General features: G+C 47.8%; 4 protein-coding genes and 4 non-coding genes across 20 annotated transcripts; all 8 read left to right on the forward strand.

The window, feature by feature from the left end:
• The first annotated feature begins 1,090 nt into the window (after window positions 1-1,090).
• Window positions 1,091-34,744, forward strand: ZNF398 (zinc finger protein 398). The gene is made up of 6 exons (XM_036328389.1): window positions 1,091-1,343; window positions 4,758-5,153; window positions 16,371-16,497; window positions 17,245-17,358; window positions 29,035-29,148; window positions 30,678-34,744. The coding sequence occupies exons 1-6, from the start codon at window positions 1,320-1,322 to the stop codon at window positions 31,832-31,834; spliced, it is 1,932 nt and encodes a 643-aa protein (XP_036184282.1). The 5' UTR covers window positions 1,091-1,319; the 3' UTR covers window positions 31,835-34,744.
• A 12,150-nt stretch (window positions 34,745-46,894) lies between these two features.
• ZNF282 (zinc finger protein 282) lies at window positions 46,895-72,544 on the forward strand. The gene is made up of 8 exons (XM_036328405.1): window positions 46,895-47,175; window positions 49,740-50,159; window positions 56,402-56,528; window positions 56,993-57,112; window positions 63,970-64,086; window positions 65,744-65,857; window positions 67,686-67,799; window positions 70,162-72,544. Exons 1-8 carry the CDS (start codon window positions 47,011-47,013, stop codon window positions 70,923-70,925), a joined length of 1,941 nt encoding a protein of 646 aa, XP_036184298.1. The 5' UTR covers window positions 46,895-47,010; the 3' UTR covers window positions 70,926-72,544.
• Window positions 72,545-73,653: 1,109 nt separating this feature from the next.
• On the forward strand, window positions 73,654-87,439 carry ZNF212 (zinc finger protein 212). Of its 9 annotated transcripts, none has more exons than XM_036328398.1 (6): window positions 76,653-76,788; window positions 79,404-79,495; window positions 82,868-83,239; window positions 83,329-83,455; window positions 84,571-84,660; window positions 85,405-86,264. In XM_036328398.1, the coding sequence occupies exons 2-6, from the start codon at window positions 79,466-79,468 to the stop codon at window positions 86,262-86,264; spliced, it is 1,479 nt and encodes a 492-aa protein (XP_036184291.1). In that variant the 5' UTR covers window positions 76,653-76,788; window positions 79,404-79,465. The 9 variants fall into 9 exon arrangements, with proteins under 9 accessions (XP_036184283.1, XP_036184285.1, XP_036184286.1 ...); XM_036328399.1 differs by lacking the exon at window positions 76,653-76,788 and adding an exon at window positions 78,729-78,918; XM_036328390.1 differs by lacking the exon at window positions 79,404-79,495 and having other exon boundaries at window positions 73,654-76,788; window positions 82,741-83,239; window positions 85,405-87,439.
• Window positions 87,440-88,971: 1,532 nt separating this feature from the next.
• ZNF783 (zinc finger family member 783) lies at window positions 88,972-109,051 on the forward strand. Of its 5 annotated transcripts, XR_004970926.1 has the most exons (8): window positions 89,031-91,965; window positions 95,635-96,036; window positions 96,120-96,246; window positions 96,386-96,514; window positions 102,042-102,158; window positions 103,135-103,245; window positions 105,114-107,546; window positions 108,796-109,051. XR_004970926.1 is itself a non-coding variant. In XM_036328401.1 (7 exons), exons 1-7 carry the CDS (start codon window positions 91,942-91,944, stop codon window positions 105,923-105,925), a joined length of 1,722 nt encoding a protein of 573 aa, XP_036184294.1. In that variant the 5' UTR covers window positions 89,031-91,941; the 3' UTR covers window positions 105,926-109,051. The 5 variants fall into 5 exon arrangements, 4 of the variants coding, with proteins under 4 accessions (XP_036184297.1, XP_036184296.1, XP_036184294.1 ...); XM_036328401.1 differs by having other exon boundaries at window positions 105,114-109,051; XM_036328403.1 differs by lacking the exon at window positions 96,386-96,514 and having other exon boundaries at window positions 88,974-91,965; window positions 105,114-109,051.
• Window positions 109,052-111,993: 2,942 nt separating this feature from the next.
• On the forward strand, window positions 111,994-112,065 carry TRNAC-GCA. Its single transcript has one exon. It is a non-coding gene; the product is annotated as a tRNA-Cys (tRNA).
• A 1,019-nt stretch (window positions 112,066-113,084) lies between these two features.
• TRNAC-GCA lies at window positions 113,085-113,156 on the forward strand. The gene has a single exon. It is a non-coding gene; the product is annotated as a tRNA-Cys (tRNA).
• A 3,266-nt stretch (window positions 113,157-116,422) lies between these two features.
• On the forward strand, window positions 116,423-116,494 carry TRNAC-GCA. Its single transcript has one exon. It is a non-coding gene; the product is annotated as a tRNA-Cys (tRNA).
• Window positions 116,495-121,142: 4,648 nt separating this feature from the next.
• TRNAC-GCA lies at window positions 121,143-121,214 on the forward strand. Its single transcript has one exon. It is a non-coding gene; the product is annotated as a tRNA-Cys (tRNA).
• The last annotated feature ends 1,717 nt before the right edge of the window (window positions 121,215-122,931 follow it).

Below are 122,931 nucleotides of genomic sequence, written 5' to 3' on the forward strand. Positions count from 1 at the left end.
ATACCTCTTTTAGTAATGTCCCTGTTTAATGGCCATGGAGGTATCCAGCAGTTGACAGGGCTGTGAAATTCCTGTTCTTGCATGAAGGTCAACTTTAAAATTTTTAATCATTTTTAATAGTAAAAGTTATAAAAATTAATTTCCTTTCCAAGAAAATTCAGGGTTTTTTTTTTCCTAGAAGTTCATTCTGTCATGGTGATATTTTGATTCATAGAATTGCAATTTTTAATTGCCAAACATTACATTTGACCAAAATGTATATTCAGGTATATTCGACTTACATGCTGCAAGTGTAGCTACTGTCTAAAAAGAGCTTAGTATACAGGTGCCCCAACAGGATGGTTCTCAAACTTCAGTGATTTATGCATTTTGTTATGGACATCGGCTTGATTCGGTTGTTGAAATACAGGTTTGGGTGGACTCTGATTCGTGTTCACCGTGTGTGAAAGGAGGGCTATCCTGGAAACTCCTGGTCACGTGGTTGTCAACCGGAAACACACAACCCCCATAGAGAACACGTGCTTCCTTCCAGTCCGTTTGCACGGACCTAGCAAACCAGAACGCCAATGATCCGGATGTAAGGACAACTGTACACTAGCTTTTGGTCCTAACACGGGCCACGTGAGATGTGAGCCGCTTCATCTTGGCTGCCACATATGCAATTTATGCAACTTAAGGAACGTCCTCTTCCTCACCGCCGTGTGCCCCTGCGCCACTCATTCCAGCCCGCAGGCTCACGGGCACCTGGCTCCCGCACTGCGCCCTTTTCCACCTTTCGGAATTGGGCTGCCTCCCGCCCCAGCGCCTCCCTTCAGGCGGTGCCTGCTCCTTGGACCTCCAGGAAGAACACACTCCCCTGACGAGCACTGGTTTGCGGCTGAGCCCTAAGCTGCAACCTGTAGAGAGCTCTCGGGTACGAGAAAACGCTACACTTGATTCCTAGAGCAACCACCGCGCACGAGCCCAGACGACCTCGCCGCGGGGCGAGAGTGTCCGCCGGGCCGGCAGGGGGCGCGCTGCGCGGCGGGTGGGAGGGCGGGCGGCGCGTCTAGGCCGCAGCCGTGCCCGGCGTGCGCTCGGTGCCCACAAAGCGCCAGCTGAGGGGCCGCTGGGGGCCGAGCGCAGCTGAGCTTCCCCGTCACCGCGCTCCTCAGGCCGGTCCTGCCCCTGCCGCGTCCCCGCGCCCCCGCGCCCCGAGCAGCCGGGCCCCACGGCCGCGCGAGCCTGGGCGCGGAAGGCAGGCCGAGCGGTTGCCGTCTCTGTGGGTCTGTGCGGCGGCGACAGCAGCGACTGCGGCCCGGGCCGGACAGCGCAGAGCCATGGCCGAGGCGGCCCCAGCTCCGGTAAGGGCGGCCCGCGCACGGAGTGCTGCACGCCCGGCGGGGTCTGGGCGCCCCGGGCTCCGGGGCCGGCCCCGCGGGAGGGGAGGAGGGCGGGAACCCGGGCCTGTCAGGGACGCAGCCCGAGCGGCGGAGCCGGGGTTTCGGGTGGAACCCCGACGCCCAGCGCGGGTCTGGGAGGGCTCGTCCCCTCCGGCCTCCCGAGGCCGCCCTGGGTGTGAGGCCCGGAGCTCCCCAGCCCGGCGGAGGTTTCCGGCGAGCGCAGGTGCAGCCCCGGCAGCCGGCCGGACGCAGGGCGGCGGGCTCGGTGCGGCGATGCCGTGGGCCACTCAGCCGCCCCGGGCGCATCCTCATCCTCATCCTCGCAGAATCAACCCGGGGCGGCCCACCGGAGCCTCGCACGGCCACATCTGCGGGGAGACGGGGACACCGGCCGCGGGGCGCAGGGAGCCCGGGCCCCGCACGCGACGGCGCGCCTCCCCGTCGGTGCCAGCGGGGGGCTTGTCAGTGTTTGTTCTGGGCGTGTGGACTGCGGGCCCGCGGCGCCCAGCTGTCCGCCTGCTGCCGGGGCTGCGGGACCAACTCACACCAGACCCGGTGGAATGAGCAGGAACTAGTCAGGTTACAAGCATACGCCTTGCATTTGCGAACTCGGGTTTTCATCCCCCCGCCCCCGAGGAGCGCCGTCTCGGTGGGTCAGGAGCCAGGCCGGGCTATGGAGGAGTGACTGGGGAATGAGAAAAGCAGAGGAAAAAGAGGGAGCAGTACCACTGGGGTGGGGAACGGGGCACAGGGGAATGCCAGCTCTGCTTCTGGGTCTTCTCTTCCTTCTCCAGTCGTTCAAAAACATATGGTAGAGGTGAGCACGTGTGTGCCAGCCCCGGCCAATAGAAATACAACGGAAGCCGCATGTGTCACCTGATGCTTTCTAGGAGTCACATTTACAAAGTAAAGACAAATAGATGAAGTGGATCTTAATGATCTACTTTATTTAACCCGGTGCATACAAAATGTTTCAAAGTGTGGTCAAAAGTAAGGAATTAATGCTTTGCATCCCTCCTCCCCCATACCAAGTCTTTAAAATCTGGTGTGTATTTTATACTCACAGCACATAGTAATCAGAAGAAGCACATTTCAAGTGCTCGGTAGCCACGGATGGCTACCATATTGAACAATGCGGGTCTATCTTATGGAGAAGAAATGTTGACCATAAAAATTAAAAAACAGCCCTAACCGGTTTGGCTCAGTGGATAGAGCGACGGCCTGAGGACTGAAGGGTCCCAGGTTCGATTCTAGTCAAGGGCATGTATCTTGGTTGCGGGCACATCCCCAGTAGGGAGTGTGCAGGAGGCAGCTGATCGATGTTTCTCTCTCATCGATGTTTCTAACTCTCTGTCCCTCTCCCTTCCTCGCTGTAAAAAAATCAATAAAATATATTTTTTTAAAAATTAAAAAACAAACAAAAAAACAACGTACCCAAAAATGTGGAAGGAGTTGGTGTTCGGAGCATGAAGTGGAGAGATTAGTTTTAAATATGATGAACCTTTTTCCTTTGGGAAGGAAAAAAGAAAGCGTGGGTTAAGTTATTGAGTCTGAGGTGGGAAGGGGTGAGAAGAAAAAGGAAAACGTTCAGAGAGTTTTTATCTAATTTTTTTCCATGCCATCTGAGCGTGAGGGGCGGGCCCTGCGGCAGCAGCAGTATCTGGGAGCTGGTTAAAATGCAGAATCTCAACCTTCCTCCCAGACCTACTAACTCAAAGTCTGCATTTCAATGAAATCTCCAGATGATTCTTACGCACATTAGTTTGAGGAGCGCTGTAGCAAAAAGCGTAAGGAGAGGGGCTGCGGTTTGTAGTGGCCACACATGGGATGGGAAAAGCAATATGGGGATTGCCAGGCAGTGTTGAGTCCCTGCTGAGCTTAGAGACGGCCGGTTGGTGCGTGGTGACACCAGTTTACCTGGTTCTGTGACTTACCAGCCTGCCTGCAGAAACAGAACGAGAAGGATCAGACTGATTCCAGCCTGGAGGTTAGCCCAGCAGTGAGGCAGAAAGACAGGGTTGAAAGTGGCTGAAGTGATCAGCTGAGGAGGAAAGCGAAGCTGGGAGCAGTCTGATAAGCCAGCAGCAAATGGAATGGCCAGGGGTTTGGTGGGTTGCAGAGCAGGTGACATGAAAATAAGCTCGGGGGTGAGCTGAAGAAGTGGGAGGTTGTGGCGGTAGAGCGGGTTACCATAGCATCAGAAGTCTTTGTAGGGCCATGCTCATCCAACCTCCTGTTAGAGCAATTTCCTTTTTTTGAATACACTGTTTCAATGTACATGCAGTGATGGGATAACCTGTTACTTTCTTAGAAGACCTAGTTCAAAAGTTAACTTATATAGACCAAAGTTTGCCTGCCTAAAAATTCCATGTTGGTTCTAGTTCTGCCGTGTGGAGTAATACAGTATATTATGTTCTGTTTTATAACTCTCCAGACTCAACTTTCAAAGCTTGTTCAGCTATTACTGAATAGTATGGTTGTGTTGTTGTTTTTTTAAAAAAAAACTTACGTTTTTATTAATTTCAGATAGAGAGGGAGAGAGAGAGAGAAACATCAATGATGAGAGAGAACCATGGATCAACGCCTCCCACACCCCCACCCCGCCCTCCCTGCACTGGGGATCCAGCCGGAAACCCAGGCATGTGCCCTGAGTGGAATCTAACCGAAACCTCCTGGTTCAACCACTGAGCCACACCGGCCGGACATATGGTTGTGGTTTGTAAGAAGGGTGGTAGACAGGGTCAGAGCCCAAGTCAGTACGCACACTGAGCCGGGTGAAATCTGGAAAGTTCCTGGGGCATGTAGGACTTTCCATGTAGGCCTTTCCCACTGACAGAGAATGCAGCAGCAATCTTGAGCCTGTGAACAGTTGGCTAAAGTTCCTTGCGTCTAGGGCAGTGGTTCTCAACCTTGGCTGCACATTAGAATCACCTGGGAATCTTTTTAAAATCCTGATTTATGGGCCTCATCCACGGGAAATTCTGTTTCTTTGTTATGGGGTGAGGCCACAACATTAGTAACAAAGAAACAGAATTTCTGGCGAATGAGGCCCAGAAATCAGGATTTTAAAAAGATTCCCAGGTGATTCTAATGTGCAGCCAAGGTTGAGAACCACTGAATTCTAGGGAATATGCCAGGCTAGTTCTTGATCCAGTTTCAGTCACTGTCTTGACCTAATCCATCCCTGACCCATCAAAGCAGTTCTCTTGACTTGATGCTGATGAGCTCCATGAAGATGAGGCATATGCAAGCAGTAATCAAACTATATTTAGATGAATCTCAGATAGCCAGGTAAGCAGTTCTTATCTCGTTTAAGTTTGGATTAGGGCTTCTTCTAACACTCAGTGCCTTGTCTCATCTCTCCACTGCACACAGACTTCTGAATGGGACTCCGAATGCCTTACGTCCCTACAGCCCCTTCCCCTCCCCACACCCCCAGGAGCAAACGAGGCACACCTGCAGACTGCAGCCATCTCCCTGTGGACAGTGGTGGCAGCTGTGCAGGCTATAGAGAGAAAGGTGGAGGTGCACAGCCGGCGTCTCCTACATCTAGAAGGACGGACAGGGACAACAGAGAAGAAGCTGGCCAGCTGTGAAAAGACAGTGGCTGATCTCGGGAACCAGCTGGATGGCAAGTGGGCCGTGCTGGGGACCCTGCTGCAGGAGTACGGGCTGCTGCAGAGGCGGCTGGAGAACTTGGAGAACCTGCTGAGGAACAGGAACTTCTGGATCCTGCGGCTGCCCCCGGGTATTAAAGGAGATATCCCAAAGGTAGTGCTTCACTTCTAGTTGGAAAGTGATACCACTAGTCCTTAGTAAGGGATAGTCTTGGGAACCTTGACCTTGTTTTATGTTTATCTATTTGGGAAGCATTTCTGCTCAATTTAGCAGTTCATCTGAAGTGTCAAACTTCAGATTGTAAAACTCTTTCCAATACAAAATTGGCAGTCTGACAGGTGGATTTTTTTTCTCTTGCTTTCTCTTACTCATTACACCCAAGTCCCTTTTTTCTTTGTTAACCTGTCTGCCACAGTCTTGGTGTGGAAACTAAATTAAATATCATTAAATCAGTCAATTTTAATTTGTTGGCAATTCTGGTGAAAAAGTTAGAGGGAGGACAAGGGAAGGGATGTAGAGTAAATGGTCAATGTAAGGGTTTGGGGTGATTTGTAGGTCTAGGGTTGATGTAGACTCTGTCCTTCAGCTCCTTTACAGAATTGTGCTGCAATGCTGGGGCCCAGCCTTTCTGAATGGAATAGCCTTTAAAACAAAAGGAAATAAACATTATTCTTAAGCTATAGAAGACAGCCTTGAGGCAGCTGGTTCCCAACCATGCCTGTTTGTTTATTCATTCATTCAACAGATATTTCCTGAACACTTACTCTTTTGCTTGATATCTGCTCTCTGAAGGCATAGCAATGAACAATTCCTGTAAACTCCTCTGGAGCTTAAATTTTAGTAGAGAAAGAAAGATAATATAAACAAACAAGAAAATGAATATATTTAAGTGCTTTGACAAAAATGAAGGTGCTATCCGGTGATTTATTTTAGATTGGCTGTCAGAGACGGTCTCATAAAGGAGCTAATATTTAGGCTGAGACTGATTAGCAGGAAGGACTCATCTGTGAGAAGTTCTGAGGAAGAGCTTTCTGGCAGGAAGAATACCTAGTGCAAAGTCCCGAGGGGAAGTAAGAAGGCCAGTTAGCAGGTATGCAGTGAGTAAACGGGAGCGTGACTAGAAGAACGAGGAGGGCAGTGCTTTTCAACATAACCATCACTTACATGGTTTTAAATTGTAGATGGACATCTCACCTTGAGATTCTGATTTAATAGGTCCAGGATGGGGCCCAAGCATGAATAATTCTTAGAGCTCTATCATGATTCTAATATGTACTAGGTTTGTGAACCACGGGTGTAGGGCATTGGAGACCAAGGTAAGGAATGTGGATTTTACCTTAATACTCTAGGGCAGGGGTGGGCAAACTTTTTGACTCGAGGGCCACAATGGGTTCTTAAACTGGACCGGAGGGCCGGAACAAAAGCATGGATGGAGTGTTTGTGTGAACTAATATAAATTCAAAGTAAACATCATTACATAAAAGGGTACGGTCTTTTTTTTTTTTTTTTTTTAGTTTTATTCATTTCAAACGGGCGCGGGCCGTAGTTTGCCCACAGCTGCTCTAGGGAATAAATTGGAGGGTTTTAAGCAGAGGAGATACATCTCGTATATATTTTGAAAGTATCACTTTGGCTGCTATGTGGAGAATGGATCATGAAGGTAAGAACAGAAATGGAGAAAATTAATAAGGCGACTGTAATATTTGGGGGGATGAGAGTGGCTTGGATGAGCGTAGCAGTAATGGAGCTGGAGACAAGTGGACAGATTGAGGATATTTTGATGGTAGAATTGATGATAGGACTTACTGGTGGGAATTAGAGAATGAGGAGTTAAGAATAATAATTTACTGTTCTAAATGTTTTCATCATTTTCATAAGAACCCTAACTTGTCCAAGATCATGTAGTTACAAGGTATAAATAATGGAGTTGTATTTAGCCCAGAGCATATTCTCTTAGAGACCTTAGGTTCACTGACACTTAGGCTTTTGGCTTGAAGAACTGGACGGATGATGTTGACATTTCCTGAGATGGGGACTACCTTGCGGGTAGAGGGGAGTTAGGAGTTTTCCTTTGGCAGGTTTGGGATGCCTGTGACACATTCAGGAGAGGTGTTAATTGGTCTCTGAAGCTCAAAGGTAAGAAATATTTGGGAATTGTTGATGTACAGATTGCAGTATAAATCATGAGCCTGGAGTGGTTACCGCAGGAGAGAAAGTGGAGAAGCAAGAGAAAGAGTCCAAGGACAAAACTCCAGGAGTGGGAGGAGTGGCCATGAGGTAAGAAAAGAAACAAAATGGAAGTATGTGGAGTCCCAGGGACGAGGAGAAAAAGCATTTCAAGGAGAAAATTGCCATTTGAGTTGAGTGTGTTACTGAGAGGTCTAGAAAGATGAGGATATGATTGGCAACATCGGCTGGTGACCTTGATAAAAGTTGTTTCAGTGCAGTGGTAGAGATAGAAGACTGAATGGACCAGGTTGAAGAGTGAACGGCAAAGGGGGAAATGGAGAAAATGACGTTAACTGACTCTTTCAAAGAAGAGGTACCTGGAAGGATCTCAGAGGCAGTGTCTGATGGAAAACCTTCCCCACAGTGTGTTTTATTTTTGTTTTGTTTGTTTTTTGTGTTTGTTTGTTTGTTTGTTTTGTGGGTAATCCTCATTCAAGGATATTTTTCCATTGATTTTTAGCGAGAGTGGAAGAGAGAGGGAAAGTCAGAGAGAAATATCCATGTGAGAGAAACACACCGATCAGTTGCCTCCTGCACAAGCCCTGACTAGAGCTTGGGTTGGGGAGGAGCCTGCAACCAAGGTATGTACCCCTGACTGGAATGGAACCCAGGACCCTTCGTTCCACAGGCCGATGCTCTATCACTGAGTCAAATCGGCTAGGGCCCCACAGTATTTTTTATTTTTATTCGGAGCCCCTCCAAAAATTCTTTAGGATAGTTTAAACTTAGCATTTGCCATAATAATAGCAGAAAAGGTAAGCTAAAGTTACTTATTGTCTTCCCTGGGTAAATGGGTAACATTTAAACTGTCCATCTTAAATTCTAATATCATATCCTATCTACTAAAAGAGAAACATGGTAATTAGCCATACATCCGCTACCCTTCCCATTGATATGGAAATTAACTGCCAGCCAAGATGGCGGCCAACAGCCAGGCAGCTTGAAGCGAACATGAGGCTTGCTTGCTTCAGTGACGGAGGACTCCAACGTGCCCCGCCTGCCGCTGCCGGCCTCTGAGCTTGCAGTTTGAAACACTGTTACAAATATAGAAGCTAAACAAAACCCCAGAAACCTGCTTTCAGCCAGCCGGGATCTCAGAGCTGGAGTTGAAACAGTGTTTCGATTGTAGAACCCAAACAAACCAGATACCTGCTTTCAGCAGCGGAGGCCTAAGAGCTGGAGCCAAGCCTCAGAGCTAAAGCTGGCCCAGAATAAAAAAGAAAAAAAGGAGCGGTTGGGAGCTTCAGTCACCCGCCAGCCTGAAAACAGCCCTCAGCCCCTCACCCAGACTGGCCGGGCACCCCAGTGGGGACCCCCACCCTGAAGGGTCTGTGACCAGCTGCAAACAACCATCATCCCCTCATCCAGGCTGCCAGGCACCCCAGTGGGGACCCCCACCCTGATCCAGGACACCCTTCAGGGCAAACCAGCCGGCCCCCACCCATGCACCACGCCTCTATCCTATATAGTAAAAGGGTAATATGCCTCCCAGCACCGGGATCAGCGGAGCCACGAGGCCTCCCAGCAGTGGGATCGGCGTGACAGGGAGCAGCGCCCAAACCCCCTGATCGCCCTGCAGCTCTGTGTGTGACAGGGGGCGGGGCCACAACCTCCCTATCTGCCCTGCTCTGTTCATGACAGGGGAAGGCGCCCCAACCCCCTGATCAGCCCTGCTCTGTGCCTGATGGGGGGAGCTCTCCAACCCCCTGATTGCCCTGTGGCTCTGTGTGCGACAGGGTACGGCGCCCCAACCCCCTGATCGGCCATGCTCTGTGTGTGACAGGGTGCGGCGCCCCAACCCCCTGATCAGCCCTGCTCTGTGGGTGATAGAGGGCGACGCCCCAACCGCCCCCCACGGGCCCTGCTCTGTGTGTGACGGGATAGAGCCATAACCTCCCCATCGGCCCTGCCCTGAGTGTGACAGGGTGCGGCGCCCCAACCCCCTGATCCGTCCTGCTCTGTGTGTGACAGGGGGCAGTGCCCCAACTCTCCTATCGGCCCTACTCTGTGAGTGACAGGGGGGAGCTCCCCAGCCCCCTGATCGACCCTGCTCTGTGCGTGACAGGGTACGGAGCCCCAACCCCCCTGATGGGCCCTGCTCTGTGTGTGACGGGGTGGCACCGCAACCTCCCCATTGACCCTGCCTTGAGTGTGATAGGGGGCGGTGCCCCAACCCCCCAATCGGCCCTACCCTGAGCGTGACTGAGTGTGGCATTGCAACCTCCCGATCCGCCCTGCTCTGTGCATGACAGGGAGCGGCCCCCCAACTCCCCAATCAGCCCTGCTCTGAGTCCGACCAGGGGCTGCACCTAGGGATTGGGCCTGCCCTCTGCCACCCAGGAGCAGGCCTAAGCCAGCAGGTCGTTATCTCCCAAGGGGTCCCAGACTACGAGAGGGTACAGGCCAGGCTGAGGGACCCCCCTCTCCCCCACTCCGAGTGCACAAATTTTTGTGCACCGGGCCTCTAGTATAAAATAATGTTATTTATCTTAAAGATTTCTTTTATATATATATATATATATTTTATTGATTTTTTACAGAGAGGAAGGGAGAGGGATAGAGAGTTAGAGACATCAATCAGCTGCCTCCTGCAAACCCCCCACCGGGGATGTGCCCGCAACCAAGGCATATGCCCTTGACCGGAATCGAACTCGGGCCCCTTCAGTCCGCAGGCCAACACTCTATCCACTGAGCCAAACCAGCCAGGGCTATCTTAAAGATTTCTTAATGAAATTACATATATTGAAGATTTGCTAGATTGGTATATGGGAACTAAACTATTATGTCCTTGCTTTGTTGAAAATGTTCTTATTCTGTTCTTTTGAATTCCAAGTTCAAAATAATTTTCCCTCGGAAAACTCTTTATTTTAATTTTTTTTTTTATTAAATCTTTATTGTTCAGATTATTACATTTGTTCCTCTTTTTTCCCCCCATAACTCCCCTCCTCCCAGTTCCCACCTCACCCTCCGCCCTCACTCCCCACCCTCTGTCCTCATCCATAGGTGCACGATTTTTGTCCAGTCTCTTCCCGCATCTCCCACACCCCTTTGCCCCCCAAGAATAGTCAGTCCATTCCCTTTCTATGTCCCTGATTCTATTATAATCACCAGTTCATTCTGTTCATCAGATTATTTATTCACTTGATTTTTAGATTCACTTGTTGATAGATGTGTATTTGTTGTTCATAATTTGTATCTTTACCTTTTTCTTCTTCTTCCTCTTCTTAAAGGATACCTTTCAGCATTTCATATAATACTGGTTTGGTGGTGATGAACTCCTTTAGCTTTTCCTTATCTGTGAAGCTCTTTATCTGACCTTCAATTCTGAATGATAGCTTTGCTGGATAAAGTAATGTTGGTTGTAGGTTCTTGGTATTCATCACTTTGAATATTTTTTGCCACTCCCTTCTGGCCTGCAAAGTTTCTGTTGAGAAATCAGCTGACAGTCGTATGGGTTTCCCCTTGTAGGTAACTGTGTTTCTTTCTCTTGCTGCTTTTAAGATTCTCTCTTTATCTTTTGCTCTTGGCATTTTAATTATGATGTGTCTTGGTGTGGTCCTCTTTGGATTCCTTTTGTTTGGGGTTCTCTTTGCTTCCTGGACTTGTAAGTCCATTTCTTTCACCAGGTAGGGGAAGTTTTCCATCATTATTTCTTCAAATAGGTTTTCAATATCTTGGTCTCTCTCATCTTCTGGCACCCCTATAATTCTGATGTTGGTACGTTTGAAGCTGTCCCAGAGGCTCCTTACACTATCTTCATATTTTCGGATTCTTTTTTCATTTTGCTTTTCTGGTTGGGTGTTTTTTGCTTCTTCGTATTTCAAATCTTTGACTTGATTCTTGCGCTCTTCTAGTCTGCTGTTGGGAGTCTGTATAATATTCTTTATTTCAGTCAGTGTATGCTTAATTTCTAGTTGGTTCTTTATCACAACATCGAAGGTCTCATTAGATTTCTTGAGGATCTCATTAAGTTTATCAGTGGCTTCTAGACAGTTCTTGAGAGACCTTAAAAGTGTGGTTTTGAGCTCTATATCCTCCATTTCTGTCATTTCTGTCCTGTTTCTTTGTCTTGGCATTTTTTATGCTTTCTTGGTGCACCCCCTAGTGGTCTTTGTGCGCAGTCTTGTTGTAGGTAAGCCTTGATTGTTGTGGGTAATACCAGGGGTGATTTGACCTCCAGGCCAACTGGCTGTGAGAATCAGCTGTGTCTGCAGTGAGAGAACTTCTGTCCTCTGGGGAGGTGCTAATCGAGCCTTTGCCTGAGGCTATCTGGCAAATGCCTCTGTGCAGGGCTTGGGCGGGGCGGGTCGAACGGGATCAACAGGGCGGGCAGAGCGAGCAGTTATGGCTGCTCTCAGTCCCATCCCCAGAGGCTCTGCCCCTCAGAGTCCCAGCAACTGCTGCAAACCTCGGAGAGAAAGCTGCCTTCAAGTTCCAACCGAAGCCAGACAGTCCCGCTTCTCCCGTTTGAGTCTGGATCCTTAGAGACTCGCCCAGAACTGGAGCTCAGAGCCTGAAACTCCCTCCCGATTGAAACAGACAACTGCGCCCTCAGCTGCCAGCCCGCTCCGCGCGCTCCTCCGCACCTTTGTATTTTCCGCACTGTGCCTCCTCTGAGTCTCGGTGTGCTGTTCTCTTTCCTTCTAGTTGAAGAATTTCCCCTCAGCCAGCCTTCCTGTGGTTCTGGGTGATGTCCGTTCCGCCTTTTAGTTGTATTTTTGAAGTGGTTGTGCAAGGCAGCAATCTCCAGTGTTTACCTATGCCGCCATCTTGGTTCCTTAATTTTTAAAATTGTGGTAAACCATACATAAAAGTTATCATTTTAACCACGTTTAAGTGTACGGTTCAGTGGCAGTAAGTACATTTACATTGTTTGCAACCATCACTGCCATTCATCTCCAGAACTTCCCAAACTAAAAAAAACTCTATTCCCATTAAACACTATCTCCCCTTTCCCCCATTCCCTGCCCCTGGCACCTACCATTCTACTTTATTTCTCTGTGAGTTTGATCACTCTCATACAACTGAAATCATACAATATTTGTCCTTTTGTGACGGGTTTATTTCACTAATATAATATCTCCTGGTTCATCCATGTTATAGCATATCAGGATTTCCTTCTTAAGGTTGAATAATATTCAGTTTTTCTCAGAATTTTAAAGGCATTGGTCCTTTGTCTCACAACATCAAATGCAATTGATGAAAAGTTTACTACTCAATTCTCATTTGTTTGTAAGAAATCTGGTTTTTGTTTTTTTTCTCTCCAGAAACTTTTTTATATTCTATTCATACTGGTTTTTCTAAAATTTATTGAGGATATGTCTGCATGTAGGTTTTGTTAAATTCGTATTGGGCAGTTGTCATGACCTTTCAATCAGAAGTCTGGGAAATTTTCTTCTGTGAATCTATATACTATTTCATCCCCTCCCCATTTTTTTCTATTTTCATCCTGGAACTACTTTGACAGGTGATGGATTATTGTATTTTGACTTTTCCTTCATGTTTTTCTTTTTCTTTGTTTTTCTTTTAAAACATTTTTATTGACTTTTAGAGAAAGGGGAAGGGAGAGTGAGAGAGAGATAGAAACAACAATAAGAAAGAAATATTGATCGGCTGCCTCCTGCATGCCCTCCCACTGGGGATGGAACCTGCAGCCAGGACATGTGCCCTAACTGGGAATCAAACTGGTGACTTCTTGATTCTTGGGTTGGTGCTCAACCACTGAACCATGGTCTGGCTTCATTCAAGGTGGGGTTTTTTTCCTCTTTGTTTTTTGTTTTATATATATACTAGAGGCCTTCCTTCCCCCAGCTGCCGGTACCAGCTTCTCTCTGGCACCTGGGATCCAGGCTTCCCTCTCAGCCCCGGCTTTGTCCTTCCACACGTCAGATCTAATTAGCATATTACACTTTTATTATTATAGACTAGAGGCCCGGTGCACAAAAATTTGTGCACTCGGCGGGGGGAGGGTCCCTCAGTCTGGCCTGTGCCCTCTCACAGTCTGGGACCCCTCGAGGGATGACCATCTGCTGGCTGAGGCCTGCTCCCCAGGGGATTGGGCCTAAGCTGGCAATCAGACATCCCTCTGGCAGCCCGGCAGCCCTCGGGGGAGGTCCACTTGCCAGTGGAGAGCAGACCTAAGCTGCAGTCAGACATCCTTAGCACTGCTGAGGAGGGAGGAGAGGCTCCCACCACCACTGCTGTACTGGCAGCCATCAGCCTGGCTTGTGGCTGAGCAGAGCTCCTCCATGTGGGAGCTCACTGACCACCAGAGGGCAGCTCCTGCATTGAGCGTCTGCCCCCTTGTGGTCAGTGTGTGTCATAGTGACCAGTCATTCCCAGTCTTTCTGCTGTTAGGGTCAGTTTGCATATTACCCTTTCACTATATAGGATAGAGGCCTGGTGCACAAGTGGGGGCCGGCTGGTTTACCCTGAAGGGTGTCCCGGATCAGGGTGGGGGTCCCGCTTGGGTGCCTGGCCAGCCTGGGTGAGGGGCTGATGGCTGTTTTCAGGCTGCCTGCACCCCCCTTAGGGTGGGGGACCCCACTGGGGTGCCTGGCCAGCCTGGATGAGGGGCTGAGGGCTGTTTTCAGGCTGCCTGCACCCCCCTTAGGGTGGGGGACCCCACTGGGGTGCCTGGACAGCCTGGATGAGGGGCTGAGGGCTGTTTTCAGGCTGCCTGTACCCCCTTCAGGGTGGGGGTCCCCACTGGGGTGCCTGGCCAGCCTGGATGAGGGGCTGAGGGCTGTTTTCAGGCTGCCCGCACCCCCTTCAGGGTGGGCGTCCCCACTGGGGTGCCTGGCCAGCCTGGATGAGGGGCTGAGGGCTGTTTTCAGGCAGGCCAAGCCTGCAACTGAAGCGTCCAGTCTCTCCTTTTTTTCTTTTTTTCTTTTTTTTATTCTGGGATTTATTTACCTTCTGTAGCTGAAACTTCATTGCGGCTCCAGCTCTGAGGCCGGCTGGCTGAAAGTAGGTATCTGGGGTTTGTTTAGCTTCTATAATTGAAACATAGTTGCATTTTAGAGCTGTTGCTTTCAGGCTCAGAGCCGGGCCTGCGGCAGGCGGGAACCTTAGCTTCCTCCATTGCCAGGGCAACCAAGCCTCATGTTCGCTTCAGCTGCGTGGCTGCTGGCCGCCATCTTGGTTGGCAGTTAATTTGCATATCACCCTGATTAGCCAATGGGAAGCATAGCAGAGGTATGGTTAATTACCATGTTTGTCTATTATTAGATAGGATATATTTTTTTTTTCTTCCTTCATGCTTTTCACCTTTTTAATTAAAGTTCTGTGACCTTCCCTTCTAGCCTTTCTAATTTTTATTTGAACAATTTTATATTTATTTTTCAAGAATATTTATTTTCTGGTTCTTTTTAAAAACAGCCTGAATTTTTTAAATGGATGCAATATGTGTTTGAATTTCTCTGGGACATTGTGTTAGAGGTTTGTTTGATTTTCAGTTTATTGGGTGTTGGTTTTTTTTCCCTCTAGGATTATTTGTAGTATTTGTTCATCTTGGTGCTGTTTTTATATTGTGTAATCCTTGATTATATATATTTATAAGTAGAGGATTCCATTGATTAATAGGTTAACTATAGGAAGCTGGCATGTCTTCTCAGCCACTGCATAAGTCTGTTTACCAAAGGATCTTCCCTTTGCAGGACAGGGTTAGGTCTGTAGGTGCCTCATACAGATGGGCTTCACTGTAAGGTTCTGTGGCAAGGTTCTAGGCAGTGCAGGGACCCCCCAGAGGCCAGGCGGAAGATGGTACCTAGTGGTCAGCCCATAGGAATCCCATGCTGTCTCCAGGCAGGCGAGACAATTTCTTTACAGGTGAGGTTTGTGGTTTCAGTTTTGTGGTAAAGGCTTCTGCTACTCCACTCTGCCAGGGCTGATGAGGATGACAATGGGGGGCCCACTATTATAAAGATGGACCTTCATACTGCAGTTTATAATCACTTGCATTCCTACTCAGTGTATCTGCCAGCTTTCAGCTTGGAATTCTCTGGGTTCCTCACCTGCAGTCCTTTCCCATGTACAGGGAGGTGCCGCTTCCTCATGCACCTTAGACCCCAGCAGGAGCCCATCCTCTGGGTCTCAGTGAGAAACTCATTAAGAATTCTGGTCTAGTGATGGCCTTTCCTCTCATTCTTGGTGCTGTTGTAGATACAGTTCCTATTGATCTTACATACTGTCATTTCAATGGAACTCTGACAAGGAAGGAAAGTACATGTGTGCTTAATTCAAAACCTGGAACCAGAAGCCCATCCTGATCCTTTATTTTTGTCATTATTTTATCATCTGTATTTTTGTTGTAAGATATCACAAATCTTTTGTGCAGTGAGGTTAGATTAAAATAAACTATTGAGTATCTACATTTGCCCTAAGAACAATTTTAGGTACTGAGCAAGATGTAAACATGAGCTTGGCCAGGGTGTCTTAGTGGTTGAGCATCGACCTATGAACCAGGAGGTTGCGGTTTGATTCCCAGTCAGGGTACATGCCCGGGTTGTGGGCTTGATCCCCAGTGTGGGGTGTGTAGTAGGCAGCTGATCAATGATTCTTTCTCATCATTGATGTTTCTCTCTCTCTCTCTCTCTCTCTCTCCTTCTCTCCTCCCCTATGAAATCAATAAAAAAATATTTTTTAAAAAGATGTAAAAATGAGCAATTGGTGGCTCTAGCCTGTTTATAATCTACCTGTCCTTTAAGACTAGCTAGAGCCCTATCTCTTCTAGACTCACCACAGCCCCAGTATAGCTATTTCCAAAATTTTTTGTCCATGTCATTAATTCGAATACAGCCAAGCGCTCCTTTTGAGCAGACAGCTTATTTTTATAACCCTGGTGCTTTGGATAGGCTTAGTACTTAGTGAGTATTCAGAATATGTTATGTTGTGTGAATTAAATACTGTTTCTCATTTGTACCTATCTCTGAGTGACTGTAGCCCTGAAGCTAATCACCTTTCTCCTTGAAAACATTGTAAACTCCTGGAGGTTGGATCTATGTCTTAATTTTTTTCCCTGTAACCTTTCAGCAGCTCACATAGTTTTTTATAACTAGCAGGCACTTAGTATACTAGTAGGTTTATTGAATGATTGAATTGCAGTGGGAGGGACTAACCCCACTGTCATTGTAATTTCAGGTGCCTGTGACATTTGATGATATCTCCATCTACTTTTCCACTCCAGAGTGGGAAAAGTTAGAAGAATGGCAAAAGGAACTTTACAAGAATATCATGAAGGGCAACTACGAGTCTCTCATCTCTATGGGTGAGGCTGAGTTGACACCTTGTGAGTAGGTGATAGCAGTCCCAGGAGGGCTCAGAACAGGCCCTTTTCCTCCAGTGGTCCTCATTTTCATGCTGTCCTTACACACTTCAGATTCTGCTTCCAAGCCACAGATATCTAGTTCACACTTGCTAAATAGGAAATATAATTTCTCCTTGTGCCAAACATAGGACAGAGAATGAAGTTCAGAGCTATGCAGTGGTTTCCATGGGTAGCCTTCACTTTGGGAGGGCCTTGATTCCTCCTCTTGAGACACACTGTCACTCTTCCTCAATCAAAGTAGCAGGTGGGCTGTGCCAAAGTAGCCCGTGTGCTTTTCCCACACGTTACCTCTCCTCTCACCTATTTTCCTAAAAGATATAGTTGGAGGTGAGTGGATGGGGAGAAGTGATCTATAATTTAAAAGAAATCTGCTTGGACTGTGGACCCCAAAGCCTTCAGCTCTCCCTGGCCAGTTGCTCAATGGTTAGCGTGGGTTCGATCCCCCAGCTCCAGTCTGGGAGGCAACCAGTTGATGTATCTCTCTCACATCGATGTTTCTCTCTCCCTTTCCCTCCACAAACCCTCTCTTCTTTCCACTCTCTCTTAAAAAAAAAAAAAAAAAAGTCAATGGAAAAAATATCCTGGGGTAAAGATTTGTAAAAAAAGCCTTCAGTTCAACCTTGATGGCAATTAGTTGTCATTCTGATTTATCTCTTTGTTATACCTCCTTTCTCTTCTTACTCCTAGATTATGCAATGAATCAGCCTGATGTCTTATCTCAGATTCAGCCAGAAGGAGAACATAATACGGAGGATCATGCGGGGCCAGGGGAAAGTGAGATTCCCACCGACCCCAGTGAAGGTAAGCGAGAGGAAAGATTCGCCACTCCGTGACTCCTGTATACCTGTCACCTAGATTTTACTTGGTCAGAGATGATGGCTCAGGACTGAAGAAGCAGGCCTGGTGGCTTCTAGAGCTTCTCAGTGCCACAACAACTAGACTGATTGGGTCAGTTAGAGAATGAGCTGAGAGACCACCTTGTCCCATGTTTTCACCCATCAGTACCACACATGTGAGCACTGCTAATTGCATCCCATGACAAAGGTTGTGAACCCTAGTTATTTAGTAAAATAAACATGTCCTTAGGTGGCAGAGCAAGCAGTTGTGCTCATTTGGAAGGAAAGTGACTTCCGGGGAATATACACCTGGTCACTGAGAAGTGCTGGAGATCCTCAGGGTTCCTCAGAGAGATGCACTCAACCAAATGTTGCCCAGTGTGGGAACCAGCTATCATTAAGTAACCATCCCTAACATGTTTTTTGTTAAGCTGCTTGGTTTTGTGTGGGAAAGACTGCTAGCCAATGTCCACCTCTGCTAGCAGAAAAATGTCATTCCATTTTTGTTCTTTTTTTTTTTTTTTTTTTTACATATTTTATTGATTTTATACAGTGAGGAAGGGAAAGGGACAGAGAGTTAGAAACATCGATGAGAGAGGCTGCCTCCCGCACACTCCCCACTCAGTATGTACCCTCAACCAAGGTACATGCGCTTGACCAGAATCGAACCCGGGACCCTTGAGTTCACAGGCCAACGCCCTATCCACTGAGCCAAACCAGTCAGGCCATTTTTGTTCTTTGCTGGATAGAAAGCTCACAGAAACCTCATCCTCCAGATGTCTCTACTAGATGAATGTACAACCCCCCCACCCCCCCCCCCCCCGTCTCATCTACTGTTATTTTATTCTAACATTTTATTACAAAAAATTTAAAGCAATCAGAAAAGTAAAAATAATTTTACATTGAACCTCTAGGTACCTGTCACCTAGGTTTTACCACTAACATTTTATACTTTATCACATATATACCCTTCTCTACACCCCTCTATCCATCATCAATTCATCCATTCTATTTTCATTATATTTCAAAATCAGTAGAGACATCAACACATGTCCCCCTGCGTAGTTTAGCATGAATAGCATTAATCTAGAGTTCAGTTTTGTTTTTTCTTTTGAGGTAAATTTTACATGTAATGAAGTGTTCAAATCTTAAGTGAACATTCTCTCTGTGGTAAGGATATATCTGCCACACATTATTTTTAAGAATGTATGAGTGATAGTATTTAGGCAATATAATAGGTTGAATTTGATTAATATCTATGTCATGAATATATGTAATGAGTCTTATCACAAATAGAGATGAGTGACTTGATCAGAAACATGCATTATTCTTATTCTACTTTATTAGTTACCTGACATAGCCCTCAGCAAGGATAAAATCAGTGTGTCATTTTATTTTGAGGGATGAATGGAAAAGATGTAAGTAATTTGGTTTTGTAATGATGTCTGAAAGTTTTATTTAGCTGCCATCTTGTCAACTTGTGGATAGTCAACCTATATATGTTTATACATTTTTAGTTAAAATTAAATAGAATAAGCTATGATTTTACTTAATACTGTGGTTTGATTCTTTACAGTTTAGTTTTCATTGGTGATTAACAACCTAGACATTTACCAGAACTTGAAGATAGGAGTCTTAAGACTTGGACCAATCAATATATAGCACTTTTTTGAAAAGCCCCTCAAGTTTGTCTATCTTTAGAACGCTTTATATTTCCCCCCTTTTATGTTTATATCAGTGGTTCTCAACCTTCTGGCCCTTTAAATACAGTTCCTCATGTTGTGACCCAACCATAAAATTATTTTCGTTGCTACTTCATAACTGTAATGTTGCTACTGTTATGAATCGTAATGTAAATATCTGATATGCAGAATGGTCTTAGGCAACCCCTGTGAAAGGGTCGTTCGACCGCCAAAGCGGTCGCGACCCACAGGTTGAGAACCGCTGAACTATATATTCAAGAGTTTATTAAGCCAATTATTTTCTTTGTGTTGTTCCAACTGTCAACTTGGCTAGTGAGAGGACGTTACATTGTCTCCTGTGTCCTTTCAGTACTGCCTCAGTACTTGTTTTCTTCAAACATGATTTTTTTTCTTATGGAAATTTAAGCAATAAGTTATTACTTTTATTTATTTACTAGAGGCCCGGTGCACCAAAATTTGTGCACTTGGGGGGAGAGGGGGTCCCTCAGCCCAGCCTGTGCCCTCTCGCAGTCTGGGACCCCTCGGGAGATAACGACCTGCTGGCTTAGGCCTGCTCCCGGGTGGCAGAGGGCAGGCCCAATCCCTAGGTGCAGCCCCTGGTTGGACTCAGAGCAGGGCCGATTGGGGGAGTTGGGGCGCTGCCCTGTCATGCACAGAACAGGGCGGATCTGGAGGTTGCGATGCCACACTCAGTCACGCTCAGGGTACGGCCGATTGGGGGGTTGGGGCACCGTCCCCTGTCACACTCAAGGCAGGGTCGATAGGGAAGTTGCGGCGCCACCCCCTGTCACGCACAGAGCAGGGCCAATCAGGGGGTTGGGGCGCTGCCCCCTGTCATGCACAGAGCAGGGCCCATCAGGGGGGTTGGGGCTCCGTACCCTGTCACACAGAGAGCAGGGTTGATCAGGGGGTTGGGGAGCTCCCCGTCACGCACAGAGTAGGGCCAATAGGGGAGTTGGGGCACCGCCCCCTGTCACACACAGAGCAGGGCGGATCAGGGGGTTGGGGCACTGCCCCCTGTCATGCACAGAGCAGGGCCCATCAAGGGGGTTGGGGCACCACCCCCTGTCACACACAGAGCAGGGCGGATCAGGGGGTTGGGGCGCCGCCCTCTATCACCCACAGAGCAGGGCCGATCAGGGGGTTGGGGCGCCACCACTGTCACACTCAGGGCAGGGCCGATGGGGAGGTTATGGCTCTACCCCGTCACACACAGAGCAGGGCCCGTGGGGGGGGGGGGCGGGTTGGGGTGCCGCCCTCTATCACCCACAGAGCAGGGCCGATCAGGGGGTTGGGGCGCTGCACCCTGTAACACACAGAGCAGGGCCGATCAGGGGGTTAGGGCGCTGCACCCTGTCACACACAGGGCTGCAGGGCGATCAGGCGGTTTGGGCGCTGCCCCCTGTCACGCTGATCACGGTGCCGGGAGGCCTCGCAGCTCCGCTGATCCTGGTGCTGGGAGGCATATTACCCTTTTACTATATAGGGTAGAGGCCTGGTGCACGGGTGGGTGCCGGCTGGTTTGCCCTGAAGGGTGTCCTGGATCAGGGTGGGGGTCCCCACTGGGGTGCCTGGACAGCCTGGGTGAGAGGATGATGGCTGTTTGCAGCTGGTCACACACCCTTCAGAGTGGGGATCCCCACTGGGGTGCCTGGCCAGTCTGGGTGAGGGGCTGAGGGCCGTTTTCAGGCTGACGGGTGACTGAAGCTCCCAACCGCTCCTTTTGTTATTTTTTATTCTGGGCCAGCTTTAGCTCTGAGGCCTCGGCTGCTGAAAACAGGTTTCTGGCCTTTGTTTACCGTCTGTATTTGATACAATGTTGCGGTCCTGCTGGCTGAAGCCCAGCTGAGTAAAGCAGGTTTCTGGGGTTTTTTAGCTTCTATATTTGCAACATAGTTGCTTAGAGTTGCGGCTGAGAGGCCGGCAAGTCAGGCGGGGAACGTTGGAGTCCTCCGTCACTGAAGCAAGCAAGCCTCCCTGTTCGCATCAGCTGCCTGGCTGCCGGCCGCCATCTTGGCTGACAGTTAATTTGCATATCTCGCTGATTAGCCAATGGGAAGGGTAGCGGTCGTACGCCAATTACCATGTTTCTCTTTTATTAGATAGGATTTACTTACTTATTTTTAGTTAATCCTCACCTGAGGACATTTTTCCCATTGATTTTTTGAGAGAATTGAAGTGAGGGGGAGAGAGAGAGAGAGAGAAACATTGGTGTGAGAGAAACACATTGATTGATTGCCTCCTGCATGAGCCCCAACCAGGGCCAGAAATCGAGCCTTTAACCAAGGTATGTGCCCTTTACCGGAATCAAACCTGAGACCCTTCAGTCAGTGGGCCGACTCTCGAACTACTGAGCCAAACCACTCAAGACAGTACTTGTTTGTTTGTTTATTTGTTTGTTTGTTTGTTTGTTTTTAAAAATAGATCCTGGCTGGCATGGCTCAATGGTTGAGCATTGACCTATGCACCAGGAGGTCACGGTTTGATTCCCAGTCAGGGCACATGCCTGGGTTACAGGCTTGATCCCCAGTGTGGGTTGTGCAGGAGGCAGCCTATCAATGATTTTCTCTCATCATTGATGTTACTATCTCTCTCTCCCTCTCTCTTACTCTCTGAAATCAATAAATATATATATTTTTTAAAAGTTCCAGGCTGTGTTTGGGGTCCCAAGACCACCTTCAGGTTCGGTAACTCACTAGGAGGACATACAGGACTCAGCATATAGTCATGCTCAGGGCTAAGATTTATTGCAGCAAAAGGACAGAAAAGAAACCAGCAAAAATAAAAGGCACAAGGCAAAGTCTGGAGGAAACTGGAGCTTCCAGAGGCCTCTGCTCTATAGAGGACTCACTCGATTTCTCCAGCATGGGGTTGTGACACTTGCAGAGTGTTGTCTCCCAGAGAAACCGATTAGAGACTCAGCACCCAATGTTTTCATGGGAGCTGGGCATGTAAGCACCCTCTGCCGAACACATACCAAAATTCCAGACTTCCAGGAGGAAAGCAGGTGTTCAGCATAAACCACATATACATTGTAGGCCACCTGAGGCACTCTTAACATTTAGGGAAAGTTTTACATCAGTATAGGCAACTGTTTTCCAGCCAGGGGCCAACCTTGCAAGCAGGCCTTTCTAACAGAGGCCTATGTAGATTTCTGCTCTCCTTACACATTAAAAACACCCTGGTTGCTTTCAGTGGAGAATAGAATTAAACCGTCTGGTCCTTAATGTGCATAACAGATCATTTCACATGAATATTAGGTGGAGGATATGCCGAAACGGTTTGGCTCAGTGAATAGAGCGTCGGCCTGTGGACTGAAAGGTCCCGGGTTCGATTCCGGTCAAGGGCATGTACCTAGGTTGCGGGCACATCCCCAGTAGGAGATGTGCAAGAGGCAGCTGATCGATGTTTCTCTCTCATCGATGTTTCTGACTCTCTATCTCTCTCCTTTCCTCTCTGTAAAAAATCAATAAAAAAATATATTAAAAAAAATATTAGGTGGAGGATACTAATTCTAGACCACTTCAGTGACAGAACTAGTAAAATATCTTTTTGATAGATTATTCTCCACTTAACTTTAACTACTTAAATCCTTTTTCATCTTGTTCTACACCTGATCTTGGCCAAAAGGCCAAGAAGCAATCATCTTGTTCCCATAATTCTTATAAAATTAAACCCATAATTTATTATTGTATTCCATGGAGCTTTCAGAAGTACATTGTGATTAAATAAAAATACATGTGTAGAATGGAATTAATTTTATACTCTCCATCACCGTTGTCTAAATCCGATGAAGGGAAAGATAAATTATTGTATCCTTACATGGAATAGTCTTTGATACCTAGTATCTTAGATAAAATTGCATGCAAGTAAAGAATGGGAGAATACAAAAAAATGAAAAGTTGAAATTTTCTGAAATTCTTCTTTAATTCTATTACTAGGATTAAACTGCAGACCAGCTGTGTGTATGTGGCCATTATTTGGTCACTGTTAGGTTTTGTTTTGTTTTAATCCTCACCTGCACATATGTACTCTTTACTTATTTTTTTAGAGAGAGAAACATTGATGTGAGAGAGAAACATCGATCACGTTGCCTCCTGTACACGCCCTGACTGGGGATCAAACCCACAATCTAGGCATGTGCCCCAACTGGGAATTGAACCTGCAACCTTTTGGTGCATGCTCCAATCAACTGAGCCATTCGGCCAGGGTGGTTACTGATCATTTTAAAACTGAACTCCAGGTTTTTAAAATTCTTTTGGAAAAACAAGAGGATCAGATGGGATAATTACTAAAAGTCATTATCCAGCCAAGAATGACCCAAAAGTAAAATATATTTATTTCTAAATCTTGTGGTTCTGAGGAGACTTCTTTTTTTTTTCTTTTTTTTAAAATATATTTTATTGGTTTTTTACAGAGAGGAAGGGAGAGGGATAGAGAGTTAGAAACATCGATGAGAGAGAAGCATCGATCAGGTGCCTCCTGCACATCCCCTACTGGGAATGTGCCCGCAACCAAGGTACATGCCCTTGACCGGAATCGAACCCGGGACTCTTCAGTCCCCAGGCCGACGCTCTATCCAGTGAGCCAAACTGGCTAGGGCTTCTTTTTTTTTTTTAAGAAATGGCCCGTTTTGGGTGGGTTTATTTTACTTTAAATTATTTTTAATTTTCAATTATAGTTGACATACAATATTAGTTTCAGGTGTACAAGCCAGTGATTAGACATTATATAACTTACGAAGTGATCACCCTGATAAATCTAGTAAGCATCTGATACATAATTATTATAGTACTAGAGGCCTGATGCACGAAATTCGTGCAAGGGTAGGCCTTCCTTCCCCTGACTGCCGGGACCAACTTCCCTCTGGCACCGGGGACCTGGGCTTGCTTCCCTCCAGCTGCTGGCAGGCACCCGGGACCCGGGCTGGCTTTCCTCTGGCTGCCCGCAGGCACCGGCTTCCCCCAGAAGGATGTCCAGTCTAATTAGCATATCACCCTTTTATTATTATAGATTATTGACTATATACCTTGTGTTGTACTGTACATCCCTATAACTATTCTGTAACTACCAATTTCCACTTCTTAATCCCTTCACTTTTTCCACCATCCCTCCAACCCCCCTCCCATCTGGCAACCATCAAAATATTCTCTATCTATGGGTCAGTTTCTGTTGTGCTTGTTTGTTCATTTTGTTCTTTATGTTCCACATATAAGTGAAGTCATCTGGCAGTTGTCTTCCTCTGTCTGACTCATTTCACTCAGCATAATACCGTCTGGTTCATCCAGGGTGTTGCAGGTGGCAGCATTTCATCTTCTTTATGGCTGGGTAGTATCCCATTGTGTACATGCACCACCTCTCCATCCACTCATCTGTCGACGGACACTTAGGTTGCTTCCATATCTTGCCTATTGTAAGTAATATGTGTTTCGATTTAGGATTTTAGGTTTCTTTGGATAAATACCCCGAAGTGGATCCTTCTTTGTCTCTTGTTATATAGCCTTTGTTTTAAAGTCTATTTTATCTGTTGTAAGTATTGCTACCTCAGCTTTTTTTGTGTATCCATTTTCATGAAATGTCTTTTTCTATCCCTTTACTTTCAGTTTGTATGTGTCTTTCCATCTGAAGTGAGCTGGGAGACTTTGATCATCTTTGTTTTAGGTGTATCACCATTATCCCATGTTTCTCCCTCTTCACTCTGGTCCAGCAAGACCATCTTTTCATAAGTAAAATCAGTGATTACGGCACATCCCAATATAATCCTTTTATTTTAGTTTATCCTATTTGAGAACAAGAATCATCCTGGAAATGATAAAACTTAAAGATTTTGAATTATTACACAAATACTTAACACATTCACCTATTACAGCTCCACACCTGTTTCACAGAAAGTTTCAAAATATTAATTTTTATATTTACCCATGGTATTTGCATATATCAAATATTTTTTGTCTGCTTAAGCTTTAAGCCTTAAGGAGTCAGATCTCAGTACCAGTTTTAACTCAGTTTATATCTTAGTATACATCCCAGAACCTCAAGGTTTCAGCTCCATTCAGACAGCATGGCCCTTACCTGTTTAAAACATACACACAACACAAAATCAGATTTCCTCATAGTTAAAATAATAGTCAACAAGTGTAGACATTACAGTCTTATATTTTCTTGTGATCAGACTTTCTATTATTGACTACCTCTCAAACCTTAAAACCTCAGCATTTATCACCTTCCTCTTACCTGGTCAGTATTCAGTTTTTCTGGATTCTCTTGCTTTCTCCAGAGCCTGTTGTTGGCATAAACTAATGATTTCGCGTTCATTTTGTATGTCTTTAAGTGTCCACTGTTGGGATTCCTGAGGCCTGTGAGGAATGTGCTTTGAGTGCCATTGTGGTGACCTGGCCAGCAGTTGCCATACTGTCACCACACAGGTATCTGTATCAGGCCTGTATCTTAGTATCTAAGTTCTCCTGATCTTTTATTTATAAAAGGTCCTCAGGTTATATACTCCCACCACTCTCACCACACTGTAGTTGATATAACCGTATTCTATGCACTGTAGGGTTAAAACCTAATTATTTAATCCAGTAAATATTAACTTACTTATACTGATCTAGTTAAGTGACCAGAGAAACTTTTAGCATCATTATTCAAAAAGAATGGTTAGCTTTCTGGGATTTCCCAAGTTTAATGAAGACATACACAGCCACTGAACTGTATTAACAACTTATACTTCTAGAGAACTGGCTTAGTTTTTTTCAGTTCTGCATAGCTTTTATGGTCGGCCGCTGACTAATATTGTACCCAAAGGTTGGAGAGAATCCAAATGCCCATCAATAGGAAATTCTTGAATAAATAGTGATACAGCTACACAGAACAGCTATGAGAAGGAATGAGAAAGATCTCTGTAAGCTGCTGTGGACATGTCCAGAATATACTGTCAAGTAAAAAAATCAAGGTACAGCACAGTTTGTCTAGTATGCCACATAAAGGGGGGAAAATATCAAGATGTATACATACTTGCTTATATTTTCACAAAGAAACAATGGAAGATTAGAACAAAAACCAGTAAGAACAGCTATCTATTCAGGGAGAGAGAGACTAGAAGTGGAAACTAGACCTCTCTGAATGTACTGTTTTATAGGGTTTTGTTATTATTATTGTTGTTGTTTTTAATCCTCACTCGAGAATATGTTTTGTTGATTTGAGAGAGAGAGAGAAACATCAATGTGAGAGAGAAACATCGATCAGTTGCCTCCCATATGCACCCCGACCAGGGACTGAACCTGCAACCTAGGTATATGCCCTGACTGGGAATCAAACCCATAACCTTTTTGGTGTACAAAACAGTTCTCCAACCAACTGAGCCACCTGGCCAGGGCTACAGTTTTGATTTTGTAAATATTTTACTTAAATTTTTTAAGATCATGTTAATGTCATTAGGAACCAAAACTTTCAGGGTGAGAGAGAAAAGATACAAGTATTAAATCAAAGGGTTTAATTAAAATCTTATAATCTTAAATATGAATATAAACTCATGACACTTTCCTTTTTCTAAAAGGTATGTCTTTTATAGCTCCATCCATTGAAAAGACCTAGAAGCAGTGACAACCTATTAGCAGTTAGCAACCTTACCATCCAGAGTGTGGTCTCTAAATTCCATTGATTGTGTGCTTGGAATGTCCAAGGTGAACCTGAGATAGTTTGTCATATCAGAAATGGAAAAAACCCCACAGATGTTTGATGATGTGAAATGACAGAGCAGATCTGAGGGGGCTCCTGCTGGCCAAAGTAAGGACCATTTGAGCATTAAAAAGAATAATGACTACAGTGGATTGGAGCTCATCAAATATATAATGTTCTATGAGTTTGTAATGATAAAAACAAATGTCAGAGCCACTTGAATTACTTTGAGGTTTTGAGAGCACTAACTTGTTACTCAGAAAATTGATGCAGAGAAGCAATTAAGCATTTTTTTAAAGGCTTTTTATTGATTTTTGGAGAGAGAAAGAAACATCACTGTGAGAGCAAAACATCAACATTGATCGGCTGCCTCCTGTACACCCCCTGCCAGGGATTGAGCCTACAACTCAGGCATGTGCCCTGACTGAGAATCAAATTGGACACCCAACCAACTGAGCCACACTGGTCAGGGCAGCAATTAAACATTCTAAAAGTCTCGTATCATTGATGAAGAGAAAGTTCATCCTATGGATGTCTGTTAAAACATCCTTTTCCTTATGCTTAGCCTTTCCCCTTCTGCTTCTTTCTTTATATGTGTGTATGTAAAACCTGAAAGAAAAAGAAAAGTTAAGGTCAGAGCATGTTTAATACATTTCAACCTTGTAGCTCAAAATGGGATGTTGGAAAGGCAAACTGCCACATGTGCTAAAACCTGTGTCCAGTCTCTGTGTAACCTGACTATCTTTGGGGCCTTAGTTTTGTTCAAGCTCTTATTTCTGCTTGGGGTATACCTTTAGATTTCAGTGGTCTCTGACTCAAAGGCATTGGGAAAACCAGTGCGTTCTCATTTTCTAAGGATAAAGCCATAACCTGCCTATAAGGCTTTTCTGAGAAATACTAGTAATATAGAGAGCATGAATTTACTCTCTGGACCTTGTCAGCTTGCCAGCTTGTTGTTTTAGTCCAAAAAAGGTTATATAGGCCTCGCCTGGAATAGCAAGCATAGCTGTTTCTTGCTGACCAGATGAGGCATGTTATAAGCTTCTGGAGGCTTTTCTTTCTGAAAGAACCTCCAAGGTCTGAGGGACTTATAAACACTATTTTCCCCCATCCCAGCATTCAGAAAACAAAGACCTGTGTAATTTAATAGGCAAAGGTAATATGATGTCTTAGAGAGAGTCTAGAATTGGGAACCTGAAAAATATGTTTCTGAGGAGTCAGGTCTGTATTTAAACTTAACCTAACTTTGTAATTCTGGAAGTATATTTGTTTTTTAATTAACATTTAAGAAAAAAATTGTTGGTCATTCTTGTTTCTTTGTGTTTTTTTCTGCTGTATTTTAAAGTAAATCATTGAACATAAGGTACTTGCCATAAATACTTATTATCTATTTAACTTCTGTGGGCCCTCTACTTAAATGGAGAGAATATTCCTTATTTCATAAAAAAGCTATGAAACAAAAAATGGAAATATTTTTTTAAAATATATTTTATTGATTTTTTGCAGAGAGGAAGGGAAAGGGATAGAGAGTTAGAAACATCGATGAGAAAAAAACATCAACCAGCTGCCTCCTGCACACCCCCTACTGGGGATGTGCCTGCAACCAAGGTACATGCCCTTGACTGGAATTGAACCTGGGACCTTTCAGTCTGCAGGCCGACGCTCTATCCACTGAGCCAAACCGGTTAAGGCAAAAATGGAAATACTTTTAAAGTAATTGTGCTAATGAAATGTATGGTACTATTGATTTTAGATTATTTCTTTTCTTTTTTTTTTTTTTGGAAAATGTATTTTTATTGATTTCAGAGAGGAAGGGAGAGAGAGAAACATCAATGATGAGAGAGAATCATTGATCAGCTGCCTCCTCCATGCCCCCTATTGGGGATTGAGCCTGCAAACCAGGCATATGCTCTTGACCGAAATCGAACCTCAGTCTGCAGGCCGACACTCTATCCTTTGAGCCATACTGGCTTGGGCGATTTTAGATTATTTATGGGTGTTATCTACAAAATAAAAATGTACTTGTTTTGAAATGGTCTCACTGAAAATAGTGAATCAAGCTGGGTACATCATGTAAAAATAAATTTGGCTTCATTTTGAACTAGTTCTCTAAGTATTGTAAGCATTTTTTAAAGGCTGACTCCATTTTGTTGTTATAGTTAAATTTGGGCAAAATGTGTAGTAGTCAACAAACCAACATGATTATTTTCACTTTCTGATTCAAGTCCCTGAAGGCCATTCTCTTTTCCCCCCACAAATAGAGCCTGTCATTTCAACATCAGATATTCTGTCTTGGATTAAACAAGAGGAAGAGCCCCAGGTTGGGCCCCCACAGGAGTCCAAGCAGAGTGACATATACAAGGGTACCTATGCTGGTGAGTAATGCATCGAAGAGACCTTCATGCCCAAGTCCAGCTTTGCCAGGACTGACTGAAGACAAAGTAGTGAAATGGGTTGTGGAGGCAAGGAGGTGAGAGAAGAATGGGAAAAGGGGGAAAAAAAGACATACTCAAGTAAGTTAGAAATGAAACAAATCAAATTAAGATACATTTAAAGCGAGAAAACACACTCTTTTTTTAAAAAAAAATATTTTTATTGATTTCAGAGAGGAAGGGAGAGGTAGAGAGTGATAGAAACATCAGTGATAAGAGAGAATCATTGATTGGCTGCCTTCTGCACACCCTACACTGGGGATTGAGCTCACTTCCCCGGGCCCCAACCAGGACTCAAACCATGGCCTCCTGTTTGATAGGTCAATGCTCAACCACTGAGCCACGCCAGCCGGGCAAGAAAACACACTCTTAAGTGTAAAGACAAATTAGAATTGTCAGAGGAAGAAAATCAGTGCATACAGATGGACCAAAAATATGAGGATGGAGAAAAACAGAAGAACATTTAAAGATCATGGAGAAAGAATAGAACAAAAAGGGGGGAGGGGAGCAGGACAAGCAGTGGAGACAAAAATATTGGGGAAGCACAAATGGGACTATGGATAAAGAGCTGGCCCTCAGGAGAAATGATGAAGGGAAACAAAACAAATCATCTTCCTTTTAAGGTAGGTAGCACCATCTTTATTTTGCTATCTGAATTACAGAAGAGAATCTCAAGATCAGAAGGTACCTGATTGTTTACATAACTTAATGCAACCTGATTTTTAATAGCCTCTATGCTCTATGTTCTTTCAGAATCTAGGAAATAAGACAGTTTCTGTTCTTCAAGATATTTATATTGGGGACACACATCAATACTAGGCCTGCCTGTTGTTAAGTGTCAGGGGTGAGTGGGATGGGTGACTTGTATACAAGAAATGAGGAGTTTGAAGAATATGCATTGGTTTTAGTTTACATTTTTAGAGAAGGCCTAAAGAAGGAGGTGAAGCCAGAACTGGGCCCTGGATGGTTGGTGTGAAGTGCTGGGTATAATTGGAAGAGGATGGATGCATTCTACAAAAGGAAGGACAGAGTAAGCAGAGATGTGAAGCAGAAATGTGTACTTCATTTTCAGGGACAGTAAAGAGAGAGCTAGCAATCGTGAAGGATTTATCTGGCAGAATACAGAGGAATGGGAGTAAATTAATACTCCTAATATGAGTTTAGGCCTGTCACAATAGGCAACAGAGACTCTTGCAAAGTTTGTGAGCAGAGGAGGAACATAATGAAAGTAATGCTGGGAAGATTGATGCCAAGGTTGTTCCTTTCCAAACGGGGAGCATTGAAGATGTTCAGTAGTAAATTCTCTGATGATTTGCCACCGACATCATGGATGGCTTGATGATTATCTCAGCCCTACACTGAGCTTCTTATCGGAGCCAGCTGAGAACTCAGAGCAGCCTGTGAGAGCGGGGGAGGAACACTCAGTTGCTGTGAGACTTTTGATGGGTATGACTCTGAGTCCTTTCTTTCAGACGAACAGCTTGTCATCAAAGCCGAAGGCCTTGCCAGAGCCTCCTTGTGCCCCGAGGTTCCAGTCACCTTCTCTTCTCCACCACCACCAGCAGCAAAGGACACTTTTTCAGATGTGGCTTTCAAAGGCCAGCAACCTGCATCCATGACACCTTTTGTACATCCAGCCACTGACCTGGCAGAAGCCTCTGAGGGACAAGTGACGTTCACACAGTTGGGTAGCTATCCCCTGCCGCCCCCTGCTGGAGAGCAGATGTTCTCATGCCACCACTGTGGCAAGAGCCTCAGCCAAGACATGTTGCTGACCCACCAGTGTAGCCACACTGGTGAGCACCCCTTATCCTGTGCCCAGTGTCCCAAGCACTTTTCTCAGCAAGCCGAGCTTGGCAGCAACCCCCAGACCCATGCCAGTGAGACGCCCCCCACCTGCCCGCACTGCGCCAGGACTTTCACTCACCCGTCAAGACTCACCTATCACCTCCGGGTCCATAGCAGCACTGAGCGCCCTTTCCCCTGTCCTGATTGCCCCAAGCGCTTTGCAGACCAGGCCCGCCTCACCAACCACCGGCGAGCTCACGCCAGCGAGAGGCCCTTCCGCTGCACGCAGTGTGGCCGGAGCTTTAGCCTGAAAATCAGCCTCCTGCTCCACCAGCGCGGGCATGCGCAGGAGCGGCCTTTCTCCTGCCCCCAGTGTGGCATTGACTTCAATGGCCACTCGGCCCTGATCCGCCACCAGATGATCCACACAGGCGAGCGTCCTTACCCGTGCACTGACTGCAGTAAGAGCTTTATGCGCAAGGAGCACCTGCTGAACCACCGGCGGCTGCACACGGGCGAGCGGCCCTTCAGCTGCACGCAATGCGGCAAGAGCTTCATCCGCAAGCACCACCTCATGAAGCACCAGCGCATCCACACGGGCGAGCGGCCCTACCCCTGTGCCTATTGCGGCAGGAGCTTCCGCTACAAACAGACGCTTAAGGACCACTTACGTTCAGGTCACAACGGAGGCTGTGGGGCTGAGAGTGACCCATCTGGACAGCCGCCTGACCCCCCAGGTCCTCTCCTAACGGGGCTCGAAACCTCTGGCCTAGGCGTTAACACTGAAGGTCTAGAGGCCAATCAGTGGTATGGGGAGGGTAGTGGAGGGGGAGTTTTGTGAACCTCCCTCCCGGTTATCCATGCTCACCCAGGACAAGAGAAAGGGGCACGAGCCCCTCCACTCCTGAAGTAATCACTATTGATTGGTATGTTGATGCATTTGGGGTCCTATACACTTGACTAGAGACATGCTTGAGTTTGGGAACTTCACAGCATTACAAGTATACCACTTTTTTTTAACATATTTTTTTATTTCAGAGAGGAAGGGAGAGAGATAGAAACTTCAGTGATGAGAGAGAATCATTGATTGGCTGCCTCCTGCATGGCTCTCACTGGGGATGGAACCCGCAACCCAGGCATGTGCCCTGACCAGGAATTGAACCATGAGCTCCTGGTTCATAGGTCGATACTCAGCCATTGAGCCACCCTGGCTTGGCCAAGAATAACACATTTTGAAACACAGAAGAGCCCAGCATCCCCGTCTTTTCAAAAAATGAGACCTAAGCAGAAATTGCAGAGAGATAGGAAAACATGATTTGGCCTTTGGTAATTCATCACAGGGTAATAGATTGAGGATGATTGCAGCTCTGGGTAGAGACAGTTACATGGGAAGAAGCTCCAGAGCTTGAAGCCCATCTGAGGCAGAGCCTTTCATTAGTCCCCTGATGATAAGACAGTTGTTAGAAGAAAGTACTCCAGCCTCAGTCCATATTCCTGCTCCTTCCAATGCTAGCTAAAGTCCACTCGTGCTGATGGACTGTCTCTTCCCAAATGATAGTTCAATACGGCCTTCCTAGACTAATTCTTTTTAAGTACATTTTGTTAAATATTGGGAGAGCAAGAAATCTGACTTTAAAAGCTTCTTGAGAACAGTGCTTAACTTTCACCCACTTGATTTGCAGCATTAAGCCTCTCACTGGCATTTAAACTGCCAGAAACCTCTACCGAGGTCCTGGTTTAAAAAGTTTGGAACAATGTTCTCAGCCCCAGCTGTGAAAGCTAGAAATCTCAGAGAAATGATGACAGCCTAACCTTTATGCCTGAACCATGTTTCTTAGAGGTACTTACTTCCAGTTCTTGTTATCTATAAGCCAATAAGATGGCTTTTCAATTTCTAGTGTCTGATATTCTTGACAGTCCTCAGCAAAAAAAAATCACAGCACTTCCAGAAGCATTATGGAGTTTCAGAAAAGCTGGGTGCACTGGCACACCCAGCTTTTGTCTCAGCAGTGAGGTGCTGGTGTGATAATGCAACTTTCTTGAGCCGTTAGAAAATATTCACCCATCTGGCCATTCCCAAGTTGGCAGTGGACAGATTGAGGGACTTCATAGATTACTGAGAGCTAAGCACCAGATGCAGACAGCCTCTTCCTGCTGGTTTTGCTTTTAGGGACCTTGGCTACCATGGGTCCTTTTGTCGGGATCATTCATTCCCCTGGGAGCATCTGAGCCTTGTGCTGCTCCTAAGTGGCTTTGCAATTGTGCGTAAGTCCCTTCTTTTCCTTTACAGATCTCATATTTTCATCTGTGAAGTGAGGCTGGTGAAAAAGAAAAAGTGAGCTTCTAAGAAAAATTTTTTTTTAGATCTTGTGATACATTGCTCCCTCTGCCAAAATCCTCTCTCTGTCTCTGGCTTCTATCCAGGCAAAGCCAAATAAGAAGCAAAATCAAAGCAGAGACATTCCTGCTGAAACTTGACTGAAATCAATTTGATTTGTTATTTTACTCCTGCTTGGAGCCTGAGGTGGAAGGCAGAGAATACAGAAACCCTTAAGTCTTAGGCAGAAAAGCTGTTTATATCCGCACTCTTTTGTTTCCCCTGATCTTCCTGAGCTGCCTGGAAACAAGGTCTGCGAGTAATTAGGACACTTTATTGATGAAATAGTAAGGGAAGGACTCATTTTTTCCTTATCACCTAGCACAGCCTTTACCCTGCCTGGTTGTGCATAACCACACCAGGAAAAAGCGTCTTTACCCCAGCCAGCTTTGCCTCTAGGAAGGCTCTGTCTGAACATGCTGCTCTTCAGATAATCACAGTGATAGCATCTACTCTGTGATAGTCACAGTACCAGGAATCATATGAAGTGATGAAGAAACCCAGGGGTATAGAACAAACCAGGACATGAGGAACAGAATGCTGGCATAGTGGGAGCTTTCTAACTAGGATCTAGACTCGTACTCTGAGAAAATTGGGGGGTTCTGGGAATTCTAGTTTCACAGGTGACCCACTAGGAACATGAGTGTGAGGTCCAGCTCTGGTTTCCACCTGATCTCAAAGATAAGGGAGAAGAATTAAAAGTATTACCTTTAGGTGGTATGTTCCCTTTTCTGAACAGATTTAAGCATTTAACCACAGGATGCTGGAGAAGGAATTCTAGGTATGATGTTGGACTAGGTAATATGGAAAATTCTTTTTTACTCAATGATTTACTGATGACATGGAGCTTACTAACAAAAGAGACCTGTGGGTTAAAATGCTGCAGAAAGATGGAGGTAGGGGTTTTCCTAATCTTTGGCCCTGGTACACACTAGATGTTCAACTATGGTGCATTCTGGTCTCCTCTCCCTCCACCATGTAGAACTCCAGGCCATCTCCAAATTGGAGAATTTGCGTAAAATTCAAGAATGGGTAAGTAAAATGGATCAGTGGAAAAGATTTCAGTGTATGGAGAAGCTTGGTCCAGCCAGGGCTCCTGAGTGAAACCAGGCATTTAACTCAGCAGTTAAAGAAGTATCTGCGGATTGGGTGTCATGAGCAGATTTGATAGGAAAGCCAGAAACATGCTCGTTAGGCTGCCCTCTGGACTAAGAGATCTGCACTATCACATAAATGGGCACCATCTCACCGGAGTGGATCCAGGTGTTGACTGTAACCAGATTCACTCTGCTTACTAGGTTTTTTCATTGTCACCATAAGACGAACCTATGGTTCAGCCACAGATGTGGAAATAAAGGGAAGTTTATCTAGAAAGTGAAAGCTGATGACTGCTCCTTTCTCCTGGATATTCGATGCTGGCACCATAGCGGGGCTCTTGCTAGAGCAGTGTTTTATATAACTTCCCTCATCAGGAACAGTCCACAGAGTTCCCACTGAAGGGCTGCTGGGCTGCTCTTTGGAGCATTTTTGAGAGATTGAGTATCCCTGCCTATCTCAACCAGGACCAGACCCTATGCCCTACTGGGGCATAACATATGCTCACTGTCTGTCTGCAGAAGCCTTGTTGGTATAAAGGACCCACGTTCCTTTATCTGTTCATTCTAAATGATATGGAGAACCCAAATTTTTTTTTTCTAATGATGCCCCTGACCAGAATCGAACCCACAACCTTTCAGTTCACGGGCCAACATTCTAACCACTGAGAAAACTGGCTAAGGCAGAACCTAAATTTCTGCTCGGATTTCTCTTGAGGAAGGGCAGGAAAGCACCCCATCCCTTCCTCAACAGCTAGCGCCCAAGGGCTGCTCAGTAGCAATGAATAAAAGCACGTCTTTCCACAAGGCTCTCATAGACCAGGGACTCTTATCTTCAGATACATGTTTTATCTGTGTGCTTGATATCTTTGATCCTGTTCCCTTCACTCTACAAAGCAAACAGCATTGTACACGGAGGACATTCTTTGACTAGGGAAGTGTCAAGCTCTTACAAGCAAAAGGTAGTCAAGTTAGGTCAGGTCGGGGATGGGAGAGAGTGGGAGCAGGCAGTGTGCAAGGCCTTAATTTGAGGCCACATCACGTGGGTTAGTACAGCTTCATGGTTTAGAGCATGGACTCAGACCTAGATTCAAGTCCTGGTATCAGCAAAAGTAACATACTGAACATGCATTATTTAACCATCATGGGCCTAGTTTCCTTATCTGTAAAATAGGGAGAAGGATACCTCTGTCTCTGAGGTGTTAGGTTAGGGGATACCTGTGAAAGTGCTGAGCACGGAGCCTGACATGTAGAAGGTGTCAGAATGGCAGCCATCAAGACGTGTGCAGGACCAACCAGAGAGGGCTACAAAGCCAGCTGAGCCTGAAGTGGTGTCAAGAACCAAGGCTGCTCTACGGAATCACGGGATTTTTTTTTTTTTTTAAGTACATGGTTCTTAATGTCTCATCTTTTTGCTTCCATGCAGCCTGTTCTGTTACTCCATCTTTTCTGTACTTCTGGCTCCCACAAGTTCCTGTGTGCCATAATACCATGTGGCTCTCTGGTTCCCTTGGTTTTTCTTAGTTCAGATTCTAAGGTGTGGGGTCTGGCCCTGTCCTTTCTATATCAGGCCACAGGAGTTTACAGCCAACCCTTGGATTGGCTGCCCGTCGGTTACGTGCTCATCTTGGTTCAGTCAGCTGTAGTCAGGAGGGACGATCTTGTGGTCCTTGCACCAAGATCTGTGACTTGGGAATGGGCAAACAGTGGCATAGTATGGCATGTCCAGTACTACCAGGAGAGGAGAGCATCCGCTTTACCTGCATGAGGGTCTCTTAAAAGACTTCTACTTCATGAGCACTATCAGAGACTAGAGCTTGTTATTGTCTCTCATAAAGGACCCGAGAGATGCTGTTTAAATAACTTGCAAAAGGAGTAATTTGTCACTTTGTAGGGTTGTAGTCCTACCTTTCTGGTCCTGCTCCAATTTTTTTTTAAAGTGTGTGTAACTCTGACCATATATATATATATATATATAATTAACAATGGTTGTTCTAGGTGTGTGTAAACACACACACACATACAATGACTTTCGTCAACTTGGCCAAATTGCCTCTTCAAAACAAAAAATTATTTCAGCCCTGGCCGGTTTGGCTTGGTGGATGGAGCATCAGCCTGGGGACTGAGGGGTCCCGGGTTCGATTCCGGTCGAGGGCATGTACCTTGGTTTCGGGCACATTCCCAGCGGGGGGTGTGCAGGAGGCAGCTGATCGGTGTTTCTCTCTCGTCGATGTTTCCAACTCTCTATCCCTTTCCCTTCCTCTCTGTAAAAAAATCAATAAAATATATTAAAAAAAATTATTTCAGTCCTAAGACCATCCACTAAATGCAGAAAGGTACAGTCTAATCAAGGAAGCCGAAGAGCAGTGTGCTGCAATGCTCTGAAAATTGCCAGGTGACATTTCAAATAAAAGAGTTGATAAAACCTCAGTGGGCAGCATGGCTTTGTTTCTGTTTATTAGCAAAGCCAGTATTTGCTGTGAAATCTTGAAACTGGTCTAAAAATTCAGCCACCCAAGAATGGAGGCCACATGCTGTTAGGGACGTGGCTACTCCATGAATAATTGCACAGTGGGAAGACCACCTGAGCAGGGGTTAAAAACGGGATTCTGGCCTTAAGCTTCTCTACCTTCCTGGTATGGAGCAAGCCACTTAATTTGTGGAGATCTCATTTTCTTAATTCTAATGTGCACATTGAACAAAATGGTAATGTAAGGTCACATCCACCTCTAAAATCATAGACTTCAAGATTTCACTTCCTGCTCCTTTCCTTATCTGGTTTCTCTCCAGCTTCTGCCATACTAAGTGATTGCTTCCACTCAACAGAATAAGCACCTTGATGAGTTAGGCATCATTACCGAACAGCCTCATTCTACTAGTATCTTTATTATAATTACTCCAAAGCCACACAAACTGACAAGATGTTAGCAAAACTGTAAACTTTTGTTTTAAATACACAGTATGCAGTTGATTGCATTTTTTAAGGCTAGGAAAACACACCAAATTAAGAATGGTTTTTCTAGGGTGTCGGGGTTATTCAGTGGTTATTTTCCCCTGCAAATTCTGTGTAATGTAAAGTATCTTGTGTATAGCATTCAGAGAGGAAGAAAGAGGGAGAGACAGAAATATCAATGATGAGAGAGAATCATTTATTGGCTGCCTCCTGCACACCCCCTACTGGGGATTGAGCTCACAACCAGAACATGTGCCCTTGACTGAATCGAATCCGGGACCCTTCAGTCCGCATGCTGATGCTCTACCCACTGAGTAAAACCAGCTAGGGAGTGTATAACATTCTTAATGCTTTTATAAGAACATGGATTATTTTAGTGGGAATGGTCCTGGAAATGAAGTCAGGAGGCCAGAGGTTTAATCTTGCTTTGATTTGTCATGTGTAGTATGAGAATAATGCACATTTTACTAACTTTACATTGGTGTTGTGAGGCTCAAATGAGGGGTGGTCTTAAAAAGTGCTTTAAAACATACTAAAGGCCTGAGAAGCAAGTGTTGCTACAGTAGATGCAGAAGAATTACTTGCTGACCAGGTAAACAGTCTCTGGATGTCGGTGCTCCTCATTCAGGATTGAACAGTGGTTGCTTCTTCACTTCCAGTCTGCCTGTGCTGGCTGGTGGGGAGAAGCTGCCTGAGATTGCCATTTGGGAAGCAGTGGGGAAAGGGAAGTATGTGTGGGCAGAGATTGAAAACAAAGTGGGATGGAGAAAATACCAGGTTGACCTATATCCCATAATGTGTTGACTTTTACCAGCAACTTATGCAAGATCACCAGTTGTACGTATACGAGGAATTGTAACAAATCAGGGAGGCAGGCATGTCACTGGAGAGATTGGGTTAAACAAGCAGAATTCACAATCAGGGATGTACCCAAAGCTGTGCACATCAAGCCAGTTCTTGGCTTTGAATTTATAGTTAGTAAAAATTATACAAGAAAAACGGTATCGACAAGCTAAGCTCGTGAGTAAGCAGGATAAAAACAATGCGCAAGAATAATGAAATCATAGTTTATTTTTAACCAGTAAGTGATCATTTAGAATGACCCTCAGGGTGATCTTGTGGGGCTGAGTCAAGGACCTGAGGAATAGCAAGAAGACTGTTATGCTGGTTCTTGGCTGAACATTATACTAACCTGGGGAGCTTAAAAAACTATGTATGCCAGGGCCCGCCCAGGCATGATTTCATTTGTCTGAGATGAGGCCTGGGTGTTTCTTTTATTTCTTTTAAAGTTCCCCCAAGTGATTCTAATGTGCCTGTGAGTTTAGAAGATCGTGGAATCAAAACGTGAATTATTAGACTGGAAATGATCAGTTAGCCTGCTTTACTTGAGCAGGGAGCTGTGCACTGGGTCTTTGGATCCACAGTGGGGAAGTCATAATTTGATTCTAGAGGCAGGGCTCAGAAGGAAATAAGGCAATGGGAATGGTTGTTGAGAAAGTCCTGACAGATCTCAGTAGTTAGGTCAGCAGCTCTAGAGGCTGTGGGAGAAGCAGCATTCACTTGGGCTATGTCCACTGTAGGCACTGTCCAGAGAGTGGGTACATCGAACACTGGCAGCATACTGGATGAGCACAGGTCCCCGGCCTGCACCTTTCTAACCTCTATGGTGGTGAGGCCAGCACCTCCTTGCCAGAGCAGTTTGCTGAAGAACAAAAAGAGACCTTCATGACATCATTACCAGCTTGGATTTAATAATAATACATGGTTTTAATACCTTATTTGTTGCTTTTAGAAAAAAACAACAGTATTGTTCTGCATGAACATTAGGTTTTATTTGGAAATATATTTGACTATTTTTAGAAAGCAAATCCACACTTAAAAGTTGAAGGGTTGCCCACTGAGAAGATTCAAGAGAACATACTGCAGTTATTTCCAACATAAACCATGTCTTCTGCAGAAAGGGTTTTTAGCTGTAGGTGCTGGTTGCATTAGAACTGTTGAGTAGGGAACTCAGTCACCCAAGTGATTACACATTTATTAAAATGAGAAAAGTACCACAGAGCTATTAAGAACTGAGGAGAAGTCAATGAACTTCACTGTCTACTGTGCCAAGACTTGTAAGGAAGATGATGAAATGCCTCTTTGAAGTAGGCTGAGAATAAACTGAAGAGGGAAAAAGGTCATATTTTCCCTGAACTTTACATAGGTATAAAGCAGAAATGTTCAGAAGTTAGAAAGAGAGGGAGTGAAAATGTGTGTGTATTTGGCACTTAAGTTTGAATTAAATGGTGGCAAAACGTGGATCTAAAAAAGGCAAGGATGTTGAAAACTCATTAGCAAGAGCAATTGATCTTAAAACTGTATGATACAAAATATTTGACCGTGATCCCCACATTAACACTTGGTGTCTCTTCTAAGTCTTGGAGCTTTACCACCTGGCCCCCAGTGCCCTTCCCCTCCACAAAGCCTGCCTCTGATTTGTAGTCACACTTAGGATGTCAGTGACTTTGAAACCTAAGGAGTTACCCTTCCTTGGAGGTTGGCATAAGGGACAGTGTCCTAGAGTGAAGACTGGTGTTGTAATCACGGACGTGCCAATGGGCCAAGGAAGCTTGAAGACCTCCAGCTGCCATTTTCTTTTCTCTGCCCCATTGATTACATTGTAGTCCTTAAGCCAACTTGTGAAATTAGGCACGGGAGACACTAAGATAGAAGTGCAAATCTGTCACCCTCTTCATTCAGCTGAGGGTAAATCTAGAGGTTTTCTTCAAATAAAGCTTGTATATAGTTGTTGAAGGACTTGAAGTGCACAGGGAATGGTAGAGTTCTCCAGAGAAACAGAACCAAAAGGCTATAAAGAGATCTAAGAGATTTAATATATGAATTAGTTCCTGCAGTTATGGAGGCCAAGAAGTCCCTCAACCTGACATCTACAAGCTGGAGACCCAGGAGAGCCGGTGGGATAATTTATTCTGAGTCCAAAGGTTCAAGGACCAGGAGCACTGCTGTCCAAGGCAGGAAGGATCCATGTTCCAGCTCAAGGAAAGCGAGTTAGTCTTCCTCTGCCTTTTTGTTCTATCCAGGCCCTCAGTGGACGGACAATGTCCATCCACATTGGTAAGGGTGATTTTTGCTCAGACTACTGATTCAAATGCAATGTTTTCTGGAAACACTCTCACTGACACACCCAGAAATGTTTTATCAGCTATCTGGGCATTCCTTGGCCCACTCAAGTTGATATGTAAAATGAACCCTCATGACACATACATGTTCTGGTATTTATGAATTCCCTCTCCTTTGGCCTCCCCTACATCCTGTAGTTCAGCATCAAACGCCCTGTCCAGAGCAGTAGCTATAGAATTCCTAGGTAAGGAGATGAAAAGCAGTCAGTTCCCACCTGAGAGTGAGAGGCCAGCCTGGGTCCTTCCCTTGCGAGAAATGTTTATTAACAGTGGTATTTGAATCTTTAATCCACTTTATCCCGTTGCTCATTCCGCTCCTCCATAAGTTAGCTAGCTGCCTCCTATCTGACGCAGTAATTTATACAAACAAGCCTAATGACAGAACCTCTTCCAGCTCAGGACCTCTCCTGCCCTCGCTTCTCTCTGCCCACGGGTCACTGAGCATCCAGGAGAGGGCCCACGGCCTGTGCTGCTACAACAGCCCCCTCCTCATGTCTCTCTGGTCTTCTTTCTGGGAAGCACCCCTAATCCCATCATTCACTACCTCCTGCTAGATCCACTTCCGGTTTTTGTGGTCTGCATTTGCTGGATGGAGTGGTTGTAAACCAATGCTAGTACAATGAAGCCTGTGCATTTACTGCCGGGGTTCTTGTCCCAGCATCAAGAAGGGTTCAGGAATCTGGAGAAGGCTGTGTGTAGATGACATAGGAATCCAGAGACTAATAAAGAGTCCAGAGACGAGATATAATTTTGAAAGGCATTGGGGGTCAGAGGACCTTCAGCTAAAGGAACTGAAGACTCCCTCCTTGTCTAGGACCCTTGCTTTTATTAACACAATTTGTCCTAAGGCAAGGTGGAGATAATACACTTCAAAGGGTAGGGTTTCAAAGGGAGCAGAAGCATTGTCAGTTTGGGGGAATTAGCCTACAGCTGTTCAGGTGTTTGGTCAGTAGGAGGCAATAACATGTAGATTAAGATGCCCTTTAACTGTCTGGCAGCCACAATCAGTTTACCATTCAGGTTTGGGGAAATGCCTTTAGCCATTCCCAATAGGTGACTACATGTGTGACTCAACCCTGTTGAGTCCCCAAGTTTCATCAACCTTTTGATGAAACTCTTGAAATTATGACATGCTGGAATTGGTTCGAGCATCTCGCCCTTTTTGATTTTTTAAATTTAACAAGAATGTATGTTTTGCCCTAACCGGTTTGGCTCAGTGGATAGAGCGTCGGCCTGCGGACTGAAGGGTCCCAGGTTCGATTCCGGCCAAGGGCACGTACCTTGGTTGCGGGCACATCCCCCGTAGGAGGTGTGCAGGAGGCAGTTGATCGATGTTTCTCTCTCATTGATGTTTCTTACTCTCTATCCCTCTCCTTTCCTCTCTGTGAAAAATCAATAAAATATATTAAACAAAAAAAAAAGAATGTATGTTTTAAGATTTTTAAATTCAATGGAAAGGGCAGAGTTCTATCATGTCCCTTCAAATTGCTGCCAGGTATTAAAGGAATCGTTTGCAGTAAGTTTCTTTTTGAGCCAACAGTTCTTAGAGTCCCAATTTCAATGTCCAACAGTTTCTTTTCTTTTTTTTTTTCCCAACAGTTTCTTATGTATACATGTCAGCAATGATACTTCAGTTCTGGATGGTGGACAAATGGTGGCAATGCAGGTCCGACCCTCTCTGGTTTGGTCCTGGGCAACCTGCAGCGATGCACAGCTGCTGACTGCTAGCATGGCAAGGCGTCTTCACCATCTTCATTTCTGGACTGTTTCTCTTCTGTTGTTCTCATGGGGCCACTGCTAGTCTGTGGCTGGAGAAGTCTGGTCACTTCCTCTCTGGAATTCCTTGTTGCAGGAATCCACATGGGCTTGGAGGAGTTTTCTGAAAATATACAAACATATTCTCGACCAAAGGTTAATAAAGGAATCATTTTTTTTTAAATATATTTTATTGATTTTTTACAGAGAGGAAGGGAGAGAGATAGAGAGTCAGAAACATCGATGAGAGAGAAACATTGATCAGCTGCCTTCTGCACATCTCCCACTGGGGATATGCCCGCAACCCAGGTACATGCCCTTGACCAGAATCGAACCTGGGACCCTTCAGTCCGCAGGCCGACGCTCTATCCACTAAGCCAAACCGGTTTCGGCAAAAGGAATCATTTTTATAAATTAGACTTGGGATCTTTTTCATTGTTTTGCCCAAATGATTTTCCTTTGGCTTATTTTGACACCATGTGTGTTTTTATGGGTGTCTTGCTATTAGCATTACAAATTAAAACTAATTTTCAAGTAAAAATTTTTTTGATGTAATTAAGGCTTTTACTTACAGGCATTATTCCACTATCCCCCCTTTTTTGATTTAAATATTAGGAGGCTTTTAGAGATTTTACAATGCAGTATTGATAACTTTTTTTTTTTTTAAATATATATTTTATTGATTTTTCACAGAGAGGAAGGGAGAGGGATAGAGAGTTAGAAACATCGATGAGAGAGAAACATCGATCAGTTGCCTCCTGCACACCTCCTACTGGGGATGTGCCCGCAACCAAGGTACATGCCCTTGACCGGAATCGAACCCGGGACCCTTCAGTCCTCAGGCCGACGCTCTATCCGCTGAGCCAAACTGGTCAGGGCGATAACTTTTAATTTCAATTTCTTGTATAGAAATATGACTGCTCTGGATTTATTGCATGTTAAGCAATTTTTATATAAGATGAACCATCAATAAAAAACTATAGTTAATACTTCAGGAACAGTTTCCTATCTAGTACAATTAAATTTCTTGACTATTTCAATTAGCCAATTTAAAGTAATCTGAATAACATTTATCTTTATTATTTTTTTAACTTTACTTGTCCTAGGACCTAGGTTATAGGCAATAAATGATATTAACTAAATTTCTGTAATCAGTCTTTGCGTAATTTTACACTAGCTATATTAAGGGGTGCAAAAACAACTTATTTACCTTTTCACATTAGACCTAATAAAATTAATTGCAGTTCTTAAGATGTTTGAAGGAAACCTGTTTATCTACTTCTAACATAACTTTCAGTCCAGCTTACCAAATTTCAACTAACAAGTATTTTTGCCTTCTTCTTTACACCCAACAACCTACAGGGTTATTTCCTGGATGTTAACTGATAGTGCAGCAAGGCCATGTATTTCAAGTCCTTATTCATTCATGGTGACTCTATTTATGTTCAGATTTGGTATTTTAATAATAATATTTAGATTATCCTATAAACATTAGGGAAGAGATTTCAAAATTTTAAATTTCTCTTTTTATTAAATTTAGAATAATATTTTTAAACAGCATTCCCTTTCAGCTTATTTGCATATACAGAGGGATCATGGGAAGCCTTCAGTAACTTTTTTAGAAGACTTTACTAGGATTCAATTGTTTACAAAGATATTGGCTTCTCATATAACTTAAATTATAGGAAGCTTTGATTATATTTTTAAAAGTTAATTTAATAAGTAATTTAAGTAGGTATTTTTATTGAAAAAGCAAAGTTAGTAAATTTAGTAAACTTTTACGTCTGATTCACAAGGCGCAAATGCCGCCCACCTCCAGCCTAATTTAAAATGCAGGTGGCAAGGAGCTTTTGTCTTTTAAATTACATCTTAAAATTCCACTGCTGTATTTTCAGATATTAAACAAAACTTGTTTAGCCCTTCTTAGAGGCCAAACCTTTTATAACATTTAAGATATAAGTAAAATATATATGATTTAAAGATTATATACTTTTTATAGTTATCTTAAAATATCAATTACTAAATTTAGACTGGTTTCAGTATTAAAAATTTCGGTTGGGATCACAGAATGAATCCTCTTTTTTAATTAGACTAATGAGTAACATATTTTGAATTTCTAATTTTTCAGAGAAAACACAAGATTTTCTTAAAAATTAAATTTCTATACTTTAGACATTTAGTTACCACCACAACTATAATTTCTCCCAATTTATTCCAAAAGCTTTTAGATCCGGCAAGTCAAATATTTAACATTTCTTTAGATTAATAACACCTTATAATCTTAAGAATAAACTTCAAAAATACAAGACACAATCAGTATATTCAATTCTGTCCTCTAGGTTTTTCATGAGGCAAATTTAGATTATTGAACAAGTTTTGTCATTTAATTTAGTAAACTTTACTTTTTAGTTTCTAGCAGCTCTGGAAAACCACATTTGAGCCTTGCAAAGCAGGTTTTGGCCTACCTGGTCTTTTCAGATGTAAATTGATCACATTCTTTTTTTAAGATTTTGCTACAGGCAGGAAGCGACACTAGCCCCTTTCTCTATTAGAAAGGCATAGCTGGCTTTTTTAATTAACAAAGGGCTACTTAGATTTTTTAATTATCTATTTTTCACAGAAATCCCAGACGCATTTCTAAATTTTGTAAAACTTTTCAATTACGAGAAGGAGACTTTAAATTAGAATACTTGGGGACGGGGCATCCATATTGGATCGCCATGTGCTCCCTTCTTCTCTTCCCCCACATCCTGCTTTTGGGGAAGTTTCAGCAAATGACTCAGATGGTGTATTTTTTCCCAAAGTCATGCTTAATAGAAAAAGACATATTTTAAATTTTTTCCTATTTCACTTTCCAAAATAGTAGCTATCACCCAAGGTTATCTTAGCCAAAATTTGGTTATCATAAGATGTTCTCTGGTAATTTTTAAACAAAACATTAAGTAATCTCATTGTGGGAGAGCTTATAGCTCTGCCCTCTCCTGCCACCTTTGAATCTCTCTGCACCAGAGGCGGATTCGGCAGCGGAGTTTCATTTCTTACTACAGATTTTAGATTCCAAATACGAATTAAGATTTTAATTTGAACAAGAAACCACATTAAAGATGACCATAGCACTCTTTTTTCAGCCTGATTTAAACGAGTCCCTTTTAATATTCTAATTTCTTTATAATTTTACCTTATCAAATTTTTCCCCATAATAATCTGACTTAAACACAAAGTACCACCCATGCACTTGCGGATCCGCCGGCTTCCGAAGCTACTGTGTGCTACGCCCTGTTCTCATCTCATTTGATTCTACAGTTGGTGAGTTGGCATTAGTTTTTCATGTATTTATATACAGTGGGCCTTGACTTATGAGTTTAATTAGTTCTGTGACGGAGCTCGTTACTCAAATTACTCGTATGTCAAATCAAAAAGTGAACGAGTGAGACACGTGATGCTGGGCTGATGTTGTGGCGTTCACTGTGACGTTCGCTGCGCCAACTAGCGGTGGGGTATCTGAAGCTGGCTCATAGCCCGAATTTTAGCTCGCAACTCAAAGCAAAAAATCGGCCGAGAGACGGCTCGTATCTCGAAAAACTCGTTAGTCGGGACACTCGTAAGTCAAGGCCCCACTGTATGAAGAGACAAAGTGAAGCTCAGAAGTTAAATAACTTGTTAACAGTCAAAGCTAGTGATTGGTGATTTTGGAATTTAAACTCAGGTGTATCCAACCTCAAAGTCCAACCTCTGTCTAAGCAGCACCTGGCAATATTTGTGGAAGGAATTAATGAATTTTCTCCCTTCCCCCTATCTTCTCCGTTCGTCTACCCTGGCCTCGCCTTGGTTCCTCTTCTTCCTTGGCCTGAAGTATCAAAGTAACTTTGACCTGCATTTTTTTAAATATATTTTTTATTGATTAAGATATTACATATGTGTCCTTATCCCCACGTTATCCCCTCCCCCCCCCCTCATGCCCTCACCCCCCTGTTGTCTGTGTCCATTGGTTAGGCCTATATGCTTGCATATAAGTCCTTTGGTTGATCAAAGTAACTTTGACCTGCATTTAAAGATTTTGGAAGAGGCTGCTATTAAAACGCAGTGCACCTTTCCTGGTAGGAAGAGTTCAGCCCTCCTCTGACACATTAGCCCGATCACTTCTCCATCATCCATACCAGTGCAAAGGCCTGGAATTGGTCCAGGTAAATTTGGATTGGGAAGAGGGAGAGTGGGGAGATGAAGCCTGCAAAGGAGAGAGGGAAGGGAGAAAGGCCAAAGGAAGAGTCTGGAGACACAATTATTCTTGCAAAATTCCCCAAAGGGTCATTCACCATTTCCCTTGGGATGCCCAGTACATCTGCAGAATTAGCAGAACTCAGTGCCCTGCATTGTTTGGGACGTTAGCGCAGGCCACCCCAGACTGAAGGGCACTGAGGAGCATAGCCGCCCAGGGGCCGCTTTGGGGGGGCCGTGGCCCGTCAGTCCCTCAGGCCGGCAGGGACTCGGAAGCCATTGGCTGGCGCGCTGGCTGGGCGGGGCGGGGAGCGCCGCCAAAGGGGACTGTTTGCTCCTACGGGCTGTAGATGGAGCTGTCCGGCCCCGGCGAGGGGGAAGGCGCCTGCAGAACGTTCTTCTTCTCCCTGGCCGGCCCGAGCGGGGAACAGCACTCCCAGGATGCAGTTTGTGTCAACACGGCCACAGCCTCAGCAGCTGGGCATTCAGGGCCTGGGGCTGGACAGCGGGAGCTGGAGCTGGGCCCAGGCTCTGCCCCCGGAGGAGGTCTGCCACCAGGATCCGGCGCTGCGCGGGGAAATGGCCGAGGGAATGCCGCCCATGCAGGTGGGTGCAGCCCCAGCCCAACGCCATGGCCGCGCCGCCTGGCCGTGGGGGCGGGGCTGCGAGCACCGGGGGGCCCGGGCGCGGAAGCGGGGCCCCGGGCGGGTCGGGCACGGGCGGGCTCCGGTGGCGGGCGGGCCCCGAGGCAGGCCCGGCCCCGATCCCGGTACCCTGGCCGGCCGGGGCCGCGCCGCAGAGCCGCAGGCCCCCGAGGCCGCGTGCCGCCGGGCCCAGTGCCGGCGCCGGGAGGAGGCTCCGCGGGGCCCAAGGGCCCGGAGCGCGTGGTCCGGGGACCCGCACCCGGCCCGGCTCACCTCTGCGGGGGCCGGAGGGTTTGCTGGTAGCGCCTGGGCCGCCTCCGCAGGGTTACACTGTAGCCACTGGGACGAAAAGCTGTTTTAAACCTATGACCGTCTTCCACCAAGTGTAACGAGTCATTCACTTTTCCCTGCACCGGGCGTGACGGGGCCATGGAGAGGTGACTTTGCCTTCCCTCCTGCGGTTGGCAAACTTGGCTGCATATTCTAATCACCTGAGCAACTCTCAGACTCCTGCCGCCCAGGCCTCATCCCAGACCAGTTAAATCGCGTCCGTGGGGTGGCGAGCAGGCGCCCTTCATTTCCGAAAGCCCCGCGGGGACCTCAGCATGCGGGCGAGTCTGGGAGCCAGTGCGCCGGGATTGTGTGCACGGGCCAGAGGCCTGCGGGAGAGCCTGGGAGCAGGCCTGGGGGGCCCAGAGCCCCCCAGCTGATGGCCTGGTTCTCTCAGCGGGCTCTGACCGGTCAGCCGGGTGCTGTGTCTGATCATTCTTCAGTTTTAGGTCTCCAAACCGCAGAAAAGTTAGCTGGGCCTGGTGACTTCCCCGACTTCCACGGTTAGCCCTTGTTGCCTTCTGTGGGCCAGGCAGGAAGGAAGCCTAAATGAGCCCGTGTGCAGAGCTTGGATGGAAATACCACTGTCTCTTAGCAGGGTCTGGGGCCCAGAGGCCTGGTCCCCTTCCTCCTGTGTCAGTGATTTCCCGGAAGCTGTGGGATGTTCCTCTGTGGCCGTCACAGCTGCTCCAAGTTAGAGAGGGCAGTTGGCATGCCTGCCCCAGGCCTGCCCAGGTCACCTCTAAGCAACAGGTCTCCACTTTGCCCAGCCTGAGGCCACTTCAGCAGCAGCAGCAGCAGCAAGAACAGAAAATGATACCTCTTCCTGTCCCTGGTGGCAAGGAGAGGCCGCTATTAGACCCACTGTTGCCCAGTAACTGCTGGGTGCTGGTCCAGTGTGGGGCCAGTTCCCAGGTCACCTGTGAATGGTCACCAACCTCACTTGGTCATAGGATTCATTCAGCTCTCAACCTGCACCCATGGGGTACCCCTCCCCAGGAGGCAGGGAGGGGGCTGAGAGGTCTTCTCTTCCTCTTAGGGATGTCTCCTCCTCCCCTCCTCAGAGAGTGACATTTTTTTGGCAAACCTGTTCTCATTTTGGAAGGAAGCTGAACCAATAGTTATATATGGAAAAAAGGCTGCTCGTCTGCTCTCTCGCTTGGGCTGCTTGGTGTCCCCCCTGGTGCGACTCTGCTGGGAAGGTGTCAGCACCACTGACCTGAACTGTGTTTCATTACCTGCAGCCGCACTTAGAGTCGCTCGCTCCAGGTGGCGATGAAACCAGGTGCTGTAGAAGGACCGGCTGCCTGTCTTCAAAGCAGAGATCATCATTAGTGGCCCTAACCTGCTTAGAGTTTGCTGGGAAGGTTAGAGTCAGATGACTTACATCAGTGGTTCTCAACCTTGGCTGCACATTAGAATCACCTGGGAATCTTTTTAAAATCCTGATTTCTGGGCCTCATCCTCCGGAAATTCTGTTTCTTTGTTACTAATGTTGTGGCCCCACCCCATAACAAAGAAACAGAATTTCCGGAGGATGAGGCCCAGAAATCGGGATTTTAAAAAGATTCCCAGGTGATTCTAATGTGCAGCCAAGGTTGAGAACCACTGACTTACATGAAAATTCTCACCTTGAAACAGAAAACATGAGGCCATCCTAAACAGTGCATCATGCCTGGCTGGTGTGGCTCAGTGATTGAGTGGCAACCTATGAACCAGAAGGTCACGGTTCTATTCCTGGTCAGGGCACATGCCCGGGTTGCCGGCTCGATCCCCAGTGGGGAGCGTGCAGGAGGCAGGCAACAAATACGTAATTTTCTCTCATTATTGAGGTTTCTGTCTCTCTCTCCCTCTCCCTTCCTCTCTGAAATTAATAAAATAAAGAAAAGAGTTCTTCATTAAGTCTAGCCCTTGAGGAAAGTAGCTGTTCTGTTCAAAGAAAGTCATATGTGACATTTTAGGCCAAAGCTCAAAATGGGTGAACTAGTGACCGGATTGACTGGTTGGAAATGGGAAGGTTGGGTGGGTGGCTGCTCGAGCTGTTGCTGGGGATATTCATGCACACCATAGCCTGAGAGGCAGGGGCTTGGCAGAGGAATGGGAATCTGTGGCATTTGATTCGTTGGGCTCTTAGGCCACTCTCCCCCGCCACACAGGGTCTCATCCCAGGTTGTCATTTTCTCCCTCTACACCCAGGCTCAAGAATGGGACATGGATGCCCGGCGACCTATGCCTTTTCAGTTCCCGCCCTTCCCAGACAGGGCACCCGTCTTCCCTGACCGTGTGATGAGAGAGCCCCAGTTGCCCACGGCCGAGATCTCCCTCTGGACCGTGGTGGCCGCCATTCAAGCAGTGGAGAGGAAGGTGGATGCCCAGGCCAGCCAGCTGCTAAATCTGGAGGGACGGACGGGGACAGCCGAGAAGAAACTGGCCGACTGTGAGAAGACGGCCGTGGAGTTCGGGAACCACATGGAGAGCAAGTGGGCCGTGCTGGGGACCCTGCTGCAGGAGTACGGGCTGCTGCAGAGGCGGCTGGAGAACATGGAGAACCTGCTGAGGAACAGGAACTTCTGGGTCCTGCGGCTGCCCCCCGGCAGCAAGGGGGAGGTCCCCAAGGTATGTGGTGGAACGTTCTCCCTCCAGGAGGTAGCCTCCTCCCAGTCCCCACAGAGTCTGCATGCTTCTGTCCTTGACCTTTCCCCTCCCTGAGATGTCTAGGTGTCTGCAAATTCCTGAAGCTTTCATGCTTGGGTTTTCCACTTGGCACCGAGTGACCAATTGTCCTTGGTTATCTTTGTGTATGCTGGAGACAGACCCAAACCATGCTGATTGGAATCCCTTGAAAGTCATAACCATTACCCTCCGGTGTCCCCTCTCACAGTTCCTATTCCATTCGCAGAGAATTCATGCTCCGGTTCCCATTCCAATCGTGTTCCCCTGGCTCATCAACACCTCACTTTCTGTCCATGGCCCTGGTTTCTAGTCCACTGAAAAACTGGAGTCACTCACAGGTGACGTCCACGTGCAGCCATGGCATTCATCCGTCCGTCCGCCTTGTGCACTCTGCCTGTTCTGTTCCCATGGGCTCCCTGTCCCCTGTCACTTACTCCAGGAAGTCACTCCAGCATGTCCCCCTGTTCTTCTGGGACTGGCCAGCTGTGCAATCGAAAATCCCCCTGGCCCCTGAATTTCCCTCCAGTTAGTGCCTAGATTCTCAGCTCTGCTGTAGAGCAGAATTCCTTCAACTGGTCTGTATGTCTCCAGTTCTTGCTTTTCCACTTTCTTTCCCTCCCTTTTTAACCTTTGTATTGTAGAAAATTAAGTCGCTAGAAGAGTATAATGAAACCTCGCAAACCCATCATCCAGTTTCAATAATGATCAACTCTTGGCCAATCCTGTTTCATCTAAATCCCTACCCATCGCCTTCTCCCATTTTATTTTGAAGCAAATCTCAGACATTAATTATTGTGTTTATAAATATTTCTCTATGTAGCTCTAAAAGGTAAAGACTCCTTTTAAAAATGAATAATCTCAATATTATTACCACCACAGCAAACGCTTCAACCTCCTCAAATATCCAATTGGTGTTCACGTTTCCGGTTCTTTAAAAAATGTTGTAATCCCCCCACCCCCCATTTGTTTGTTGGTCTGTTCATTGTGATTGCTTTGTCTCCTAAGTCTTTTTTGAATCTGTAGGTTCCTCTTCCATCTCCTTCACTTTTTCTTGCAATTTCTCTGTGGAAGAAACTGGGCCATCCATCCTGTCAAGTTTCTCACTGGATTCTGCTGCTGCATCCTCCGTGGTCTCATTTAATGTGTTCATTGGATCATGCTCCCTGGCACCCACCCCATCAGGCTCTGCTACCACCTTTCCATCCTCCTGGTCTTGCCAGAGCCCTCATGCCCTTCTTAGTGTTAAAGCCAGTGGCCGGTTCTCAGCCTTCCTCCTCCTGGCCCGTCGCAGCATCTCCTGGAGGTGACCTCTCCCTCCCTGAGACACCTTTCCTGTGGCTTCCAGGCCACATCTCGGGGTTCTTTTCCCACCTCACTAGTTGCTCCTCTCTTCCTCCCTGGTTTCACCTCCTTTCCTGACTTCTTATGTTTGGAGTGGGCAGGGTTCTGTCTGACCTTCAGCTCATTTTCTACACTCCCTCCCTCACGATTTCATCCAGTTTCAGGGTTTTAAACCCAATCTGTGTGCTGTCAGCTCCCGAACATTGTCATTTCTTCCTGCTCTTTACCTTGCCCACACTTCCTTGAATGCGATTCACATTCAGCATCTCCCTGGGGGTGTCGGTAAATATCTTAGGTTTAACATGACCTACCTGAGCTGATGCGCTCTGCCTGACACCTATTCTGCCCAAAGTTGTCCTCATCTCTGGGGAAGACAACTACATCCTTCCACTTGCTCAAGACAGAAGCGTTGGGGTCACACTCCTTCCTCTTTCTCACACCAACTTCCAGTATTTAGTAAATACCATCTGATTTTTCTTCAAAATAACATCCATAGTCTGACCATTCCTGCAACCTCCACCACTCCCACCACCCTCATCTCTCATCTGGTTTTTGCCATGGCCGCGTGCCTGCGCTCCTTGTCTCTGTCCTTGTCCCCCAGCCCACATGACCTGCCCTCAGCAGAGCAGCCAGAGTGGTCCTTTTCAAATATCAGGCAGTCATATTACCCCTCTGCTTAAGACCCTCACCTGGCTTCCCGTCTGATTCAGCGTTAAGCCTCTGGTTTGCCAATGGCTGTCTCTCTCTGACCACCTTTCTGACCTTATCTCCACTCCACCCCTTTGCCCACTCCTTCCTGGCACAGTGGCCGTTTACCATTCTGCCATCACACTGTCCATCCCCCTGAGGGACTTCCCTCCACTGAAAAGTTCCTTCCCTCCCTGTCACTTCCGCCAAGGTCTGCTCAGTCGTCACTGGATCATTGTGCCCTTCTGTGGCCCCAGGGAGCCATGCCTCCCCAACCCCAGCACGCTCTTTTCTCTGTGCCTGCTCTCATGTTCTCCGAGCACTTACGCCACCAGGCTTCTTAAATATTGACTCCTGTTTTTATCTTCTTGGTCGGTTCTCTCTGACCACAATGTCAGGTCTGCTTGTTTCACTGTTGTGTCTCTGTGCCTAGTTGGTCGGTATGCAAAAAAATTCTTACTGAGTGACTCCAGCCGGAGAGCTCACACTCCCATGTACGGGACCGGGTCTTCTATGTCTGTATCTGCAGAGGCAACGCCCAGTGATTTCGCCAGAGGAGCTGCTAGACACAGGTTAACTGAGCCCTCATAGAACCTAGTTGGAGTAGTGGCCTGGTTCCTCCCTAAAGCCGTCCCTGCCACCGCAGTCCACAAAACTGGTTTTCAGTATGGCTTTTACAGTGCCTGTCCAGCACAACCAGCACCTCTCACAGTGCTTTATGGTTGACCTCGGTGCTCTGTCCTTATGTGGCTTTGTGGTGTGTTCTGTGCGTTGGATCAGTATTAGGACCCCGGAGTTGACGTGTGCCATCACAGAATGATGGAATGGTGTGGGGTCTGCAATCAGAGGACTAGGGTTTGGATCTCAGCTTCATATGTACTGGTTTCCTTACCATTGGTCAGGTAGGTGTTTTGCTATCGCTGAGCATCTTCGATCCTTCCTTTGAAAGAAGTGAAGTTTAAATGAATACTAGTCTGGGAAATTTCCAGCTGGTCTCTCTGAGCTTGTGCTCTCTTCTGGAAAACGAAGGTGATAACATGCTTAGTGCATGGAGTTGTGAGGATTTGTTGGTGTTGCTGATGGGACAACACTATGTATTAGTTATCTATTGCTGTGTGAAAAGTTACCCCCAAATGTAGCAGCCTAAAAAATCTTGCCCCTTTTGTGGGTTAGGAATCCAGGAACAGCTTAGCTGAGTGGTTCTGGCTCAGAGTCTCATGAAGCTATTGACTGAAGGCCTGACTGAGGTGGGAGGGTCTGCCTCCAATATCACTCACTCATTTGGCTGTTGACAGGAAGCCTGAGTTCCTCCCCTTCTGGGCTTCCCCACAGAGCTGCTTGGGCATCCTCCTGACATGGCAGCTGACTTCACTCAGGGTGAGTGAGTCAAGAGAGAGACTAGAATGGAAGCTGCAGTGTCTCTTATGACCTAGTCTCGGAAATCATACGCTATCACTTTTTCATTTATTTCTTAGAAGACAGTCACTAAATCCTGCCCACACTCAAGGGGGAGAGAAGTAGACTCTGCTTTTTTTAAGGGACTGTCAAAAAATATATGGACATATTTGAAACCCCCACAACCATAAAGCACTATGAGAATATAAGTTCATATTGCTAGCAATTATTGTAATTCATTGTGGACTCCTGGCTGTGCTGGATGCATCCTGTTTGTCAGATTCAAGGAAGGCTGTTGGCTCACAGATCCTTTATGCCTCTTAGATTCTGTTGTGTCTGTTCATTGGTTTGCAGATAATTTGTGGGTACTTTTTATCTATCTAGCTCAGCCGTGGGCAAACTACGGCCCGCGGGCCGGATCCGGCCCGTTTGAAATGAATAAAACTAAAAAAAAAAAAAAAACCGTACCCTTTTATGTAATGATGTTTACTTTGAATTTATATTAGTTCACACAAACACTCCATCCATGCTTTTGTTCCAGCCCTCTGGTCCAGTTTAAGAACCCATTGTGGCCCTCGAGTCAAAAAGTTTGCCCACCCCTGAGCTAGACTGTAGGCTCGGGCCATGTCTCAGACTTCTGATGTATCCTGACATAGTGAAGTTTTCAAAAGTGACTGTGAGAATTTCCAGCTGTGAGAATATGGTTCTAGGATGTTGACAGTCCACAGAAATGGTGAAGTGAGACAGAGGAGATGGGATGTCAAAAAAATAATGAACTTGATTTTGGATACGTTTAGTTTGAGGTATTTAAAAGATGATTAAATGGAGCCACTCAGAAGACTGTCGAAATGTGAAGTATGAAGGGAGCAACGAAAATTGAAGGGTGTCCTCTACAAAGAGGTAACCGTTGAAGTTGTGAAAAGAATGAAATTGCCAAGGGAAGAGTGAAGAAACAGGGAAGGGCAAGGGCAGGACCTTGGGTCTTGGGGGAGAAAAAGGAAGCTGTAAAGAAGACATGAGCCACGAGGGCAGGAGGCAGCATCGTTGTGGAAACCAAACAGGAGAAAAATTCCACCAAGGTGGTGGGACCTTTAAAAGGGTGCAGGCTAACAGCAGGAGACCACCGATGGCCCCCAGGGTGGGGTCCAGAGAGTGGGGGTTAGTAGAGACACATTAAGAGGTTCAAGGATGTGTGAGTTGTGAAGAAGAAAGCACAGAGTGTGTCTTGGATGTTTCAAGTGAAAGGAGAATGTAGAGTTGGTTGCGGTAGCAGAGTTGAGTGGGGTTCTTCTTGGGTTGGATGACCCTGGAGGGAGAGCCAGTGGAGGGGGGACTGCATGGCCATTTGGGTTAGGTTTCCCAGGCAGGAGGGAGAGGAGAAATGAAGGGCACATGAGGAGGGGTTTGGCTTGGCAAGAAAGAGAAGGGCAAGGAAAAGGGAGCTTGCCAACAGCTCCCCGAGATCAAGGAGAGACTGGGGAACGTGGGGTAGAGTTTGAAAGAAGCCTCTCAGGGAGCAGCCTGAGGCAAGGGATATGAATGCACTGGGCGTCACCGCAGAATGTTGTGATTTTTATCAGCAGCAGGGAAGCAAAATGAAGAAAGTGGTCTGCATTGGCTGTTCCAAATTGGGGACTCACCCAAGTCTCTTGAGGGTCCAGGGAGTCTGTTTCTCAAGATGGCTGGTGAGCTGTGATCAGCATGTAGGTGTGTGCATTGTGCCTGTGCAGGAGGCCCTTAGGGCTGTGAGCACTGGTGCACGGGCTGGCATTCCTAATTAATGGGAGGACATTGCCCACCGACCACACTGTGCACCAGTGAGCGGAAACCTGAGGGCTGTCTCTCATTTGCACACAGGTGGCTCTGTATGTGCAGGTAGGAGACTGGTGGACTAGGCTTAGAGCCTGGGGGAGACCTGAGGGGTTGGATTTCAGAGAGAGGGTGAAAGGCTGGTCCATTAGGGATGTGAAAGTGGTGGGAGGTAAGGCTCTGTGGTCAGAGAAGGGAAGTTCTGTTATTAAAATCATGGAAGTGAAACCATTTTGAACGATTCAGTCCCAGGTGAGGCCATGCTGGTGAGTGACAGACAAGTATCCTTGTCAAACTGAAATAACAGCTTAGATAACAGATTAGACTGCCTGGGATAACGAGGGACTGACAGTAGATGGTGGGTGACTCAGGCTACAGTGGAACTTCCTGATATTGGCAACCGCAATTCAGCACATTCAGCAAATGTCTTGATTTCAAACTTTGTGCTTCTAGCTTGGGACATAGCTGTGAACAAAGCAGGTGGCGATCCCGGGCTTCCTCGCATGCCTTTAGCTATTACATGGGTAGTGACCAAAAATGTCACTGTGTGCCCAGAGGTGACCTGACCAGAAATACAGGTTTTATAACAGGGTTTTACTGTGTTTGGCTCACCGATACCCACTCAGAACTGACCACACCCCGTCTCCCTGAGCGCCAAAAGCAGCACAATGACTCCTCCAGCTCTGCCTTCATGAACCCAGTAACTTAAAAGTGAAATTACAGAGGGTATGGTAAATGCGTAAAAAAAAAAAAAAAAGAAGGCAGTGTTGACCATCATTGTTCTGGAAGCAAAGGTAGGAACAGAATGGACTGATCCCATTGAAGTGGAGCGGGCTGGGTTAGGAGGACGAGGAGCCCTGGAGAGCAAAGGCCGGGCTCCACGGTCACATGGGCCCCAAGGTCTGAGAAAGGGAGGGAAGGGGAGGTGCGGACTAAAACTCTTGTTGGCCCAGGTTCCGGTGACTTTTGTCGACATTGCTGTGTACTTCTCTGAGGACGAGTGGAAGAACTTGGATGGATGGCAGAAGGAGCTTTACAACAACCTTGTGAAGGAGAACTACAAAACCCTCATGTCCCTGGGTGAGCACCCCTCCCGCCTGCGTGGCCGCGGTCCTACCGAGGGGCATGGCGTGCTTTCAGCCCACGTTCACACTACCTGGCCAGGCTGTTTCTATAATGCACAGGAGATAGAATGGTTCCTAATCAGATGAGAATGAAAAATCCAGGAACAGGGCTGATTATAGAATCGAATGCCATCACTCTTTTGGAATACGGTTGGAAGGGCTACGTCCCAGCAGCCTGGATAAGCCACAGTTGGCCTGCTGTTGGCTTTCCGAGACTAGCTATTTCCACACCAGAAATTGGGGTATCTATGGACTCGTTTTCAGGTTCCTCCTAAGAGATTGATTACCTGACGTGCTCACATAACGGCTACCACCAAGAGGGGCACTCAGCAGGGGGGAGGGGAGAGTTCTGCCAACGCCCTAGATCATAACCCCTTGCTCAGCTTCACTCAGTCCTTCCTTCCTTCCAACTCATTCCAGACGCAGACGGTCCTGGGCCCAAGCCAGAGGCCCCATCCCAAGCTGAGCCCAGGGAAGAGCCTTGCGTGTGGGAGCAGCGTAACCCAGAAGAGAGAGAAATCCTGATGGATCCTGACACAGGTGATGGCAGCTAAAAAAGAAACCCCAGGTCCAGGATAGGGCAGGAGAAAAGCCCTGCCCCGACCCTGACCCCCCCCACCCCCGCATTGCCTCAGTTCAACAGGGGCTTCTTTTTTAAAATTTATTTTTAGAGAGAGGGGGAGAAAGAGAGAAACATCAATCAGAGAGAAGCACGTCAATTGGCTGCCTCCTGCACACCCCCTACTGGGGATTGAGCCCACAACCCAGGTACGTGCCCTGACCAGGAATGAGCTGGTGATCTCTGGATGCCTGGGTCCACGCTCAGCCACTGAACTAAACCGGCCGGGCAGCAGGGGCTTCTTTTGCGTTGTTTGTGGGGCCAGTTCTGCCACCGTTGAAATTCGGTGGCCACTCACAGGAAGAGATTTCAGGGCCTGAAAGCCCACCAGGGTGCTGGGATAGAGCCGTGCAGCTCTGGACGCCCTGGCAAGCTGGGGAGAGAGAAGGGGACCAGGCAGGCTTGCAGCATCCCAGGCCTGACCGTGACCTGCAGTGAGAGGCCTGAGACCTGGGGGCAGCCCCATGGGAGGGCGGAAAGGGAGTGTGCATGGACGTGCAGTTTTGCTGGGGGCCTGCTGCTTCTTGCCCATGTGTCATCTCCAGTATCGTCATCCATTCTCACACGACCCCCACATCACAGGCAGACTTCTTACCCCTAAGGCTGTTTCCTCACTCAAGAAGGAAACCCCGCTCCTGCAGCATCACCCCTGGTCAGCTTTCACTGGGGTGGGAGGTGCTAGGCTTCCCGCCCCACTGTGCCCTGCAGGTCCCTTCTCGGGGCTGCCGCTCTCCTAAGCCATGTTGGACCCGGTGAAATCTGTGCTCTAACTGCATTCTCTGCCTTAGCATATAGCTCACCTGTCCGTGCCTGTGTTTGGCATTTTTATTGTAAGCATCTTTGCCACATATGTTTTGCCACACAATTGGCCATAGGCAATTTCACCACAAAAGATCAAATAACTGGCTGACATTTTGGTTTATGTTTGACAGGCTTCACGTATTTAAGCTGATTGTCAGTTTGGTTTCATCTGCATTGACAAGGTTCTCACAGTGTTCGTGTTATTAAATCTTTTTTTTGGGGGGGGGGTGAGGAGGAAGAGAAAGAAATATTCATTTACATTTCACTTATTTACGCATTCATTGATTGATTCTTGTATGTGCCCTGACTGGGGATTGAACCCGCAACCTTGGTGGGTCAGGGTGATGCGCTCACCAACTGAACTACCCTAGGCCAGGGCCTCTTCATTTATTTTTTTCTACATTTTTTGCCTTCTTTTGGGTTAACTGGTCAATTTTTATGATTCCATAGCTCTTGTATTGAATTATTATTTATATATATATTGAAAATTTTTCAGTGTTTACCAGAGAGTTTTTCCTTCTTCTTAAAGCATTTTTTATTTTCAATTATAGTTAACATACAATATTATATTAGTTTCACGTGTACACCTCAGTAATTAGACATCATGTAACTTACTAAGTGATCATGCCGACAAACCTCGTACCCACATGACACCATACATAATTATTAGAATTTTATTTTTATTTTTTTAATCCTCACCCGAGGATATTTTTTCCATTGCTTTTTAGAGAGAGTGGGTCAGAGGGAAGAAGGCGGGGCCGGGGGTGTGTGTGTGGAGGGTGGAGAGAGGGAGAGGGAGAGATGTACATCTATCTGTTGCCTCCCACACGAGCCCCAACCAGGGCAGGGATTGAACCTGCAATCTAGGAATGTGCCTTTGACACGGAATCAAACCTGTAATCCTTAGTGGTGCAGGCCGATGCTCTGCTGAGCTACACTGGCCAGGGCTAGAATATTATTGACTATACTACAGGCCCATTGCAGGAAGATTCCTCCAAGAATAGGGCTTCCTGCGGCTGGAGCGAAGCAGGGAAGGGAGTGAAACCCGCTGAGGTGGCTTCGCTCCCACTCCCAGCCGCTGCCGCTGGGTTTCCCCTCCCGCTCCCAGCCGCTGTGGTGGGTTTCCCCTCCTGCGGCTGGGTTTCCCCTCCCGCTCCCAGCCGCTGCCGCTGGGTTTCCCCTCCCACTCCCAGCCACTGCCGCTGGGTTTCCCCTCCCGCTCCCAGCCGATGCCGCTGGGTTTCCCCTCCCGCTCCCAGCCGCTGTAGCTGGGTTTCCCCTCCCGCTCCCAGCCGCTGTGGCTGGGTTCCCCCTCCCGCTCCCAGCCGCTGTGGTGGGTTTCCCCTCCCGCTCCCAGCCGCTGTGGTGGGTTTCCCCTCCCGCTCCCAGCCGCTGTGGCTGGGTTTCCCCTCCCGGTCCCAGCCGCTGGGGTGGGGTTCCCCTCCCGCTCCCCGCCGCTGTGGCTGGGTTTCCCCTCCCGCTCCCAGCCGCTGTGGCTGGGTTTCCCCTCCCGCTCCCAGCCGCTGTGGTGGGTTTCCCCTCCCGCTCCCAGCCGCTGTGGCTGGGTTTCCCCTCCCGCTCCCAGCCGCTGTGGTGGGTTTCCCCTCCCGCTCCCAGCCGCTGTGGCTGGGTTTCCCCTCCCGCTCCCAGCCGCTGTGGCTGGGTTTCCCCTCCTGCTCCCAGCCGCTGTGGCTGGGTTTCCCCTCCTGCGGCTGGGTTTCCCCTCCCGCTCCCAGCCGCTGTGGTGGGTTTCCCCTCCCGCTCCCAGCCGCTGTGGTGAGTTTCCCCTCCCGCGGCTGGGCTTCCCCTCCTGCTCCCAGCCGCTCCTGCTGGGTTTCCCCTCCCGCCTCCTGCCTCTGCAGCGTTGGCTCTGTTCCTGTCTCCGCCGCCTCTACTTTGCTCTCTTCTGTAGCGCTTTGCTTCCACGTTGTCTTCAGTCTTCCATCCCAGCAGGTATATGCAAATTAACCACCATCTTGGTTGGGTTAATTTGCCTATAGCCTCTCTGATTGGCTGGTGGGTGTGGCTTAAGGCATAGCAAAAGTATGGTCAATTTGCATGTTTGTCTTTTATTAGTGTAGATTCCCTATGTTGTATTTTAAATCCCACGACTGTTTTGTAAGTACTGCCTTATACTCCTTTTTTTTTACTTTCTTTTTTTTTTTGTCTTAAATTAAATCTTTATTGTTCAGATTATTATAGTTGTTCCTCTTTTTTTCCCCCCATAGCTCCCTTCCACCCGGTTCCCACCCCACCCTCTGCCCTTACCCCCCCTCCCACTGTCCTCATCCATAGGTGTATGATTTTTGTCCAGTCTCTTCCTGCACCCCCCACACCCCTTTCCCCCACTGAGAATAGTCAGTCCATTCCCTTTCTATGCCCCTGATTCTATTATATTCCAGTTTATTATGTTCATCAGATTATTTATTCACTTAATTTTTAGATTCACTTGTTGATAGAAGTGTATTTATTGTTCATAATTTTTATCTTTACCTTTTTCTTCTTCCTCTTCTTAAAGCAGGGGTCCTCAAACTACGGCCCATGGGCCACATGCAAATACAAATATTGTATTTGTTCCCATTTTGTTTTTTTACTTCAAAATAAGATATGTGCAGTGTGCATAGGAATTTGTTCATAGTTTTTTTTTTTTAAACTATAGTCCGGCCCTCCAACGGTCTGAAGGACAGTGAACTGGCCCCCTGTTTAAAAAGTTTGATGACCCCGTCTTAAATGGTACCTTTCAGCATTTCATATAATACTGGTTTGGTGGTGATGAACTCCTTCAGCTTTTTCTTATCTGTGAAGCTCTTTATCTGACCTTCAATTCTGAATGATAGCTTTGCTGGGTAAAGTAATCTTGGTTGTAGGTTCTTGCTATTCATCACTTTGAATATTTCTTGCCACTCCCTTCTGGTCTGCATAGTTTCTGTTGAGAAATTAGCTGACAGTCATATGGGTACTCCCTTGTAGGTAACTGAATGTCTTTCTCTTGCTTCTTTTAAGATTCTCTCTTTGTCTTTTGCTCTTGGCATTTTAATTATGATGTGTCTTGGTGTGGTCCTCTTTGGATTCCTTTTGTTTGGGGTTCTCTTTGCTTCCTAGACTTGTAAGTCTATTTCTTTCACCAGGTAGGGGAAGTTTTCTGTCATCATTTCTTCAAATAGGTTTTCAATATCTCACTCTCTCTCTTCTTCTGGCACCCCCATAATTCGGATTTTGGTACACTTGAAGTTGTCCCAGAGGCTCCTTACACTATCTTCATATTTTTGGATTCTTTTTTCTTTTTGTTTTTCCGGTTGGGTGATTTTTGCTTCTTCGGATTTCAAATCTTTGGCTTGATTCCTGCGATCCTCTTGTCTGCTGTTGGAACTCTGTATAATATCCTTTATTTCAGTCAGTGTATGCTTAATTTCCATTTGGTCCTTTTTCATAACCTCGAGGGTCTCCCTAGATTTCTTGAGGGTCTCACTAAATTGATCGGCGGTCTCCCTAGATTTCTTGAGGGTCTCACTACATTTATCGGCGGTTTCTAGAAAATTCTTGAAAAACCTTAAAAGTGTGGTTTTGAACTCCATATCCCGTAGTTTGCTTTCCTCCGTTTCTGTCATTTGTGTCCTGTTTTTTAGTCTCCGCATTTTTTGTGCTTCCCTGTGTTGATAGAGTGGCTTTGTGTGCTAGGTGTCCTATAGGGCCCAGTGGCTCAGCCTCCCCAGTTACCTGAGGTGGACACTCTTGGTGCACCCCTTTGTGGGCTTTGTGCACAGTCTTGTTGTAGTTAAGCCTTGATTGTTGTAGTTATCACTGAGAGGAATTGACCTCCAGGCCAATTGGCTGTGAGAATCAGCTGTGTCTACTGTGGGAGAACTTCTGTGCTGGAAACACCCTTCTGGGGCAAGACTTGCTTCAGTGGGGCTTTGGTGCTCACTGAGTCTGCCCCCTGAGTGTGTCTCTTATGGATCTGAGGAGTTGTAATCTGGATGGTCCCCTTCTGACCACTGGGTACACTGGCTCTTGAATCTCTAAGGAGGTGCTAATTTAGCCTCTGCCTGAGGCTACCCAGCAGGAGCTACGGAGAGATCTGCAGATTCCTCTTCTTTGTTTGGGTTTTGGAGGTGCCCAGATAAGGCCCAGCTGTGAAGCAATGCAAGCTGCTGTGGGCCTTGGGCCTTCTTTTGGAAGTTCTGGGCCTCTTTGACCCAGCTGCAGGTTGTTAGGTAATTTTCAGGTTGCAAAGGGCCAGGGCATTCATATGCAAAAGCCTCTGTGCACAGCTTGGGTGTGGCGGGGTCTCAGGGAATCAACAGGGCGGAGCAAACAACTATGGCTGATCCTTAGTCCTACCCTAAGAGGCCCCAGGTCTCAGTGTCCCGGTAATCGCTGCAAGCTCCTCTGAGAGAAAGCCGCCCTCGAGTTCCGAGTTCTGCCCGCTGCCAGACAGTGCAGTTTCTCCCCGTATGAGTCTGGGTCCCCAGAGACTCGCCTGGAACTGGAGTTCAGAGCAGTCGGGAGCTTGAGACTACCTCCCGATTCAAAAAGACAACCGCGTCCTCAGTTTCCATCCCTTTCCACATGCACCTCTGTACCTCTGCACTTTACTTCCGCACCTCCTCTGAGTCTCAGAGTCTCAGTGTGCTTTTGTCTTTCCTTCTAGTTGTAGAATTTCCACTCAGCTAGCTTTCCTGTGGTTCTGGATGATGTCCGTTTTGTCTTTTAGTTGTATTTTTGAAGTAGTTGTGCAAGGCAGCAATTTCCGGTGTTTACCTATGCCGCCATCTTGGTTTCTCTCCTGCCTTGTACTTCTTAATCCCTTCACCTTTTTCAACCATCCTTCCAACCCATTCTCCCTCTGGCAACTCTCAAATTGTTCTCTGTATCTATGAGTCTGTTTCTGTTTGTTTGTTTATTTTGGGGATTTTTATTTGCTTTGATTTTCATGTTTTATTGCATCCTTTTTATGTCTCTCTCTTATATTTTCTTATTTTTATCTATTATGACTGAAACTGCCGTATGGCCTGTTAGTTGTGCAGTGAAAATGCTTAGGCAAAGATGCTTAGGCTGGAGTACCTAGAACCTACAACCGTCTGAGGTCAGCGGCCGAGGCAGCCTTTCACAGTGACAGCACTGAGTTATGGCCCATCAGTGTGCCCGTAGGGCAGGGACCACTGTGTCCGTTTTATGGGTGGGATGAGCAGGCAGAGCCAGAGAAGTCAAGTGATTCATCTACTGGGCTGGGGCAGAGTTCAGACCAGGACCACATGTTCCGATTGCTCCTCTAATCTCTTTATTGCTGCCTGAGCTGTCTCCTGCCAGGGCTGGTACGTCAAGCCATAGGACAGCGCAGGAGGAAAATGCCTTCTTGTCAGATGTCAGGGTCTTGTCCTGTCTGTTATGTGTAAGGATGCCATGCTGTGCATTCTTATGGGGGGTTGAGTTGCAGCTCTTTGCCTAGTCTAACTTCTTGCTAATTATATGCCTGTGTGAGAGGGTGCATGGGAGTATGAGTGTGTATATTTGGCCACCTCTTTCTGACTCGGGTGACAAACAGGACCAATGAACTCCTCCTACACGAAGGTCAGACTAAACCTGATTAGCACCCAACCCGGCGTGGGGCTGTTTCTAGAACTCTCTCCTGGCCTTTCACACCACATTTTGCTGCTTGGCCCAGTCGTTCTCAACCTTCTGGCCCTTTAAATACAGTTCCTCATGTAAATATCTGATATGCAGGATGGTCTTAGGCAACCCCTGTGAAAGGGTCGTTCGACCACCAAAAGGGTCGCGACCCACAGGTTGAGAACCGCTGCTTGGCCTAACCCCTGAATGTCTCTGCTCCTAGAACTTCTGCTCATTGGGGTTCCCCATACTTGCCTGCAGGATCCCGAGACCCCCTGTGCTCGTCCCTGCTCCTGACCACAAGAGCACATCCAGATGACAGTCATTCAGAAAAAAAGACACTAAATGATATGATTTTATGTCCCAGGAGCGGAGCCTCTGGTGCCTGCACAAGACGCGTCTCAGGTGAAGCGTGAGGAAGCCCTGTGTGTCCGGGGTCAGCGGGGGCTGGAGGAAAGAGCTATCCCCACGGAGTCCATTACCGGTGAGTGAGCCCACACCAGGGAGGAAAGGAAAGGTTCAGCAGGGTCTGCAGGTCCCAGCATTGTCTACCTGAGCTGGAAATTGAAGAGCTGTATGTCCAGGATGGATGGAGAGACAGGGTTTCCCCCTGGGGCACAGACGGGGCACACAGCATGATGATTTGCCAGCACATCTGGGCTTAGTTTGGTTTTCTCTGTTCTTTGTAATATGTTTTTAACTATTCCTTTTGACAAGCGAGGTTAGGGCAGCACTTTATGAGGCTGTGTGGATGGGGGAATGTGTCGGTCCGTAAGACCTGCTCTTGACCAGGAAGAGTGTTCACTGTTTCATACAGAAATTCATGGGCTGTGGCCTCCAGGCACCAGCTCGGTTGCAGTCCTGTAGGGTAGTCTGGGGAGTTCCTCTTAGATGGCATTGCAGCTGAACTCTGTGTGAGAACTCTGTTAGAGCACATGTGTGTTGAAGTTCTCCAGAGAACCAATAGGGGTGTGTGTGTTGGGGGGGTGGTGTGTGTGGGGGGGGCTGTGGGTGTGTGTGTGTTGGGGTGTGTGGGGGTGTGGGTGTAGAGAGAAAGAGAACAGATTGATTGATTGATTGATTGATTGATTTGAAGGCATGGCTTCTGTGACTGTAGAGTCTAGCAGATCCAGAATCTGCAGGGTAGGCTATCAGGCTGGAGACCTGGTCCGCTGGCCACAGTTCCTCTTCCCCGGGGGAGGCCAGCATTTTCTTTAAGGCCTTCAACTGATTGGATGAGGCCCACCCACATTATGGAGGGTAATCTGCTTTACTCAAAGTCTACTGAGTTCAGTGTTAATCTCTTCTTTAAAAAATACCTTCACGGCAACCTCTAGAATGTTTGGCCAAATATCTGGACATTGTTTATTACTTCCCTGTTCTCAGAAGGTCCTGGGAGCAATAAGTAAGAAACATTCAGAGGTTAGGCCAAGCAACAGAATGTGGTGTGAAAGGCCGGGAGACATAAAATGAGACATCACCCAATATGTTAGCATACGGCAGCTCTCTTAATCCACAGATTGGAGCTCACAAACCTCATCCCCTTTGTCAGAGCCTCACATCCATAAGCAAGTGACAAAGGCTGAGTGGAGAAAAGCCCTTGTCATGCAGTCCTCCACGGCACTGCAGCATTGCTATCTTCAGAGAGATCTTTCAGAGATGAGAGGGCAGTGGAGGGTAAATGAGGTGTGATGGCCTCTGAAGAAGAAAGGAGATGTAGAATACATCTTAGAAATAGCCCACTAAAATGGTTGAGATAAAAGGCTTCCGAGAAGGTATGATTTTCCTGGAAAATCCCCACATGAGGAATAGCTGCTTCTATGGTGGTGCTCAGTACTCAGTTCATAGTACTCAGTACCTGAGCATGAATCTCCTCTAAGGAGTTAAGTTCCCAAGCACAGAAGGACTTACTCTTGAAGTCACTGTTACATCATTCCCCAATAGAATCCACTTATTTGCAGCAAAAGCTCCAGTATTTGAGGCCAACCTGACTTAAACCTCTAATTAATTATCATACGTTAGTTACACCCAATTTGTAGGAAAAAGACACAACTGCATGTAGTAAGAGATTTACTCAAAGCAAAGACTTGTGGGCATTTTTGTGTCCCCTGACACCTTTGCTGGTCTGTTCCCACTTGCAGACTCGCCAGCCTCTGCCCAGGACCTCCTGTCCCGGATCAAACAGGAGGAGAACCCGTGCGTGTGGGATCAGCAGGACTTGGCAGAGAGAGATATTCCAACGGACCCCAATTCAGGTGAGCATGGTGCTCTGGAATATTGGGAGGACAAGGCTGCTGAGTTTTTTGTTATTATTGACTAGAGGCCCGGTGCACAAAATTTGTGCACTGGGGAGGGGATTTTCCTCAACCTGGATTGTGAGAGGGTGCAGGCCAAGCCGAGGGACCCCACTGGTGCACGATCGAGGCCTGGGAGGGACACGGGAGGTTGGCCAGCCGGGGAGGGACTGCGAGCGGGCTCCAGGGCATGTCCTACCCATCTCGCTCAGTCCCAATCTGCCGTACCCCAGCAGCAAGCTAACCTACCAGTCAGAAGTCTGCCCCTAGTCGTCAGTGCACATCATAGCCACTGGCTGACCATTTGACTGTCTGTCCCCTGGTGGTCAGTGCACATCATAGCAAGTGGTTGAGTAGCCTTAGCATATCATTAGCATATTATGCTTTGATTAGTTGAACAGACGACCAGATGACTGGCCACTTAGCATATTAGGCTTTTATTATATAGCATTTTACAGAGTGAGAGTGAGATGAAAACATCAATGATAAGACAGAATCATGGGCCCTGACCGGTTTGGCTCAGTGGATAGGGCGTTGGCCTGCGGACTCAAGGGTCCCGGGTTCAATTCCAGTCAGGGGCATGTACCTTGGTTGTGGGTACATCCCCAGTGGGGGGTGTGCAGGAGGCAGCTGATTGATGTTTCTCTCTCATTGATGTTTCTAACTCTCTGTCCTCTCCCTTCCTCTCAGTAAAAAATCAATAAAATATATATTAAAAAAAAAAAAAAAGACAGAATCATCGATCATCTGCCTCCTGCATGCTCCCTACTGGGGAATCGAGCTGCAATTCAGGCATGTGCTCTGACCCAGGAATCGAGCTGTGACCTCCTGGTTCATAGGTTACTCAACCACTGAGCCACTCCAGCTGGGCTGCAACTTTGTACAGAGTTTAGAAAGTGGAAAGGGTTTTTCTAGAGGAGTCATTAATTGACAATTTACTGTGTTAATGTAACTAATACTAAAATTACTTCAGCACCGATTTTTAAACAAATATAACCGTTGTGTATATGTCTGTAAATGTATAGTTACACTTGCTGGAATTTTGCTTGAGTGAATACTAGTTATATGTCTCCCAGGAAAACTTCTGGGGAGGGTCTAGGCATAAAGGAAAACATAAAATAATAATTGGGACGCCCTACCTGCCTTGGGCCTGTGTGTGTGTGTGTGTGTGTGTGTGTGTGTGTGTGTTGACATGTGCTTGCAGACCTGGAGAACTCCAGTGTCATCTCAATTGGTAATTATGACCCCAAAGTTTGACCCTACCCCTGCATACCAGGAAGAGAAGACCAACTCTACAGCTTTACAATGGGGAGGTTGAGAGGCTCCAGGGCAGAAGGGAAAGCCAAGCCTTCCTGATAGAGTGCAGTTCTTATGACGACCTTTGCTCACGGCTTCCCCCATCGCTGATCTTTAAGTTCCACCTCTCATCCCTCGATCCTGTGGGCCTTCAGAGACCAGGCTGCCCTCTGGCTTGTCCTGGACCTACAGGCTGTTCTGGGGCTCAGTGGGCATAGTCAGGAGACCTGGGTTCTAATCCTGGCTCTGCCGCCACACACACTTTGGGACAAGCCTCCTCCTCCCTGACCACCGGGAAATGTAGTGAGCACAGTGATATCCCGTTTATGAAGGCATGAGGGGGGAGGACTGCCAGTAAATGAAACTGATACCAAAACCGCCACTTGCCCCGAGAGCTGGGGCTGCAGCCTTTGCATGTGATGGTTTTCGAGCCTTTGATGGGATGCTCAGCAGAAATGAACAGATGCTAAGACTGCCTTCTTTCCACGAACAGAGTCTCTGATCTCAGCACATGACATTTTGTCATGGATCAAGCAGGAGGAGCAGCCGTACCCGTGGGGCCCTCGCGACTCAATGGAAGGAGAGCTGGGATTAGACTCTGGCCCCAGTAAGTGCTGTGTGCGGCGCCCCCGGGGCCCCTGGGTGTTTGTCCAGAGGGATGGCTGCTCCCTCAGCCTACCCCCTGATAAGGCGATGCTCTGTTGGGGCAGGCAGCCTTCCGTCAGTCTGTGCCAGAGGCAGTCCCCTTTCCTTTTGCAGGCTGGGAGGCATGTTCGTTTCCTAGGGCTGTCTTCAAGGCCCACACACTGGGTGGCTTTAAAAAACAGAAATGTGTTGTCTCACAGGTCAGGAGGCCAGGAGTCTGAAGTCAAGTGTTGGGCAGGGCCACACCCTCTCTGAAAGCTTAGGAAATCCTTCCTTGCCTTTACCAGCTTCTTGTGTTTTGGCAATCTTTGGTGTTGCTGGGCTTGTGAGTGTGTCACCCTAGTCCTCTGTCTTCACGTGGCATCTGTGTATTCACCAGGCTCATAAGGACACAGTCATATTGGATCAGGGGCACCCTCCTCCAGGGGGACCTCATCTTAACTAATTCCATTTGCAAGGACCCTGTGTCCAAATAAGGTTGAATTCTGAGGTCCTGGGCGTTCAGATTTTTATAGTTTTTGGTGTGGGAGAGGGGAGGGAGGTATAATTTAGCCCATAACAGTAGGGAAAGGAGAGTGGGCTGGGACAGAGCTGACAGGAGTTGATGGCTCACGTCTAGACAGCACTGGCCGGAGCCAGCCCTGAGCTGGCACCCCCGTGTCACTGGTGAAGATCCTGAAGCTCGAGTAGAGAGAGGGGATTCCCCCCTCCCCCCCCACCATCACCACCAACAGGTTTCTGACCAAACGTCTCACTCAGTTTGGTCTCCTGGGCATTTTTTGAAGCTCCACGTATTAACCAGTGACCTTAGGCATATGTTCATGGGGATTTAACACCCTTAGCATCAGGGTAGCGTTCCTTGCCAGACCCAGTACCATCACCTCTTCTGGTTGATCGGAATGTTGAATCCATATTCCTGACACCCTCTAAGAGCTTAAAATCCATGTAAGAGCCAAGGACACAAGTCATTCCTGACCTGAAGGGCCATTTCAAACCCAGGTCAGCACATCCCACTCTCTGTGAGACAAACTTAATTCAGAGTGGAGGCCCTTCTGACACATGAGTGACTTCTCCAGCCCTCCTCAGCTGCTTGAGGCCGGACGCAGCAGTGGGTTCCGGTTGCAGGCAGAACAGAGGACAGAGGGTGAGGGGGTTTCACCATGAGTGACCGCAGCGCTGACCACAGAGCTAAGCTGGGTCAGGAAGGGAGAACAAAGGAGACAAAAGCAGCCCGGTGCTCACACCGCGTTTGCGGAATCGTCAGAGTAGCATTAGGGCTGTTTTGGGTTGGGTTTCTAGGGAAACAGTCCCTGAGATGGAGGTTTAGTGTAAGTGGTGTCCTCAGGGTCCTCTGGGAAATGCCCGTGAAAGAATGAGGGGAGCAGGTTGGAGTAGAAGGAGCAGCGAGGCCGCAGGCATTGTCCTGGACATGCTGACTGAGGCCTGAGCATTACCTCTGCTCTGGCCACTGTCCTTTGGAGAGGGCTCTTTGTTGTTTGCTGGTCAGTTGTGATTGGCATAGAGAGAACAGGCTGGGCCCAGTCTGTTTAGGGGTGACATAGAAGGAGAACGGGCTTCAGATACTGACGAGCATGGGGGTAGGAGTGTGGCAGATGTGGACTGAAAAGTCGCCTCCAGGGAGCAGATGGGTCCTGGGCAGAGGAGAGAAAGGGATGCCCACAAGAGGTGGGGGACAGGGTGCAAGCTTCACCTTTATTCTTCTTCCATGGACTGCCCCTGAGTGGGGGAGGGGGACACCCAGGGGAAAGGATTGCCAAATGGGGGTTGGGGAGGTGATGGAGGGTAGAGAGATGAAAAGACTCCAGTTTGCAGAGGGAGTAGTTCCTTAGGCGGAATCCTGGGTCAAAGGTCACTGCTCTGATGCTCAGCCTGGACTTTGTGCCTCACGGTACAGGAAAACTGGGAACTTGTCCTTGAGACATGGGGGTGCAACGAAAAAGGCATCATTGCAGGAGCAGGAATAGGCTTCCTGGGGAGGCGGGCTGGGCAGCCACTTCCACATTGGGGTACGGGGCCCCAGGCACACGTGGTCAGGGTCCAGGTGGGGTCAGGCCTCAGGATGGGACTCACACCCACCCAGCTGACCAGGCTGCTGTACAAGTCGGAAGGCAGCTTGCCTGGTAGAAAGATGACTCACCTGGGAGGGTAGATATGGTCCCAGCTCCCCACAGCCCATTCCTGTTGGCCTCTAGACAAGCTTTTCAACTTGAGTAAGTTAAGCACCTGGGCCCCTCGCAGGGACAGTGTGGGGTCCCGGTCAGAGCTTCTGTCAGGGTGTCATTTCTCTGTCTCTTCCTCCCCAGGTGACAACCTGCTGCTGGTGAAGAACCCGGCCCCGGCCCAGCCGCCCCAGCCCGCTCAACCCAGCCTGCCCCCACCTCCGGTGGCCGAGAATGCCGGCGGCCCCCTGAGCCGGGGCGCGGCCGGGCTGCTGGATGACAGCTTCCCAGCACTGGCTGGGGAGCGGGGCCCGGCTGGCGGGGCGCAGGCTGGCAGCGGCGGGGGCGCAGGCGGGGGACCCGGGGGCGGTGGGGGCTGCGGCAGCTGCTGCCCGGGGGGCGGGCTCCGGCGGGGCCTCCTGCAAGGCGCGCGCAGCAAGCCCTACTCGTGCCCCGAGTGCGGCAAGAGTTTCGGGGTGCGCAAGAGCCTCATCATCCACCACCGCAGCCACACCAAGGAGCGGCCCTACGAGTGCGCCGAGTGCGAGAAGAGCTTCAACTGCCACTCGGGCCTCATCCGGCACCAGATGACGCACCGCGGCGAGCGGCCCTACAAGTGCTCCGAGTGCGAGAAGACCTACAGCCGCAAGGAGCACCTGCAGAACCACCAGCGGCTGCACACGGGCGAGCGGCCCTTCCAGTGCGCGCTGTGCGGCAAGAGCTTCATCCGCAAGCAGAACCTGCTCAAGCACCAGCGCATCCACACGGGCGAGCGGCCCTACACGTGCGGCGAGTGCGGCAAGAGCTTCCGCTACAAGGAGTCGCTCAAGGACCACCTGCGTGTGCACAGCGGGGGCCCTGGCCTGGGCGCCCCGCGGCCCCTGCAGGCGCCGCCTGACCGAGACTAGGGCTGGGCTGGGGGAGGGAGGGCCAGCGGCAGGCGCAGGGGTGCGGAGGGCCTGGGGGCGGCCTGACGACCCTCGATCCTGCTGTGGCTCCCAGTGCGCCTTCCCTCCCTCCACCTGCCACCCGCTGGAAATCGGGAACAGGAATTACACTCTAAACAGGGTCCCCAAGAGTTGGACAGGGGTCCCCTAGACCTGTCCAGCCTGAATGGACGGCCCAGCTCATCTCCTAGGTGGATCAAGGGGCCGGCTGAGCGGCTTCCCGCAGGGAAGGTGCGGGAGGGACAGTGAGGAGGCCAGAGGCTTCCCGCACGCCCGCAGACACCTGGAGTGCCCATTTGGCCACTGGGGTCACAGATTGTGATCAAGGGAAGCAGCCAGGGAGTCTCGGAAGCCCGAGATCAGGAAATCAGGTCCCAAGGCCGAGACGCTGCAAGAGGAAGCAAAGGTGTGACTGAGCTGAGGGATGTGCTAAGGGATGCCACCTCCATGACGACAACACTGCCTCGCGTTTGAATAGCGCTTTATACTTTTTTAAACGTGTTTTCTATCCGTTATCTATTTTCACCCTTAGCCTATCCCTCTGTGGTAGGTGGGGGTAGGGTTTGCCTGACTCGGTAACCAAGGAAAGGAGGTGCAGGCCAGATGGTTTAGCCCAGATTACAGAAGAGCGGCAGAGCTGGGACCAGGGCTCCTGACCCAGCGCAGTGTCCCCACCACACACACTGCCTACCTCCCGTGTTTGAGAGACAGACCTCTCTGGCCTTGCCTCTCCTGGTCTCTCCCTTGCCCCTGACCCACCAAAAGTAACCAGAAGCCACCGGGGACAATTCGTGGGGTTACTGGGAATGGGGAACAGATGGGCAACAGAATGCCTCAGGATGTGCTTCCGAAAGACTCTTCCTATGTGGGCACTTCTGGGGCCCAGGGCCCATCCCCCAGCCCGTCCCTCCCACCTCTAGTCCCTCAACCTGGTGCAACCCATCTTGCTACTACACAGTAGTGACCCGGCCCCCCAGAGGCAGCTGGTGCCCTGGGTCAGAGCTCACCCTGATGATTTATTCCAGTTTCCCCAGAGCCAAAGGGTGAGAGCAAGGCTCATGCTGCAGGGGCCGCCATCGAGGAAGTGAATCTCTTCCCAGGAGGGCCAGGCAGTGGGTGCTAGAGGCCGAGAGCCTCAGTCTCTCTCCTGCCCTGAGCCTCCCAACCGGTGCTATCTGTTAACTGACCATGCTCACGGACATGGACGTGGACACAGACCTCCTCTGCTCCAGACCCTGCAGGCGCCTCAGGAGGCGCCCAGAGGACTCCCTTGTGTTGGTGCAATGCTCCATGGTCCTGAGGGGCCACCGTCTCCATTTCTGCGTCTTGCATGGCCAGGCACTGGGGTGGGGTGGCATGCCCCAGGACCCTTGTTTGTGTTGAGAATGACTTTTCCTGCGCCGCCCATCCACCCCACTTCTCTCCCATCCGGGAGCACAGTGGGCAGCCTGCACCTGGCACCACATTTGTGAGCGCTCTGCTTCCTCCCTCACCCGCACCGCTTGGCTTTCCTCAGACCCCTGTTTGCCATGCAAAGGGAATTCTTGAAATTAAATAAAAGGTGTCCAGATTGCAGACTGCATGTTCACAGGGCCGAGGTTTCTGCATTGTGGCTTCGGATGGGAAAGCCTCCATGCGACTGGAACCCAACTAACTGGGATTTTTCTCCTTCATTCTTTTTGAAGGAGGCAAATCTTAAAACTAGTTGAGAAATTAAGCAGACAAATTCAGTGGAGTTTTATTAGAGCAGAAGGGACCCTCTAAAACATTGTTTTTTGTGGGGGGGGAGCAGTGTTCTGCTTTTCAAAGGCATATGCAGGAAATCAAGCTTTTCATAATCTAAATAATTGGAAATAAGACTTTTTTTTTTTTTTTTTGGCTGTTAAGAGTATAAAGATAGGGAGAGATCACTATTGAGTGATCAATATACTTGTGTATATTTTGCCCTCAAGGAGCTGATTCCCAAAGAGGTTTCGTGACTAAATTAGAGGGCAGAAAGTATCTGGTTCCTTCATCCTAGTCTGGTAGCTCCCAGGGCACCAAGAGCCCCTCAGCTAGGAGTCATCCCAGCCTCCAACGCCGGCCCCAGGAGAGTCCTATAGTGAGCCCTGCCCCTGCGCTATCCAAGGTGATGCCACTCGAGATGGACCTCTCCCAGGCAGCAAGGATCCCGAGTGGGGACCCTGCCATCCACTTTCTGAAGGGCCTGCTTTGGGTGGATTTTTATTCTCCATCTGATAGTGTGTTAATTAAAATTAACTTTTAATTTAAAAGCTAATGTGCACAGTAAAAATTCAAGTGGTTAAGAAAAAGACAATCCTCACTCGAGCATATAGTTTTATTGCTTTTTAGAGAGCGGAAGGGAGAGAGAAACATCAATCATTTTCCTGCCTGATCCCCTGTTGAAAAGCATCCACAGCTAAGAGCTTTTTTTTTTTTTAATATATTTTTATTGATTTCGGAGAAGGGAGAGAGAGATAGAAACATGAAAGATGAGAGAATCATTGATTGGCTGCCTCCTGCATGCCCCTCACTAGGGTTGGGGCCCACAATCTGGACATGTGCCCTGACCAGGAATGGAACTGTGACCTGGTTCATAGGTCAATGCTCAACCACAACCACACTGGCTGGGCAAGAGCTTTTTAAAAATATCTTCACCCAAAGATGTTTTCATTTCTTTCTTTTTTTTTGAGAGGATGAGAAACATCGACTGGTTGCCTCCTGTACCTGCGCTGACCAGGGATCGAACCCACAACCCTCTGATGTACAGGATGACGCTCCAACCAACTGAGCCACCTGGCCAGGCTACTAAGAGCTTCTTGTATGTCCTTCCAGAACTGGAGGAGTCCCCAAAGGGAATGAGGTAACGGGCCCAGAGGAATGGAGAAGTGCTAAGCTGACAAAATTATCAGATGTCCGCTGCACACGTACACAGCAGGGTGGTGCAGCTTGAGCCAAGCGTATTCTGCTAGGATTCTCACTGACCTCCAGCCTAGTGAGCATGCTCCCCAGCACTGTGTGTGTTTGTTTTAGAGAGAAGGTACACAAAGGATATGGTCCCTGCCACCTAGAGACTAGGATAGTAAGGGGAACAGAATAGAAAGGGTCTCTACTAAGTGGAATAAAGCTGTGGCCTGTAAACTTTCTTGGATAAAAAATGTCTGGGCATATATATGCTAATACATATACTATAAATCACACTTGCAATAGAAAATTTAAAGGTCAAGGTAAATATTTTAAAGCATTTTAAACTATATTATTTGTAATTCAAAGAATATTTCTGTCACTAAAAATGGGGGGGGGGGGTGAGTGAGAGATTCAAGGTCACATTCAGCTCTGGGTGTGTTATGTATTTATTGATTTCTAGAGAGAAACATCTATTTGTTGTTCCACTTATTTATCCATTCATTGGTTGATTCTTGTATGTGCCCTCATCAGGGATCAAACCCACAACCTTGGGGTATCAGGAGGGCACTCTAACCAGTGAGCTACCCGGCCAGGGCCTCTGCATGTTTCAATCATTCTATAGATGACAGGATATGAGTATATTGATTTCTCTGATAACATTACCACCAATGGGAATAATTGTGAACCTAATTTTAAAGTTTATTTGATAGTTGCTCTTTGAGCCTGCCCGCTCTCGCTCTCCTCCTGAGAGTGTACTTTCACTTTAATAAATCTTGCCACTGCCGCTTGAACTCCTAAAAAAACGTTTATTCAAAGGCATGTGTCAAGATCTGTGTGTCATCGGGAAAGGACAAATGGGTGGCTTCTCAGAGTCAGCAAGGAGACATTTATCTTGGTGAATTCTAGCACCTTGACAAAGCAAAAGACAAACCAAAATGAGAAGTTGCCTGTTATTGAGTGCTTACTCTATACCAGGCCTTCAGCTACATAAGCATTTTACTTACACAGTGTCATTTATTTTAACCCCATTAAAAACCCTTGGCTATGGTTTTCATATCCTCAGGGAGAAGACACTGAGGCAGAGTGAACATGAACCACACCACTTGGTGAGTGAAGGAGCTAGGACACACATAATAGCAATCGTGAGCGCATCTTGAGCTCTTACTATGACAGGTTGCACTGTAAGCATCTGACTTGAACTAACTCGTTTAGTCTGCACAACAGCTCTCAGATGCGTGCTATTATTTCCCACTAATAATGAGGAATTGGAGGTGCCAATAAGTTAATGACTTGCCCAAAGTCCACATGTAGTAAGTGGGGGTGCTGGTCTCACTCCTTGGCCCCACTTTCTAACTCCTTGCGCTACCATCTCCAAAAGCCCATGACACTGCAAAATAGTGCCTGGTGCTTCCTCCCTTGCACACTCGAAATTTGATCTAAATATTCTTCCAGAGTTCCAGGCTCAGTCAGGGATGCTGAATCATGCTGACTCTCAAGAGACTGACTGATGGATAAGCCAGAGTATCAGTTTAATAATTTCCAAGGGTGGGCTGGATAGTTGCATCAGCCTGACCTGCCTGTTGTCTCCCAATACACAGGGACCAGCATCAGCATAAGGTTGCCTGGTGGACATAGAAATGGAATGGTGTTTGAGTTCTCTACCTGGATCGCTTAATGACCTCAGTATTCTATGTCCTGATATGTCTATCTCCACAATCTCTGTACATTATTTTCTGTATCTGCAGTAAGTTTTTGTTGGCCAGAGAGAGCAGATCAAACTCTGGATATATCTCAATGGCTGACTAGTTTCCTCCACATGGCCCCTTCTTTAAATAGATTAATGATTCAATCAATCTGTCAAAGTGGTTGCCCTGGACATCATGCCTTCTCTTGGAGGTGACTTTTCCTAGCCTTGCTCTCTGATTTGCTATTAAATCACCCAAAAATATTTATGAGCACGTCTATGAGCAAATAGAAGTACCGAGGAGGGAGAGACGTTTTAGTGAATTACCATATAAACAAATGAAAAAAAAATGAGGTGATTTTGGATTGTGATAAATGCTATGAACAATGTTCAGAGGAAGATAACTAGACTGAGGACTGGGATAGAGGAAGATACAGGGAATGTCTCTCTGAAGAGGTGAAGTCTGACCCGAGCCCTGCATGCCAAGAAGGACTTGGTCATGTGAACATAGAGTTTAGTTCTCAGGGGAAGCATTTTATGTCTATATTGGAAGTGGAAGTTCATTGCAAGTCTCTGCAGAGACAATGTGGCACAAATTAGGCAAATATGGTTGCAAAACTCCACACGCATCATTTCACATGCAGCATGTGCACTGGATTACATATGTGATATCAGGGCTATCTTGGGGTTTCCAAGGCATGTGATTACTATAATGAATAGGCTACGGTGGGTTGGCCTTGGCACCTGACCCCACATTGTTGAGATGGGAAGTGTGCTTCTAGCTGCTAGAAAGCAACATTTTGGAATACAACCGCTTGCCATTTGGGACCATAGCTCTTTTCCCCAACTAGATTACATGTTCTCTCAGAGAAAAGTCTGAGTTTTATACATTTTGGAATATCGCAAAGCACCTAGCAGAGTTCTGGGCACGTAAAATAAGAAAAACAAAGTCCGCTGGGTTTGCCTTAACTTTGGAACCTACACTTGGAGGGACCAAGTCCTCCGCGCGGAGCTGCTCTTCACCCTCCGGCCGCGCGGGGGCGCAATGGGAATCCCGCGCGCCGAGCACGAGCGGCTGGAGCCGGTCTTGGCCTTGTGTCAACACGGCGCTGGTGGCGGCTTCGAGGAGGGGCTGGGACGCCCCGCAGACCCGCGCGCAGTCCGAGGGAGAGCAGGCGCGGCCCCGCCGCGGACGGGCGACTGGCAGCCATGGCGGAGTCGGCGTCGGCTCGGGTAAGAGTCCCCCTGGCCCGGGGGCGCGTTTGGGGTGACGGAGCTGCGGGGCGGGGCGGGGCGGGTCCCCCGGGCTGCCGCTGCGCCGGTGAGCGCCCACCTGCCCCCGCGACCCCCGGCTCTGCCCTCCCCTGTCCAGTCCCTTCCGCGTCGGGCCGGAGCCCCCGAGCGACGCGCCTTCGCCGGGAAACTTCTGCGAGGCTAGTTCCGTGCTCTCGGGCGTGTGACCGTCCCCACCCGCGCTCTCCGCGGCGCCCGGAGCGGTGTCGCGATGGAAACTCTGGGTCCCCACCGCCGCCCGGGAGCCCGCCGGCTGCTCCGGGCGCCCGAGCGCTCCTCGCTCCTCGGCGGCCAGCGCGGCTCGCTCCCGGCCATTGTGCTGCGCCGGTCCCTCCGGCCACATTGTCCCGCTACGGACTTCGGCGGCGGGGCTGCAGCCGCAGGTTGAAGGCGGGCTGGGCTGCCGCTCCCGGGGGACAGGTGTCAGCTCGCCGCTAGTTGCCCGGGTTGGTGGGTGAGGCTGGGGGTCCCCCCGCCCCCCCGAGCCCGCCCTCCGCGGGACTCGGGGCTCGGGGAGAGGAGAGTCCTGGGCTTGGAGGCAAGAAACTGCTTCCAGCCGCAACTCGGCTCCCACCCCCCAGGGCCGGGCCTCCGTTTTCTTCCTAAATTATGTTGGACTAGTTGCTGGATAGTCTCTAGGGTTCCTGCCAGCTCTGACATTCGCTTGTTATTCGAAAGTAGTGGTGGATTTGATCATGCGAGAGGATGTGCGATGGAAAAGGCAGATGGAATTTAATTGGTTTATTTTATTTTGTTTTTTGATTTAGAGAGAAAGAGCAAGAGAAACATCGATTTGTTGTTCCGCTTATTTATGCATTCATTGGTTGCTTCTTGTGTGTGTGCCCTGATGGGCGATCGAACCGGCAACCTTGGCATATCCGGACGACACCCGGCCAGGGCTGGAATTTAATTTTTTTTTATTATTGATTTTTAGATAGAGAGAGGAGGGAGAGAGAGGGAAAGAGAGAAACATCGATCTGTTGTTCCACTTATTTAAGCGTTCATTGGTTGGTTGGGTTTTTTTTTATAACCCATTGATTTTTTTTTTTTTTACTCATTGATTTTTTTTTTTTTAATCCTCACCCGAGGATATGTTTTTATTGATTTTAGAGAGGAAGGGAGAGAGAGGGGGCGGGAGAAAGAGAAACATCGATCGCTGCCTCCCATCTGCGCCCCAAGCATTTCGTGGTCTAGAAACACTTTCAGAATCATATGAGATCTCGTGAGAATTGAGGGCTAGCAAGATGCACTGTATTTGATTCTTTTTTTATTTTTTTAATCCTCACCCGAGGATATGTTTTTATTAATTTTACAGAGGGGAAGGGAGAGAGGCGAGAGAGAAGCAGCGGTGGTCAGGGCTGTTTGATTCTTGCAGGAAGGGGGTGAGCACTCGGAGGGGAAGGATTGGCAGGCTTGCAGAGCGGTGTTTGCTCTCAAGGAAGCTGAAGTTGAACTATGAAGACAAGACACAAATGTTTACAGCATTTGCCTCATCTGACTCCTTTAACTAAGGCGATACAGTCAGAGACCTGGCTTTTCCTCAGGGCCAGATTAGTGGTGAAGCAGGGCAGGAGGGCAAGCGGGCGAGCGGCCAGAGTGCTTCTGCCTGGCTGGTCAGTGCACAGCGACTTGCATGGCATCAGCAGGTCTTGTTAAAAGGAAGCCTTAAAGATCCTCCAAAATTCAAAACTACGCTCTAAGTAACTTATGGATCTGTCGTTGTAGAATGTATTTAAATTGTCCTTCAGCATATTCCTATTCTCAGGCATTTTCTCTTCAGATGAGGATTCTGTACCTCTCATTTGACAGGGTGGCCAAGTAGGTACCATGATGAAAACAACTAAAAACGTTGGGGGGGGGGGGGGGGGGGGGGGCACGACACGACACAAATATACTTGATATTTATGTTAGTAAAGAATACTTGGAGCCCAAAATCCAGGGGAAAGAGGGAGCTCTTAAGAGGTAAGGAGGGTTCTGAAACCAACTTTGAGGGCTTTTGCTGAACATTCATCTGTGGTGTTTATGACCTCAAGGGGCCTGGAAAATAGAAGATAAAACTCAAAGCCTAAGGTGAGAGTCAGGAAGCCTCCTGCCTGAATCCCATAAAGCTGAGACCCAAAGGGCAAAGGGCAACATTCACGAACTAAAAGCTCTTAGCCCCAGGTGATTGCAGAGAAAGTTACATATGTCAAACCTTGGTGCTGAGAGATGGGCGCAAGATGGCTCTTGAAAATTGATGACTCTTAGATGGTTTTATTGCCTGAATTTATATGACCTGGATGGTCCAAGAAACTGCAAGCAGAGAATTTAATTTAAAGTAGAACCTCCAGCTGTCTGACAAAAATAAACATGAATCGCCCTAGCTGGTTTGGCTCAGTGGATAGAGAGCATCGACCTGCAGATGGGTTCGATTCCGGTCAAGGGCACATGCCCAGGTTGCGGGCTCGGTCCTCAGTAGGGGATGTGCAAGAGGCAGCCCATCAATGATTTCCTCTCATCATGTGTTTATCTCTCCTCCCTTCCTCTCTAAAATCAATTACAATATATTTTAAAAGAAAAAAAGGAGGGGGAATAACAGAATAAGGAAAAAATCATCTAAAAGAAGGCAAGAAAGAAGATGAAAGATGGGATAAATCACACAGAAAAGGTACAAAATAAATATACATCAATAATTAGAATAAATGTAAATGGACTGAATGATCTAGTTAAAAGAAAAAAAGATGGGCTGGATGAGGGAAATTCAACTGTATGGTTTATAACATACAATACAGAATAAAGCTGTGGAAATGACTGAATATGAAAGGATAGGAAATCATATACCAGGTTAATACTAATCAAAAGAAAATTGGCCCTTGTTGGTGTGGATCAGTGGTTAGAGCATCGACCCTTGATCCAAAGGGTTGCAGGTTTATTCTGGTCAAGGGCATATACTGGGTTGCAGGTTCCCTGCCCCAATTGGGGCGAATGCAGGAGGCAACCAATTGATGTGGCTCTTTCATATTGATGTTTCTCTCCTCTCTTCCCCTCCCTCTTCCCTTCCACTTTCTAAAATCAAATGGAAAAAATACCCTCCGGAGAGAATTAACCAAAAAAAAGGAAGAGAGGGAGGAAGGAAATAGGCTTAACTATATTAATATTGCTAGAGATAGAGAACTAGTACTATTTTTATAATGGTAAAAGACTCGATTTACTAGCTTGATATGACATTTCTAGTGTTATATACACTTAATTATGTAGCCTCAAAATATATAAAACAAAAGTTGATAGAACAAGGAAAATTCACTACCATAGTAGAAGATTTTGATATTGCCTTATTATTTTATCAAGCAGGAAACAATTAGTGAGGGTGTAGTATCTCCAAAGAACTTTCTGAGATAGTGGAAATATTCTGTCTACACTGCTCAGTGCAGTAGCTACAAGGTACATGTGGCTATTGAGCACTTAAAATGTAGCTAGTATGACTGAGGAACTTGCATTTTTAATTTAATTTCAATTAATTTAACTTTAAACAGCCACATGTTTCTAGTGGCTATTATAGTAGACAGAACATATAGAGAGGATATGATTAATTTTTCCCATATATCTACCCCATATATATACTTTTGATGTATAGAGAGATTGATGAAAAGAAAAGAGAGAAGGCATAAAGCCCTATTACTGCCCTGGCCGGTGTGGCTCAGTTGGTTGAGCGGTGTCTCATGCACCAGAAAGATACAGGTTCGATTGCCAGTCAAGGGCACATGCTTGGGTTGCGGGCTAGCTCCCCAGTGGAGGCTGTGCAGGAGGCAGCCGATTGATGTTGCGCTCTCATATTGATTTTTTCTCTCCCTCTCCCTTCCTCTCGCTAAAAATCAATAAAGTATTTTTTTTTAAAGAGGTGGTGGTGGAGGGATTGAACAAAAAGAAAAAAAGAGCTTATGGACACGAACAACAGAGTGGTGATTGCAAGGTGATGGGGGTGGAGGTGGAAGAGGGATAAATGGTGAAGGAAAGAATAATAAAAGAAAGAAAAAAATAAAAACAAAACCCTGTTAGTAATGAAAGTGTGTTCTGGTGCTGACCGTGGGTGGGGCTGGGACCTTAGGTAGGGCTGCTAAGCAGAATGTCACCATGCGCCCTCTGTGCGTGGCTGGGGGTTCCTCAGATGGTCCCAGTGCCTGCTTGCCTGTTATTTGCTCCAGGTGACACAAGCTCCCTGCCAAACCCTCATTTAATTGCAGATGCACGAGCAAGATAGATGTTGTTGTCTTAAGCCTCTAAATTTTGGGATTTGAGGATTGGAACAGGTACCTGGGAAATATGCTCAAATATTGAAAGACATCAAAAATACTTTTAAAAAGGAGTGTATAGTATGTGCATGGATTGAAACATTTCATCCTAAAGATGTCACTTTTCAAATTTACCTATGGATTTGAGGCAGCTCCAAACAAAATCTCTAAAGATTTTTTTTGTGTGAAATTTTTCAAATTTGTAGAATATCAACAGGCCTAAAATAGTCAATATACTCCTGTAAAACAAGGAGGTAGGACTTTCCTTACCAGATATCAATAATTATCAAAAAACTATGGCCATTAAGATGGCAATATTGACAAAGTGATAGAAAAATTGACCCGTAGAACAGAATAGGGAAGCCAGAAACAAGCATATGTAAGAAAACTTGACTTATGACAGAGATAGCAGATCAGATCAGTGGGTAAATGATGGATTTTTCATTATGTAGTGTTAGGTCTGTTGATTTCCCATATGAAAATTGAGTCTTGCACCACAAATATCAGTTCTAGTTGAGGTAAATACTTAAATGAGAAAATCAAAACTATAAAGTATTTAGAAGACTGTATTGTGGGTTCTAGATTTCTGTTTTACAACTTTTGACACAAAAGTTCAAACCATAAAAGTATTAATACTGATAACATTCAGCTCCATTAAAGTTAAAGACTTTTGATCAAATAATACTGAAGAGAGTAAAAAAAAAAAGGTACAAATAAAGAGAAGATATTTGCAACATATATAACTGATAGAGATTAGTGTCCAGAATTTACAGTGAAATCCGAGGGGACGTGAAAGAAAAGTCAGATAACCCAAAAGTAAGTGGGCAAGACTTTAGCAGGTAGTTCACTAAAGGGGACATTGAATGGCCTGTAAGCATATTTCTTCTCAATGTCTTGGTCTCAATGTCTTCATTGTGGTGAGAGAAGCAGCCTTGAACAAAGTGTGCCACATAAAAGGAGATGAGTCTTGCGGGGTTAGGACTGAAATGTGAACCTGCAGTAGGACAGCGGGGCTAAGAGGACAGCTTCAAGAGGACTCCCCAAGTATTGGACTTAGTCATGTTGAGCTGCAGCCACAGTGATTTTCCTCTTGTCAAGGACAGACCATAAAAATGAGAAGTATAAGAAGAATGTCAGAGGACTTTGATCATTTCACTGAATGATTATGAAGAATTTGTTCACTTATACTGGCTGCCAGGGTGCACAGATGAATGAGTTGAGTCTTATAGGTCCTGCTAAAGGAACCTTAAGGGGCTGCTGAAAGGTTTCAGCAAAAGGGACCTGATCAACTATGAAGTCTGGCAGGAATGTGGAGACAGGAGTAGATGTAAATAATATCATCACAGCAAAACATCACAAATAGCCCAAAATATCAAACAGAGAGAAATTGGTTTAAAAAATGAATCCTGACACAGAAAAGTGTTAGACAATATGCTATGTATGAGACACAGGTAACAAAACATGTACAGTATGATTTCAATTTCATTGACCAAAAAAAGATGGAAGAAAAAAAAACTTATAGGAAATACACCAATATTCTAACAACATATTTTACATAATCCTCCTTCCCTCCTTCCTTCTCTCTATTTTTCCATACTTTTTATTATATGTGTACAATTTGCAGTATCAGAATACAAAAGAGCATACTTTTTAAATTAAAAAGTAGCAGCCAGGTACTCGTTATGAGTCTGCTGGACTCTCCCTGGTGTTGGGAAGTGGCGCTGACTGACCGACCGGGTCTGGCTCTTCAGCACAGGAGGAAGCGCCGTGCCACACCCTTGGCTTCTCCCTCGCCGCCCCCACAAGAGACAGAGGCCGAAGAGATGTCACTCCAGTCAGTGATGGCCGCCCTCCAGGCCGTGGAGAAGAAGATGGAGGCCCAGGCTGCCCAGCTGCAGAGCCTGGAGAGACGCATGGAGACAGCGGAGAAGAAGCTGGCTGACTTTGAGAAGACAGCCGTGGAGTTCGGGAACCAGCTGGAGGGCAAGTGGGCCGTGCTGGGGACCCTGCTGCAGGAGTACGGGCTGCTGCAGCGGCGGATGGAGAACATGGAGAACCTGCTGAGGAACAGGAACTTCTGGGTCCTGCGGCTGCCCCCGGGCAGCACAGGGGAGGCCCCCAAGGTAGTCCTTTTATTTGAGATTCTCACTTGGTGGCTTTTCCCTAATGGCCGAGACAGGAAGCACTCACTGTGTAACATTTGCGATTTCAGTTGCCCAGGTCACTCGAGAATGATGGAGTCTGCTTCTCGGAGCAGGAGTGGGAGAATCTGGAGGACTGGCAGAAGGAGCTGTACAGAAACGTGATGATGAGCAACTATGAGACGCTAGTCTCTCTGAGTAAGCAGCCCTTTCCGCCCAGACATCCCACAATTCCTGGCCTGTGCTGAGTGGAAAAATGGGAGTCTCCGGGTCCTCAATTTACCAAGACATTAGGAAAGGTCATGGTGTCATGCCTTCCTTCTCTGTGGTCACATAGTCAGATCTTGATAATATTTACTAATAGATAAGAGGTCATGATATGCATTATAGTATAACATAGCTAGGGCTCCTCATGCTATTTTTTTTTCTTAATATATTTTTTATTGATTTCAGAGAAGAAAGGAGAGGGAGAGACAGAAACATCAACAATGAAAGATAATCACTGATGGGCCACCTCCTGCACACCCCCCACCAGGGACCTAGCCTGCACCCTGGGAATCGAACTGTGACCTCCTGGTTCACAGGTCAACGCTTAACCACTGAGCCATGCTGGCCAGGCCCTCATGATATTTCAAGTGCTTAAGACTATTTGATAAGGAATCCTTTGTTACCTGGGATGAGACAGGCAGTACAGGCTAACCAAAAATTGTCCTGGGCACTTGGCTGGAATCACAGCCAGTTGTGGTCTCGGTGTTTATTTTGTGTTGATGAGAAGTACTGCTTAATAGATACAGATTTTGATATGCAAAATGTTAGCTATTACATTATAAATGCATTTTGTTTGGTAGACAAAATGTTTGACAGTCTAACAGGTTCATGGAAGGTTGTCAAGAAGGCCACTGGGACTGGAGCAGAGTGGAGGGGGCAGGAAAGTAGCAAATGGGTCAGAAAGGTTACTGTGACCTCACTGGGCCATGTGTTGCTTGTGGCCGATGCCTTATCTGTCACAGGTAGGGGATAAGTGCCTGCCATTTCGCAGTGGTATTGGTGGAATGAGTGATGGGCTCCTGTGCCTGCCTGCTGAGCCACAGGGGACTGATGAAGGGGTACCGAGGGCGCAGTTAGCTGAATACATCATTCCAATGGGCCATAATTTTCTAATTGTCCCAAACTACTAGGGGAAAGTGACAGAAACAGTACTTTGAAGATTTAATATTGACTCCTTGACATTGGTCACCTCGTTCATCAGCAAATGACTAGTGTGCAATGAGAGTTTACTCTCCTGGGCTCACATTGTGCTATTTCCAACCCAGAGGTCCTTGGCCAGCCAGAAGGAGAAGCGGAGTTGGGTACAGAGATGCTGGGAGACTTGGAGGAGGAAGGCCTTGGTGGTGTCCATCCAGGTGAGTGGCTCCAGAATATTCCATTCCCCTCCCCACTCCCTGCAGTCTATAGTGCGCTTTCCCACTGCTAAACTGCCAAACATTGATCATCAGTAGCCTCATGTGGCATTTACTTATTCTAGATTCTTTTATGATTATCATTAGCTCACCTATTACGTGTGTCTGAACTCCTTACTGCTATTTGGAATCCTTGAGATTCATGACCATATCGGACTTCTTCGTGTCCTACACAGGACTTTAGTCAAAACCCACAGGGCATTGAGGATAGGGTTGCTCACAGCATCAGGAGTGAAGCTGACTGGGTGAGAGACAGGAAAAGCATTTATAAGCCAGGTAATTTGGGGAGAGTGTGCAGGAAGAACAGCTGGATACATGAACTTTTAAGCTATAGGTTTAGTTGTGTGTGTGTGTTTTTAATCTTATTTTTATTACTTTAACACTCCTAAGTAAATATAGTTTTTCAGTATATTTAGCCATTTTTCAGAGATTGAATATAATTTGTGGACAAACTTAGAAAAACTATCGTTTATAACATTGTTCTGTAAGAAGAATATATTCAGATTTCCCACCCACATGTCTCTGCCTGAGGATAGGTTTCCCTTTCCAGGTTTTGGAACCCAGTCGGTCTCTAATTCCCTTGATCCTTTGATTTGAGCCCTTCTGGGATTCACATATGTTTAGCTCCAAAGAAACCAAAAGTGCTATAATGTGATCTTTTTTTGTTGGTTTTCTTTGTTTTGGCAGCAGAAGGGGTTGTGATTAAGCAGGAGGTAGAGTACCCGCCGGAACGCTCTGAGGATCTTCCAGGAGAGCTCTCAGGCCCCGCGGAAGAGCCGGCTTTCCTGGGCCCGGAGCAGACTGAGCTCTGGAACACTCAGGGGGGCTCTGTCCTCTTGGAACCAGGGGCCGGGGACGCTAATCTAGAGGAGCCCACTGAGGGCAGCAGAGACCCTGGCAGTGACAGAAATCTGGACGGCCCCCCGAAGCAGAAATCTAATAGGCCAGTGCAACTGGCTCCGGAATGTAATCCGGCCCTGAAGCTGAATAGGGAAGATTTTGGCCCCTACGATTGTCCTGAGTGTGAGCTCAGCTTCCGCTGTGAGCAGCAGCTGGCCTATCTGCGGGCCCACCCATCATGGGAGTCTTCCACCACCTCAGAGCCAGAGGAGGGTCTTAGGTCCAGGCCACTGCTGAAGCCCCAGTCCAAGAAGGGGAAGCAGCATCAGTGTGACGTGTGCATGAGGAGCTTCAGCAGCAAGGTGAACCTGGCGAATCACCAGCGCTGCCATTTGCAGGAGGGGCCCAGTGGTGGCCAGCGTGTCCAGGAGAGGTTCTCGCCCAACAGCCTGGTTGCCCTGCCCGGCCACATCCCCTGGAGGAAAAGCCGGAGTTGCCTCATCTGTGGTTACTGTGGCAAGAGCTTCAGCCACCCATCAGATCTGGTGCGGCACCAGCGCATCCACACGGGTGAGCGGCCCTACACCTGCCCCGAGTGTGAGCGGAGCTTCGTGCAGAAGCAGCACCTCCTGCAGCACCAGAAGATCCACCAGCGGGAGCGAGGCGCGCTGGCCTCGGAGCCAGGCAGGCCCAACGGCCTGCTCTAAGGGTGCCAGCCCCCCGCCTGTCCGGGGGGGCTGAGGGGGCTGGCATTGGTCCCCCGAAGAGACACTGTGCAGAGTCAGGGACTGACTTCTTCCTTGGGGGTGTCATTTTGATTTGCCTATCTTTGGCCAAGCAGCAGGCCGAGCCCAAGTCCTCAGAACTGTGTGGAGGAGGGGCGGGGCCAGGCCTGTCCCTGCTGTCTACCCTGCTGCTGTGTTTGCCGTGTCTTTGGCACCTTCGAGTCTCGGGTTTTCCCATCCATGCTGATACTTGTGCACTGGGATTGGTTTGAGGGTCTATCCCAGGGTTTCAGGTCTTCCCACGGGTGGAGTCGGGCCAAAGGAATGAGCAGGTGTGCAGAAGAGCTCTGGGAAGCATAACCCTCTGTTTCCTCTTCTGTTGTAGTCTCCTTGTTAATAACAAGTAGAAGTAATTTAAGTGAACTGCTCACCTTGCTCTGAAGAACCTTTTTGGAATTAGATTTTAGCTGATTTAAAGAAAATACGGCCTGACACTTGTTTTTTAAACTTCCCAAGTTGTAGAAGTTGTTCCTAACATGGGGACTGCTGCCATCTGGGAGGGAATTGTTTCTGGGCCTCCTTTAGCCTGCCCACACTTAGGCCAGTGATCAGGGTGCATAACGCGGGCTCCCTATTGTGAGGGGACTTAGCACTCTCGGATGGGGCTCACTGAATCAAAAGGACCGAGGGGGGGAGAGCCGTGGGAGGACCCCAAAAGCCCCCATTGAGAATGAGGAGTCTGGGAAAGGAGCTGAGAGTACGGAGCTGCTTCCTCCCAGGAGCTCGGTGCTTGGGTTTCTCACCACAGCTCTCTTCCTCTTCCATCTGCGTCCTCGCTGGGTTCTGCAGCCTCACAGGGTAGACGACTCCTTTGTTACTTAAGGTTGTTCAGCTTGTATCAGCTTGTACTTGAGTTTGTTCCTGTTAGACCAGTTGTTCCTTGAGGTTGTTCAAATGACACACTTTCCCAATTAGTTCTGGGGTTGACTGTTCCAGAGATGATGGAGAAAAAGCACGTGGGTGCTCGTCTCCCAGGAGTGTTGAATGCCTGCCGCACTGCTGTCGGGAGTGGGCTCCTGGGTCCTGTGTGAGTGTCCCCTTTGATGACTTGGCAGTTGCTTAGAATAAAACTTGCTACTGGCAAAAAAATGTGCTCATGTTGGGTGTTTTTCTTCAGTTGTCAAGAAGACCCTCCTAGGAGCAAGGTGGAGGAGGTGCCTGACCTGGAGCAGTGACAGGGCTGACTTAAACCTAGATTTGCAGACGAGAAGAGGGTGTGTGTGGGACCCTGTTGGTGGACGCTGGGGGCTGCAGACAGTCTGAATGTCAGTTGTTGGAAGGCAGTAGGTAGAGGAGGCAGGTGCACCAGGGAGTACTGGGTAGCAGTTGGAAATATTGACTTCAGTATACATGTAGTCATATGGATTGATCTTAAAAATATAATGTTGAGTGGAAAAATATAAGAAATTGAGATATATAACAATACCATTTATGTAAATTAAAAATGCATGTACACAAAACAGAACACATAGAAATAAAAAATTACACATTAAAGGCATCTCAGCACTCTGGCCAGGGTGCTCAGTGGTTAGAGCGTCCACCGGCACAGTGGACAGGAGAGAGGAACAAGATTGACAAGGTACAGTCAACAGCACAAGATGCTTTTTGAAGGCAGGGACCATGTCTTAATCGTATCTGGACTCCCCAGCTCTGAGTACAGGGACTTTGCACAAAGGTGCTCAACTCACATTGCATGAGCAGATGCATGAGGGGAGTTCACAGAACAGGGAACTCAGCATTGTCTGCACAGGGTCGGCTTCAAGGAGGAAGGGGGTTGGTGACATTTTTGGTCTCCCTCTACTAGTAATTTCCCTCGGAAGTTTTACATACTTGGGTGGGGCCACTTTAAAAACTGATACTTTTTCCAAGTAAGGTGCAGCCCTGGAATTTGGGGCCAGGTTAGGAGTGTGGCTTTGAAGCAACAAGGGATCAAATCATTATATGGCATTGTTCATTGTGGAATTCGCAGTGTAACAGACAATTTGCAAATGAGTGCTGAAGGCATTAAGAGGATCTCTAGTGTGGACCCTAAGAAGAAAGATTCATTTGATGTGAGCCCCGAGAAGGAATTTATCTGCTGAGATGGGCTCCCCGGGGCCCAACCGAGGGCCCAACTTTTTTAAATAATAAGAGCCTAGCTGCCATTTGCTGATGGGCTCCTCACGAATGCTGTGTACCAGGGAGAACCTCAGACTGAGCTCTCAGTGCCCGCACTATTCCCAGCTTGTTTGTACCACCTGAGTCAACCTGGTTTCGTCTTCTACCAACGGACTGAGAACTGCCCTGTGCTATCAGAACTGCACAATTTTGATACCTCACATAAGAAGGACCTAATTGAGAACCTCAGTGGGAACTTTCACTATAAAAACAGCCTTCATGCCCTAGCTGGTTTGGCTCAAAGGATAGAGCATTGGCCTGCAGACTAAAGGATCCCGGGTTCAATTCTGGTTAAGGGCACATGCCCAGTTTGCGGGCTCGATCCCTAATAGGGGGCATGCAAAAGGCAGCCAATTGATTCATTCTCATCATTAATGTTTCTATTTCTCCCTCTCCCTTCCTCTCTGAAATCAATAAAAAAATATTTAAAGAAAACACACACACACACACACAAAAAAACAAAAACAGCCTTCATTACCCTAGTCGGGTACTTCACTTGGTTGGAGCATCATACACCAAAAGGTTATAGGTTTCATTCCCAGTCAGAGTACATACCTGGGTTGCAGGTTTGATCCCCTGTCAGGGTGTGTATGAGAGGCAACCCATCAATGTTCTCTCTCTCAAATCAATAAAAAAAACACATATCCTCGGGTGAGGATTAAAAACAAAAAGGGACTCTCTGTCTTGGTGGAAGAGTTTGGGTATTACTTTAGTCTGTGTCTCTAGGCTGAAGCTCCTTTTTGCTCAGATAACACCTTTTATTCTTTACTAGAGGCCCGATGCACAAAATTTGTGCAAGGGGCTCGGCCCTCACAGCCCTCGAAGCCCCAGCTTTGTCCGTCAGGAGGACGTCTGGAAGGTTGTTCAGCTGTCCGGGCTAATTAGCATATTACACTTTTATTATTATAGATTACAGGCTACAATTGTTTTTGATTTACACTAGGAGCTCATCAGAGATCCATCAGACCAATATATTAAGAATTATAAAATACTGGTAAGTTGTGATCTTAGAAAATAAGAATTGATGCCCAATGTAAACAAGAGTTTGTGGGCTTGTTGGACAAAGATTATAAAATGAATGGGAAATGCAGAAAGGTAGAAAATAAAAATTTATACTGCATACAGCATGTTTCATTTTATATTTAGTGATTAACTCTGGTTTTCCACAGTAAGGCTCTTTACAAATAAGGAAACAGGTCTCTTATCGAGTGGTTTATTCAAAATGCCTCGGGGCCTGAATTAGTGGTGGATTTACTTTTGCTGCAAGCCCAGCCTGGAGCTAGAGCTGTGAAGATTCCAGATGATGGCTGACATGCAAGGGAAGACTGGGCGTTGTCAACCTAAGAAATGTTTAAACCTGTAGAGAATTTTTATGAGTGTATTTGAGCCAAACTGACAGTTGCCAGAAAGCAAAATCTTAACATATTGAGAAAATGCTCCAGAGAATGACAGATTTGCACCTTATTTTATACATTACAATCAAAGGAGGAGGCTTAAGGGGTTACATGAAATCCATGTAACTGGACATGATAGATTAGGGAGGTGGGAGAAAGCAAAGTGGAGAAATCTCTGGGATTGGATAAAAAGTAAAATAAATAGACACTTCTTTTACATTTGTGGTTATAGGATAGTTAGCAGTTAACACTATAACAAATCAAGGGGGGTTTTGTGATCTTTTCTCTGGTGCAGTGAGGGGTCCAGAAAAAAGGAAATTACCCTGACATTTCTCTTTTTTTTAATCCTCGCCCGAAGATATGTTTTTATTGATTTTTTAGAGAGGGAGGAAGGGAGAAAGAAATATCGATTGGTTGCTTCCCGTAAGAAGGGTTTTGTGGTCTCTGCTCTGGTGCAGTGAGGGGTCTAGAATAAAAGAAATTACACTGGCATTTCTTTTCCTTTTCTCTTTACTCCTCACTCAAGGATATGTTTTTGTTTATTTATTTTTTAATTTTTAGAGAAAGAGGAAGGGGGAGAGAGGGAAAGAGATCGGTTGCCTCCCATACTCACCCCAACCGGGGATCAATTCCACAACCCAAGTATGTGCCTGACCGGAAATTGAACCTGAAACCTTTTTTGGTGCATGGGATGATGCTCCAACCAACTGAAACCCCTAGCCAGGGCACCCTGGCATTTCACAGATGCAAAAAGACAATAGACAGGCTCAGTTAAAGTTAAAGATTAACCTTTGTCAGGGTATCTCCCCTGACAAAGGTCAATCTTGCCATGATTAGTTTTTGTTAGAAAGTTTTAATTTCAGACCATCCTGTGTGGTTACTTTAGGTCTCAGTTTATAAGGCATACGGAGCAGGCCTTTGCTGAGCTTGTCAGGTTTAGTATGTGGCCCCTTTTTGGTCCACAGTGTGGCACAGAGGACTTCAGGGACACAGTGTGGCACAGAGGACTTCGGGGGTACACTGTGGCACAGAGGACTTCGGGGGTACACTGTGGCACAGAGGACTTCCACAGCTCTGCTCAGGGGCTAGGTCTCAGGAAAGGAAGAGGGGACTGAGGATTCCCAAAGCTGTTTGGGGAAGAGAGGGAAGGCTTTTTTCCCCCTTTTTTCAATGAATTAAATTTTTCCTGAGATCTCTATTTGGTCTGGAAAACTAAACGAGTTTTAGCCTGGCTGGCCGTGGTTCAGTGGTTGAGCGAACGCGGACCTATGAACCGGTAGGTCTGGGTTGCAGGCTCGATCTCCAGTAGGGGGCGGTGCAGGAGGCAGCCCGACAGTGATTCTCTCATCATTGATGTTTCTATCTCTGGATCCCTCTCTCTTCCTCTCTGAAATCAATCAATCAATAAATAGGTTGATAGATTTTAAGAGTTAAAACCTTTATTTTTTCCTGGGCATGAAGTACTATATTCAAACTAATAGTCACTTTGGGTCCATTAGAGGTGTTAAAACGGTGATTCTACATACACTGAGATTCCCCACCGGGGGTTGGGGCGAGGCGGACCTCCCAAAGTTTTGAAGTCACGCCTTTCCCCTGTCAGCTCTCTGGCTCGATTCCTGGGTGGGACACTGGGCTCCCTAAGCCCCGCCATCCTGCAGCGGGTTCGGGGCCGGCCTGGGCCCCGCGAGCTGCGTCTGAGCGTGGCCCGCACCCGCCCGGCGCCCGCCCGACGGTGTCCACTCCCGCGGCCCAGGCGAGGCTGGGTGGCCCGCCCCCCTGGGTGGCCCCCGCGGCCGCCGGGACGCCAGGCTGCGGCCACGCGCGTGCGGTCCTTCGGGCTGCAGGGGGCGCTGTGTGTGCCCGCGGGCCGGGCCGCGAGCGCAGCTCTTGTTTAAAGGGCCGGCGGGGCACGTGGCTCGGACGCAGCTCGCGGCCGCCGGGCTGGGGCTCCGAGGCTGGGCGGCTCCGCTCCGCCTCCGCCGCCGCCAGCGCGCCGCGCCGGGCCCGACAGGCCGCCGGGAGGAGCTGCGAGCGAGGGACGGGCAGCCATGGCCGAGGCGGCGCCCCACCGGGTAAGCGCGGGCCCGCGGACGCCCAGACGGACCGGGCCTCCCTCGTCGGCGTCCGCGTCGCTTTCGGGCCGAGCGACCGGGCGGCCCAAAGGCCAGGCCGGGGGGTGGGCGGCCCGGCGGCGGGGGATCGGCCCGCTTTCCAGCGACACCCACGGTGGCAGGCCTTGCGTTGGAACCGAGTGGCCGACTCCCCATCCATTGTGTCACTGGAGGCCAGCGGCCCGGAGGCCGGCGGTCGGGCAGGGTCTCCAGCCCCGTTGGGCTTTGACAGCCGCGTCTGAGGTTCCGGGAAGGGACCGGCCCAGGGTCACACGCAGTGGAGGCCAGGCCAGGGCTGTGGAATTACATGCCCTTTAAGGGACCCGGTATTCCGCTCGTACCTAAGGCAGAGGTACTAAACGCTGTTTACACGAGAGAGTGGAGGTGGATTTTTATTGTTAAGATTGCTTTATCACATTTTGGAATGTTGGCTGATAATGTTCTGTATGTGCAAGTCAGAGAAAGCAATCCTTTGGCCGTTCGGACACAGTAGAGAAGTGGTGGTGAAGAGCTCTATCAATGGTACCTCCTCTCATCAATACTTGTCAGTGAAGTTTTTTATTTTTCTGGCTGCTTCTCAAGGAGGAACTTTCTCTCCCGCCACTTCCGTGAGGTCTCCCTGAGTGCCCGGGAGAGACATGAGATGGCAGGGCTGCAGGATTGCTGGGGAGAGCTGCAGGTGGCCTTTCTGTAACTACACAGGTGACATCTTCAGCTCCCACCCAGCCCAGCGCTCTTTCTGACGGATCCTATCCACCCTCTTCTTTCCCCTCTGCCCACTTGCATCTCCTGAGATTCCTTAGAAAAGCTCCCAAACAGGACTGATTTGCCCCCAACTTTTGTTAGCCTTTAGGTATCACTCTTGTATTTCTATACAGAATTTTCCTGCTGGAGAAGGAAGGAAGAGCCAGGTTATTTCTCTGCATCCCCATAGATGATGACAGGTGTTCTGTGATTGTTACTGGATGAATGTGTTGTTTAGTCATTCATTCATTCATTCATTCATTCATTCATTCAGTAGGCATTGATTGGGCACCTGCTGTGAGTGAGGCACTCTTAGAAGCTGGGGATACTGTGGGAAGCCACCTATTGTCTTCACTAGCAGAGAGGTGTGGACAAGGAACCCGGAAGGCTGGTGACCCTTGAAGCCCTGGCAAAGGTCAGGGCTGTGCACCCACTGTTAGTCCAGACAATGGTAGCTGAAGCAACTTCCCCATTTATTATTATGTAAATCCTTGCTGATGGGCTAGTCTGCCTGTTACTGGAAATTGCCTGCCTAAGGGCTATGGGTGGATCCCAAACCAATAAAAGGTTGGTGAGGCCTGCGCACCAGTGGAAGTCCTTCCCCTTGAGTTGGACTTACCTGCCTGACCCCCCAGTATTTCCAAATTATCTCTTGTCTCTTCTCTTTCATTTGTGTGCGGCTCCTCTTCCAGATCCTGAACCCTGAACCACGCAGGACGTGGGGGAACAAACATTACACAGATACAACTGTGAATTAGCACCTACACTCATGGAGCTTATGTCCCTGGGGGAAACCATAACCCAGGCAGACACACAGGGTTGTCATAGGTCAGTGATGGCGAACCTTTAGAGCTCGGCGTGTCAGCATTTTGAAAACCCTAACCTAACTCTGGTGCTGTGTCACATATATAAATTTTTTGATCTTTGCAACCATAGTAAAACAGATTTATATTTTTTATATTTATTTTATATATTTAAATGCCATTGAACAAAGAAAAATCAACCAAAAAAATGAGTTTGCATGTCACCTCTGACACGTGTGTCATAGGTTCGCCATCACTGTCATAGGTTATTAGTGCTTGTGCCCTGCCAGCACAGCCAAGGGTTCCGTGAGCCTGAGGAGGGGCTGTGAAGGATTAAATAAGACAGACAAGAGAATACAGCTGGGTCTCAGCAGGTCTCCTCTGCCTGCAGGAGGCTTTATTTTATAGTGAGATCAAAACAGGGGCAGTGGTCAACATGTTTACAATGTTTTTGTGAGTTTCACTTATTTTGGCAGCACTTGCTGCACCTCCCACAGCTCATTAGCTTCCTAGGAACAAACTAGGGAGGGCTATAAGGTTAAGCTTAATGATGCTAAGAGGGCTCTGCCCTCCAAGCTGGGACTTGTTTGTGGCCCTGCCGCAGGTCAGTACGAGGCTTAACCCTAGCTCCCTACGAGTGCTATGAAGGAAGGGAATAACAGGGCACTATTTTAGACGTGTGGGTCTGTGAAGGCCCCTGTGAGGCGATGTCTAAGCTGGAGATTTGTATGAGAGGAAGCCAGGAGGAGAGCTCATGCAAAGGTGGAGGAGTCCAAGGGGGCCAGGGCGGCTGGAGAGCAGTCAGTGCCCAGGAGGAGACAGGTCAGGGAGGTAGGCTGCAGTCTGCTAAGAAGTTTAGGTTTTGCCCAGCCGGTTTGGCTCAGTGGATAGAGCATTGGCCTGCAGACTAAAGGGTCCTAGGTTCCATTCCGATCAAGGGCACATGCCTGGGTTGAGGGCTCAATCCCCAGTAGGGGGCATGTAGGAGGCGGCCAGTCAATGATTACCGTCATTGATGTTTCTGTCTTTCTCTCCCTTCTCTGAAATCAATAAAAATATATTTTAAAAAAGTTTATATTTTATTCTAGGTATACTGGGGAGCTGAGGAGAGTACTGAGGGGGAGGAGCAAGTGGGGAAATGAATTGGGCGGAATTGCAGTGGTTCAGGTGACAGGTGAGGGGGTTTGGACTAGGTGATGGCAGTGGAGGAGGAGAAAAGGGGTGGATTTGAGGTGATTTCAGAAGTCAAAGAGTAAGACTTGTGATTTGACTGAGACGGATGAGTGAAATGGAGGGGCGATATGTTGTTTTGTCATTCCAACAAGGCTTTTAGCAAGATGACCTGGGACTGAGGCCATTGCGCAAGCCTCAGGGAGGCTTGTCATCAGGCACCCAGGTAAGCTGAGGCACTTCAGAAGCTCTTTTCCAAGGCACTCCGGGACCCTGTCAGCACTATTCATACTGCCTTCCTGAGCCAGAACCGTCATACCCTCAACATTCTCCTCACAGTCATCTTAGCCGTATCAGCATCGGGCTCACATTTATTGGGAAGCACAGCTAGACATTGTGCTGAGTGCTTTTTACCAAATTGTGTCATTAATTCTCATAATCATGTCATGTAGGTCCTATTATTAGCTCCCCTTTCTAGATATGGAAGGGACGTTGAAAGGTGTGTAAGAAACCTTGCTCCCCGTCAGCCAGGTGGAGTTGCCAGTTGCACCCAGGCTGGCTGAGCGCAGAGCTCATGTTCTCTGTACCTCATTCAAGGCCTGTCCCTTCATGTTCAGAGGAAGAGACCAAGACCCAGGTAGGGGTCACCTGTCTTGAGACCACAGATACTTCTTTCTTTGGCCATGTTTTTCCTTCTGTTTCTCACTTGCTAATACTGTGGTCCAGCCAGTGTCTCCTGACCTGGACGTGTAACTGATGTCCTCACATCCCCAGCCGACACGGCTGCCTGGCTGCCTTTAGGATCCCAGATGGGGCTTCACCGGGGCAGGTGCCATTCTGAGGTTTCTTTTTGACGTGGACATTTTGGTTGTATCGTTCTGGTAACGTCTCTCCGTTCTCTTGTTGAGTAAAGGCTTCAGAGAGGGACAGACAAACAGGGGACGAAAGGCCTTCGACAACTTCTCCCTCACCCCAGCTGGCTGCTGAGAAGAACTCCTACCTCTACTCCACGGAGATCACGCTGTGGACAGTGGTGGCTGCTATCCAGGCCTTGGAGAAGAAAGTGGACTCCTGTCTGGCCCGCTTGCTGACTCTGGAGGGACGGACTGGGACAGCGGAGAAGAAGCTGGCTGACTTTGAGAAGACGACCTTGGAGTTCGGGAACCAGCTGGAGGGCAAGTGGGCCGTGCTGGGGACCCTGCTGCAGGAGTACGGGCTGCTGCAGAGGCGGCTGGAGAACATGGAGAACCTGCTGAGGAACAGGAACTTCTGGATCCTGCGGCTGCCCCCGGGCAGCAAGGGAGAGGCCCCCAAGGTAAGCTGGGCACCTGGGGTGGGGCAGCCCCCGGGGCTGTGCCTGTAAGTGTGGGTAGGCGTTCATGACAACTGTGGTTCTAGGTGCCCGTGACCTTTGATGATGTGGCCGTGTATTTTTCCGAGCTGGAGTGGGGCAAGCTGGATCCTTGGCAGAAGAATCTGTACAAGCACGTGATGAGGGGCAACTACGAGATGCTGGTCTCCCTGGGTAAGGCCGAGTCATAGCATCTGGCCCTCTGTCTGGGTCTTTGCTTTGGCTCCTGTTCCTCTGGTGTCTCTACATCTGTGCAGTGAACCGAGTGGCAGGTGTCCTGACCCAGCTCTCTCTCTCTCCATTCTGTATACAGATTATGCCATCTCCAAACCAGACATCCTCACTCGGATAGAGAGGGGAGAGGATCCTTGTCCTGAAGGCCTGTGGGGCCAGGAGGAGGGGGAAGAGAGAGAGGCAGCTTGCCCGGGAAGGCCGGACGCTGGTGAGTGGGAGCAAGATGGTGAGGGCAAACTGAACCATGTCCCTGCTCTCCCGGGCTTCCCAGCATGCTGTGAGGCCAGGAAGGGAACACAGGCCCATAACCCAAAGTGGGGCCGCTCTGTCTCAGGCCGGCCCGTCGGGTGGGTCCAGGGATTTTGCCGTAAGAGCCATACGGTTTCTGCCTCTGTGCAAGAGGACGGCGGTCCTCGCCGTACCTGACGGTTGTGGGGACTAAAAGTGATGGCGGGCTTTGCAAAGCCGAGCATTCTATGGTAAATAGGAACTTGTTACTAGCAGTACTACAAGTAGCAGCAGCATTATTGCCACCACCTCCTGGCTCCCAACTGTATCACCTGCAGCTGTAAGGCCTGAGCTGTACCGGCTTCCCTTTGGGGAAATGGACCCTCTCGCAGGAGCCCGGGGCTGATTTCATCCCCACAGCTGGTATATACAGGACAGTGGTTCCAAAGTTGATTGCATATCAGAATCTTCTGGGAAGCTTTTTAAAAATAAAATTTAAAAAAATAAGTGAAAGTAGAGAGAATAGTACTTTCCCTCCAGATGATCATCCCCCAGATTCACCAGTGATCAAAAGTTTGCCACATTTGCTGTGTCCATGTCTTTCCCCCCAAAACATAACCAAAGTACCCCTGTCTCTGGCTTCTGTCACTTAGCATGTTTTCAAGGTTCATACATGTTGTGCTGAGTATCGATACTTTCTTTTCTTCTTATTGTGGTCACATACACATAACATAAAATTTACCATCTTAACCGTTTTTCTGTGTGCAGTTCAGAGACATTAAGTACATTCATAATGTTTGCAACTATCACCACCATCCATCTCCAGAACTCTTTCATCTTGTAAAACTGAAACTCTATACCAGCGATTTTCATCCTTTTTCATCTCATGGCGCACACAAACTAATTACTAAAATTCTGTGGTATACCAAAAAATATATTTTTTGCTGACCTGACCAAAAAATATGTATAATTTTGATTCATTCACACCGATAGCTATTGTGTTGGTGGTAGTTGTCATTTTTTTATTTTCTTTTTAAATCCTCACCCGAGGATATTTTTTAGGAAGAATGGAAGGGAGAGGGAGAGACAGAGAGAAACCAATGTGAGAGAGACACATCGATTGGTTGCCTCCCACATGCCCCTTACCAAGGCCAGAAGCCTGCAACCGAGGTCCATGCCCTTGACCGGAATCAAACACGGGACCCTTCAGTCCACAGGCTGACGCTCTATCCACTGAGCCAAACTGGCTAGGGCAAGTTGTTGTCATTTTTTTATTTGACAATCTAAGGAAAAAGAGTTCAGTGCCCCTGATCAAATTGTCAGGTATTGTATGTTTTAAAAGTTCTTGTGGCACACCAGCTGAAAAATATTCTATACCATTAAATAATAACCCCATTCTGCCCCTTTCCCAGCCCCTGGCACTCAACAGTTCTATGATTTTGATTACTCTTGAGTACCTCATATAAGTAGATTCATACAGTATTTGTCTATTTATGACTGGCTTATTTTTTAAAAAATATATTTTATTGATTTTTTTTACAGAGAGGAAGGGAGAGGGATAGAGAGTTAGAAACATCGATCAGCCGCCTCCCACTGGGGATGTGCCTGCAACCAAGGTACATGCCCTTGACTGGAATCGAACCTGGGACCCTTCAGTCCGCAGGCCGACGCTCTATCCACTGAGCCAAACCAGTCAGGGCTATGACTGGCTTATTTTATTTAGTATAATGTCCTCCGGGTTCATCCCTGTTGTAGCCTGTGCTGAATGTCTTTCTTTATATATTTTTTAATATTTTTTTAATCCTCACCTGAGGATATTTTTCTGTTGATTTTAGAGATATGGGAAGGGAGGGGGAGATGGAGAGAGAGAGAAACATTGAGGTGAGAGAGACCGATTGGTTGCCTCTTAACACTAACCCCAACCAGGGAGTCAGGCCTGGGAGTTGAGCTTGCAACTGAGGTACATGCCCTTGACCGAAATCGAACCCAGAACCCTTCAGTCCTCAGGCCGACATTGAGCCAAACTGGCTAGGACAATTTCTTCCTTTTTAAGGTAGAATAATATTCTATTGCATGGATAGACCACATTTTGTTTATCTCTTAATCTATCAATGTACACTTGGGTTACTTCCATGTTTTAGCTCTTGTGAATAATGCTGCTATGTTCATGGATGTACAAATATGTCTTCAGTACTCTGCCTTCAGTTCTTTTAGGTATAAACTCAGAAGTGGAATTGCTGGATGATGTGGTAGTTCTATTTTTATTTTTTGAGGAGCCACCATACGGTTTTCCACAATGGCTGTACTGTTATTTTCTGTTGTTTTTTTAAATAGTAAACGTCATAATGAGTGTGAAGTAGTATCTCATTGTAGTTTTGATTTGCAGTTCCCCAATAGTGATGCTGAGAAACTTTTCATGTCCTTATTGACCATTCTCATTGACTTATTGAAATATTTCCTTTGGAGAAATGTCTAGTCAAGTCCTTCACCATTTTTGAGTCAGGTTGTTTCTTTGTTGTTGAGTTTTAGGAATTCTCTATATACTCTATATATTAATCCTTTATATGATAGATGACTTACAGATATTTTCTTCCATTCTGTGTATTGCTTAATTATGTTGATAGTGTTTTTTAATGCACAAATTTAAAATTGTTCACAAAGTCTAGTTTGTCTGTTACTTTTTTTAATGGATTCTACGTCCTTTTTAATGGTCACTATTTCTTTAAGTTCTCACTGAGATTATCCATTCTTCCTCTAAGGTCCTTGAGCATCCTTATAACCATTGTTTTAAACTCTGTATCTGATATTTTGGTTTCTTCCATTTCATTTTATTATTTTTCTGAGCATTTCTCTTGTTCTTTCATTTGGGGCATTCTTCTTTGTCTCCCCATTTTGTGTCTGTGTATTAGATAGATCTGCTATGACTCCCAAACTTGATATAATGGCTTTATGATGAAAGTGTCTTATTGCTGTCCAGTGTTTCTTTTGTGGCCTGTGCCTTTAGTGTCATATCCAAGAAATCATTGCCAAATCCAGTGTCCTGAAGCTTTTGTCCTGTGTTTTCTTCTAAGAGTTTTATGTTTTAGATTTTGCATTTAGGCTTTGATTCATTTCAGTTAATTTTTACACGTGGTGTTAGATCAGGGTCCAACTTCATTCTTTTGCATGTGGATATTTAGTTTTCTAAGCCACATTTGTTGAAAGATTGTTCTTTCCCCATTAAGTGGTCTTGCCACCTTTCTCAAATATCATTTGACCAGATATGTGAGGGCTTATTTCTTGGTTCTCTATTCTATTTATTCTGTTTATGCCAGTACCACAATATTTTGATTACTGCAGCTTTGCAGTAAGCCTTAAAATCAGGAAGTTATCCAATTTTGTTCTTCTTTTTCAAGATTGTTTTGGATATTCGGGGTCCCTTGAGATTCCATATGAATTTTAGGATGGATTTTTCTATTTCTGGAAAAAAAAAATGCCATTGGGATTTTAATAAGAATTACATTAAATCTGTAGATTACTGAGGGTGGTATTGACATCTTAATAATAAGTCTTCCAATCCATGAACATGGGATGTGTTTCCACTTATTTATGTATTTACAGTAATCTCCCCTTAATCCACTGTTTTGTTTTCCATGGTTTTAGTTACCTGCAGTCAACCGCGATCCGAAAATATTAAATGGAAAATTTCAGAAGTAAACAATTCATAAGTTTTAAATTACGTGCCATTCTGAGTAGCGTGATGAAATCTCGCGCTGTCCTGCTGCATCCTGCCCAGGATGGAAATCATCCCTTTGTCCAGCGTATCCACACTGTATATGTTTCCCACCCGTAAGTCACTTAGTAGCCGTCTTGGTTATCAGACCGACCATCAAGGTATCACAGCGCTGTGTTTAAATAACCCTTATTTTACTTAATAATGGCTCCAAAGCCATTGACATAACTTTTATTATAGTATATTGTTATAATTATTCTATTTTATTATAGTTATTGTTGTTAATCTCTTACTATGCCTAATTTATATAGGTATGCATATGTAGGAAAAAACAGAGAGTGTTGAGTACTACCTGTGGTTTCAGGAACCCACTGGGGGTCTTGGATATATTCCACATTGATAGGGGGGGCTAATGTAGTTTCTTTCAGCAATGTTTTGTAGTTTTATTGTAAAAGTCTTTCACTTCCTTTGTTAAGTTATTCCTAAGATATTTTTTATATGATTATAAATGGACTTGTTTTTGTAATTTCCTTTTCAAATTGTTCATTAGTGTATAGAAATGCAACTGATCTTTTTATGTTTAGTTTTATTATCCTGCTAACTTGCAGCATTCATTGATTAGTTTTAACAGTTTCTGTATGGAATTTTTGAAGTTTTCTATATATATGTTCATATCATCTGTGAACAAATAATTTTTTCCTTTCCAATTTAGATGCCTTTTATTTCTTTTTCTTACCTAATTGCTCTGGCTAGAACTTCCATCACTTTGTTGAATAAAAGTGGTGAAAGTGGACATCCTTGCCTTATTCCTAATCTTAGAAGAAAAGCTTTCATTTTTCACCATTAAATATGATATTCGCTGTGGGTTTTTAATATATGGCTTTTGTTATGTTGAGGTAGTTTCCTTCTGCTTTTGTCAGGTAAAGGTATATAATTTTATCAGATGCTTTTTCTGCATCAATTGAGATCATCTTGGGACTTTTTCCCCTTCATTCTGTTAATATGGTGTAATCCATTGATCTAGTTTCATATGTTGAACCATCCTTGCATTCCAGGAACAAACTCCATTTGGTCATGATGTTTAATCCTTTTAATATGCTGCTGATTTTGTTTTGCTATTTTTTTGTTGAGGATTTTTGCATCAATGTTCATAAGAGATATGGGTATGTAGTTTTCTTGAAGTGTCTGTCTGGCTTTGGTAACAGTGTAATTTTAATGGTACCTCTCATTATGAGTGTGGTTGCATATCCTTTTATTTGTTTATTGGTCATTTAACTTCTTATTCTGTGAAATATTTGTTCATATGTTTTGCCTTAGGAAGCTTTTAAAAAATATAAACTTCCTAGGCCCACCCAGATCTACTGATGAGAATCTTGGGGGTGCTCCCTAGGGGATCCTTATATACCAGCCTGGTAGAGGACTTGGGATTGTGAACCATGGTTGTAGTGTTCTGAGCCAGGAGTCCTGAAAAAGCCAGATCTGTGGCCCTGTTGTGTGACCTGCCTGGTACTATCAATAAGATACCGTGCTGTCCTGTTCCCTTTTCTCATACATGCAAGCTTTAGCCTAGAACAGTGGTTGCCATCCTTTTGGACCTCATGGACCACCAGTTGCTGGCCTAGAATGTAGTCACTAGATGATCAGTGAAGTCCACTTAATTATCATACCCTGTGTTTGACCTGATGTCCCAGGTCCCAGTGGCTGCATCTAGCCAGTTCCCAGAGGCTCTGGCTACCTGGGGAACTCTGTGTTGTTCTCGGTGTCACTGATTAGCGTATCCCCACTCTCCCTCCAGTTCCAGAGCACATTCCCAGCCCAGTCAGGTCTGACCAGGAGGGTCCAAATGAAAGGCAGGCCCCCGAGCACCAGAGAGACTCAGGAGCAAGAATAACTCCACCTGGAACAAGCACGGGTGAGTAAGGGCTGTTAGGTGGCAGTGTGACTGGCATCCCAGCAACAGTACCAGCCAGTGGTACTGAGAAGAGGGTGGGGGAATGGCTGGGACCAGCTGGGCTGAGTGGGACAGGCTTCCTAGAAAAGGCACCACTGAGGCGGGCCATAGAGGAAGTCAGTTTTCCCGGGGACGGCATTTCAGCAGGAGAAAATAGTCTGAGCAAAGGTGTGGGTTCCTCAGGTGTGTTGGGGCCAGACACACTGGTCTGTCTGGAGTGAGGGGAAAGGCACAGAGGGCAGGTAATAGACTGCTTATGGTGGGTTCCTAAGGGGAGGTATGTGTCATACCCCTAGCATGGGGCCAGCCTGTGTGCTCGTCAGTACCTGTCGTCTTTCTGAAGGCCTGTGAGGAGCTCTGTGGCTTTAGTCACCTTTCCAATGTTCTCTGTCTGCTTCTTTTAAAGGAGACTCCTGCCATCCTTTACCAGAAATGAAATATAATTCAGAGGGCATTAGCCTAGGGCTTGACAGATAATTCAGAGCCATTTTCTGTCTTCAGACTGCGCTTTGCTGCCTTGGCCTTCTCTGTGTCTCCTTCCTGCTGGCCTGGCTTGTCAGACTCGGGGTTCTCTCTCCGGTTACTTCTGTGCCTCTCCCCCACTGAATATGGCCTCCCTGAAGTTGAATATGGCCTCCCCTCCCTTCCCTGTTTCCCTCCTTCCTGGCCACTGACTGTATAAGGAGAGATAGGACCCTCTCATGGTCCCTGTCTGTTGCAGACCTGGCACTGTGCCCCAGGGGCCTCCCCAAACCCTCTGTCCTTTAGAGGCCCATCAGAGTGACAGATGCCAAGGGACCAGTTGTTGGCACTGGGGAGCATGGGGCTCCTCTTCCTGGCAGGTGCTGGAGCATAAGCAGGGCCTGCTGGGAAACGGCTGTGTCACCCTGCAGGAGCCCGGTGTCGGGAAAGACCCTCACAGGATTCTCTCCCACAGGGCCCCCAGCCAGTACCAGCATTTTGTCCGCAATTAAACTGGAGGAAGATTCTTCAGATGGGGAGTCCCCTGTCTCCCCTCCTAGGGACATCCTGCCCAGCATGGGGCTAGGTGAGTGAAGGGAGAAAGCCCTGTGGCCACTGCAGAGCCTCAGAGGAGCTCGGAGTCCCTTTGGGAGTGGGCTGGGGGTTAGCATGATGAGACCTGCTGGGTTTCCTCCTGAGGGGTCCCTTCTTCATCCCCCAGGTTTTACTTCCCTGGGGCTCTGGGGACCCAGAGCCTCTGTGGTCTGGTCTTCCCTCACTGTGGTCCAGCCTGACTGGAAAGTGCTGCTGGGAAACAAGCTGCATGTTGCCAGGTTTGTGGTCTGGTGACAGAAAAGCCTCATGGCCACCTAGGAGTGGCCCAGGCTAACAGCCTCCAGTAAGTCGCAGCTTGTGTGCGGTTTAAATTTAGTTCCCACTTAGAGTCTGTGTATTTTTTGTAAAACGGCTGACACCATGGTGAACAAGAAAAAGAAAGTGATTATTGCCTACTCTGGCCTTGGGCAGGTTTTCTGTCCCCATAGAAAGGGATCCAACTCTCCCCTGGTTCCATCCTGGTATCCGCTTCAGTGGAAGGCAAAGGTGAGATTTGGATCCACCGCAGGGTTGTGGCCTGGTGGGACCAAGCTACAGATGGGCTCACATGAAGGGATCTGGGGCTTTGGCCTTCACTAATCCCTAAGTTCAGGAATTCCATGGTAGCCCATTAAATGCAACACCATTTTACCCCAAAGTTTAAATGATTCTTATGGATTCTATGGTTCTGTAGCTGTAGGACTAAATTAATACCAGTGGGTTATTTCTAACAAGTAAAGTTCTGTCCTGAGATATTTGTGAGGGTTAGGGGGGAGCTTCAGGGAGCCATCGGGTGCTGTCCCTGGAGGTCCACCATGGAAGGGCTCCTGAGTGCACTGGCCTCCTGGCTTGTGGTTTAAGTTCAAGCTTCAGCAAGAATAGAAATTTCTCTGGTCCTGGACCTTGCAAGTTGCCTGTAGAGGGCTAAAGATTTTCATTTTAATGTGCAGAGGTCAGGGTTCATGGTCACCCTTTGAGCAGACCTTGTGGTCTAGCAGCTGAGGCCACCAGGTGCTGGGGGAGATTAGAGAAGAGTGGTGGGGGCTGACTGCAGAGCAGACGAGAGGTGAACAGCAATAGGAGGGTATAAAGGACGCACAGTGTTCCAGGCAGGGCTCCGTAGCCAGGACCCTCCTTAACTAACGTTAGGGACCCTTGGGACCTGCTGCCCCAGACCCACCCTTTCACTGCTGTGTCCTGGAAGCTCTTTTGCCTAAGTCCCGTCTTAGAGTCAAGTGTGTGATCCACACTGAGGCCCTACCCGGAAGCCCCGATCCTCGTGCCTCCTGCCTGTCACCTGTGTGTCACCGAGATCACAGGCGCTCATTTGTGGATTTGTTACACAGATACGAGTAGCTCAGTGTGGCTAAGGCATACAGCACCTCCAGCCCTGAGGCCTCTGACCTAGTAAGGAGGTAGGCAGGGCCCATAAGGCTAATTGTCTTTCAAAGATTGAGACTAAAGTCATCAGAAGTCCTGGGGGTCCTGCATGGCCAGCAAATCTCAGGGTTCAGGGTCTCTGCCTGTCTTTGTCTCCTCTTCATTTTCCCACCTATATGTCTCCCACTGGTCTGACCTCCTGACTCCCTGGTTTTGCAGCTCTGTCTCTTTCCTGACATTCTAGCTTGGCCTGCAGGCAAGGCCAAGTGACCAACAGACTGGGTGGCATTAGGAGGCAGTCCCCGTGGGTGGGGCTGAGCGAGAAGGTCCCCTGCTCCCTGTGGTGAGCCCTGCAGGAGAAAAGAGTTTAGTGAAGGCAGGAGGGGGGTGCCTGTGAGGCTGGATCTGTGCCAGGAGGGCCAGATTAGGGCAGGGGTGGGGGGTGGTCCACAGGAAATCAGCAGAGATTCCTTTTGGCAGGTGGTGCTGGAGGTGTGGTCATCAAGACGGAGGCACAGTCCGAGGACGAGATGATGCCCGAGCAGCTCTTCCTGGGGAAGCCCCCCGGCCAGACCCAGAGTGCAGTCCCCAAGGGGCCCAAGAGCAGGACTGGGGGTCCCCGCCAGCTTCATGCCCAGGGAGTGCCCAGGGTGCGCGCTGGGGACCCTCGGCCTCGGCCGGCAGGGGCGGTGGGGGAGGTGCCCCGCATCCTCCCTCGCCGGCGAGAGCGGACCTTCCCCTGCCCCGACTGCGGGCAGAGCTTCCGCTTGAAGATCAACCTGACCATCCACCAGCGGACCCACGTGGAGGAGCAGCAGCGGCAGGCCCGGGCCAGCTCGCCCAGCGGGTGGGGGGAGGCCCACTCCGCGCTGGAGCCTGGGGAGGTGGTGGTGTCCGGGCCCGTCATCCGCTGGCTCCCCGAGGAGCCCGAGGGCCGCCGCGCCCTGGCGGGCCGGTCCTTCGTGGGGCGGAGGCCGGCGGCCAAGGTGTACCACTGCAGCGAGTGCCTGCGCTTCTTCCAGCGGCGCAAGAGCCTGCTGCTGCACCAGCGGCTGCACACGGGCAACAGCCAGGGCTGGCCGGCCTGCCCCTACTGCGGCAAGGCCTTCCGCCGGCCCTCGGACCTCTTCCGGCACCAGCGCATCCACACCGGGGAGCGGCCCTACCAGTGCCCGCAGTGCGGCCGGGCCTTCAACCGGAACCACCACCTGACCATCCACATGCAGACCCACGCGCGGGGCCAGGCCTGCCCGGGGAGCCCGCCCCGGCCCGGCCACTCGGAGGAGGGCTGACCCGGCAGGAGCCCGGGCACCGGCAGGACCGTCTCTCCGCCTGTTGGGCCCTGCCCCTCGGGCCTGACGCTGGCTCCTGGTTCTGGGATGGCTTTGGAGAGAGCTTTTTCTTTTCATTCAAATGGAAGCAGCACCCTTCTTGGTGACAGTGTATGAGCGACACAGTTGCTTCCATTCCTGTCTCCTCAGTTTGTTACTCTTCGCTGCCTTTTCTACATTCCTGACTCACAAAGGACCCCCTCAGGCTTAGGGGTGTCTCGTTTTGGGTGGGGGCCTTTGCGGATTCCATGGACGGGCACGTGGACCAGGGATCACGGTGCTTTCAGTAGAGGCGATGGAAACATTGAGGTCCTGGGGTGTTGATTGTACATAGAGGACTGGGGCCCGCTGTACGTGAAAAACAGCAGAGCGGACAGGCAGCCTGAAGAGTAGGCCCTGGAAGTTAGGCTTTTCTACTTTGTTACTTTGAAACTTTTTTTGCCTCCTTAGGAAGCTTTTCTGGTGCTTTTGTAAGAGTTGTGTGTGGTTGCCAAGGGGACCACGAGCCGCTGGGCGGCAGGACTAATCTGCCACCTGCCTCTGCGTGGGGACCGTAGGGCCGGGTCCAGACCAGCCTGGGTGTTGATGGGATGCCTTGGCTGCTGCCCTGGAAACCAGGTGTCTTCCCAAGTGTGTGTGCCTTGGCCCAGAGTGATTCCTGTTGTTCCTGGGCCTTCCTGTAGAGGGGGTTGATTGACTTTGGTTATCAGTAGAGAAGTGGAAACTGAAGCCCAGAGTAGATGATGTCCCCATGGTCTCAGTGTTCAAGGGTGTGCATGCTCCATGCCCATAGGTCGCCACAAGGGGAGGGGGGTGCCTCAGGAAGCAAGCCCAAGAAGCTCCTTCTGAGCAAAAGGTCCAGGTTTGGGTGAGGCTGGTCAGCCAACTGGGTGGTTTGTCATGTTAAAGGAGGGGGCTGTCTCCAAGAACTAGGGCCTTCTGCAGCGTTCGACCAGGAGACCTGGATTAATTTGTTCACCACCTCCAGCCTGGTGTTCCTCATTTACCCCAGTGCATCCTACCTCACCTTAGGGTTGTCAGGGTCATAATAGACTAAGAGGCAACCAAATAGGAAGCCTGGTTTCTTCCTTCCTTTCAAGTTCTGGGCCGCTTCTCTCTTCTGTGTTGACCTCCAGCCCAGTCTCTCAGGATCCATCAGGAAGAGCCTTTATTTTGTGAAGTGAGTGGAAGGTCAGGTGGGTGCAGAGTGGGGTGAGTTTCTCATTGGGTTTTATCCGCAGGAGCGCTTGGTATTTCAGTGAAACAAATTCTTACCAAAGCAGAGAGTCAAACTGAATGCTCAGGCAATAGCATCATGCCTCATGGAGAAGTCTTGACAGCAATGAGCTCCTTGTGCCTCTTAAATCATACCACTCTGGGTGCTGTCTCTAGACCAGCCCTCCAGTTGGGTGATTTTGAAGCTTGGGTGATGGGTCCTCAGCTGTTCTGATTGTCTTATTTGTCTAGCACTATGTGAAGAGGACTGCATCCAGGTGCCTGGGTCCCTGGCTGTGCCCTCTCAGACTGTACATGAACAGAGTTTGGGGCAGATGGTAACATTGCCATCATCTCTAGGGCACAAGTGAGTATACAAGTCAGTGACAGCTCAGCCAAGCTCCCCTGGGCTTGGGAAGAAGAGGTGCCACTGTTTGTCTATACTGGTAGCCCTCACCCCTCTCCAGGGGCCCCACAAGTCTGGGCAAGGCTGTCAGCAAGTGCTCAAACAGGATGTGGTGCAAGTGTAGCTGCTCTGATCTTAACCCTCAGCTGCAAGAGCTGGTCTCAGGTGTTTCCCTGGGGATGCCTCAGGGCTAAGAGACGCCCTGTGCCAATACTGGTATCCTTAGAAGCCAAACCGTGAGAAATTGCAAGGCACCTACGCCCCCTTCTTCCAAAGCAGTAAATGTGCTGGATGCCAGGCAAGGCCTTGTGAGTTCTGACACCCAGTAGGTGTTCAAAGAAAGTTGTGCCTCCAAAATGAGTCAAGGGAGCCTGTGTGTTGCAGGAGCAGATTGGACCTCAGGGACTCCAGAGGCTGGAGCCTGGTATGGCCTTATGCTCACTCCCAGCTCTGGGTCTTGGCTTCCTCATTTGTAAAACAAAGAAAGGTGGGGTGCTGGTGTTAAAGGCCCTGAAGAACTGATGGTGGCAGTTCAGTTCCTTGCCTCAGTCTAGAGTCAATAAATATATTGGACTAATTGAGTGCGTGCACATGACCTGGTTCCTGCTCTCTGGTACAGACAGCTGCGGTACAGGGCGGTTTCTGGGTGGGATGCTCCGCACTAGCACAGGGACTCTGCTGCTGCTCACACCTGCCAGGTTTCCCACAGCACACTGTGTGTGTCTGTTTGCGGGGGAGGGGAGGAGGATGCTCTAGAACACTCACAGACTGAACTAGCACTTGCTATGTATCAGTGCCCTGGGAAGTTTTCAGGACTCAGGTTTCTCACTCACTTTGTTTCTCCTGCTGGGCTGTGTCCCTGGGTGAAGTGGTTGGTTAAGTAATTGACTAAGCTCATATCACTTGTGTGGTATAGCTGCGATTCAAATCCTTTACACTCTTCATTTATTGTGGTAATGCTTTGTTAGTTCATCTTATATTGCCTCTGGGTCTTGGTTCAAGATTCTTCCCATGGGGGTCCTGTGGAGTCCAGCGTCTGCTGTCTTTGACAGTCTTCCAGGTGGGCTCTGTTTGGGGGTCTGACCAATGAGGCCTTTGGGTGCCTGGAAGAAGTTTCCCCCTATTCCAGAGCATCCTGACCTACCTGTAGCTAGAAATGGCTCTGGACCCCTCTCCTGATGGCTGACTCACCTCCTTATGTCTAATACAGGAATGGCATATGGGGAGGCTCAATTCCAATCTGCAGAGACCTCCCTTCTGGCCATCTTGGCTGCCATTCAGCCCATGGAAAGAAGATGAAGTCCCAGGCACTCTGACTAAAGAGCTTGGAAGGATGGATGGACAAGGACAGCTGAAGAAAAGAGAAGCTGGCGACTTTAAGAAAACCTTGTATAGAATTGTACACTTAAAGCCTATATGATTTTATTAACCAATGTCACCCCAATAAACTCAATTTAAATAAATGACCTTTTAGTTCAGGAACCAACTGCATGGCAAATGGGCTGTGCTAGGGAAGATATTGCAGAGGCGTCTGGAGAACATGGAGAACCTGATGAGGAACAGGAACTTCTGGGTCCTGCGGCTGCCCCCGTCCCTGGCAGCAAGAGGTACCAGGAACAGGAACCAAGTAGAGGTGGATGATCCTGCTTGGATTCAACAAGCGCCTTAGACTCAGTGGAGGGAGAGCTCGTAGCTCCAAAGCCTGACCTCTTGGCTCCTAATTTCAGTAACCAGTTGACTTTAAAGGACTTAAAAAATGTCAGAAGAGCCCAGCTTGTGTGTTTCAGTGGTTGAACATAGACCCATGCACCAAGAGGTTGCTGGTTCAATTCCCAGTCTGGGCACATCCCCATATTGCGAGATTGATCCCTAGTCGGGGGTGTGCAGGAGGCATTCGGTTGATGTTTCTCATTAATGATTCTATCTCCCTCTAAAAAAAAAGTCAATGAAAGCATTTTTTTTTTTTTTTTAATTTCAGAAGATGCCCAGCCAGTGTGACTCAATGGTTGAACATCGAACTATGAACCAGGTCACAGTTCAATTCCTGGTCTGGGCACATGCCTGGGTTGGAGGCTCAAACCCCAGTGTGAAACGTGCAGGACGTAGCCAATTAATGATTCGCTCATCATTAATATTTCTATCTCTCCCTCAATCAATAAAATCAATAAAAATATTTTTTTTAATGCCAGAAGAAAAGTGGGACACAGCAGAAAGATCTGTGGCAGGTGGAATGGATATGATTGTACCTATTACTCCAGAATGACCTCTGAGGATGAGCCTGGCTTAGGGAAGGAAAATCATAGATGTGTCTGTACCAGGAGAGGAGACCAGAACCCAAGAGCCCTGACCTTGGATCCTTTTAGCCACTGGTCCCGGCCTTTTATCTGAAGCAAACATAATGAAAATGCATTGCTTTTGACCAACAGTGCCCTCTTATTTGGGAATGGGGAGTAGAGCCTGAAACTGATTTGAGCTATTTCTTGAAATGGCTGTAACTCATGTTGGTGTGGGCACATTCAGGTGCCTATGACTGCTGAAGATATGACTATGAGTCTCAGGACCTGGAGACTGGCAGGAAGAACTCTCCCAGCTTGTAAATGAAGGGGAACCATGAGACATCCGTGTCCCTGGGTAAGAGGCTGGCCCTAAATCCTTGGTTTTCTTCCTTTATTGAATCCAATGAGCCTTGTGGGTCTGAGTGCTGGCAGCACTTTGAGATCATTTATCAGCCCTCTGTCTTCAGGAAGGTAGAAGTGCCCTTAATTCCCATTTTCAGATGTTATGGAATGAAAGGCAGGGGGGTTAAATGACTTGCCCAAGTTCTCATGGAGATGAACTATGAATTGGCCTCTGCTCCTCGCTGTCTTGCCCTTCACATGGCACCAGAGCCTGCAGGAAGTTCTGTCTCTGTGAGGCTGTTACTGCTTCCCTGGGGTTAAGGAGACTTTGGCCACTAGGCTGGGCCTCTAAGCAGGGGTGGCAGGACAGGGAGGTGTGCAGCACGCAGGGCCTGGCCGAGGTATCCCTACATCAGAGGTCCCTCCAACCCAGTTCAGCTCCGACATGGAGCCGGGGTTTGCTCTTATGTGGGGTTCAAATGAACTCCGAGGGTTTGGGGCATGAGGTCCTCATGGGCCTTGGGTGGGATCTGTGGTATTAGCAGCTTTCAAAGAAGAATCGAGTAGTGACTTTCTTGTGTCCCACCCTCTCTGTAAGCTTTCCAGACGCATCAGGGGAGAGCTCTGCTCCTCCCTCAGCCAGGTCAGGCCTTGCTCTGGGGGCTGCTTATGCTCCCTCTGCTGCAAACAGTGGACCAGACAGTTTGGGGCAAGGCTGCTTCATTTACTGGATGCTTCCCAGTGGCTCCTCCTGCAGGAATTCTAGGAAAGGTGTAGATGGGTCTCCTTCACTAGGACTGGGCTTGGAGTTTTAACACGTTCCTCTGGGGATTCTGATGCCAGTTCATGTTGGAGAACCAAGGCTTAGGGGAGCACAGGAAGTTTGAAATCATCTCCAGGCTGAGTAAACCAGCCCATGTGGTCCTGGACCATCCTCAGTATTTCTGGACAAAAGATCTACGTCCCAAAAGTCCCATGAGCAACGTAGACACCCCGGGGGACTGCTTCCATGTAGAGGGGAGATGGAGTGGGTGGCACGGGGAAGGCTTGAGAGCACTCAAAACCTTTCTGGCTTTTCCATCTATGAGTAGGGTGAGGGGGTCGTGCTCTCTGTGGCTGTGTCCCACATGCCTATGAGCCTTTCAGATGAGAGGACAGCCTCCTTGCTGGCTACCTGCCCATTCTCCCTGCTCTCACACAGCTGCCTGCCTCTGCTGTGCAGTGTCCTCCAGGCCCTGGGGGCTCACAAGCAAGTTACCAGGGTTCCACCCCCTCCTCATATCAGTTTTCTCCTTGAGAGGGAGTTGGGCTGGTTCACGTTTTCCCCCACCATGTTGATCATCTTGAGTGGATAAAAGGGTTTGAGTAGGTGAAGCACATGGTGGAAAGGGAGAAAGGGACCTTCTGTCTCAGGGTGTGGTGTCCTGGCCAGACCTGCTCCTCTATCCATGTAGACTTTACTACCCACCAGTGCCCAAGTAGGAGAGAGTAGTGGGGACCTGGGCTCTCTTAGGCTGGGAAAGCAATGACTGCCCACTGTAGAGCAGACAGAAACAGATGGCATAGGAAAGTGGAGCCAGAGAGGGAGAAAATGGAAGCAGGAAGGTGAGTCTGGCACATAGAAGGTGGTCAGCAGGTGTTTACAGGTGGAGGAGTGAGCAAGTGATGACAGTGGGAGCCAGGATGTCATAGGGCAGGCTGCCTGCTCCCAGAGGCGGGGCTGTAGGATTCCAGAAATAGGAGTCAGGTGCACAGTTGAAGAGGTGTAATTAAGGTTCATAAGCAGGTGTGGGGGTATAGCTCAGGGGTAGAGCATTTGACTGCAGATCAAGAGGTCCCCGGTTCAAATCCGGGTGCCCCCTTCCTCAACTTACTTTTAGTTGAAGTGCTAAATAAAGAGCCAAATGATTGCTCTTGTCACCCATAGTAGCCCCTGGCCCCGATGGCTCCTCACTCCCATATCAACTGTGTTGTGTTCTATGGCCAGTAGTGTGCTCTGTTGCTCCCTGGGCCTGGGTTCTGTTATGGCCAAACTGTACTACAATTAGACAACACAAGGGTGCTTGTGAGGATTCAATGAGGTCATGGCTTGTCATGCTGTGTGTCATAGGCCTGCTTCCAGTGACAATGGCCGAGTCCCACTCCTGCCTTAGCTGGAAGCCAAAATGTTTCTCAGGTCAATGAGCCCACATGTGTGACATCATCTCAAGCCTCCCTGAGCTCCAGACATGCCTGACCCACTTTTCCCTTTGTTCTTCCTCCTCCCTTGACCTGAAATCCTCTCCAGCTTCTTGTGGCAAACTCCCCCTTGTCCTTCTCCCCCAGCAAGACCTTTCTGACTCTCCAGGCAGGCCAGCTCCTCACTCTCTGCTCCCACGCCTCTCTTCTTGGGCTTCTGCCACTCTTGTGCAAAGTCTTTGCTTCATGATTTTGTCTCCTATTGGAACAAGGACAATGTTTAAGTCTCTGTGTCCTCAACATGGATGACAGGACCTGGACCTCACATGCTCTGTGTTTGTTGAGTGACTGAATGAGTGGAACAAGGAGCACCCTTCTTGAGACCTTAGAATAGGGACGAGGCTCTCCCGGCACTGAGTGTGAGGTTTACTGAGGACCAGAAACTGACCATGATTGTTCTGATAAGTATGTGCTGGTTTAGGTAGAAACACTATTGTAGACTCAAATGGACTTCCAAGGTGTTAAGGCTGGTGCTGTTATCATGACCTGAAGAAGAGTAAGGCTGAAGACAAGACAGTGAACTACAGTGAGAAGAGTTGCGATGTTCTGGGCCATGCAGAAAAAACAGCGACATGTAGACAGGCAGCTATCCTAGATGCAGTGCCATGAGTGAAAGAGTGCTAATGAAATATTATATGTAAGTGGGGGTATTGCTCAGTGGTAGAGCATTTGACTGCAGATCAAGAGGTCCCTGGTTCAAATCCAGGTGCCCCCTACTTCTTTGACCCTTTTAGTTACTGAGGCTGGTGCTGAAATTTCTGTCTCTTCCTTCCAACTTTGACTATTAAATGTTATAAAAATTTCAGATTTGGATCAGCACCAGCTCCACGCATCCTCCCCTGACCATCATCCAGACAGCGCCCACTGTGGGCACATTAAACTGAAGAGACTGATGAAGTGAGCCCAGACCCCCAGGACCGGGACTCTTGCCCTTCATGGCTTGTGTGGAGACTTCCTTTTCTTTCTCTTTACACATTCATTTTCTCAACCTCACTGTAATTTCCAGAAAGAGACTGACCCCTTCTTCTTGTTGCTACCACTTGTGAAATTTGGAATTACATCTTCCTACTTCCCAGGGGTGACTGCAAGGATTTGAGAACCATGTCAAAAGTGAAGGCTCTGGCCCAGCCGGTGTGGCTCAGTAGATGAGCGTCAACCCATGAACAAAGAGATCACAGTTTGATTCCTGAACAGGGCACATGCCCGGGTTGCAGGATCAATCCCCAGTGTGGGGTGTGCAGAGGCAGCCAATCAATGATTCTCTCATCATTGATATTTGTATCTCACTCTCATTCTCCCTTCCTCTATGAAATCAATAAAATATATTTTAAATGTCAGAAGAAAAGTGAGACCCCCCAGAAAGGTCTTCTGTGGCAGGCGGAGTGGCGTGATTGGTATGGGTATGTTGTACCCGTTAGTTACTCCAGAACGACCTCTGAGGATGAGCACTGGCTTAGGGAAGGAAAATCACAGAAGATGTGTCTGTACCAGGAGAGGGGACCAGAACCCAGGGGCCCTGCCCTTGGATCCTTTTTGCCTCTGGTCCATGCCTTTTCTCTGAAGCAAACAGAATGGAGACGCTTTTGCCTTTGCCCAGCAATGCCCTTATTCGGTCATGGGTGTCGAGTAAGACTCCCTCCACGTTCTGTGTGGAGTAGGGTTCGGTGTCTGAAAGAGGAGCCGCACAACAAATGAGAGAAAAAGACACGAGATAATTTTGCAATATTGGGGGACCAGGGGGGAAAGTCCGGAAGGACTTCCTCCCATGCTCAGGCCGCTCCAATCTTTTATTGATCTGGAGTAGCCCTTAGGGTAAGGAGGTTTCAATGACACACAGATCAGCAGACAATTTCCAGGAATAGACAAAGTATCTGATTAGCTCATCAATAGATTTCCGGGAGTATCTGATTAACAATAATCAACAAGGATCTACATAAGTATCTAAGGAATTAAGTGAACTAAGGTGGGGATGCTTCAACTATTATTACCTAAATTAACTGAGTGGCTCCTAGATTAACTGGGTGGTGCACAGCCCTGACCTTTGCTAGGACTTTCAAGCGCTGACCTTTACTAGGACTTTCAAGGGCTACTAGCTTTTGTGGGGTCTCTGTCTAAACTCAGCTAGTGAAGACAATGAATGGACTCTGGCAATGGGGAGTAGCGACTGGAGCTGATTTGAAGTATTTTACATCCCTGTCCCTGGGTAAGAGGCTGGCCCTAAATCCTTGGTTTTCTTCCTTTATTGAATCCAAAGAGCCTTGTGGGTCTGAGTGCTGGCAGCACTTTGAGATCATTTATCAGCCCTCTGTCTTCAGGAAGGTAGAAGTGCCCTTAATGCCCATTTTCAGATGTTAAGGATTGAAAGGCAGGGAGGTTAAATGACTTGCCCAAGGTCTCATGGAGATGAACTTTGAATTGGCCTCTGCTCCTCGCTGTCTTGCCCTTCATGGGGCACCAGAGCCTGCAGGAAGTTCTGTCTCTGTGAGTGCTGTTTCTGCTTGCCTGGGGTTAAGGAGCCTTTGGCCACTAGTCTGGGCCTCTAAGCGGGGGTGGCAGGACAGGGAGGTGTGTACCAGGCAGGGCCTGGCTAAGGTACCCCTACATCAGAGGTCCCTCCAACCCCAGCTCAGCTCAGACATGGAGCCGGGGTTTGCTCCTGCGTGGGGTTGAAATGAGCTCTGAGGTTTTGGGGCATGAGGTCCTCATGGGACTTGGGTTGGACTTGTTGTCTTAGCAGATTTCAAAGAATAATCGAGCAGTGTCTTTCTTGTGTCCCACCCTCTCTGTAAGCTTTCCAGACACATCAGGGGAGAGGTCTGCTCCTCCCTCAGCCAGGTCAGGCCTTGCTCTGGGGGCTACTAATGCTCCCTCTGCTGCAAACAGTGGAACAGACAGTTTGGGGCAAGGCTGCTTCATTTACTGGATGCTTCCCAGTGGCTCCTCCTGCAGGAATTCTAGGAAAGGTGTAGATGGGTCTCCTTCACTAGGACTGGGCTTGGAGTTTTAACACGTTCCTCTGGGGATTCTGTTGCCAGTCCATGTTGGAGAACCAAGACTTAGGGGAGCACAGGAATTTTGAAATCATATCCAGGCTGAGTAAACCAGCCCATGGGGTCCTGGACCCTCCTCAGTATTTTTGGACAAAAGACCTACTTCCCCAACGCCCTGTGAGCAACAGAGACACCCAGGGGACTGTTTCCGTGTAGGGGGGAGATGGAATGGGTGGCACTGGGAAGGCTTGAGAGCGCTCAGTAGCTTTCTTGGCTTTTCCATCCATGCGGAGGGTGAGAGGGTCACGCTCTCTCTGGCTGTGTCACACACGCCTATGGGCCTTTTAGATGAGAGGACAGCCTCCTTGCTGGCTGCTTCCCCATTCTCCCGGCTCTCACAGCTGCCTGCCTCTGCTGTGCAGTCTCCTCCAGGCCCAGGGGGCTCACAAGCAAGTTACCAGGGTTCCAACCCCTCCTCAAATCAGTTTTCTCCTTGAGAGGGAGTTGGGCTGGTTCACGTTTTCCCCCACCATGTTGATCATCTTGAGTGGATGACAGGGGTTGAGTGGGTGAAGCAGATGGTGGAAAGGGAGAAAGGGGCCTTCGGTCTCAGGGTGTGGTGTCCTGGCCAGACCTGCTCCTCTACCTATGTAGACTTTACTGCCCCCCAGTGCCCTAGTAGGAGAGGGCAGAGGGGGCCTGGGCTCTCTTAGGCTGGGAAAGCAATGACTGCCCACTGCAGGGCTTACAGAACCGGTTGGTAGAGGGAAGCTGGGCCAGAAAGGAAGAAAATGGAAGCAGACAGGATGAGCCTGGCGCATAGAAGCTGGTCAGCATGTGTTTACAGGTGGATAAATGAGCAAGTGATGACAGTGAGAACCAGGATGTCATAGGTCAGGCTGCCTGCTCCCAGAGGCAGGGCTGTAGGATTCCATAAACAGGAGTCAGGTGCACAGTTGAAGAGGTGTAATTAAGGTTCATAAGCAGGTGTGGGGGTATAGCTCAGGGGTAGAGCATTTGACTGCAGATCAAGAGGTCCCCGGTTCAAATCCGGGTGCCCCCTTCCTCAACTCACTTTTAGTGTGAAGTGCCAAATGAATGCTATTACCCTATAGTGGCCCCTGCCCCCCAATGGCTCATCACTCTCAGGTTGACTGTGCTGTGTTCTAGGGCCCGTAATGTGCTCTGGTGCTCCCTGGGCCTGGGTTCTGTTCTGGCCAAACTATGCTGCAATTAGACAACACAAGGGTGCCTGTGAAGATTAAATGAGGTCATGGCTTGTCATGCTGTGTGTCATAGGCCTTCTTCCAGTGAAAAGGCCAAGTCCCACTCCTGGGAACCCAGGGGCCCTGACCTTGGATCTTTTTTACCTCTGGTCCCGGCCTTTTCTCTGAAGCAAACATAATGGAGACACTTTTGCCTTTGCCCAGCATTTGACCAGCAATGCCCTCTTATTCTGGCCTAGGGAGGAGCGACTAGAGCTGATTTGAAGTATTTTACGTCCCTGTCCCTGGGTAAGAGGCTGGCCCTAAATCCTTGGTTTTCTTCCTTTATTGAATCCAATGAGCCTTGTGGGTCTGAGTGCTGGCAGCACTTTGAGATCATTTATCAGCCCTCTGTCTTCAGGAAGGTAGAAGTGCCCTTAATGCCCATTTTCAGATGTTAAGGATTGAAAGGCAGGGAGGTTAAATGACTTGCCCAAGGTCTCATGGAGATGAACTATGAATTGGCCTCTGCTCCTCGCTGTCTTGCCCTTCACGGGGCACCAGAGCCTGCAGGAAGTTCTGTCTCTGTGAGTGCTGTTTCTGCTTCCCTGGGGTTAAGGAGCCTTTGGCCACAAGGCTGGGCCTTTAAGCAGGGGTGGCAGGACAGGGAGGTGTGTAGCAGGCACGGCCTGGCCGAGGTACCCCTACATCAGATGTCCCTCCAACCCCAGTTCAGCTCGGCCATGGAGCCTGGGTTTGCTCCTGGGTGGGGTTAAAATGAACATCAAGGGTTTGGGGCATGTGGTCGTCATGGGACTTGGGTTGGACCTGGGGTATTAGCAGCTTTCAAAGAATAACCGAGCAGGAGAAACCAAGATGGGGGCATAGGTAAACACCGGAAATTGCTGCCTCGCACAACAACTTCAAAAATACAACTAAAAGACAAAACGGACATCATCCAGGACCCCAGGAAGGCTGGTTGAGTGGAAATTCTACAACTAGGAGGAAAGAGAATAGCACTGAGACTCAGAGGAGGTGCGGAAGTAAAGTGCAGAGGTACGGAGGCGCACGCCTAAAGGGCTGGCAGCTGAGGACTGTGCAGGTGTAAAGGGCTGGTGGCTGAGGATGAGGTTGTCTTTTTCAGTTGGGAGGGAGTCTCAAGCTCCCGACTGCTCTGAACTCCAGTTCAGGTGAGTCTCTGGGAACCCAGACTCATACGGGGAGAAACTGGACTGTCTCGCAGCAGGCAGAACTCGAGGGCGGCTTTCTCTCAGAGATGCTTGCAGCGATTACCGGGACACTGAGACGCAGGGCCTCTTAGGGTAGGATTGGGGAGCAGCCGTAGCTGCTTGCTCCGCCCTGTTGATCCCCTGAGACCCTGCTCCACCCAAGCTGTGCACAGAGGCTTTTGCATATGAAAGGCCTGGCCCTTTGCAACCTGAAAATTACCTTACAAACTGCAGCTGGGTCAGAGAGACCCAGAACTTCCAAAAGAAGGTCCAAGGCCCCACAGCAGCTTGCATTGCTTCACAGCTGGGCCTCATCTGGGCACCTCCAAACCCCAAACAAGGAAGAGGAATTTCTCCATAGCTCCTGCTGGGTAGCCTCAGGCAGAGGCTAAATTAGCACTTCCTTAGAGACCCAAGAGCCAGGGTACCCAGTGGTCAGAGTGGGACCATCCAGATTACAACTCCTCAGATCCATAAGGGACATACTCAGGGGGCAGACTCAGTGAGCACCAAAGCCCCACTGAAGCAAGTCTTGCCCTGGAAGAGTGTCGCCAGCTCAGAAGTTCTCCCACTGCAGACACAGCCGATTCTCACAGCCAATTGGCCTGGAGGTCAATTCCTCCAAGTGATACCTATGACAATCAAGACTTAACTACAACAAGACTGTGCACAAAGCCCACAAGGGGTGCAACAAGAGTGTCCACCTCAGGTAATTGGGGAGGCTGAGCCACTGGGCCCTATAGGACACCTAGCACACAAAGCCACTATATCAACACATGGAAGTATAAAAAATATGGAGACAAAGAAACAAGTCACAAATGACAGAAATGGAGGAAAGCAAACTACTGGATATAGAGTTCAAAACCACACTTTTAAGGTTTTTCAAGAATTTTCTAGAAACCGCCGATAAATGTAGTGAGACCCTCAAGAAATCTAGTGAGACCCTCGACGTTATGAAAAAGGACCAACTAGAAAGTAAGCATACACGGACTGAAATAACGTATATTATACAGACTCCCAACAGCAGACTAGAGGAGCGCAAGAATCAAGGCAAAGATTTGAAATGCGAAGAAGCAAAAAACACCCAACCAGAAAAGCAAAATGAAAAAAGAATCCGAAAATACGAAGATAGTGTAAGGAGTCTCTGGGACAACTTCAAGCGTACCAACATCCGAATTATGGGGATGTCAGAAGAAGAGAGAGAGTAAGATATTGAAAACCTATTTGAAGAAATAATGACAGAAAACTTCCCCTACCTGGTGAAAGAAATAGACTTACGAGTCCAGGAAGCAAAGAGATCCCCAAACAAAAGGAATCCAAAGAGGACCACACCAAGACACATCATAATTAAAATGCCAAGAGCAAAAGACAGAGAGAATCTTAAAAGCAGCAAGAGAAAAAAAGTCAGTTACCTACAAGGGAGTACCCATACGACTGTCAGCTGATTTCTCAACAGAAACTATGCAAGCCAGAGGGGAGTGGCAAGAAATATTCAAAGTGATGAATACCAAGAACCTACAACCAAGATTACTTTACCCAGCAAAGCTATCATTCAGAACTGAAGGTCAGATAAAGAGCTTCACAGATAAGAAAAAGCTAAAGGAGTTCATCACCACCAAACCAGTATTATATGAAATGCTGAAAGGTATCCTTTAAGAAGAGGAAGAAGAAGAAAAAGGTAAAGATACAAATTATGAACAACAAATACACATCTATCAACAAGTGAATCTAAAAATCTAGTGAATAAATAATCTGATGAACAGAATAAACCGGTGAATATAATAGAATCAGGGGCATAAAAAGGGAGTGGACTGATTATTCTCGGGGGGGAGGGGGGAAGGGTGTGGGAGGTGTGGGAAGAGACTGGACAAAAATTGTACACCTATGGATGAGAACAGTGGGTGGCCGGGAAAGGGCAGAGGGGGGGTGGGAACCAGGTGGAAGGGAGCTATGGGGGGGAAAAAGAGGAACAACTGTAATAATCTGAACAATAAAGATTAAATTTTTTAAATAAAGAATAACCGAGCAGTGACTTTCTTTCATCCCACCCTCTCTGTAAGCTTTCCAGACACATCAGGGGAGAGCTCTGCTCCTCCCTCAGCCAGGTCAGGCCTTGCTCTGGGGGCTGCTTATTCTCCCTCTGCTGCAAACAGTGGACCAGACAGTTTGGGGCAAGGCTGCTTCATTAGCTGGATGCTTTCCGGTGGCTCCTCCTGCAGGAATTCTAGGAAAGCTGTAGATGGGTCTCCTTCACTAGGACTGGGCTTGCTGTTTTAACACATTCCTCTGGGGATTCTGAGGCTTGAGAGCCCTCAGTACCTTTCTTGGCTTTTCCATCCATGCGGAGGGTGAGGGGGTCGCTCTCTCTCTGGCTGTGAACCACACGCCTATGATCCTTTCAGATGAGGGGACAGCCTCCTTGATGGCTGCCTCCCCATTCTTCCTGCTCTCACACAGCTGCCTCTCTCTACTGTGCAGTTTCCTCCAGGCCCTACGGCAGTGATGGCCAACCTATGACACGATGGCAAATTCATTTTTTTGGTTGATTTTTCTTTCTTAAATGGCATTTAAATATATAAAATAAATATCAAAAATATAAATCTTTGTTTTGCTATGATTGCAAATATCAAACAATTTCTATATGTGACACGGCACCAGAGTTAAATTAGGGTTTTTCAAAATGCTGATACGCTGAGATCAAAAGGTTCGTCATCACTGCTCTAGGGGATCACAAGCAAGTAAACAGGGTTCCACCCCCTCCTCAAATCAGTTTTTCCTTTGAGAGGGAGTTCGGCTGGTTCACCTTTTTCCTCCACCGCGTTGATAATCTTGAGTGGATGACAGGGGTTGAGTGGGTGAAGCAGATGGTGGAAAGGGAGAAAGGGGACTTCTGTCTCAGGGTGTGGTGTCCTGGCCACACCTGCTCCTCTATCCATGTAGACTTTACTGCCCCCCAGTGCCCAAGTAGGAGAGAGTAGTGGGGACCTGGGCTCTCTTAGGCTGGGAAAGCAATGACTGCCCACTGTAGAGCAGACAGAAACAGATGGCATAGGAAAGTGGAGCCAGAGAGGGAGAAAATGGAAGCAGGAAGGATGAGTCTGGCACATAGAAGGTGGTCAGCAGGTGTTTACAGGTGGAGGAGTGAGCAAGTGATGACAGTGGGAGCCAGGATGTCATAGGGCAGGCTGCCTGCTCCCAGAGGCGGGGCTGTAGGATTCCAGAAATAGGAGTCAGGTGCACAGTTGAAGAGGTGTAATTAAGCTTCATGAGCAGGCTTGGGGGTATAGCTCAGGGGTAGAGCATTTGACTGCAGATCAAGAGGTCCCCGGTTCAAATCCGGGTGCCCCCTTCCTCAACTCACTTTTAGTGTGAAGTGCTAAATAAAGAGCCAAATGATTGCTCTTGTCCCCATAGTGGCCCCTGGACCCCGATGGCTCCACACTCCCATATTGACTATGCTGTGTTCTATGGCCAGTAGTGTGCTCTGGTGCTCCCTGGGCCTGGGTTCTGTTCTGGCCAAACTGTACTGCAATTAGACAACACAAGGGTGCTTGTGAGGATTCAATGAGGTCATGGCTTGTCATGCTGTGTGTCATAGGCCTGCTTCCAGTGACAATGGCCGAGTCCCACTCCTGCCTTAGCTGGAGGCCAAAATGGTTCCAGGCTCCATGAGCCTACATGTGCGACATCACCTGAAGCCTCCCTGAGCTCTGGACATGCCTGACCCACTCTTCCCTTTGTTCTTCCTCCTCCCTTGGCCCGAAATCCTCTCCAGCTTCTTCTGGCAAACTCCTCCTTGTCCATCTCCCCCAGGAAGCCCTTTCTGACTCTCCAGGCAGGCCAGCTCCTCACTCCCTGCTCCCACGCCTCTCTTCTTGGGCTTCTGCCAGTCTTGTTCAAAGTCTTTGCTCCATGATTTTGTCTCCTATTGGAACAAGGACAATTTTTAAGTCTCTGTGTCATCAACATGGATGACAGGACTTGGTACCTCACATGCTCTCCATTTGTTGAGTGACTGACTGACTGAATGAGTGGAACAAGGAGCACCCTTCTTGAGACCTTAGAATAGGGACGAGGCTCTCCCGGCACTGAGTGTGAGGTTCACTGAGGTCACTGAGGACCTGGACCTGACCATGATTGTTCTGATAAGTGTGTGCTGGTTTAGGTAGAAACACTAGTGTAGATTCAAATGGCCTTCCCAGGTGTAAAGGCTGGTGCCGTTATCATGACCTGAGGAAGAGGAGGGCAGAAGACAGGACAATGGACTACAGTGAGAAGAGTTGCCATGTTCTGGGACATGCAGAAAAAACAGTGACATGTAGACATGCAGCTATCCCACATGCAGCGCCGTGGGTGAAAAATTGCTAATGAAAGATTATATGTAAGTGGGGGTATTGCTCAGTGGTAGAGCATTTGACTGCAGATCAAGAGGTCCCTGGTTCAAATACAGGTGCCCCCACCTTCTTTGACCCCTTCAGTTACTGAGGCTGGTGATGAAATTTGTGTCTCTTTCTTCCCATTTGACTATTAAATGTTATAAAAATTTTGGATTTGGTTCAGCACCAGCTCCACGCATACTCCCCTGACCATCATCCAGACAGCGCCCACTGTGGGCACATTAAACTGAAGACACTGATGAAGTGAGCCCAGACCACCAGGAGTGGGACTCTTGCCCTTCATGGCTTCTGTGATGACTTCCCTTTCTTTCTCTTACTATCTTCATTTTCTCAACCTCACGGTCATTACCAGAAGAAAACTGATCCCGTGTTCTTTTTGCTACCACTTGTGAAGTATGGAAATACATCTTCCTACTTCCCAGGGGTGACTGTAAGGATTTGAGAACCAAGTAAAGGTAAAGGCTGTGGCCTAGCCAGTGTGGCTTAGTGCCTGGAAGTCACAGTTTGATTCCTGGTCAGGACAGATGCCCGGGTTGCAGGCAGAATCCCCAGAGTGGGGTGTGCAGAGGCAGCCAATCCATGATTCTCTCATCATTGATGTTTCTATCTCACTCTCCTTCTCTCTTTCTCTGTGAAATCAATAAAATATATTTTAAATGTCAGAAGAAA

The sequence above is a fragment of the Myotis myotis genome, unplaced genomic scaffold, assembly GCF_014108235.1.
Source record: "Myotis myotis isolate mMyoMyo1 unplaced genomic scaffold, mMyoMyo1.p scaffold_m19_p_11, whole genome shotgun sequence".
Lineage (NCBI taxonomy): Eukaryota > Metazoa > Chordata > Mammalia > Chiroptera > Vespertilionidae > Myotis > Myotis myotis.

What these genes read in the sequence shown, in the direction of transcription:
- ZNF398 (XM_036328389.1), top strand. Translation starts at nt 1,320, where the DNA reads ATGGCCGAGGCGGCCCCAGCTCCG. An exon ending in TTAAAGGAGATATCCCAAAG is followed by an intron (nt 5,154 to 16,370) that starts GTAGTGCTTCAC and finishes TTGTAATTTCAG; the next exon opens with GTGCCTGTGACATTTGATGA. An exon ending in TCCCACCGACCCCAGTGAAG is followed by an intron (nt 17,359 to 29,034) that starts GTAAGCGAGAGG and finishes CCCCACAAATAG; the next exon opens with AGCCTGTCATTTCAACATCA.
- ZNF783 (XM_036328401.1), top strand. Translation starts at nt 91,942, where the DNA reads ATGGCCGAGGCGGCGCCCCACCGG. An exon ending in CCGAGGCGGCGCCCCACCGG is followed by an intron (nt 91,966 to 95,634) that starts GTAAGCGCGGGC and finishes TGTTGAGTAAAG; the next exon opens with GCTTCAGAGAGGGACAGACA. An exon ending in CCTGCCCAGCATGGGGCTAG is followed by an intron (nt 103,246 to 105,113) that starts GTGAGTGAAGGG and finishes TCCTTTTGGCAG; the next exon opens with GTGGTGCTGGAGGTGTGGTC.
- ZNF212 (XM_036328390.1), top strand. Translation starts at nt 76,601, where the DNA reads ATGGGAATCCCGCGCGCCGAGCACGAGCGGCTGGAGCCGGTCTTGGCC. An exon ending in CGGAGTCGGCGTCGGCTCGG is followed by an intron (nt 76,789 to 82,740) that starts GTAAGAGTCCCC and finishes TACAATTTGCAG; the next exon opens with TATCAGAATACAAAAGAGCA. An exon ending in CCTTGGTGGTGTCCATCCAG is followed by an intron (nt 84,661 to 85,404) that starts GTGAGTGGCTCC and finishes TTGTTTTGGCAG; the next exon opens with CAGAAGGGGTTGTGATTAAG.
- ZNF282 (XM_036328405.1), top strand. Translation starts at nt 47,011, where the DNA reads ATGCAGTTTGTGTCAACACGGCCACAGCCTCAGCAGCTGGGCATTCAG. An exon ending in AGGGAATGCCGCCCATGCAG is followed by an intron (nt 47,176 to 49,739) that starts GTGGGTGCAGCC and finishes CTCTACACCCAG; the next exon opens with GCTCAAGAATGGGACATGGA. An exon ending in CCTGATGGATCCTGACACAG is followed by an intron (nt 57,113 to 63,969) that starts GTGATGGCAGCT and finishes TTTATGTCCCAG; the next exon opens with GAGCGGAGCCTCTGGTGCCT.